The sequence below is a fragment of the Poecile atricapillus genome, chromosome 18 (assembly GCF_030490865.1).
Source record: "Poecile atricapillus isolate bPoeAtr1 chromosome 18, bPoeAtr1.hap1, whole genome shotgun sequence".
Taxonomy (NCBI): Eukaryota; Metazoa; Chordata; class Aves; order Passeriformes; family Paridae; genus Poecile; species Poecile atricapillus.
In genome coordinates, this window is record NC_081266.1 from 6,773,064 (window position 1) to 6,892,060 (window position 118,997).

General features: G+C 46.6%; 3 protein-coding genes across 8 annotated transcripts; 2 read left to right on the forward strand and 1 right to left on the reverse strand.

The window, feature by feature from the left end:
• Nucleotides 1–961: 961 nt before the first annotated feature.
• Nucleotides 962–18,501, reverse strand: CCDC77 (coiled-coil domain containing 77). Of its 2 annotated transcripts, none has more exons than XM_058852788.1 (11): nucleotides 18,286–18,501; nucleotides 16,710–16,926; nucleotides 15,349–15,491; nucleotides 13,725–13,821; nucleotides 12,394–12,451; nucleotides 11,546–11,640; nucleotides 10,572–10,720; nucleotides 10,000–10,240; nucleotides 9,047–9,172; nucleotides 8,809–8,961; nucleotides 962–7,058 (listed from the first exon to the last, which is right to left on the reverse strand). In XM_058852788.1, exons 1-11 carry the CDS (start codon nucleotides 18,327–18,329, stop codon nucleotides 6,912–6,914), a joined length of 1,470 nt encoding a protein of 489 aa, XP_058708771.1. In that variant the 5' UTR covers nucleotides 18,330–18,501; the 3' UTR covers nucleotides 962–6,911. The 2 variants fall into 2 exon arrangements, with proteins under 2 accessions (XP_058708771.1, XP_058708770.1); XM_058852787.1 differs by having other exon boundaries at nucleotides 11,546–11,643; nucleotides 18,286–18,500.
• Nucleotides 18,502–19,784: 1,283 nt separating this feature from the next.
• Nucleotides 19,785–68,858, forward strand: KDM5A (lysine demethylase 5A). Of its 3 annotated transcripts, none has more exons than XM_058852786.1 (28): nucleotides 19,785–20,251; nucleotides 22,070–22,147; nucleotides 23,188–23,310; nucleotides 25,465–25,635; nucleotides 26,113–26,247; nucleotides 31,405–31,510; nucleotides 32,052–32,140; nucleotides 35,012–35,170; nucleotides 37,469–37,588; nucleotides 38,714–38,872; nucleotides 40,455–40,636; nucleotides 43,211–43,373; nucleotides 44,194–44,313; nucleotides 45,500–45,694; nucleotides 45,796–45,977; nucleotides 46,242–46,366; nucleotides 46,615–46,765; nucleotides 49,589–49,703; nucleotides 52,440–52,795; nucleotides 53,351–53,489; nucleotides 54,357–54,536; nucleotides 55,919–56,080; nucleotides 57,088–57,639; nucleotides 58,371–58,514; nucleotides 61,347–61,506; nucleotides 62,021–62,241; nucleotides 64,282–64,695; nucleotides 66,227–68,858. In XM_058852786.1, the coding sequence occupies exons 1-28, from the start codon at nucleotides 20,087–20,089 to the stop codon at nucleotides 66,437–66,439; spliced, it is 5,079 nt and encodes a 1,692-aa protein (XP_058708769.1). In that variant the 5' UTR covers nucleotides 19,785–20,086; the 3' UTR covers nucleotides 66,440–68,858. The 3 variants fall into 3 exon arrangements, with proteins under 3 accessions (XP_058708769.1, XP_058708768.1, XP_058708767.1); XM_058852785.1 differs by having other exon boundaries at nucleotides 19,786–20,251; nucleotides 49,586–49,703; XM_058852784.1 differs by lacking the exon at nucleotides 19,785–20,251 and adding an exon at nucleotides 20,760–20,893 and having other exon boundaries at nucleotides 49,586–49,703.
• A 14,306-nt stretch (nucleotides 68,859–83,164) lies between these two features.
• On the forward strand, nucleotides 83,165–112,519 carry SLC6A13 (solute carrier family 6 member 13). Of its 3 annotated transcripts, none has more exons than XM_058853082.1 (15): nucleotides 83,165–83,238; nucleotides 84,621–84,842; nucleotides 88,420–88,554; nucleotides 89,458–89,598; nucleotides 90,135–90,216; nucleotides 92,294–92,426; nucleotides 96,305–96,439; nucleotides 104,668–104,771; nucleotides 107,395–107,519; nucleotides 108,033–108,145; nucleotides 108,286–108,423; nucleotides 109,451–109,553; nucleotides 110,169–110,269; nucleotides 110,697–110,867; nucleotides 112,019–112,519. In XM_058853082.1, the coding sequence occupies exons 2-15, from the start codon at nucleotides 84,626–84,628 to the stop codon at nucleotides 112,136–112,138; spliced, it is 1,818 nt and encodes a 605-aa protein (XP_058709065.1). In that variant the 5' UTR covers nucleotides 83,165–83,238; nucleotides 84,621–84,625; the 3' UTR covers nucleotides 112,139–112,519. The 3 variants fall into 3 exon arrangements, with proteins under 3 accessions (XP_058709065.1, XP_058709066.1, XP_058709062.1); XM_058853083.1 differs by lacking the exon at nucleotides 83,165–83,238 and adding an exon at nucleotides 83,396–83,666 and having other exon boundaries at nucleotides 107,425–107,519; XM_058853079.1 differs by lacking the exon at nucleotides 83,165–83,238 and adding an exon at nucleotides 83,397–83,666.
• The last annotated feature ends 6,478 nt before the right edge of the window (nucleotides 112,520–118,997 follow it).

Sequence of the window (118,997 nt, forward strand, 5' to 3'; positions counted from 1 at the left end):
TTGTTTTTATCTCAAGTCCACTAGCACTCTCACAGCCTCAAATCCTCAGGCCTCCCAAGGGACACGAGAGCATGGCCAGAGCTGCAGCTCCCTCGTGCAGGGTGGAGACCAGGCCTCCAGGGACAGGAGCAGCTGAGATGTTCCAGAGAGGAACAGGGAACAGGGTCTGTGCTGGGACAGCCCTCCAGGGACAGGAGCAGCTGAGATGTTCCAGTGATGTTCAGGAGCAGCTGAGATGTGCAGGTGAGGTGGTGCAGGAGCAGGGTCTATGCTGGGACAGCCCTCCAGGGACAGGAGCAGCTGAGATGTTCCAGTGATGTTCAGGAGCAGCTGAGATGTTCAGGTGAGGTGCAGGAGGTGAGGTGAGGTGGTGCAGGAGCAGGGTCTGTGCTGGGACAGCCCTCCAGGGACAGGAGCAGCTGAGATGTTCCAGTGATGTTCAGGAGCAGCTGAGATGTTCAGGTGAGGTGCAGGAGGTGAGGTGAGGTAGTGCAGGAGCAGGGTCTGTGCTGGGACAGCCCTCCAGGGACAGGAGCAGCTGAGATGTTCCAGAGAGGAACAGGGAACAGGGTCTGTGCTGGGACAGCCCTCCAGGGACAGGAGCAGCTGAGATGTTCCAGAGAGGAACAGGGAACAGGGTCTGTGCTGGGACAGCCCTCCAGGGACAGGAGCAGCTGAGATGTTCCAGTGATGTTCAGGAGCAGCTGAGATGTTCAGGTGAGGTGGTGCAGGAGCAGGGTCTGTGCTGGGACAGGTGACCCAGCCAGGGAGCTGACACTGCTGCCTGCCTGAGGGACCATCCTTGATGAACATGTGTCCTTCAGGACACATCTCTCCCAGCCTACCCTGAATACCCACTTCAAAGGAACTGGCTCTGCCAGAGGAGCCAGCTGGAGCTTGTGTTGGCTTTGTTGGAGCTGCTGTTTGTTTCCTATTTTGGCTATGCTTCCCCACACTAAAAGCAGCCTTTGATACAAGTGCAGCACTTACTGCACATCTCCTGTTCCTCCTGGCTCACCCCTCTGAGATCCAGCTCTGAGCATCTCTGCCTCTTCTTGTGCTTTTGCTTCCAGTTATCTAACAGCTGTTTGTGTTCTGTAAATCACCTTTAGCTCCATGCCAACATTGTTTCTCTGTGGGCTCCCCAAAGGTTCAATTATCTGCCCCTTGCTCCTTCCCTTCTTTCTTGTGTAATTTTCAACACTAATTACAAGTTCCACACCAAAGATACCCAACTGTCCCTGACTTCACCACCCTGGTGGCTCTGTAGTCCTGCTCCTGACCTCAGCTGTGCTCTGAAGCACAAACAATGACTTCATCTCAACATTCTTCATCAAAGTGGCTCAAAGGCAGAAGTGTTTCTAAGAGGAATAGGCAGTTTCTGAAGACACAGCTCCCCATTATTTCTCTTTCTGGCTCCTCAGGAGCTGATTGGGCTCTAAAAGGCATTACTGGTGAAGCAATCCCAGAAAAATCCCCGTCAGTGCTGCAGTTGAACATGGCTGTGAGGGAATCAGTGTGGCCCACAGTTCACAGTCTCTCAGCAGTGAAGTGGTGCTGATTTTCTGGGCTGTGCTGACTTGCTCGTGTTTTACCAACACAATTACACTGCCAGCATTTGTATGGCCTGGCCTGGCGTTTGTGAGCTCCTTTTGCTGCACACACAGCCATGACTGTGGCTGATGGGATCACGATCCCTTTGCTCTCTACAGCTTGGCTGGCTGGGTGGAAACCTCATTCTTGATCCTGTCTTCTCACTGCACAGCTCTCAGGTCCTCACTGCCCAGATCAAGTGACACAGAAGTGTCTGTCCTTCCTTTCCAGCTGGCACCAGGACACATCTTCATGTGAACTTCACCCAGTGCCTCTGGAGCAGCTCCTGATTGCAGCTCCTGCCCCAGCTGTTGACCTAAATTGCTTTCTACACATCAGAACAATCTCTTGATAACCTGAGCACACACTGGCACTTCCTGGAAAAGCCTTTTCTATACTTCAAGCTGAGAACTTTTCAGAGACTTCACAGGCTTTAGATACTTACCATAACAAAAGATGAATATATGTATTTTATAGTCCATGTTTTCAATCTAGTCTTGTATAATTTCTTCCTTCCCCTGTCTTAAACATAATACTTGGTTCAGTATTTTAAGTGACTGTGCTGATCATCCTCACTTTTCAAGGAAGTCCCAAAGATGCATCATAGCCCTGTTATCAGAGACATTTCAGAGATGAGCAGCATTCCCTGCCCAGCCAAGCCAGGACTGAAGAGGAAAAACGTCTGTACTGGATGGTTTAGAAGTGATGCCATACTGAGATAAATGTCTACAGTGAAAGGAAAGCAATCTCTGAATCAACACAGGAGCATTCAGCAAATCCCAGACATGCTTCACCAGGGGAAATCCTGAGCTTTTTATTAAAATCAAGAATGAATCCCTTCATGCCTGTGCAGTTAATAATTGTCTTACTTTAACATTGAAGCACTTCTGTGTTAAAATCTCTTCTGGGTTTTCTGAATAAACCTGAATAATCTGTATTTACACATCTGTCCCCAGTCCAACAGCATCGCAATTCTTAAAATATGCAATTTAGTCAGTGCAAGTGAACAGCCAACCCTACTGAGGGCTCTGGTTTTCAAGCTGTATTTCTGGAGCTAACTTGAAGGGCAGCCACTCTGCCCCATATTCAAAGATGCCCTTTCTCCAGCAGCTCACCTGGTGCTAAATGGGAAATACCAGGAGCCCACCACACTCCTCTCAAATCCTTCAGCTCACAGCAGGAACATTTCCTGCCAGGGGGTTAAATATTGGTTACCTCTGATGGCCTGTTTTGGACAGCAACTCCTTAACTTTCGCTGCAAGCTAAGAATCTAAACTTTGCTCTTTTTGTCTGAATCCTTACAAAGACAGCAGTCAAAAGGTATCACTGCAGCTCCCACCACTCACACCTTATACACTGTGTCCAAAAATGTTTTGGTGCATAATCCCATTTTTTAAACCTGCACAGTCCACAGACTAAAAATGTGTATATTCCTACAGCTAGACTTGCACATTTAAGGAAAAGTCTTTAGGGAGTAAAGGGGATATTTTCTTACAATTTAAAGCAACCAGAAAATAGAAAAGCAAAATATTGCAGAAAAATTTGAAAGAAAACTCTTAAAATGTCCATAATATAGTAATGGCCTATGATACCACTTTGAATGGGGAGAAATAGGACACCTTTATTAGGATTTTGAGCAGGCACAAACACATTCTAGCACATCATATTAAATGTGTTTGTAAGCTTTCATTAAAAGTCTGAACAACATCACTCTGCATGAGTATGAACACATCTACCAGAACAAAGTCCACAGGCATGTTGCTCCCAGCTAGACTCAAAAATACTGATTATCAAAGAATTCCTGGTCTACATAGAAACATTTCAATTGCAGAAGATCAGGCTGCCCAGAGTCCATCCACAGTGGTAACATGTATGGGTTTCTGAACTGATAATCCTATTTACATGAGCTATTTAAATATAGCCACTGCATACAAGCATATATTATATTACTGTTTAGACTCATTCTAACACCTGTGAGAAGTGTTGATCTGCCTTAGTGCAGTCACATCAATTCACTTGGGAATCACTGCAGATTGGGATATAGGAAGATAACCAGGGATTTTTTTTTAAGTTTTGGTTTTGTTTTACCTTGTGTAACCTTGCTGTGCAGGTTTAGCTGACACAGCACGTCCCTATAATTAAAGCAGCTACATGAAAACTGAAAAACTCCAACAAATACTGCATGTAAATACATCACAGGTTTGAAGCCAGAAGGAACCACTAAATTATTTCCTGTTAGCTCATGCCATTATATTTCATTAAGTTCTAATGGGTCAAACCCTGTAACTTATTAAAACAAGCTGCCTTCTCCAGAGGTGAAATAATGTTTTAGATTTGAAGATAGAGACGGTGAATTTGTTATCTCCACACCTAGTGTGTTATAATAAGGGGAAAAAGCACAATCTTCCTGTTAAAAATGTGTGCCTTTTTAAAATTAACTTCAGGTTTAGGCTACTTGTTGTTGCTCAGCATTGTCCTGCTATGGCAGGGAGGCCTCTGGGAGGTTTTCAATCTTCAAGAGACACATATTAATCAGTCCTCTTAATGCAAGACAAAATGAGCTCTTGCACAACCTTTTCTCTTCCTCTGAATCATCTGTGGTTCTGTGCCTTAACCAATATTTCAACATTCCTTCTGAAAAGTAGGCACTCCTTTCTTACTTAAATGAAGCTACACAACAATAAGGTTTCCCCTGCTCCTCTTTTTTTCTCCTGGTTATGCAAGGGATATTTTAGTATCTTGGCTCACAGTAACAACATTTTTCCAGTTCTAACCTTTATTCTAATCTTAGAAGCAGACATTTTGCAAATCTTTCAGATTCTGTGCTCCTACACTCATAACCTGGCTTTAGCTGTGTTGAAATGATACAAGTCACACATTACCAACTTCAATTAGCAAAAAAAGCTAATCAATCTTTGGAGTAAATGATGTGTTTTGATTTCTACCCAAAAAACTGTAGGAAAAAATTGAATAATGAAGGTAGTGGGACTTCTCCCAGGAAACCCTTTTGCAGTGGACATTTTAAAGGGTAGCTGTCAGTGGTAGGAGGCACTTGGCTCTTTAAAGCAGTTCTTGGCATGAAGGTCCCCATTTGTTTTGGCAACATTTCACAGGATCACGTGATGTCACACAGAAAGAGCATCTACAATACTCTGCACTTCCTGTGCTTGGAAAAATATCCAAGCTTCCAAATAAAATGCATTTACAGAGTAACAATACCACAATTTCCCTCCCACCCCCTCACATAGGAAGTGTTCATAGCCTAGTGACATACTAAGAAATCATGTTCAAACTTCACTTTGATTTTGATACACTAGCAGATATATTAGGAATGTTGTCATTTTATTCTGTCCAGTCTTTCTGAAGTCTAAAGAATATTGGTAAGACGGGAAATTAAACATTTACATCCTTCTTCCCCCAATACTTCCTCCCAGTCTTGCAAACCTGAATGCCAAAGCTTGAAGTCTTTACCCAGATAAACTTCATGGCTTTCAAGTGAGGAAAATGACATTTCACAGGCAATTTTGTAGCTTGGAAGTGTTGAAAATAAACAGGATTCTATAGGTTTGAGACCTTTCTGCTAGGTTCCCATCAGCTGAATTTAAGTAGATGGACCCTGCTGAATGAGTGGCTAAGGCTTTATTATATAGCAATTTTCAGAAGCCTTTTAGGCCCTGTGACAGGATTGATATCTTACCTTCAAACCTGTAGTGTGTTATTTCACAGATGAACTCACTTTAATTAGCTTGATTTCTCTAAGTACCAGCCAGTTAGGAGACAGTGAGACTGGATGATGGATTAAATCTCCTTCCTTACCTGAGTTGTCCATTTCTGAACAGTTCAGTGTTTTCAGCTCAACTGATCAGTGCAGATTCCTTTAAAAAGCCCCTTGCAAGCTGCAGAGCAGCTGAGCACCCAGGGACAGACTCAGTCACTGCCACTGAAGTCTGTCATCAACTGCCCTGGAGAGCACATACACAATAAAAGTCACAGTACAGGACCAGAAGGGACAGCAGGCTTGTCACAAAAAGGTTGAGACAACTGAAGTGGGTATGGACATCTTAAGGGCATTTCCCCTCCTGCTTTAGCTCATGCTATAAACACAATTCTTCCTTCTCCAAACCTCCACAGCACATAAACATCTGTCTTTTCCATATCTACCTATGAAACACTGAATGAGGATCTGCACAGCCACTTCCACACCCAGAAGAAATTATCTGCTTTCACACACTAAGTTCTTCCCAAAGGGACAGGAAGTGCTAGTAGCCTCTGTGGTGTGTACTTGAGAAACAAGATTAAAAAAGGTAAAGGAGGAAACAGAGGCATTGAAATCCCTTCTCCACTACAGATCTGCTCCCAGGCTGCAAGGTGGACAAGATTTGCTGACACTACAGCTTTTGCTACAGCAGTTACAGCTCTCATGTAACAACTGCTCTTCCACTCCAGTTTGTTACAGCTCAGTAGCAGCAACTGCTGCAGCAAAAGCTGAATGATTTCTCTGCACAAAACCATGATCTTGTTTAGAGCTACAAAGACAATAGGGTGGTTAAGGAAGATATGAGACCCCCTTTGTTAAGGGCTTCCTCTGTGTGTTAAAAAAACCTTGAGGAAAGATGAATTTCAGTTGTGTGGTACCTCTCTCCCCACCAAGCATTCAGAACCCGTGTAAATGTTGCTCATCCTTGAAGAAGAGCTCTATAATGGGTTATCTTTTCCCACCACATTAAATCAGTTAGGTTTGTTCCAATTAGGTTAAAACCAAGCAAACTGGAGCCATTTTAAAAGTTATCCTGTCCAGGAGTCAAATGTATGACATTTTAGTACAGACTTTCTATATGAGAATTTCCAGTTACATCCTGAGGTGCTAAGCATCAAAACAGTAATTATATAAACTATTTTAAAAGCTGCTTCTCACATAGGAAAATGTCAGCCAAAATTCAGATCCTCAAGTAGATCCTTCTATGGTTAATGATTTCATTACAATCATGTATGTGATTTATAATATGCTCAAATAAAGGCAAAGGACAGTATACACCAATCCCTAGCACAAAGACACAGTCATACACACACTCCTGATGGATCAGTCATCAGGTGCTTTTAAAGTCAGTTTTATCAGGTGCCATCTCTCAGCTCAAACAGCAGTATAATCTGGTACACAGGAATGGCTCTTGTACACTTATGACATGAACTGCAGCTTTCCTCAACCTTCTGTCAATGGGTGCCAGGAAACAAACGAGCAGGAGCTGTTCTTGCATGTGACTAGTCAAGCCTAGCAATGTCCTATTCCTAAAATCAGGATGCCAGATAATAATTCAGCTTCAGCAATGCCGTAGTTCATCTTCTAAGATGTAAATTTTTGTTTTTAAGTCTTTTAGTTCTCCTTGAATTTTACGTGTTAGCCTGTTTCCTTGGCGGACCTCACGTAGAATTGCAAGATCCTGGTCTGGTCCCAAATGCAAAGCCACCTAAAAACAAAGAGAAAAACAGATTAAAAAAAGCAAAGCTGTACAGAATACAGTTTAGGGAGTATTATGCTAAGTATACAAGGGAGAGAACTCTAAAGGAGACCCTTTGTAGCCAGCACAGAGGAGATGTGAGTTAATAGCACTAGGATTATGCACATCAGCAACAGAAAGGTGCTCCAGAGCCAAAAATAAAGAACAAAGCTTTCATAACACTGTGCTGCTGTACTATAGTATTGGCAAGGAAGGAATCTTAATAGAAAATAACCGTGCTGACTCCTTTCTAGTTCCTGTATTATTTAGAGACACACAAAAAGGGGCAAGTTAAAGTACTTATCAAGTAACTCACATCTAGTTCTAAGTACCTCAGGAGCTAAGATGATATCCCATCTTTTGCCTTGAAAAGTGGAGGTGTTCTAACTGCTGTGGCTGAGCTGCTGCCTCTGAACTGCACAGGACTGAGGAGCAGCTCGAGTCCAACGCCTTCACTCAGGCAGTGCCACGTGGCTTGTGCTGAACAAAGGCTGCTGGATAATCAGAATTCCTGATGGCAAGCTGGCCAGGGCTGACATTTCCTGTCACCCTGCAACTGGATAGCATGCCAGCCCAGCACCTTTCAAGGGCACAGCACTGGAAGCTGCTCTAAATTCCCCCTATTCTCTTGACCCCTTATGGTTTCTTGTTGCATCATCATGTAGTTCTTGGCCAAAGATTTTAATATGCAAATGAGGAAATTTAGTCATCTCTAGTCATTTTGAGCCTCAAGTGAGGAGAAGGATTGCATGATCACTCTGGAGACTTCTTGCAAGTATTTTGTTCCTCTGCCCTCTTGTGGTTAACAGTGTTAAGAAATAGAAAATACAATGAGGAGCACACCCACAGATACAAAACATACAAGTCTGAAGTAAAGGCATCATGCACTCTTTCCCCCCTTTCATATACTGCTGTTAGTCCTTAAAGAATAGACTTGAAATACCTACAGGCCATTAAATATATATATATAAAAAATTGATTATTTTAATCAAAATAAATGTATTAGTCTGCATAAACTGAACTGTGTATCAAAAGTACAGGGAAAGAATGAATCAGTAGCACTGCCAGACTCCTGCAGGAAAGTCTAAGCTATGCCAAGCTTATTATAGATAAATGCCTCATCCTGAACTCCAAGCAACATCAAGGTTGTGCTTTTCCCTCTAAGCCCTTCTGATGTTCATCTACACATCTGGATGCTACTGCAGAGAACACAGCTTCAGCTTCCAGCCATTGCTTCCGCAGTGATTTTTGCAAAGTCACAAATGACATATTAAAGTAATAAACAGAATGTTAACAATACTTAATAATGATCTTACCTCTTTGGAACAGAGCCAAACACTATGGCTCTCACAAAGAAAACAAAAATAATTTTCTTTGCAGGATAAATTTCTGAATCAAACTACTGCCTTGCAATTTTGAGACAGCTAAGTAAGCTACAGGTACCACCTAGGAACTTTTGAGAGTGGAAACAAAAATACACAGCTAATGTATAGCCAAGACATCCTGGTAAGCTTGATGCCTAATTGATAAACAATGACAAATCTTTTTTTGCTTTGTAAAATACAGAGGAGGCAAGTTTTATCAAATACTGATATTTAAAGGAGCACTTAGAAAAGGAATTATTTTCTTAACCATAGGGGAAAAACCACATTAAGTGCTGAGAATACACCTCTATAGGATAATCCCCCAACAGTCTGCCTCAGAAAAGCTTAGCTGCTACCTTATAAATCTGCTTCTCTACATTTTTCAGTCTCTGCTGCAGCTGTTTAACATCATTCTTGAAGCCCTCTACTTCCATACTCCGACGTTTTTCCAAGGCTTCGCATCGCTGAGTCATCAGTTTCAGGCGCTTCATCATCTTCTCTGAGCGATCCTATGGAGATGAAAACTCAATAGGCTGTACAAAATAAATGCTGCAAGATCATCACACAGCCAGCAGGTGATTACAGACTCATTACCTTAAAGAGCTCTTTGCCAGCATCTCTCTCCTCACGGATCCTAGCCACCTCCCCTTCCAGGGAGACACACTGCTCTCTGTACATGTGTGACAGGTGCTTCTCCTGAGTTAGCTTGTCCTGTAGGAACTAGGACAGAGGAGGAACAGAAAGAATTAACTCAAAACTCTGCTTACAAAACTTCCCCTGCCCTGGACATGCAAGTGTAACAACACTGCCAGTGTGACAGGAAGATAAAAATTAACAGCTGAAACTAGAGCTCATAAGTATGTGAGGACAATATTCTAACATCAGTCCCATTACCAAAACTCTTGAATTAAGTTACCAGTTTTGTATGACTGCTCATCATTAACAATGACATTGAACTAAGGCTGTAACTCCCCTTTCACAGCTGCTTGCCCAGTACTGCAGTTCAGGGGTAGATGGAAACAATTCCCTGTTACTTGTTTACTTTCTGACTCCTTATTCCGACCTCCCAGCTTCTCACTGGAAGTGGAAGAGGAATAAAAATTGAGACTGCTAGAGAAGAGCTGGAAGGCATCAACTGAGAGGACCCATTCTCCCCTGACAGCAGCAAGGAAGATCCACACACAGCATTCCATGACCATTAGCTCAGAGAGGAACAGAGAGCCATGTGCAATCAGCAGGTTAAAAACTGTTGGCCCCACTTGTCACATGGCTTACAGAATTAATTCTGGGCATGAAAGAAACTGACAGTGACATGCTACCATCAATCCTAGCTATACATTTTATCTGAAGTTTGAAAATGATGCTGATTTTGAAGCAGGAGAGTTTTTTTATTTAGACTAGTGCCAACAACAATAAAACTTAAGGCACTCCAGTACAACCTTGAAACTGCTCCTAGTGACTGTCTATTGTGCCAAAATCAAGGTGTTTGCAATTTTCTAGTCAAAAACCGTTAAAGAGCCTCTACAAAAACAAACAAATAAAATTACCTTTACTTCTCTGCTCTGGAGTTTTGAAGCTCCATCATTTTCTTGAATCATCTTCTTCAGCTCTTTCTGCTTCTTTTTTCCTGACTCTGTGCTGAAAACAAGGTGATCCAGATCTTTGGCCAGTTTCCTCAACAGACTATCCTTCTCTGCCATCCATGCTTTCTCATTGGCTCTGGTATTAAACTTGAGCTGCAGAAAGTCACGGGTACTCTCATATAAGAGATTTTGGGTTTTGTGGAGCCTGCAAAAAGGGAACCCAGTGGAGTTAACTTCTTTCCTAGCACCTACCCTAATTTCATCAGTCATCACTGCAAGTCAGAAAAAGCACAGGAGAAGACAGGTGGTCTAAATGTGAGTTTAACTCTTCTCATCTAATGAAAGAAGTGCTTTTGTGAGAGAGGATTTTTAATAAGCAGATTATTCCACTCATCTTCCACACACACACTACCAGATGGCTGCATAATTTGCTTTTTTGCCTGCTGCAGGAAGCAACACACTGAAAGTCATAACATTTCTATTGCTCCCTCTCTTCTCATCTCACGACAACATTCTGGTCATGCTCCCACACTCACTTTTCTGTTATAGCTTTTATCTTGTCCTGGTCCCTCCGATGCCGGACCTCAGCCTCCTCCATCTGAATCCTCCTGTCCTCGAGAAGTGCCTCAACCTGTTCCTTGGTTAATCGTGTCTGTTCTTCCAGCTGAGCTTGCAGGGCCTTCACCTGCACAAACAAACAAAAGCATTACAGAACAAGCCCTCACACCAGCTCTGCTCCTCTCCTTGCAAATCTCTTAAATTCCAAGATTTAGGTCAAAAACTGTACCTAATAACACACCTTTGGCAGTTCTAATTTCTCAAACTTTTGTTTTTTATATTGTTAAAATTTAAATTGCACAATTAAAATGCAGTGGAATATGCAGAGACACTTCTGTACCTTTCCTTGAACAAATAATAATAATAATGAAAACAACCACCACCACCATCTGCTGTACAAGTTTGTCCATTATTTGCTTTTCTTGATTCATCCTTCCTCATACTTTACATACATTTTATGATTCTGCACATTTTATCTTTCATTCTGTCATGCTACCTATACCTAAACTTTTATGGAAGTCTAGAAAAGGGGAACATTTCATTGTATCAGTGCACCTTGTGGGGGCTGCCTAATACTGTCTCAAACACATTGCTTTTGTCACACTTGCACAAAACACCCAACCCTGCACATCCTCAGTGGTTTAATGTAAATTCATATCTGCTATCAAATTATGGGAGTTCACATCAACTACACATTCTATACTTAAGGACAGCATATTTCAGTTGACATTACTGGAACATCTGCTTACATAAAGCTTCCAGAATCAGCTCCTGAATTTTACACTCCCAGCAAAGAAACAGCTAAGTAAGCTGACAAAGTGTGAATCCATAGTAAGATGCAGGGATTTATACAACTGGTACATTTACATGTTATCTAAGCAGACAGCATATATTTTTATCTTAATTCTCTGCAAGCCAGCAATTATGTCCACCAGTCAGCAAATGTTTTTACCTGTAGAAGAAGTGTTTCATCATGTTTTTGATATCTCTCAGAACTTCCCGTTTTTTCTCCTTTGGCTGTTAGTTTTGAAGTGCTCTTCTCTGTACCTACTGAAGAAATTAAAAGAAGTAAATGGTTTTCCAATGTACTTGCAGTACCCTTCCAAGCATGACATATTTGTGTTCTGGTGGGCCTACAGGAACAGTAAAAAGGTTGCCACTGCTACAGTCACAAGGACTTCTAGGAGGGTAAGCTGAAAGAAAAGAACTCTAGAACTTTGAGTGATCACATACCTTTATCTCCTCTATCATATTGCAGTATTTAGGCACCCTTCTAATTTTGTTGGCATATATAGAAAGAAAATTTGACATGTTTTCTTAAAATAAATGATGAATAGGCAGATACCACAGCTGCACAAGCCTCAAGGCTTGAATGAGTTTTGAGCTTGTTGGCTAATTCCAGTCAATGTGATGAGACAATAATGAGAAAATGAGTATGTTGGCAGATGGAGGCACACACTACTGTCTGCACTAAAGGCAAGCAGAGCCTCACAGCTTGGAGAGGCTGAGGCAAAGGTGCCTGCACAGCTCCAGAACAGCCATGTGAGGGTCCTGCAGCCCCCTCCTCAGCTGGGAACATCAGTGACACCAGAGCCACATAAGGCTATTTTAAAGGATGTTGAAGGGAAGCCAAGAGTACTGAATGGATATGCTTGGATACATTTAGGGAACTTAATGGAGATTTATCAGAGCATTCACAGACAGGGATTATTTTGGCATACAGGAGACAGACATACAAAATTATTTTGGCATACAAAAACAGCAAGAGCTGAGCTGCTGTCACTCAGCTTGGTGTGGTACCTGTGCTAGAAACATCATCTTGTTCCTGGGTCTCTGCTGGCCTTTGCAGAACAGTAACCTACAGAAACAAGACATCTGCACTGAGCATCTACTTCCCCAAAGCTGCAATGGTCAAGAACAAATCTTAAAAAGTTAAAATGAGATACACACAAGAACAGCATTACCTCATTACTTCTACCACAATGCAAGGAAGACATTCAAAATTGTAATGCCCATGTTGAAAAGTTTCCTTTAGCACAGCTGAGTTTTGCCATTACTGCCTCTACATTTCTCACCAGAAGTGGAAAGTAATTCTGCCTTTGATGGCTTCATTAGGATGAAAATCAGCACCCTCAGCAGGAAAAAGAGCATTTTGGAGACAGAGAGAAGAGGAAGGTGAAGATGATGCTATTTCCTTCTTTTATACTCCTCCTTGTCTCAGCAAGACAGAGAAGCATGAAGCTTCATTTATCAGCACATTCATTCAAGATACTGAACAAGCCTGAGATAAAAGCTAAATGATAAAAATACTGAAACTCAACTGTTGAACTGAAACCCACCTGAAAAAAAGGAGGCCATGAAAGAGCAGGTTATAGCCCCAATGCTTATCTTCAGGCTGATATAACATAACAGGCCTAATTTTAGAGCTACCCTAAACCACGAATTTTAAAGCTTCTGCAAGATTTTTGAAGAGCTTGAGCAGTGCACAGCAACCATGAACAATGCAGCATATTTCAGCCTTTTTCTGCACCTTATTCCATAATAAATCCTGTATTTCCATCATAGTCTCTGTATATCCAAGTCACTCATGACTTTCTTGAGTAGGTTCAACTACATTGCACATCATATGCACTACCATTTAAACAATTCAATATCATTTCTGAAATATGCAACACAACGCTGTCTGGAGGGGATGGTTCTTCAGCAGTCTTCTGCCCAGGAAACTGCTGCAGCAACCTTGACAGTCTTCTTTACTGAAGCTCTAAGAGACAGGCACTCTGAGACAGCTGAGCTTCAAACACTGTGCCTAGTCATTTTCTGCACTTTTTTTCCTTTTTGTAGTCTTCTTGCCATCTTCTTGACAACCATTTGCCAGATGACTTCAGACTCCTATCTGACATTTCAGAGGCCCACCTGGAGGTGTGTTTTGAATGCAGAAGGAGGCTGATCCTACTTTCAGTGTGCTTGTTCTTATCTTTCAGCATTTCTACTAAAACCCACAGACCCCTCTTGCTTTGGGCTCATTTAGCAACCTTTGACTTGTGGGGCAGACCTGGGCTGTGGTCAGACTCTGGGATACAGATACTCATGTTACAATCCAAAGAGGAGAGATACAGAAAAATGCAACTTGCCTTATGTGGAGGCTCCTTATGAAAGTATGTAACTTCTCCTGCATCTGCTCCCAGTACAGCCAGCAGTTGTTGGATTTTTTTTCTGTCCTCCAATTCCCTGGAATACAAAGGAAGTGGTCAGATTTTTTTTTAAAACACATCACAACACTGTGAGACACTGTCCTTTTAGTTTAGCTGTTGATGCTTGCACATTTTCCAACCTGTTGCAGTTCTTGAGAATACAGTTTTAAAAACAAGCTCCCAAAGACATTCCTGATGCTGCCAATACAAGAACACCACCAATTTTGCTGAGATTGCAGAGCATTTCTCTTTTCAAGTATGACAATACTATGTAGGCAGATATGAGAGCACATGGTGGAAAGAATTTGCATTAAGAGTTATGAACTACCTAAAATTCTTTCAGGTTGTAAGTGTCCATTGTTATAAAAGCACACTACACTAAGGGCTGTATCAGATTTTTTTATCACACTCCTGAGAAGTGCCAAAGCACACCAACACATGTTTAAAGTTCTTAAATCTTTAATGGCAAAATTGGTGGTGGACAGGAAAGAGAGTGAAGAGGAACACGTAGCAGAGACAATATGTAATGAATTGACCACAACCCCCATGCCCTGCCCCCCTGTGCTCCTCAGGAGGAGGAGGTAGAAGATTAATGAGTAAAGTTGAGCTGGGAGAAGAGAGGTGTGGGGGAAAGGTGCTATAAGATCTGTGTTTGTTTCTCATTATCCTACTCTGATTTCATTGAACAATTTGGATTGGAAGGGACCTTAGAATCATCTAGTTTCAAGCCCCTTGCCACAGGCAGGGAACCTTTCACTAGACCAAGTTTCTCAGAGACCCATCCAACCTGGCCTTGAACATTTCCAGGGATGGGGCATCCACAGCTTCTCTTGGCAACTTGTTGCAGCACCTCACCATCCTCATAGTGGAGAATTTCCTGCCAACAGCTAATCTAAACTCATCCTCTTGCAGTAAAAGGCATCCCTCCTGTCCTGCCACTGCATGCTCCTGTCCCTCTCCAGCTCTCTTGTAGGCCCTCTAAGTGCTAGAAGGCTGCTATAAGGGCTCCCTGGAGCCTTCTCAAGGCTGAGCAGCCTCCACTCTCTCAGCCTGTCTTTGCAAGACAGAGGCTCCAGCCTTCTGGTCATTTAATTGTTCATAATTTCCCCCAGTCAAGTCTGTTTTGCCTGTGATGGTAACTGGCAAATGATCTCTCTGTCCTTATCTTGACCCATGAGTCTTTTCTTGTGTTTTCTCTCCCCTGTCCAGCAGAGGAGGTGAGTGATAAAGAGTTTTGGTGAGCACCTTGTATCCAGCCAAGGTCAACCCCCCAGAGACAGCTTCAATCAAAACTTCACATTCAAACTCTAACAGACAATTCAAATTTGAACCAATGTTCAATTCCTGCTCTTCCCTCTTCTAGCAGAACAGGAGGAATAGTAAGTGGAAACATATTTAGCAGCCTGAGAGATTGCACCACACCTCCAACACTGGTATGATTTCCTAGGAGCCCACCCTAGGAAGGGTGGATTGATGGCTGCCCTGAGGACTGCAGGTGTGGCTGAGAACACAGCACAGGAAGCGCTGCTGGCAGTACCTCAGCTCCCCCCACAAGCCAGCCCACCTGAGTTTCAGCCGGTCATTCTCCGAGTACAGGCGGAGGACTTGCTCCTTCTCCTGGAAGAGGAACACCTGCATATCACTCAAAGCCTTCTGCAGCTCCACAATCTCCTCTTCCAAGTGGCGGACTTCCCACTGCAACTGGTGCTGAGTGGAGAGAGGGAGGTACTTGAAAACCGAGCACTGGACAAACTTGTGCTCTGAGTCTGGAACTGCCATAGGACAGCCAGCTCAAGAATTATTTTATTTTCCTATAATATTTGCCAGATGAGGGCAGCATTGGAAAAATTATTTTAAGATGTTTCAGCTGAGAGTTCAGAGCCCTGAGAATCCCTGTCACTACACAGCAGTGAAATAACGCCGCAGCTTGGGTCTCCAGCTTCCAACAGTTGCACTTCCACACTGGCAGAAGGTATGGAGCAGGTATGGAGAGTCTGACATCAACAAAAACCTGGCAAAGCCCCTGTAACAGCATTTACTTTTGAAATAAAAAACTGAAGAATAAATATCTGTATGAAGAATAAATATCTATATCTGAATAAATATATCTTAGCAGTGAGCTAAGTTACTAAGCAGTGAGCAGCTAGTTACTATGTCTCATTTTTTCTACCTGGTGTAGGAAGCTATCAACCATTCTTGTAAGAATTCATTGTAACCATTCGTTTTGCAACCTGCCCCTCTTTTTCCCACACCACAGTAAGATGCACAGTACATACTTCCCCAAGGACTTTCAGGCTGCTTCAAGCATGGCCAGTGCTTGAGGAGGCAGCTCAATCACCTCAGAAGTGACTGCTTTATTCCCAAAGAACCATCCACAATTACACAAAGATGACTGCTAGGCAGATTCATGCTATAGCCCATACCAGAGCACTGCACATCTTGCAAATATTCTGCAAGACTTCTTCCTCTTAAAAGGCAAATTTTCAGATTTCTGTTTAACAGCTTATAGCCAAACTTATGAATTCCACTACAGTAAATACAAATTATATCTGTAAGTTAAAACCTATTAAATTTCAACAAAAGACCATTCCTTCACTACAAGAAGCAAGGGAAAGAAGTTGGACCACGTGGGAAATGAGCATCTAAACTTGTGCCTTGATTAAAAAAAAAGAAGCAAAATTCCCACTGTGAAGATATAACCAAGCCATAACAACTTTAGAAGAACATCCTACAGGCATGGTTCCATTTGATTTGACACTGGACAGACAGCTAGAGTTTAAAATCAACCCCCAAAATCTACTTATTTCTTCCTAGCTCTACCATGTTACTGGTGAATCCCAAGACTTCTGTGCTGAGTTTTCAACTGAATAAAAATACCAAGCTTGTGAATGGATTCCATTATTGTTCAAAAACTCATTTGCTAACCTGCTCATCATAGGTTTGTTTGTATTTCTCCAGCCTTTTTATCAGCTCCTCATGTTCCTCGTCGAAGTCAGCAATCTTCTTGCGGTAATATTCCAGGAGCTCCTGGGAAGGGTTAAGATGGGCCAAGCGCTCACTGACGGATGGGAGAGAAATCAAATCCTCCTGGCTTGGAGAGTGGGACTCAGCAGATCTGGAAGAGGCACGGGGGGTTGGCAGCCTGGACAAGAAAACAGTCTCTGATGACATGTAAGCTTCAGACAGGAAAATTAAAGCACTTCCTAAAGTAGCTAAAAAGAGTTTATATTTTTACACAGGTTCAGTTTAAAACACACATTAGATTGACTGCTCTCTGGGTATTCACAGGAGATCATGGTATTTAGAAGAACCAAGAATTTTGAGAAAGAGCAGCTTGCAGGTGTATTGCACCATGGAGGAGGGTCCAACCAATGGAAAACATAAAAAAGATGTTATGGAAGCAAAGCATTATACATTATTTGGGGAGGATGACTATGAAAAGATGAGAAAAATAATAGAAGGTCAGAACTCAGGGGATAAAAAGTCCATTTCTGTTCAATTAGAAGCAGCAACCACCGTGAAATAAACAGGAAAACAATCTGTGACAGTCGCTGACAGCCAGAGAGAAAACCACTTTCTGAACACAGACCATCAAATAAAGATGATAATTCAGGCTAGCTGATGCACCAGCTACTGTACTTTAAGGTGTAGATCTAGGAATTGATGTGCTTTCCTTTCTGGTGTACTTGATGCTCTTATCTACATAGCTTGTCCACTCTCAAGACTGAAATACAAGCTGCCAAATTCTTGAATCTTATGTTGAAGTGCTATATGGAAAGCAAATCAATGTTATATAAATTGCATCAAGGATATATATAATTACATGGTGTATTTTTCCTCAAAACAGTATTTAGTGCATTTAAACATTTAATCTCTTCAAACAAGCACCAAATTTGCAAATAGAGCTGCAGAGTTAAAAAAAAAATCCAAAATCTCAGGAAGTGTTCATTATTTATACTGGTATAACAAACTTTTTTTTGTACATGATACTATGAATAACAGAAGCTATGAAGTCTCTTGACTAGAGGCTTGACTAGGGTTGCTTAGTGAAAACACAGTTCAGAATGTGGTCCTGAAGAATCAGGAATTCTGATGAGAAAGTGGTTTGGTAGGTGACACTGAGGCAATGGTGACCTTCATGGAGCCACTCACAAAAGCTGCTTGAATCAGAACCCCAGTGCACATCCAGGAAAACTGCGGGCACCATAGGAAAGCATTAAATACGCAAAAGTGGAAGTATTGCTTGCAGGAGCTTGCTGCAGGACCAGAAACGCCTCGAACAGTACACTTAGAGAAATAACACTGTAAGGACAGAGGCCACCAGGCACGAGGTGAGAGCTTCACTGCGGAGCTGCAGAAAGGGAAAGATGGAAGAACAAGGAGGCGCAGCAGGTACAGAGGCAGACCAAAAGGTGCCCTAGGGCAAAAGGGTGTAGCAGGCAGTAAGGAAAGGGCTCCGGGAGCCGCGCTGTCCCGGCAGGAGCAGACCCACACCCGCTACCTGGCGCAGCGCGGAGCCCCCGCCGTGCAGTCCACCGCGCTCATCGCGCCCCTGCGGAGCGCCAGGCTGTCCGTGGGCGGGGGACGGCGGCTTCGGGCACCTGGGCAGGCGGGTGGAGGGAGGTGCCCGGCGGGATCCCCGCTGGAAAAGCCCCGGGATGGAGGCCCCGGGCTGGGGCTCCCGCCGCCGCCTGCTCACGGCCCCAACGGCCAAACAACGGCCCCGCCGCGCCCGCCGCGGCTTAAACGGCGCCGCGCCCCGCCCCCGCCGCCTCCTCCAATCACAGACAGCCTTTCATGCGGCGCCGTCTCCTCGCGCCAATCAGCGCTCGCGACACGGGCGGCGGCGGCTCGGCGCTGGCGCTTCTGGGAGTTGTAGTCGCGGGGCGGGCGGAGGGCTCCCGGCGCGTGCGCGGCCGGGCCGCAGGGCGGCACGCGGGGCCTCACCGAGCCCGCTGGTGTGAGGGCAAAATAAAACCAGCCTTTATCCTCAGCAGAGAAACACGCCGTGCGAAACGGCCCTTCTCCTTTGTAAATCATCTGGCATTCGGAAGCGGCCAGAAGAAGTTACTGGCTCAAACTCTGGCTGAATTGAATGTATTCTTTAGGTTATCCCGACGCCTTTTAGCCTCCTCATCCTCCTCACATATTCCCAGTAGTACCTAGTAGCAGCGTTGCCATTTATGCACCAAACGATTTCCTAATTTATTAAGTGTGCTGGAGAAAAAACAATTTCCTCAGTAATAAGCCAAGGTTCTTTCTTCCTTAACACTTTGTTTAAAGACATGATCTTTCTGTATGACAAGAAAAGAAAAAGGCTTACTTAAAAAAGCATGAGGCTCTCCCTCATCACATTTTTCAGCTTCCTTATGAGGGGAAGAGGAGAGGCAGGCACTGATCTCCTCTCTGTGCTGACACTGACAGGAGCCGAGGGATGGCCCGGAGCTGGGCCAGGGCAGGTTTGGGGTATCAGGAAAAGGTTTTTCCCCCAGAGGGTGTTTTGGGAACAGCTCCCCAGGGCAGCGGGCACAGCCCCAGCCTGCCAGAGCTCCCGGGGTGTTGGGACTCTGGGGATGGTGCTGTGCAGGGCCGGGCGCTGGGATCGGTGGTTCTGAGGGTCCGTGCCCCGCTCTGCCGCTCCCATTCGGTACCGACCGGCGGCTCCTGAGGGCACGGACGGGGCGGGGCCGGGGCCGGGGGCGGGGCGGGGCCGGGGCCGGGGGCGGGGCGGGGCCGGGGGCGGGGCCAGGGGCGGGGCCTCCGGCGGCGCTCCTGACGTCCGGCACAGACAATGGGCGACGCGGCCCCGCGGAACCGGAAGTGAAAGGCATGCCTTTCGTCGCACATTCCTCCGCGGCGGAAGTGGTGGCTGCCCCGCCCTCGCCGGTCCCCGGTTCCTCCTGGCCCTCGCAGAGCTGTGAGGGGCGGCGGGCGGGGCGGGTTTGCGCTGGAGTCTGTCGCGGAGGCGTCATCGGGAGCGGAGAGAGCGGAAACCACCCCGCCAGAAGAAGCGTGGCTGCGGGACTATTTTTTGGCTCGGAAGGGAACGCACCAAAACTTCCGGGGAGGGCTCATCCGTACGCGTCACTTCCGGCGGGCCGGGCCGCGAGGAGCGGGGCTCTGGCGGGGGGAGCGGCCCCGGCCGGGACAGCGACAGCGGCGCTCGGCAGCGCGTCCCCTCACCCCGCCCGGCAGCGCCGCCGGGGGATGCGCCTCGGCCCCCGGCACAGCCCCTGAGCCCCCCGGCCGCCCGCTCCGCCCTGCGCTCCCGGCGGCGGCGGCGCCCCCCTCCCCCTGCGGCCATGGCGGGGGGCGGCGGGTCGCGCTACGCGGCCGAGTTCGTGCCGCCGCCCGAGTGCCCCGTGTTCGAGCCGAGCTGGGAGGAGTTCAGCGACCCGCTCGGCTTCATCGGCCGCATCCGCGGCCTGGCCGAGAAAACCGGCATCTGCAAGATCCGGCCCCCCAAGGTACCGCCCGCCCTGGGGCTGCGGCCGCGGGGTCCCCGGGGGGCGCTCCGGGCTCTCGGCGGCCCGGCGGAGGATGGGAGCGGCCGGGCAGGCCCATTCCCCGCGCTCCGCTCTCGCTCGCGGTTCCGTGTGTCGCTTTCCACAGGCCGCGGTGTCCGTGCCAGGGACACCGAGGAACCTGTGGAGCCTCTGCCCTCCGAGCGGGGCTCTGTAGCGGCCGCCTCGGAGAGCCGGGGAGCCAATAGTGCGTGCCCGTGCCCGGGACTTGACGCTATTTTCGCTTCCAAAACTACAGAGCTGGGAAGGCCCTGTAGGTGAAATCGGACGCTTGCTCCGGGCGGGGGAAGAGGCAGAAGGAAGGCTATTCGTTCGTAATGGACCATTGTTTATACACGTAGCTTTCAGGCTGTTTTCAGGAGGAGAACGGCCAAGCTGTTGGTGTCTGGGCATTGCGTTTGGCACAGCCCTTCGGGAGACAGCGCCTTAATGTCTCCGATCCTTCCCTGGGGTCACCTGTCTGGCAAGGCGGGTCATCGCAGGGAGAACATCGGGCAGCTGCGAAAAAGACACTCGCTAAATTATTAAAGTGCAAATAAACTCCAAACGCAGCTGTTAATAAGAGACTTGAAAACAATGAGAGAGGTAAAAACCTGAAAGGAAAGCGTGTAACTGAGAACAATGTGGAGACGGGGGTTGTTGGTTGGATTTCATGGTTCTTTCTCTCCTGACCTGGTTTGGTTCCCGGAATGTGTGTAGCTGCTTTGTGTGTGACATGGTGAAAACTTGACCTCCAAGGGGCTGCCCTTTCTAAAATAAGCTGCACAGCTCAGGTTGAGAGGCCACAAGGAACGGATCCAGATCCTGTTCATGGAGGATAACTGGAACCCTCCTGGCCGATGGGTGCATTTGTGTTTGTCCAGGACTGCTGAGCTGTTTGCCTCGCGGGGTTTCACAGGATGCACGCCTTGGGTTGATTTGCAACCTGCAATAATTGCCAAAGCGGACGTTTCATACTAACCTGACTGATTTATTGCTCTCTTCTGTTATTAGGAGTTGTAAATATTTAAGGTTGTGCTGGAGGCCTTTATATGCTGCAGCAGAGCCAATAATAATGGTTTTGTGTGGCTTGTCCACCTGTAACGGCGTGTCCTTCCTCTGGTGCAGCCGCTGCCAGGCAGACAGCCTGCTGTAACTGCAGCTTTGGTAAAAAGTGCTAAAAAGCTGAATTGCTGCTTTTGAATCGTAGCACAGTTTTGAGAGATGGGGCTGGGAGGTGCTTGGGGTTGCACTGAGCTCTGGCAGTGCTGAGAAAGCCCTTGTTTAAGGCTCTGTTTCTGTTGAAGAGTTGGGCTCCTGACTGGTCCTGTCTTTATTGAAATGACTGTGAACAAGCAGAAAAACGTTAGCTGTGTTATAATGTGCCTGATTTGGTCTTAGCTGCTGTTGACACTGAGGATTTTTCAGTGTGCAAGATATATGGATTCTGTTTTTAAAGTAAATAAATAAGCCACCAGCTACAGAGTGTATCTCATGTTTAAGCTTAGCGTGAGGTAATGCATACTGAGATGCTTTGAACCTTGTTTTCTTTGACATTTTTGAATCTGTGAGGATCTTTCTTCAAACTAAAATATGGTGGGAGGAACATTGTTGTATAAGCACAAAAATGTCTTAAAATTGGAAAGTGATATCACCAGTTGTTCTGGGAAACTAATTTACTATTGGAAGCTTGTTTACTCAGGCATTATTAGGGTGTTTGGTTTTGTGCATTTTTCAGAGAAGTTTCTGGATACAATAAAATGTCTTTCTGTCTCTGTTTAGGACTGGCAGCCTCCATTTGCATGTGAAGTACAAAGTTTTCGATTCACTCCACGAATTCAGCGCCTGAATGAGCTGGAGGTGAGCTTTTCCACTGTTGATGTAATTTTGTGTTTGCACTGAAAGCAAGAGCTAGGTCTCCCTGCTTGAGATTTGCATCTTGGCAGGTTTCTGGACGGGGGACACTTAAGAAGCCCATAGACCACATCAATGTTTATACTTGGCCGTGGCAGAGTTTGTATAAAATAATTCTCCGTGGCTTTGAGAAAAATCTGGTTTTTATTTTATTACCCAAAATAGCCACAGGAGTTTTTCACATTCAGCTGGAAGTGTCTAAAATGAATTCCAAATATCATGTGTGTAGTAAGAGCAGCCACTGTCTAGCCTTCAGAGCTCCACAGGCATGATTTTTTCCCTCTTAAAATATTTACTGCTGCTCTGATGTCTCTAGTTACCTCATGCTGTCGTGATAATGCCTTTTAAGCCCTAAAATGATTTTTTATAGGCTTATTATAGCTGGTTTATTTTATGATTTAAAAACTTACGTGAGCTCTCTTGAAAGCAGTGTGACCTCCATTCTGTCCCGGTTTTTCATTTTCTCTACAACATTTCTCAAAGCCTTGCTTTGTTCACATACCAAAATGTCATTTGGCTTGTAAATGGGTCTCCTTATGGAAAGTGATTTGAGTACTCCAGAATTACCCCAGGGACGAGGCCCTTTGTGTGGTTAAAGCATATATATAAAAAACTGTTTGTAATTCCCCTCCTCCCCACCAGTGTATATTTTAATAATTGTTCTTGTGTTTCTCCCTGGGATGCTGATTATTTCATAAGCATGCATTTTGCTATCAGACCAAGAAATTATTTGGTGGGAATTTAATTTAAATGGTCTTAAATGCAGAGAGAAAATCATATATAATTTTATTTTTGTAAAGATTCTTCTTTTTAACAGCGTTTCTATTCCTAAGTTTTTTTAACCTGACAAAGAAATACCTCCCCTGCCAGGATGGGTGTTGAAAATGGAAACAGTATAAAAACTTACCTTGTTTTCTCTCAGGACTGTAAGGCTTTGTCCCATTTGGTCTTGAATGTACGTGATTGTCTACCTTTACTGATTCCAGGCAATGACAAGAGTGAAACTGGACTTCTTGGATCAGTTAGCAAAATTTTGGGAGCTCCAAGGATCAAATTTAAAAATCCCTGTGGTTGAGAGAAAAATACTGGATCTCTATGGTCTGAGCAAGGTAAGGATTTGTAGGCCTTAGGCAGACAGGGAATTCAGTTTTCATTCGAGCTCAAGAAGCCAAGCAACAGGAAGTGCTTGTGCTGCAGCGCTAATCTCGTGAATCCGGAGATTAAGTAAGTGGGAAAAATACAGTGAAGAAACATTTCTAATTTAAATGTCTATGGGCAAACATGTCACAGTGTAATTAAATCAGTTACCTTTGGTTGGATTCCGTACAGCAGGTATTTATTACCTTGTATAGCTTGAATGTCCTGATGTCAGCTGGCCACTTGGTTTTCAGTTCTCCATTTTTACGTGTGGTGGAGCTGCAGGAGTTTGAGGTGTTCTTTGGGCAGGCAGCAGTATGCTTGTGTGCAGTTCAGCTCTGATCAACAGTTCTGTAATGAGTTGTTGCAATTTCTGCTTCCTCTCTTCCAACAGAGGTTTTTATAAACACCTATCTTTGAAAATTTATAATGTTGGCTTCAGGAATACTTACTTTAATTTCCAAAACAGACCTGGCTTAAAGCTGAGTAGAAATTAATATTTCTATAATTATGTTTGGTGAACACACCAGTCTTCTTTCAGTGTTTATACACAAATCTGTTGGAATTTGGTTTTGCACTGGGAAAATAGATGCACCATTATAAACTTAGCTGCTAATAAATATAAATAGGTAGATTTCTTCTTGCAGGGAAAAAACTGAAGTTCTGGTAGTTCTAGTGCTTCTAGGTTAGAGCATTGGTTTCCATTCCCCATCAAGATTTATTTGTCTTAAGTAAGTAAAAATGTAAAGACCTGAGTATATTTTAGTTTTAAAGAAAGTCAAGTATTTTGGAAAGTCTGGAAGGGCTGATAAAATGCAGAGAAAAGCTGATAAAATGGTTTTCAGTTTGTTTTGAGTTTTTTTTGTGTCTGTGGTAGCTTATTGGGATATGCAGGATATCGGGGGGAACTGGAAAATGTCTGGGTCACTGTAATGAGCTGGAACATTTCAGTTGGCTGTAGATTTGCAGCTCTGAGTTGATCTGGTTCGTTGCTGCCTTCTTTAGCCGTTGTTCACACATAGATAATTTCAGAAAACAAGTTTTCCTGGAAATTTTAAAGATAAGTTGAAATTTAGAAATGGTTTCACTTTAAAAGGGTTTTCTAGAACTTTTCTGTAAATATGAGGAAAAATGATGAACAATGATATTATTGTTCTATTTAAGTGTAACTCTTTCTGATTATAGGAGAAACCAGAATTAACAAATTTACTTGTCACTGTCACAGACTTCTCAGTTTACCTCAGCCTCACCAGCAAACCATGAATTTCACTCCAGTAGCAAAATGGTTTTGCTTTGAGGTTTCTAGCAGTGTGTGAAACATTAGGCTTGAAATTTAGTCCTCATGTGTAAAGAAAAGCAATGCAAAACTACACTGCTGTAAAAATGATATTAGTCTTACAATGATACAAACAGAGTTATAGTCCATTTGTGTTTTAAGTTGCTTGGCAGTGAGACTGGAAAAGGAATGGAGGCAGTGGAAATGTTGGAGGGAGCAACTCATATGCAGTTGGGATCATTGCTTGCAGGCAAATGGTCTTGTTTTTAATTCTATATACATATTGATGTTAGCAGTGATAGTTCTGTATTTGAATTACTGGTCTCAAACCAGCTGAAGTCACGTGTAATAACTGGACTGAGCTGGAAGGTAAATTCACATTTCCCTCTTTTTATAGGAGTCTCTCTTCCCATCAGGGTTTTGGGAGAGTTCTGAGCTCCAACTCTTCCTTCTGCCTGGGGTCTGTTAGAATGGGCTTTGTTGCTGGCCAGACTTGTGTTTTACAGCAAGTACAAGTCTGGTGAGAGTTAACTTTTCAGTTTCTTCTTATGGTAGGTTTTGTGTTTTTTCCAGCACATCATAAACCCTGACTGTTGGACTCCTCCTGTCCAGGACAGTATGTAATTTACATTTGCTAGTAAATTAAAAATCACGTTAAATGTGTGAAGCCATAAGAATAAGCAAGTGCTTTGTTATTAAAGGACTAGTTCTTCAGGAAATGAAAGCTAATTTCAGGATTCTGTCACTTCTCTTGGAGCCTTTTAACATTTGGTTGGTTTAATTGATTCTTGCTTTACACGAGCTGCTGAGTGCAGCTCTAAGCCCTTAACTTACTATTTATGCATTTCAGATTGTTGCCAACAAAGGAGGCTTTGAAGTAGTGACCAAAGAGAAGAAATGGTCTAAAGTGGCGAGTCGGCTTGGCTACCTGCCAGGAAAAGGCACGGGCTCGTTGCTCAAGTCTCACTACGAGCGGATCCTGTATCCCTACGAGCTCTTCCAGTCCGGGGTCAGCCTCATGGTGAGCCACTCGCCCTTCACGCTGTGGAGAGGGGGCTCAAAAGGCACACTGAGGGCTGGCTTACTCCATGGCAAACTGGGCCCTGGGCTCAGTGCTGCTGGAAGCTCCAGCTGTGCCAGCAAAGCTGGAACCACCCTCGTAGTTATCTGTGACAGAGCGGTGCTGGCAGTTGGGACCTTGTGTAGTTATTCTCTGGTATTTCTTTATGGGACTGAAGACAAGCCTGTTGGGAAGGAAAACAAGGCAAAAGATTATATTCTTAATTTGAAATGTTTATTTTTCTCTTGATAGCCTGGTAGCTGAGATTCAGTTTTCTTATTTGAAGGATGAATGAATTAACTGGCCTCTTTTCCAAATGGTGTGTGTAATGCTGTGTGACTGCACTCATCCTGTTTCTTAGCAAACAGAATGATTCACAGGCTGTGGAATGATTAGCACTGCCTGACCAACACAATGTCCTGTGCTCTGCTCCTCTAGGGCATCCAAAAGCCTAACTTGGATCTGAAGGAAAAAGTGGAGGCCGAGGACCTCAGCTCAGATGGCCAGGCTTCCCCAAAGCAGGCTTCAAGGATGAATGTTATGCTGAAGAGAACCAGGCGTGTCAAATCCCAGGTATTCCTGCTCATCAGCACTTAGAGACAGAGAACACTTACTTCTCCCACCAGTGTCCCTTTGGCTGTGGGAGCCTGCTCAGAAACACCACGGGAAACAGTCTTCATTTAACTAAAACCCAGAGAAGTTTGTCACTCTGAGACCTGGTTTGATACAGCAGATGCACTGTTTGTGTCAAAACCTCTAAAAGTTGCTTTTTCTTTACTGACAAGCAGCCTAAGTGCCTTGATAATGACTGTGTCTATGAAAACAGACAGAAAGCTGTTTGTGAGTTGATGTTGAAGCTTCTGCTTTAAGTGCAAAGTTCCAGAACTTTTAAAAACCTTTTTAAAATACGCCTCTTAATGACATAAATACAAATACACGTAGGTAATGGTTAATTGTGGAATTGCTTGTGGGACTGACTGTCTCAAGCTGGGCAGGCAGTTCTGAAGAACTGAAACAGATGTATGAGGAGATGATCAGTGATGGCTGGAGCTGTATAGGAGTTCTACAGTTTGTCTGCTGAAAAGCAGTTTCCTTCCTTCTGAATTACTGCTGTTACAGGAATTTCTGGTATTCTAGTAGGTGATATTAAATGCTGGGAGGTACCCCGGAGAAAATCTGAATTCAGACTGAATCACCACCATTTAAAATGCTGTCTTATTAGAAATAATTGTGGGGTATTGCCCTGATGGCTCTGTTGCACTGTTTAAATCAGGCCTTCCCCTTGTGACAGAGATACTCCTTGCAGGCAGCATCCTGAGGCTTTTCACATGAAGTCTGCTGGCTCCCTGCTGGCTCATCAGCAGAGCGTGGGCGAAAGCTGGATTTATATGCAACCAACTTCCTACTTGCTTCATGCCATTCTAGACTCAGCTCCAGCACCACAAAGTTTTTTTCCAAATGCTCTTTAACTGTTTTGTTTTGTTTTTTTTTTTCATAATACACCTTTCTTGTCACCAGGGTATTTGAGTATCCTTTATACATTTTCACCTTCTTCTCTGATGATTTAGACTGAATTGTCCTTTTGAGTGTCTTCTCAGCCTGCTAAAGCTGACTTGCAGTTATTTATCACAGTCATATAGCAGTGCATCACACAAGCAGTCCCAGGCTTGTTGATCTTCCCAGATCTCTCAAACAAGGTATTGGTAGGGAGCTGTCCAGAAAATCTGAGAGTGCTGCATGAACTTCAGCAGTCATTTGCTATGTGGAATTCTTTGGATTGGAGTGAATCTTGTGGCAAAATGCCAGTATGTCCTTTTTCTTGCATGTGGTGTAAAAGTGTCACTGTTTTATTAAGGTCCTGTGGAATCTTTTTTCCTGCTGTGATGGTACTTGTCATTTCTCCATGTTGGAAAGATGATTCTTTGGTGATCCTGGCACTGTAAAGCTGTTTTTCTTTGTTTGAAGGGCCAGCAATTCAGAAATAAGAGATAGCTTTCTTTAGATCACCTGCTATATATATATGTATAGATATGTACACATATATACTTATGTATGCATATATATATGTATTTATATATGTTTATATTTAAATACCTTTATTAAGCTTGTAGCCAAGTTATCTTTAAGCATTGCAGTTATTAAAATGGCTGAAGTGATTTCTTGAGTACAGGAAAAACTCCTGCTATTGCACAGACAGGAGAAGTAGGTTTTGGCTGTGTTGGAAGCTGTGTACAAGTATCTTAAGTCATCCCTGGAGCAGCATTTAGAGGCAGATTTTTCCTCAGCAGCCAGAAATGATAGCAGTGTAAATAAATATCTGAGAACATGGAGACATTGTTCCAGATTTTAGTGCACCTTTTTATTTTAGACAGGACTCTGTTCATTGTCTAAAAGCATAGCTGGAATTGGACCAGAGCTTGTCTAAACAATCTCAGAGAGCAGGTAATACTCAAGTAATGTAAAAAGCTGTAAATAAATGTTATCCTTCTCCAGCTGAAACATCTGAGTGATTTGTGTGATTATTATGCCAGGTACACAAGGCCTGGTTAGTGAGCATGGATGATTCCACAGACCTCTGCAGCTCTGGAGATCTTTTCCAAGTGCTAGAAATAGTTTCCAAAGATCCTCTGCATCTTCTTGCAGATAACTTTCCTTAGAATGGGCAACGAATAAGGAAGTATAAATATAGTAATCAGAAATTAATGAAATAGAGAAACATCCTTAGCAGTAGAAGGGGGTGAGAGATTTTGAAAAAGCAAATATCGGGATTTTTGGAATAGGTGAAAAATGAAAGAAGATGGGGAATGGGTGTTCCCCTCTGTGAAGAGTGGCTTTAGAATCTTTGGATACTGTAATCAAATGTCAGCTGAAAACATTGTCTCTGCATAGGAAGGGAATAATTAGATGGTGAGAGATTCTGTTCAGAAAATAAACTTAATGCTTTATTCTCTCTTTTCTCCAAAGAAAGGTGTCACAAATAAAAGCTGCACGAAGGCACTGAGCTCCTAAAGGCTTGAAAAGAAAATTACAATAAAAAGTAAATTAATTCAGTTTAGGAAAAGAGAATATCCTTAAGGAAAGCTTAAATTTAGGAGAATACTTTCTTTGAAAAGGGTAGTGTATCTTCATAAATGATCTGTTAGGGTGTATTTTAGCTGACAAGGGATTTGTCTAATGAGGTTATGTCATGGTGATTTCTGATAAAGAATTGCAGTACTGGAACAAAAAGTGCTGTCTTCTCAAGGGTATTAACTTAATGTCCAGAGAATTTCCTTGAAAACAATTCTAAGTAGTATATCTGCTTTCAGGTATCTATGATTGCAGAATAACACAATAAAATAAGCTTCAGGTTTTTTCACTTGAAAGATTTCTTTCCATGGGAACAACTGTGAAACAAAATAGTGAAACAAAAGAGCTGTGGGAGATGCTGACAAATGCCCCAAACATGTAAATTTTTTGATTATTGGTTGTAAGCATTGTAGTCTTGTGCACTGGGGGTGGAGGAGTGGGCATGTAAATGTTTCAGAATAGATGAGGGGTGAGACAAGCGAATCATGAGTGACTCAGTCCAACTGGATCGTGTTGTTAGCCTTGGCCCATATGCAGGAAAAGCCCTGGGGTTGTACTTTGAGTTGAGAAGGTAAAAGACACAGTCTGTATCCTTCAGGACAAAGAGGAGATACGAGTAGAATCATAGCTTAATCGAGTTGTTTCACTTGTGTAGAGGAGGTAGAATGCAGAAGTGAGCTGGAGTTTTGTGTTGTTAGCAGTGAGAAAATGGCAAGGAACGCACGACTGCTGCTGCTTCCATGCACTCCCAGTTCTGAGTTTGGCTTTTCCTAGAGTCTTAAAGGACACAGCAGAAAAAATGCTCAGCGGGGCTTCTGAATACTTTTGGTATTTACACCTTTAAGTATCAGTATCCTGTCAGTGTTTACACAGGAATCTGTTTTTTAAAAACATTCATCTTCCAATATGCAGACTGTTCTTTTTCAAAACTCTGTAGCTCCACCTGTGCATGAATGGATTTCATCCACTAAGGTTTAGTGGTATCCAAGTAAATCTGAGCAGTGGAGTTATGAAAATATATTCAGATAATGTGTTTTTAAACTAGTTTTAAGCTCTAAAACTTTGTTGCTGCGTGTTAATGATTTACTTTTAGTAAATATGATAAAATTATTTTTTATATCCCATTGAGAAAACTGTCTTTGGTCACAATACTAGGAGAAATTGAGGAGATTATTGTTGGAGTGATGTCTGTGCTGGAATATGTGGGTTGATTCTGTCAGGTTTTATTAGCTGAGAGAATGGTTGAGCTGTTAATGAATTTCAAATGGAAAATTAGGGACTCTGGGTGTGTTTCCTTATGGCTTGTTAGCCAAAAAGTGAGGAATTGGTGAGGAAAAATTTGCACAGTTGCACAGTGGGCTTACAAAGTTGGTCACATATAAAGTGAAAATAATTTAATAGCAGCATATAAATGTTGAAAATTAGAGTATCAGCAGTAATTAGGTTGGAAAATGCCTGTCAGCACAATGCATACCCGGTTCAGTGGGAACAGGGACTGTAAATATAATTAAAAACTCCTTAGAGTAATAATGCATAGGAAACTATATCTTCTGGAAGCAAGAAAAACAACTGATTTAGGCAGAAAAATCATCTTTTTTTTTATGTTCGTTGCAAATGTATTAGAATTTATGTTAAACACTATTTTGGAATAAATTTTGGGTTTTTTTCTTTAATAATTTATTAAAAACTGTGAAGGCTTGTCACCCCAAGGGACAGGTATGAGATATCAGGCCATAACTTTGAAAAATAACAGATGAAGTATCATCAGGAAGTTAACTGAAGAATAACTTCTTTAAAATTACATGCCCACCTTCAAAGCTGAGAAGCTTGCTGAGATCTTTTAAGATCAGTGAATTTCAGGAGGAAGTTTTTGAATAGTGAGAATTTAGTGGCCTTCTATACCACATCAGAGAGATTTTTCAAATTCTAAGGAGGCAGCATAAAGAAAAATGCCAAGGTGATTGTTTTACAGGTAAAACCAGAATATTTTCTTCTTTTTCTTGTTAGATTAGAGGCAGTGATGGGAGAAAATGAGGTAGGTCAGTACTGGGAAACAGGAAGAAGTTAGTTTAAGCAGAACACTTTAGGAAAGATCGCTGGCAGGGGCATGGAGCTGTCACCAAATGGGTCTTTTTACTTCTGATTTTGAGCTTACAACATGAGTAGCTGTGATCTGAGTTATACTCACAACATTTCGTCACAAATAAGCCCAGAAGCAGCCAAGCTTAAGGAAGTTGGTTGGAACTCATTAGTGTCGTGGGGATGTTTCTAGTCAAGGAGAAGATAAGGAAATACTGTTGAACTGCATTAAAATCCAGGCACTTGACTGAATCATAGTGATTTTGGAAAAAGTTGCTCTGGCATTCTTCTTATTTTTTGCAAAATGTCAAACCTAATTCTTTTATTTGGTGTGGAGATGACTTATTGTAGTCGATCTGGAATATTATATGAGAAATAATTTGGAAATTTGGGACAAAAATTCCATCTCATACTCCATTTGCATATGTTCATTGCCTCTAGGAACAGAAAATCATACATTTTCAGGCCTGCTTCTTTCCATGAGCATATATTCTGGGAGAGTGGAATAGCAGCAAATTGTGAAGAAAGCTGGAGGGGAAATATTGGTGGTTTGTTCTGATGTGGTCTTGTTTTTCTTTTTAGGCAGAGGCAGGAGAAATGAGTAGAAACACTGAACTAAAGAAGCTGCAGATCTTTGGAGCTGGACCCAAGATGATGGGACTGTCATTGGGAGCAAAGGATAAAGAGGGTAATTAAATCTTGGGTTCTTGCTTTCAGTGAGACTGTTAAATCTTCCTGAATGTCCCTAGAGACAGTATTAAGAGGAAGGCAAATCAAAACTGGGAAAAGAAAGCTAAGTATTCTAGGGTTTCATTCATGAGAGATTTAGAGTGCTTCTTATAACTTGGCAGAGTTTCAGCTCTTTATGTATTATATAGTAACAATAACAATTAAGCAGCTGTTCCATGAATTGAGTGAGTGAAAGGGAAAGCAGGATTTAAAAGTACTGAAACTGATCCTGCCAGCAAAGTGCACAACTTAGGTGTTTAATTCACTGTTTTTCATGGGACCACTGGGATCACCTGTGAGGATCAGCAAAAGATGTTGTTCCTAATCCCTGTTGATTTTAGATTGGCCAGTTATAAGATGGCATTTTTTGCTTTCTTTGGACTGTTAAGTAGTTTCTGATCTGAAAGGCAGGGTGCCAGGCTGGGTATCTGTGGTGTTTTTACAAGCTAAGTCTTATCTTGATGTGATATTAATAGCATTTAACTTCATTTTACTTCTAGATGAGGTGACGCGAAGGCGCAAGGGACCCAGATCAGAAGCATTTGGGATGCAGATGAGGCAGCGAAAGGGAACTCTTTCTGTCAACTTCGTAAGTGTGATGCCTTTGCTGTGATTTCTCATAGAAAGGACTTGTTTGATTTGCTGAGATTTTTCTTTTTCTCCTAAAAGAGCCCCCACTCCTCCAAACAGATGAATGGATGCATGCTGCAGCAGATGATACTGTTATGGGAAGAAAGAACAGTATTTTGAAAAACGATCTGTGCTCTAGGCTTTGGTTTTAATCTTTTGGACAGGAATGTGAAGCTTTTTGCTCATCATACTTGTCACGTGCTTGAATGCCTTCAGTAGTTCAGTTGTTGTTTGAGCTCCCCTTTGTAGAACAGCTGTAATACTGCTTCTTTTCCTTAGAAGAGATTCTGAGCTGCTCCACTGCTTCAGGAGTTTGTTTTTAGCAGTTCCACATCTTGCGTCGTTTCTGTTCTGAATTTGAATAGGAAAAATAAAACCTTTAGTTCTCTGATGTTTGTCAGAGACAAATTAATGGAAAAGCAATGTACAGTTGTTCTTAATGTCTCTCCTAGAATGTGACTTCATATTTTTGAAGTGTCATAACTTAATGTGTGTGTGCAGCCATGAATGAAGATCAGTGTTTTATTGTCCAGAGAATTAGACCCTTCACTAGAATTCAGCTGTTCCTTTTTTTCTCTTAGCCTGAGAACACTTATGAAAGTTTATCTTAAATTTCAGCCATGGAAGACTAAAGACTCTAGTAATCACTAGATTATATGGGGGGAAAAAAGAGGGAGAATTTGGATATTTAAAAAACAGATCCCTGTGCCATTGCAGAAGAGTTAGGATTTGTGTGACTTGAATTTTTTCAATTGTGCTACTGCTTCTGAGTATATGGTTTTCCTAGGTCATGTACATTTGATAATTTTAACTATGCTTTAATTTTAAAATAATTTTTCTAGTCTCTTGGGGTTTTTTATGTAGCACTATTATTTGCTTACTCTTTTCATTCACACAAACACAAGAAAAGGAAAATGCTGTAACACAGAACTGTTGTTTTGAAATTGTATTGCTGTAACTCTAATATTTTGAAATTCTGTGACTTAGTACTATTTGTTTTCACACTTTTTTTTTAATACTTGGGTAAGGAGGGCAGTCCTAAATGCACTGGTGATGCATTGACCTCATATAACATCGGGCTGAAAAATACTGTGGTGCAGTTTTGTGTGCATTTCTCCATCATTTATTTATCTTCTTTTAAAGTGCTAACTACAAAATTGATTTTATTTGGTGAGTTACTAACTGGGAGAACAAAACCCACTTTTTTATCTCCTCCTCTCCCCTTGATGCATATGGTTGTATATCATCATAGTCTTACACTGTTTTATTACATGGCTAGCTGGATTTTTGTGGTTATTGCATGATCACAGATCTGCTTGTTGTGAATATCTGTTTCAGTGCAGTTTTTGTATTTGCCACATCATCACTTAGGCTAACACAGAGGTTGCATATGTTAATAGGAGTTGAGAGGGAAGAAGGTATTACCAGTTGGAGGTAGCTAGTGAGGACCATGGAAAACTTAGGGTTGCTATTTTCATGCACTGTTAAGTTTTGGGAAGAGAACATGGAAGTGCCTGCTGAGGTTCCCTCCCTCCCTGCTATGTACATGCAACAAAAGCAGCTGGTTTGGTGCTTTGGACAGACATGCTATTCCATGAGGGGGAAAATGATACGTCTCTGAGTAGAGCTGCATTATTTTTTAAAATAGTTTCTTAAGAAACCTGAGCAGTCTCCTTAAGAAGTAAATTATTGCACAGCTAGGAGGTTGCATATTTAACTAGGCAGCTGTAACTGGAGATGGGTTTGTCATTAACTATTTAATACACCTAATCAGCTGAAGTGCACATGTTTTTGTGACATCTTGATTAAATTAGCAGGCCCCACCCCGCCTCTTCTGGTGTTATTTTGAGCTGTGTGAAGGAAATGCGCACAGCCCGAGTTGCCAGGGGCTGGTGGGAGTAGTAGCAGAATTTGGAGCAGGTGTCATTCATGAAGTTCATGCTGTTAGTAAAAATTTATACAGAAGGGAATTTTTTAGCGATAGTAAAGCAACACCCAGTTTTTTTCCATTTAGGTTATTACAGTTCTTCAGTATTATATTAAATGTTTCTGTTAATTAAAATTCTTTGTACAGTACAGGAAACAAGAGCAAAGAAGATCTGAAATCTCTTTGTATGGTTTTCTCTCTGGCCCCAGTCTCCCAGTCAGTGTTGTTCTTGTTGAGAGACTGTCTTGAAAAACTTCTTTGAACAATAGCAAAAACTGTTTGCTATTGTATTGGGGTTAATACTTCTCTCTTATCATTTGGAGGTTTTATCCTTTGCTTTGGAAAAAATGAGAAAGAAGTTGGTACCTTTACGCGTGGTTTCCTTCACTTCCTCGTGAATTTTTAGATTGAGATCTGTAGATTTGTGAATTTTGTTATCTTTTTCATTGCAAAGACACCACTGTACATTTGCAAACGATGACAAGTGTATTTCTGAATTACCTTTCTGAGATTTTCCTTAGCCATGCAGTCTTTGTAGAGATTCAGTTTAAATTGTTTTCTACGATAAGAGGGCTGAAGAGAAGGAGTTCTAAAAACTGTAACTTACTCTTTTGCCTGAGAATAACGTAGATGAGATGCTGCTTGATTTAGACAGCAAAAGATAGTGCAACGGAGCTGCATAGTAATTTTACAGCACCCAAAGTCCTCCTGCCCCCACATAGTGCTGCTTTGGGAATGAAACATAAGCCATCATTGTCAATACTTCTCAAAAACCAGAGGAGTCTCTTGGTGCTCATGTACTGGACTTCAGGATATCATCCTTTTTTCCTTAGCTTAAGTAGGGCAGGCTCTGGGTGACAAACTTCTTGTAACTGTTTTCTTCTTTTGTTTTTTCCCCCACAGGTGGATCTCTATGTTTGCTTATTTTGTGGTAGAGGAAATAACGAGGATAAACTGCTGCTGTGTGATGGGTGTGATGACAGCTATCACACTTTCTGCTTGATTCCTCCTCTTCCTGATGTACCCAAGGGTGACTGGAGGTGTCCAAAGTGCGTTGCTGAGGTACAGTTCAAGAGCTGCTGGAGCTTTGTGTGTGTACCTGGAAAGATCAGAAGAGCAGATCAGCAATCCATCCGTGTAGAGTGCATAGTTTGTTTTGGAATATTGGCAAGATGAGCCTTGAATTTTGGTTGATGAGCCGTAAGGGGAGACGGGCATTCCTTCTAGAGCTTGGGCATAACCTTTGTTTATTACATGGCCATGTGGCAGCCAAAAATTTGACCTTGGTATATTAAGAGCTGAAACTCAATTTGATAACCTGGTAGTGGGAAATTAGGGGTGAGAACTAGGGTTATAATGGATGTTTCCACATAATGACGACACATTTTGTAAACTATGGAGTAAATAAAGTATGAAATTTAGGCACAACAGGGAGCTTTGGTTATTGGAAAGACATTATAGCATTGTTCAGAATGGGCTGTAGCAGAAAGTGAAAGAAGTAATTTAAAATTTTGTTGCAGCTATTTTAGATTTGGCTTAGTCTAAAAAAGGAACTGCTTAGGCTCTGAAAGTGAAAGCTCGTTGAATTTCATTACTCAAAAAAGAAGAGCTACCCAGTTCCAAGAGATGATTGATCAACAGACAGCAAACATCACTTGATTGGCTTGGTATTTGTCATAAGGAGACAGATTGTGCAAGCTCAGAAGGTTGGTAGATGTAGGATTGAGAGGAAGAAGCTTGCTGTTTGCAGCTCTGTGGTTATGACACTGCCTTTCACTCTTCAGGCTGTGCTGTTTCCAAAAGGAGCAGTGGTTAAATGCCCATTCCCCTGTGCCCTTCCCTGGTGTTGGCTCCTGCTGGTTCCTTTATGGCTCTGTTTGGAGCTGCTCTCGCCCTTCACTGAGAGATGAGGCTGTCAGATGGACTCAGGCAAATGCTGCTTGAAGAGAGGTAGAAATTCATAGCTACAGGCAAGGGAAGAGATGAAACTTTCCCTCTGGGCTGCTGCTCAGAGAGTGGATTAACCTACTTCTTTGTTTTCTCTTAAGAAAGAGCAATAAGGAAGTATTAGCAAACTGCAGCAATAGAATATGCAGTTAATTTGGAGACTGTAGTAGTAAATAGAGGGGCTGCAACGGTTTAAGAATGTGAAAACTCAGTACATTTCATTATTGCTGGTAGAAACAGGGATAGATTGTTACCAAAGAAAAACATGCAGGCAGGGACAAACCCAGGGAAGATAAGGTGCCAAGTAAGATTTTAGTAGCAAATGATACTTGAAAAATACTTGAAAAAGTTTGCAAATACATTGAAAATAAGAAGTAGAAGGAGAAAACACATGCCTATAATATGTCCTGTAAACAAGTAACTGCAGTGTTTGAAGTATTCACTAGTACTTTTTGCCTCAGTTTTTACTTTAGGTGTTAATTTTGCGCAGATGCTTAATGTAATTTTACAGCAGGGTACTGGAACAGAAGCTGGGAAGAATAGGGTAAGGGCTCTTTATATGTATTTAGGTCAACATTGTTTGACAGTGTTCACAGATGTTGTAGATTCTCTGTCACAGGCTCCATTTAAGAACCACTTTGATACGTGTTGGGAATAGTCTAAGGATAATTCCTCTTGAAAAAAAGAGAAACTACTGATTAATTCCTTTTCAGTCCTTTCTTGGACTGAAAAGCTGAGTATCAGATAGTTTTACATCATCGTTGTGTTCCAGTATGTCCTGTATATATAAACACGGTGCCAATTCCAAAGGAGCTGAGAAGGACACATTAGAAATGAGTGGGGGGAGGAGCTGAAATATCCACCAGTATTTTTTTGTGTTTTCAAGATGAATGGGGATAGAACAGTGAAAGACTTGGAGATTTTCTGTCAGATGGGCTGTGTCTGTTGTTGGCTGTGTTGCCCTGTTCTAATTTCCTTTTTCCTCTTCCCTGTTATATATTTTCAAAGTGTCAAATCTGTTGATGATTTGCTGACTTGATAAGACTGAAACACTTGTGGGGTTTGTTCCTGTGCAGTTATTCTGCAGGTGCTGGAATCCAGTGTGTCTGCAGAAATGTTCTGTGGCTGCCTAAGCATCTTGTGCAGAGTCTGGCTCTGTGCTGGCAGCGGTAGCTGATGAAATGTAGCTTTGGCCAGGAAAGCAGAAGTGTGCAGCACTGGGGTTACAGTGTTAGATTAGCTTCTGTGCCGTTAATTCGGCTCTGTTTCCGCTGCCGTGCGACTGCCCCGCCTGGAGAAGTCTCAAAACTGGGAGCTTATTGTGACTCAGATGGACACTGGGGCTTCTTGCTAAAAATGTAACTGTGTCAGAGTCTGCTGCAGGGAACAATATTTCTATCTTCTGTCTCCTAGGAATGCAACAAACCCCGAGAGGCCTTTGGATTTGAACAAGCTGTCAGGGAATATACTCTCCAGAGCTTTGGTGAAATGGCTGATAACTTCAAGTCTGATTATTTCAACATGCCGGTCCATGTGAGTTTCAGATTTTGTTGGGATTCCTTGTAAGGGAAAAAGAGAAGAGGTTTCAGCTGATCCTGGATTTTTGCTAAGGCATCTTAGCCTTGTTTAAAGAGGCACCATAAGCTTCAAACATGTAAACAAATTATTTAGCTTGCTGGCATCTGGTCTCATTTCAACTTCATTTCACCCTTTCCCCGCAATGGACAGACAGCTTTATTGCTTGTTAGAGTTTACTGTACTGGGCACACTCTACTTAAAGTTCTTGCCCTTTTTGATAAACTGAACTCAGTATCTTGCTCTTGGTTGGCATAGGGGCCCTTCTGCCCTTCCTATGCTTTTGTCTTGGTTTAGTTTGTCCAGAGGATAAATCTTTGCTTTCCTTCCTCCTACAGTATTTTCTTGTAGACAAGTCAATAGACTGAATCTGTCTGATAATCACAGTGGTTTTGGGTTTTTTGGGTTTTTTTTGTTCTGCATCACAGCAGCATTTTTAAAACTAGTGTTTCTGCTTTGGCACAGTTCCACTGTCCTGTGGACTGCATGCAGCACCAAGGTCTTCCTCCTTCATGGTTCTCTGGTAATTTAGGGACATTCTTGCTAAAGCCTGTACCTTTTAAGAATTACAATTTATGATAAAAGTTTGGGACATGGAACAAAGCTTATTTTAAGAATAAGCTTCATAAATAAATACACACGAGTTAGAGTAATGATGAGTTATATGAAGATCAAGCTCCTGAACACAATTTTATATCTGCATTTCCTCACTGTTTAGAAATCCTGGTCATTATCTTCTGAAATAGTTTGGAATTTGCATGCTGCTTTGTTCCCTTTGCTGCTTGGTTTCTGTTGGCTGTCTCCTCTTCCCCCTGTGTTTTGGTGTAGCTGTGGTGATTCCATCTCTTTCGCTTATTCCTTCCCCCATGAGGTGGTATCCAATTCCTGAAACATTCCAGCCACTGCACAGGAACACACACCAAACTTTGACTTTGCCACACACAAACCATGACTTTGAAGAGATGGAGGAGAGAGGGGCAGCGACCTTGGTGTGTGAAAATTCATGGGGAGTTAATAGAAATTTATTGCTTGAATGATAATTTTTGTTATCTGCACCTACCATAACATCTCTTCTGCTTTCAGATGGTTCCCACTGAGCTAGTAGAAAAAGAGTTCTGGCGATTAGTGAGCAGCATAGAAGAAGATGTTATTGTGGAATACGGGGCCGATATCTCGTCCAAGGACTTTGGGAGTGGCTTCCCAGTGAAGGATGGCCGACGAAAGCTGATGCCAGAGGAGGAGGTGAGGAACAGGATATGCAGACTGACCCCATTCTTTGCTCTGCATAAGATTTCACATTAAGAATTTGGGTCAGAAGTCAGCGTGGATTTTTTTAATGAAGAAATTGTTCCAGGGTTTTGCACGTACTTAACATTCCTTTTGAGCAGGGCATTAATCTGATATTTGAGGTTCTTTGACAGATCTGGTTGCTGATAGCCAAGATCTGTTTCATGATTTAAGTCACACCTGTTTTCTGTCACTTAATCTTAGCAGACAAAGATGTGCAAGTTGTTGCAGTCTGTCTGAGTATGAAGAGGCTCTTTAACATTATTTTTTTTACTTGTTCCAAACCTTTTCATTATAGAGTTAGCTAGAGAAACATGATTCTGTCCTCCTTAGGAGGTTCTTAATGGGTGAAACAAACTAATTTGGTTTAGCTTGTTTCATGTGCATACTGTAAGGATGTAGATGTAGATAGATACAGCATTCAATTATAGAACATTCTGTAAAGATGATTTGGTAAGTGTATTACCTATTGTCCCTCAGACCTTACTGTAGCAAAGCAATTTTCTTGCTGCTTGTATTAAATTCAGACATAGTAAAGGTGTGTTTTCCTGATTACACAGCCCCAAATCACTTTATACTGCTCACTGGAAGAGGTAATCCTGCTCACTATTGTCTTGCACCTATTCCTGCACCTTCCTGTGTGTACCTTTGTTGGCTGTGCCGTGATCGTGTAGCTGCCTAGTGAGTCAGCACTGATTGTTTATCTATTTGTATGGAGGTAGTCACTTGAAAAATTTCTTAACCAGATCACTTAAGTCTTCTGACTCACTGCAATGTCTTTGTAGTGTCAGAGCAAAGGAAACAGCCACAATCAATGTTTGGCTGAGCTGAGGGCCTGACCAGTCCTTTCAGCAGCTATGGCATATATCTAAAACTCCAATCAAGCTTCTGTAAAAGTGGAAAGTAAATTAATGCTCAAGTGCAGTAGTGGCCTTTTAAGGCTGTCTGGATTATAATTTTTTTTTACCAAATTGTATGTATTTGAAGGTAAAGGTGAGACTGCTTAACAGGTGATGTTGTCCTCTCAAAAATGAGTGTGTAGGAATTTCTTGAGAAAACTTTCTAAAGTAATCTATAAAGTAGATCAGTGTAAAGTGCATCATGATAAAACAGATGTTAAAAAAACTGAAATAATAACATGAGATTCACTGTGTTGTTCACAATTTAAAGTTGTCCTGTATTACTGAAGACTTGTATCTTTAGTTCTTGTGTTAGTGTTGCTGGTATTTTGTTCCACCAGAAAAGCATGAAACCTGCAGTCTTGTGGTGGGGAAGAAATCAAAACCTGAGTGTATAAGCCTTGATCCAAATAAGATGAGCTGTGTTGAATTACTAAGACAGGTGTTAAAATCGTAGTGTGATTATTTGATGACTATGGTATTTAAGGAATTATTTCCAGTTTTGATGTTTCATTGTTGCAGGAAATATCCCATTATCTGCTACAGAAATAGATTGGCTGATGTTTCCATTTGTACCTTCCTTTTCTGGAATTGGTGTCCTTATGTTCTGATTTGCTCAAATTTTCTCCTTTTGGCAGGATTATGCTCTCTCTGGTTGGAACTTGAACAACATGCCCATTCTCGAGCAGTCGGTGCTTGCTCACATCAATGCAGACATCTCTGGCATGAAGGTGCCCTGGCTGTACGTAGGGATGTGCTTCTCCTCCTTTTGCTGGCATATTGAAGACCACTGGAGCTATTCCATCAACTACCTGCATTGGTAAGGGCTGTCCTTTGTGCACCTACCTTACCCTGCCCTGTTTGCTTGGGGAAGTTTGCAGTTCTACTTCAGATAGCCTCAGCACACTGAGGATGTTTGTACATGGAAAGCTGAATGTGCAGAGTGGTCCCTTTCTTTAGCTGTGATTGAAACTCAATACAGATGCTTTTTAAAGCACCCTAGTGGGCTCAAGGCAAAGCATTCAATTAAGGCAAACTCAGGACAAGCATATTAGTGCTTTTCATCAACTGATGAAACGTTCTTGTGTAGCCAGCATTCCAGTGTCACCATAAAATTGTGCTTTACAGGATCCTATCTTTTTTAAGAAACTTTTTTTTGTTTAGAACCAAGTTAAGAATTCCCTTTTTCCATGCTTTATGCTTTAAAGTTGGGATGTCTGTGTGCCAGAAGCGGAGTCTGCTATCTCTTGGCTTCTAGAGGCATCAGAGCTGACTGTTCAGCAGCAGATCCACATATACACGGAAATATGCCTTGTAAAGAGAAATTTGGGAGTAATTCTGCCTTTTGGAGCAGCCCTGGGAATGTTGTGGTGTTGAGCTTTTGTGTTTGAACAGGAGACTCGTGAGAGGGTAAGCTGGGAGCTTTAGAAAGTTTTCTGGACATCAGGGAGAGATGAGCTGATGGCCTTCAAAGCAGGGCTGCAGGTCTTGGAGGAACCGGCGTGTTTGACAGCTCGGTGTGAGCTCAGGCAGTGCCGTTCAGTGTCCTGTCCCTGTCCTGTCCCTGTCCTGTCCCTGTCCTGTCCCTGTCCTGTCCCCTCTCCTGTCCCCTCTCCTGTCCCCTCTCCTGTCCCCTCTCCTGTCCCTCTCCTGTCCCTCTCCTGTCCCCTCTCCTGTCCCCTCTCCTGTCCCCTCTCCTGTCCCTCTCCTGTCCCTGTCCTGTCCCCTCTCCTGTCCCTCTCCTGTCCCTCTCCTGTCCCCTCTCCTGTCCCTCTCCTGTCCCTCTCCTGTCCCTCTCCTGTCCCCTCTCCTGTCCCTCTCCTGTCCCTCTCCTGTCCCCTCTCCTGTCCCTCTCCTGTCCCTCTCCTGTCCCTCTCCTGTCCCCTCTCCTGTCCCTGTCCTGTCCCCTCTCCTGTCCCCTCTCCTGTCCCTCTCCTGTCCCCTCTCCTGTCCCCTCTCCTGTCCCCTCTCCTGTCCCTCTCCTGTCCCTCTCCTGTCCCCTCTCCTGTCCCTCTCCTGTCCCCTCTCCTGTCCCCTCTCCTGTCCCCTCTCCTGTCCCTCTCCTGTCCCCTCTTCTGTCCCCTCTCCTGTCCCCTCTCCTGTCTGTCTCCTGTCCCTCTCCTGTCCCCTCTCCTGTCCCCTCTCCTGTCCCCTCTCCTGTCCCCTCTCCTGTCCCCTCTCCTGTCCCCCTCCTGTCCCCCTCCTGTCCCTCTCCTGTCCCTCTCCTGTCCCTCTCCTGTCCCCTCTCCTGTCCCCTCTCCTGTCCCCTCTCCTGTCCCCTCTCCTGTCCCCTCTCCTGTCCCCTCTTCTGTCCCTCTCCTGTCCGTCTCCTGTCCCCTCTCCTGTCCCCTCTCCTGTCCCTCTCCTGTCCCTCTCCTGTCCCCTCTCCTGTCCCCTCTTCTGTCCCCTCTCCTGTCCCCTCTCCTGTCCCTCTCCTGTCCCTCTGCTGTCCCCTCTCCTGTCCCCTCTCCTGTCCCTCTCCTGTCCCCTCTCCTGTCCCCTCTTCTGTCCCCTCTCCTGTCCCCTCTCCTGTCCCTCTCCTGTCCCTCTCCTGCCAGCAGGGGGCGGCGCCGCCCGTAGAATCGTGGATAAATCTCCAGGATAAATCATAATCCATTATGCTATATATATATATGCATTATCCATATATATATCTCCATTATATATCCATATCCATTATGATAAATCATAATCCCAGAACCCCGGCAGGCTGCCAGCAGACTCCTGCTTGTACTCAGTCAGATGGATCTTAAAAGGAAATCTCAGCACTGCAGATGGACTGTTGGTTTTGGTTAAGAAAGGACTGGAACAGTGCTAAACATATATTTGTTTAGTTTTGGTCCCATTAATCTTTTTGTGCCCTAGTACTTAGCTAATCCACGTTATTTGGCATGTTTCATCTTAACAGTCCAGTGGATTGGAGGTTTTTAGTAATTAGTTTGGAATATTAGAAAGTTTGCATGCATTTTACTCTACTGGCTAGTATACTGTTGGTTTTAGGAATGTGACTACTCCAAGCCTAATTGAATGGAGGATTTCCATGATCTTTCTTAGACTGTAGCTTTGTTTATTAAACCTTATTCCTTCTTCCTGAAGGAAAATAATTTCCCATTTTACCCCTTTGGAGCATGGTAAGTGACAATTACCTTCCACGTTAGGCTTGTCAAGGCAAATCTACTGCCAGGCATGTTGAGAATTATGTTGGAGTGTAACTGATTTTTCAGATTAGAATAGTACATCCTGAAGAAGATGCTTGTTGGTTAAAGATAATTTTAATCTAGGTGTAAAGCAGCTCATGAGGACAGTGCTGCTGGCTGTGAGGTGTGCTTCACAGCTGGGTGGCAGCAGCAGCTCCCTCTCACTTGTGTTCATCCCTGTGCTTGTGTTTTGGTAGGGGAGAGCCAAAGACGTGGTATGGTGTGCCCTCTCACGCAGCAGAGCAGCTGGAGGATGTGATGAAAGAATTGGCTCCTGAGCTGTTTGAGTCCCAGCCTGATCTCCTGCACCAGCTGGTCACTATTATGAACCCCAATGTGCTGATGGAACATGGTGTACCAGTGAGTAGCACACCAGCATTTTTACAGAAGTACTTCTGTGTGTGCTCTTTGATTCATTCTCTGTCAGATTTGTGTAACAATGGTTTGGCATAATTCTGAAGAGTCTTTATGGTGGGCATTTGCATATTCATTACTTATAGGGTATTTTTTAAAGCTGTTTTCTAGGCTCTTCCCTAGACTAACCAGGAAGTTTAAATTATTTTGTAACAGAAGTGAGTGTGCCAAGCTTCCTACGTAAGATACCTTCCAGAACAAACATATGCTGTGTATTACACTTAATTTTTAATAAAAAAAGATCCCTTCCCTTGTGTAAAGCAATAAGTTTGTCTGAAGTGCCTGTAAAAGCTTTTGACAGTAAAATACTTACCTTACATTCAGTAGAAATCTCAGCATTACAAAATGCTTTTCTGACCAAACATAATTGTCTGCAGCCCTCTAAGCAGCAGTCACTATCATTTGCTTTTGTCTTAGGATAAATTGCTTCCCTGGCAAATACCCCAACAAAGCAAACCATAAACTTTTTTCCAGAGGCTTTTGCAGTTTGTGGTACAATGGATTAAATGATGATAGAGAAACATCCCTCTTGGGATTCATAAAGACAGTTTCCAACTGTTGGCTTATATATTCAGCTCTTTTTAAAAAAGGCTGTAAATTGAGTATTCATGTTAAGAAGGCAGAAAGAATCCTTACCACTGTTGGGATTGTTGTTGCCTGTGGTGATCTGTGGGTACAGAAAGCAGTGTTCAAACATCTTGTACTTTTGTGTCTTAAGCTGTTGCATTTTACATATTTTTTCTTTCCTTTACCCTCCCTTTTTTAGGTTTTCAGGACCAATCAGTGTGCTGGCGAGTTTGTTGTGACCTTTCCTCGTGCCTATCACTCTGGATTTAACCAGGGATACAACTTTGCTGAAGCTGTGAACTTCTGCACTGCTGACTGGGTCTGTTCTTTTGTATATATTTGCTATGTGAGCTGTGCAAGTGGTGTATTAGTAACTCAACTACCTGAACAATCAGTTAAATAGTGTATTTTATGTTTATAATTCTTGTGACAGCAGTTAGAAACTGTGGGGAGTTTCCATTAAACAAAGTCATTTTGGTGAGCACATAATTTTAGGCAACTTCAGACTGAAACTTTGGGCACATGTTCTTCCTTTCTAATTATTGCTTAAGCACAAAGTGGCATCTCACAGTACCTTTAGCTAGTGTTTCTGGGATGCCACTTTCTGAATTTGATATAGGTCCACGGCCTGTCCTGAAGTACTGTTGTCATTTGAATATTGGAGGCAGGCTTATAGCAGTCTTTGTTCCTCCTTTGTGCCAGCTCATTGTGCCTTTTAATCATATTAGTGCTGTGCCACATCAGTGCATAGCTCATGTGGATTGTTCAGGAAATTGTCAAAGGAGCATTCTGTTACTATCCACAGTTTACAATTGGAAGTTATGATCTCATCTCTAGTTCATATGTCTCTAACTTCGTTTTTTAAGCTACAAATGGAAATTTTAGCCCTTTTTCAGGGACTTTTATTCATTTATCAGAAAAATTGTCTGCAGGACTGGCAGTGTGTCAGGGCTGGTTTTTTTCCCCCAGCACTCATGATGCAATGTGTGTATAGCCTCTGTGAAAAACTGCTTAATTTGCACCAGCCATGTGAAACTTCCTTTGCTTATATAAAATGTAATAGGAAAATAGGAATATGTGTGGCAAATTCATTTAGCATCTTTTTACTTTAAAAGGCACAAAATGAGTGATACCAGTTTTGGTTAACTCTAGGAATCTTACTTTAAATGTCTGTGTCCAAGCATAGCAATATCCAGAAGGGAATGTATTCACCTGAGTGTAACCTGATGACTTCTCTTTGGTGCCAGTTCCTTGCCACTGGAAGTAAAAAGAGCTTAGGACAGCTTAAACTTCTGTCTCAAAGTTAGGTGCATAAGGTTATGAAATTGTCCCTCCCCTGCCCTCTTTGTCCTCACCTGTGATGTGCTTTAAAGTCATTAGAATTTTCTCTGTCTCATCAAATACAACTCTTAGTCTCAGTTTTTTCCCGGTTTTTGTCTGAGGAAGGAGAATGGGAGCTGAGAGGTGCTATTTTCCCCCAATGATGGCGATGTGGTTTTCTGTAGCTCCCCATTGGACGTCAGTGTGTCAGTCACTACCGGAGGCTGGGACGTCACTGTGTGTTCTCCCACGAGGAGCTGATCTTCAAGATGGCAGCAGATCCAGAGTGCTTGGATGTGGGGCTGGCTGCCATGGTCTGCAAGGAGATGACTCTGCTGATAGAGGAGGAGACACGGCTGAGGGAGACTGTTGTACAGATGGTGAGTAATGAGAGAACCCTTTGCTTGCAGAAGAACTTCTGCTTCCCTCTCCCCACACTTGTATTAGAATTTCTGAGCAAGTGGCTAATTCTTTTTGTCAGGGAGTGTTGATGTCTGAGGAAGAGGTGTTTGAGCTGGTTCCAGATGATGAACGTCAGTGCACAGCTTGCAGAACCACGTGCTTCTTGTCAGCCCTTACGTGTTCCTGTAATCCCGAGCGCCTGGTGTGCTTATACCATCCCTCTGATCTGTGTCCCTGTCCCATGCAGAAGAAGTGTCTAAGGTACACAGGATTTTTTTCTCCCTACTTTTCTTCCATATCTGATAGTTCGCTGTAGCCCTGTGGCCAAATGCATTTGCTCACACTTTTTTCCTCCTTTATTTAAGGAGTATTTTTATCCTCTTTTGTTTGTCGGTTCCTAGGCAAGCAGGTATTGTACATGTTCTGTTTTTCTGGCATTGCTGCAGCTGGAAAAACTCAGTATTATCAACACCCTGACTTTCACGTGGGCATTAATACTTTCTCTGTCTTTTTCCATACCTTCAGGTACCGCTATCCACTAGAAGACCTTCCTTCTTTGTTGTATGGCGTGAAAGTTAGAGCGCAGTCTTACGACACTTGGGTCAGTAGAGTTACAGAGGCTCTGTCTGCCAATCTCAACCACAAGAAAGGTCAGCCTTCTGTCATTCTTAATAGGATGTCCTGAAACTCCTACATGTGTTCTGTGCTCTCATTTAATGAGAGAAATAGCACTTTAGGTATTGGAAAAAATAAAATGAGCTAATGCAAGAGCGTAATGCAGATTAGTATTGTGCATTTCAAATTGAACTACCTTGTTGGAACCTTGATTGAAGGCCATTGAAGCAATCTAAAATCCCCTTTTCTTTGCATACAAATGATTTCTGTGCTTTTATTACAGATGTGATTGAGCTGAGAGTAATGTTGGAGGATGCTGAAGACAGGAAATACCCGGAGAACGATCTTTTCCGCAGGCTCCGAGATGCTGTGAAAGAAGCAGAGACCTGTGCTTCAGTAGCACAGCTGCTTCTGAGCAAAAAGCAAAAACACAGGTAGGACAGGCACATCTTCAGAATCTGCCATCTGCCTCTTTGTTACTTTGTTGGACTTGGAAGAGTTAAAAACCCTCTGTGCAAGCTTCTTTTAGTGTTTCTTGTCCTTAGTGCTGTGACTCACCGAGAGGTAGGGAGGGGTGGAGGCACTGGCAGTGGCACAAAGGGCCAGAAGGTGAACATAGTTGGAATGTGATAAACATTCTGCTTTCAGCTGACATATGTACTGAAATGTGAAATCCTTTGGAGAAGCTGTGTTTGACTGCTGGTGAAGTATTTTGCTGAACATGTGGGAGGGTTGTAGGGAAAGACAGCTGGAGGTAAAAATGTAGTGAAAGTATGTTTTGACTCCGGTGTTTGTGACAAAAGGGTCTGGGGGAGCACAACAATACAGAGAGCAAAACCAGTCCATGGTTTGAGCCAATCTGTTACTTTTTGGGAAGGACCATGGGAGGCAGTGAGGTGTGGCTGAGAAGCAGTGGCTTGGGGCAGTGTAACTTCATTGGTTCTCTGTGCTGCCTGCCTTGCCTGTGGCTGCCTCAGCATTGCTCTGTCTGCTGGATGTGTTCCTTGCTCTGCTCTCATGACCTTCCAGGGACATGTTCCTCCTTCTATCCTGAGTGTTTTGTGCACTGCATAGAAGTCCCGTGGAAAGCAGCTCAATGAGGTGACTGTAATTCTTGAAGCAGCAGTTGTACAGTAAATTGATGTAGCTTGTAGTTCCTCTGTTGAGGATAAGGTTTGGGTTTGTAGTTGGCTGTATTTCTTGCATTTGTGGTTTTTGTGTATTATTTAAGACATTATGAAAGAGGAAAAAGAAAACACCTTGTTAATTATAATGCCCAACTTTGCTACACAGAACATAATGCAGATATCATAATTGCTTGAATTTGAACACGAAAATGTTAGTTGCACCACAGATCCAAGTGTAACAATCTGTTTTAACTGGAAAGCTGTTACACAATAGAGAAGCAATTTTTTCCTGTATTTGGAGGCTAAAGAAGGCTCTCCTGTTTGTTTTTTATTGCTTGTAGAGCCCCACTGCCACAGAAGTGTTACTCACTGAGAACTCTGATCCAGGTGAGGGAAGGAGCGTGACAGGGGTTGCATTGACCTAATTGTTCTAGTGAAGTTTAATTATGGTAGCTCCCAGGTGTTCCTGGTCTGGTGCTGCTTTCTGCTCTTCCTCCTGCTGCTGGAGTATGTCAGCCCTCTCAACAGTCCTTCAGTTGCTGATATACATATATATATATATATATATATATTTCATTATAAATCATTATATATGTAAGAAGAAATAACTCTTCAGTTAGTTATTTGGTGGGTTTCCAGAACTAACCCAAGAAAGACAAGAGGTAGGAGGATTCAGCAACTTTCAGTGTCATGTCTGATCTAAAGAGAAAAGAATTTTATGTGGCAAAAAAAGGAACTTGTATATACATCTGAGGGCTGTTGTATGCTAACTAAAAATGTTTCACTGAGTTGAGGTTTGAAGAAGATCTTGAAACTTCTTTGAACAGTGGTAGGCAGTGAAATTATAAAGGTCATGTTCAGCTGCTTCTGTAATGTTTATGTTCATATTTAACACCTGGAGAAGGATCACATTTACAGAAAGAACAGGGTTATTAAAAAAGCAAATTAAAAACAAGTGCTCAAACAGAGCAATTTGGCAGGGTTAGTGCAACAATAAACTCACAGTCAAATGTAGCAGAAGAAAATCTGTGCCTTACCCATCTCAGTATGAATAAACCCAAAAAATGGATAATGTGTAGCTGTGAAGTTCTGCCCAATATTCTAATCCTAGATCTTCAGCTTCTGCTGGAAGTTGGGAGTTTCCCCAGGCAGGGACAGCTGCACCTTTCTGTGCAGCATCTTGTGCTGTGGCAGTGTGTGGTTGACAAGGGCCAGAGTGGCAGTGGGACACTGCTGAGTGTCCCCTCCCTCAGCTGTGTCCCTTGGAGCCCCTGATCCCTCACTCAGGGATTCTGGGGGCACAGTCAAAGCCTGCAGGATTCTTTTTTCCCCTCTGAGGTTTAGCTGGTGTGAAATTATATTTGATCATTAATCTAAATTTTACATTTACCGTTTTATGTAAGTCCATAGCATAAGATAGAATTTTTTTCTTTACTATTTCTGTAGTTAAAATGTAGATTCATTAGCAGGGAAGGGCTCTTCAGTGTTTGAAATCTGTCGTGCTTGGGAAGTTGTGCCTGCCAGTGATCTGTACACCAAGTATTTAATGCACCAAGTATTTAATTTGTGCAGTGTATCATTTTTAAATCTTTTACTCCGTTCAGTGGGCTTTTTACACTTAGCTCCGAGTGATATTTAATGGAAATGTCTTTGCAGAACCTGTCCCACTGCCTATCAATCCTCTGTTGCAAGGTCAGTTTCAGCAGTTTTCTGGCTACAAGAGAGAAAGCAGTAGAAATGAAGACTTGTGTTCAGAGCTTGTTGCTGTTACATATCTCAGACTTCTTGTCAGTGCCTGGCATGGCAGCCAACTTCCTGAGCTGCCTAAAGCAGACTTTATGGGGCTATGTTCTTCTATTTGTAACAAACTCGGTTTGAAACTCCCCTAGACAATTGTACCTCTGAAGGGCAGGGTGAATGATCCTGAAGGGACATAGGGGAATTGTGTTAAATTTTGTTTGCAGGATTTTGGAATTCTTCTTCAGTTTGAGTTACGTTTTTCTTTTTGAGTTCTTAGGTGATGAATGTTTTTGGTTGTAACTTCTCAGTAATCTTGATAATTTCTGTCACTGTGGATAAATCCAATCTTATCTCTCCCCTAATATTTAATGATGCCCATTTGTACAGCAGAGTGAGCCCAGACAGTGGGAGGACACGGACCAAGCTGACTATGGAGGAGCTTAAAGCATTTGTGCAGCAGCTGTTCAGCTTGCCATGTGTTATCAGCCAGGCCCGACAAGTCAAGGTAAGATTGCATCTGCTCCTCTGATAACGTTGTGCCTCTTGCTTTGTTCTGGCTTTGTGGTAGTACTTTTTTTTAAACAGATAATTTTGCCTGGTGGACAGGATGAAAAGCTTCTGGTGTAAAACATCTGTGCAGTTTTTCAAGGTGCCTGGTGCAGCAGGTTGTCAGATGTGGTGCTGCAGCTAAACAGAGATAAAAGATCCCCTTCCCCTGTCACTGTCCAGGCAGCCCAGTGCCCAATCTCTGAAGCAGTTACTCTGATTCCATCATCGTTAATGCTCTCTGTAGAGGTGAAGTTTCTGGCTAAACCCCACCCTTTATATGTTCTTGTAGAAATCTCTGGGGGTTACATGGGTGTGCTTTTTCAGGGCAGCAGGAAAGCAGTGCCACGTTGTCAGTTATTCCATAAATACATCTCAGCCTTGCTTTCCAGGCTAGAGCCTTCTTCATCTGTATGCATGGCCTGCATTTCTTGCCCTTCATATATATCTTTGCACCTGTCTGTGAAGGAATCTGGACTAATAAGTAATCCAGATCACACTGATTCCCCTGGCTGCTATTACCATTTATCATTCTGGCACTCTGCATCATAACAAGTGTTTTCAGCAGCAGTCTTAATTTGTTTCTCTGTCACTGGTGATGAAATACTAAGCAGTATTTCACCTACTAAACAACTTGTAGAAAACTCCTTAATAAAGATTTTTTGCCTAGAGAAATGCTTCCTGAGATGTATATTAATCACTTATTAACCTGCATGCTCAGCTTGTACAGTTTTACAGGTGTTGTATAGTACTAGATAGAGGGCCTAAAATCCTGAACATCACCGTGGCTGCAGCTGCTGCTACATAGCCAAACATACAGTTTAAAAATAACTTAGGTTTTTTGGGTGGTTTTTTTGTTTGTTTTTTCTTTGTTCTTTTTTAAGAAGGCCTCTTTTCTGTAAGTGTTTGTTAGTGATCATGTTGTTCATTCATGAGTTTATATAAACTTTTCCATGATAGTTCAGTGTTGATAAGAGACACTTTGTATTGGAATTTCTTACTGTTTACATAATATTGGCATTTTTTTTCTGAAAACTATTTCCTTCAGAAAACCATAGGGCTCTAGTATGCAGGTTTGCCAGGCTTGTTGATGCTGATCTTTGTCCTAACCAGTTTGCCAGCATCTAATGAAGTGGAAAGTGCTTTCTCATCCTCATATGATAGGATGGTTTTACTTCACTTCTTCCCACATACAACCTAAAAATACTTACTAATATTTATTAATGAAATTTTATCATCGTCTCTTAGGTAGACATGTAAGATTGTTCTCAGAAGAGTTTGTTTTTAATGTATTTTAAACATGTTTCCAATTAAAACATAATTAGTAGGTGAGGGGGCTGCAGGCATACAATTAACTCTTCACAGTTTCAGATGTATTTTGTCTAATCCCTTCTCCCAGCTAGGCCATCTTCCCCCACCCCTCAGCATCAGGAATCTGATTCTAGTTCAAGTACTCTGCCTATGCATGTGCATGTTCTTGAAGCCTCAGCATAATCACTAGTCAATAAATAAATATTATCATTTTACTGATTACAAACTGTAGTCTTTTAGTTTCTGAATGAAGTCAGATAATGATCATTTTTGCCTAAGCACTCTCTAGCTTTGAGCATGGCATTTGAATGCAATTATCCGTCATAATGAAAAGCACAGTAATTGTCATGTTGGATGATGAGTATTTTCTAACACAAAAGGCATTGTAATTACTAAACTGTAATAATTTACTGTTGCCACTATGAAGCATTCAGATCAAAATCAAAATCTTTATAATGTAGATCCTAATCTTTCTTATAAATGCCTTGTGATTTCCAGACAGTCATGAGAGGCAGCATCAGCCATAAAGGGCAGTAAGCTTAAGGAGATGCAGGCTTTGGTGCTGATGGTGCCATCGGCTTGCTGTCAGAAATGCCTGTCTTTTTTGTGAGAGACTTGGGGGTGAATCAATTGAGTATGCTGGTTGAATGTCCTTGGATGAATCTCCTGCAGAGATTCTTTCCTGCCTGTTTGCTGTCTATGATTTTTTTTTTCATTGCAGTGCCAAACCATGAGGATGAGAACTGCAGCAGTGCAGTTGGATTTCTGTGAAATTGTCTCCTTTAATAAAAGGGCTTTGCATTTTCATTTCTTTCCTTAGTGCAGTAAAGCCCTGATGCTTATAAGTGGTGGTCCTGCTTTAGGGAACATAACTTTCACACTTCACCATCGTTATTTTCACGACCTGTGGTATTTGTGTTCTCATACATCTCTGGCTTGTTATCTCTCCTCAGCATGTTTTTTTCTGCTTTGTGTCGCTGTCATTTCTGTAATGCCCCTGACACTATTGAAATGATGACTTGTTTGCAGAAGTCCCTTTTCTCCCCACGATTTCAAAACTAACGTTGACTGGGCAGTGCTAAATATTCTGTTTTGTTGGGAGCTGTCATTTGCAGTAGTGCTATTTTAGGTGCAGAGTTTGATGCAACTAATAATATGCCTAGGGTATAAAACATTAGGCCATCAAATAAGTTTAGATGGTCTGTTACTTAATTTCTGTCAGACCTGATGGCTTGTGACAGCTAGCTGGCATTGTGTGTAGAAGCTCAGACTGATGATGTGATGATCACATACAGATTCACAGCTGACTGATCCCTCAGTAGGATTTTCTTTTGGGTTCTGTGAGTGTTTTTTCCTCATTGATTTGTACTGTATGCTGCTTCAGAATCTGCTCGATGATGTGGAAGAATTTCATGAGCGTGCTCAAGAAGCTATGATTGATGAGATCCCAGACTCTTCCAAGCTGCAGGAGTTGATAGACATGGGCTCTGGCCTTTATGTTGAACTTCCAGAACTGCCAAGGTTGAAGCAAGAACTGCAGCAGGCACGGTGGCTGGATGAGGTGAGGTCCACCCTCCTGGATCCCCAGAGAGTCACCCTGGATGTGATGAAGAAGCTGATTGACTCTGGTGTGGGCTTGGCACCACATCACGCTGTAGAAAAAGCCATGGCTGAGCTGCAGGAGCTGCTCACAGTCTCAGAGAGGTGGGAGGAGAAGGCCAAGGTCTGCCTGCAGGCCAGGTGAGTGTTCCTTTCCAAACTGTTCTTAGAGGTCACACACTTTAGTTTCTTATCCTCTGTTGAAAAGTGTGGTGAAAGGTTGGGTCCTTGAAGCTGTAGTTGCCTTTCTTATTTTGTTGGTTTTTTGTTTTGTTTTGTTTTTTTACCTCCCAGCAGTTAGATTGCTCAAGAGTTGGATTTGAGATTGATGAATTGATTGAAGTGTTGATTCCCTATCAATGTTGCACAGTGGCAGGAGGCTGAAGCTGTGGGTGTTGCTGCTGTGTTTTGCTATTCATCCCCCTCCACAAAGAGCCCTGGCTATGCCACCAGCACGAGACAGCTTTCTTGCTGTGCAGGGGGTGTGATGCTGTGCCCTTTTGAGCTCCATTGTGCCAAGCCCATCAGCATTCTCACCTCCTGTTATTTGGTAGCCAATAGCACCCTCCGAGCATAGAGCCATGCTATCCTACACTGCAGTGCAGTGACCAAGTTGCATCACCAGCCTGTCAAACTGATGGCTTTAGATCACTGGCATTTTGAGAGAAGGCTGGAATTGGGTTTTTCTTACTCTAGACCACGCCAAAGTATGATGGCTCTGGAGGGCATCGTGAATGAAGCAAAGAACATCCCTGCTTACCTGCCCAATGTGCTGGCACTGAAAGAAGCCCTGCAGCGGGCTAGAGACTGGACAGCCAAAGTGGAGGCCATTCAGGTAGGGCTTACAGCAGGGACTGGAATCTTCTGCTTGCACTCTTTGATTCAGATGTGTCCTTTATTCGTAGCACCTCTCCTGACAAAGGTGGCCCGAAGAGAAGCCTTGCTATGGCTCTTGAAAGTCCTTGCAGAGCTTGTGGGCTTGATTTTCTTCTTGTGCATTTGTTTCCCCACTGGCTATCCAATTTCTGTTCCCCTTCCTTTTATGCATTTCAGAGTGGATGTAAAAGCTAGCAGGTTCATTATGATACGGTATTTGGCTTTGGAACTGTTCAGCATGCTGTCACTGAAAATATTTAGCTGCAGCAGAGGATGCTCTCAGGTTTTCAGTTTTGGATCTGGCTGTGGAAATTCTTTTGGTTTTTTGTTTTCTCTCTAAAGTTTTGTAAGATTTAATGGCACTGGTGGCCAGAATTTTCTGAAAGAGATTAATTAGTTCAGTAACCTTCCCTCCTACTGTGGTCTAACCACATAACTTGCTCCAGAGCTCTGTGATATTTCTGGGTGCTGATTGTTGAACTAGAATTGCTTATGTTCTACCAGGTACTTGTTGGGAGTTGAAATGAGAATCCCGATTCAGCCCCTGTACAACTCTTGCTGTTAAACAGACAGCATTTAGATAACTGTCTGGAAATGGAATGTTGTCTTACTCCCTAAGCCAGCTGGCCATGTCTAAATGACTTAAAATAAAAGCTGTATGAGAGAATTGTTTAAAGTAACAGTAGATTGAAACATTGCCCTCCTTTCCTTTCCTTTCTATGGAACTCTATTTTAGGCAGTGACAAAATAGTGTATGGCTTGAAATTAGGCTGGCAGCTGATACAAGGATGGAATTGTTGGCTTAGAAAAATTTCTTTCACCCCAGAATGGGAGCAACTATGCATACCTGGAGCAGCTGGAGAGCTTGTCTGCCAAAGGCCGCCCCATCCCGGTGCGCCTGGACGCCCTGCCCCAGCTGGAGTCGCAGGTGGCCGCAGCTCGGGCCTGGAGGGAGCGCACAGGGAGGACCTTCCTCAAGAAGAATTCCAGCTACAGCCTGCTGCAGGTGAGCAACACGTATTTCCCTGTCAGGAGAGCACACTTCTCTGCCAGAAATGGGCCTCAGCTGTCTGGAGGGAGGAGCTGGTCCAGTTACACCGGATTACAGTTCCTTTTCAGAGTAGAACATAATTTCAGCTGTTCTCAGGTAAAAAGAATGAAAAAGGCAGAAAATCTGTTTGGTTAGTCCTGCTTTATGTATAGACTACCTCATCTCTTTCTTTTGAAGGAGGAGGAAAAATAAAGCAGTTTTTTTGTCATTGAAGAAATATGGGCCTGAAACGGACATAGACCTGTTGATAAATGTTTTCACTTGCCTCACGGTTTAAATGCTAAGAAAATAGATCAGATATTTTATAAACTTGTTTAAGAAAAATTAGTCAGCTACTGTTTATTTCACTTCAGTGGATGTAGTGACTGTCCTTGTTTTAATAAAAATCAATCATGTGTTTGAAGATCTATCATATCTACTTGACAGGCTTCCATTTTCTAAGGAAAACAGTTCCAGCTCAGCTGCATTCTCAGAGGCTGTATTTTTCATTCTCTTATTTTGTTAATTCTCTGCAGTTTGTCTTTGCTTCTAGTGGGATGTCCAAATCCAGACAGAATCCTCACTCTGACTTTCCCTAGTGTCGTGTGAAGTGCAGTAATTACATCTTGTGTCTCAAAACTGATGTTTAATGTTTTCCAATGGGATTTTCCTTATTGCAACTGCATCACACTAATTTTTGTTCACTTTATGATGCACTCTAGATGCAGCTTGTTCCTCTTTATTATTCTGCCTAGCTAGTTACTTAATGTGTTCTGGTTTTCTGTTTTCCTAAATGTAGCAATTTGAGCTTTCCTATATTGAATTTAATTTGCTAGATTTTATATTTAAATATGCATTCCAACTAGTCACAATGACTTAAAGCTTTATTCTTGTTATTAAATGTGTTTTTTTAGCCTCTCATATTGATATTAAAAGGCTTATAGCATACTTTTAGGGGTTTTTCAGGCACCAAATTGCTGATGTAAATAAGAAATAATTTTGAAGACTTGATTAATAAAGACTCTTGAAGTGAATGTTGAACTGTGGATGTCTAGCTGCATGTAGTATTTTGCTTAGCTATATGTATGGTAGTGTAATCTGAATAAATTCTGTAATTTAATCAGCAAACACAGTGGCTTTCAGTTTCACCTGCCATGCCCCTGCTTGCTGATCACATTCCAGTTCCATAACTGGGAGACACTTCTATCCTTACCTGTTTGTTCCCTTTTTCCTGGTGCTAGTAGACAGGAATCCAAGGGGTTAGATTGCTGAGTAGTTTTGGTTCCCTGGTGGCACTGTGGCCATTCCTTGGTGGGATGTCCCTGGTCTGACAGGATGAGTTTCCTTGGCAATTGCAGGTTCTGAGCCCACGGACTGACATCGGTGTTTACGGGAGCAGTAAGAACAGGCGGAAGAGGGCGAAGGAGTTGATGGAGAAGGAAAAGGAGAAAGATCTTGACTTGGAATCCCTGAGTGAACTGGAGGATGGGCTGGAGGAGGCCAGGGATGCTGCAGCTGTGGTAAGGAGCAGTGAAATGTGGTGTCTCCTGATGTGTGGGCTTCAGTCATCTCTAATTTGTAGAAATTCTGGGGAAGAACTGGTGAATGAATTTCACTGGAAAAGATGCCTCATAATATGGTGTTTGACCCAAGAATGTAGTTCAACTTTCATTGCAGTGAAGGTAGAGGGCAGCACAGTTCAGAGTGCAGCTGCTGGTATTTAATACCATTGGGTATGTGTAAGACTTCAGTGCTCTTGGGTTACTATCTGTGGCTGCTCATCTAATATTAACATTTATTGAAATTATGTTGAAGTCATGAAGTGCAGCTTTGCCCTAACCAGGACCAACACATATTTGGTTAGGTCAGTTTTGTGATCAGCCTACAATACTTGGTCATGGGCACTGGGCTGCAGGGAATGTTTTATTTAGTTCCTCTTTTTTTGGAGGATATTCATGCTGCTTATCAGAAGAATTTGCTGTCATCTGGCTGCCCTTTCCCTGGGAACAAAGAAAATATGTGCAGGGTCATTAGTATGGCTAATACACAATCTGTTTTACTGCAGTATGTTTGGTTATAGTTACCTGAATGGGAACATTAAGGAAGTGCAAGTTGCTGCAGAAGGTTTGTGGTCACTCAGATGCTTCTGAAACGATGCTCAGCTCCATTGTCTTGCTAAAGAGATGAATGGAAGAGATTCTGACTTCTCTGGAATCAAAACCTGTTCTTCTGGGGGCCTTATGACAGATTTAACTATCAACTTCAGAAACTTTGTAGATACTGGGAAGGTTATCTAAAGTTTACATAGCATCTCTATCAGAAGGACTCTAGGGAGTAATGAGCAACTGAGGAGGAGGTGTCTTAGATGAAGTTTTGATTAGATCACATAGTTTCTAAATTTTGGGCCAGTTTTAGATCCCTTGATCTGTTTGGGCTGGCTGTTTTTCCCTTTTCCTGTGTTGCTAGTAGAATGAAGTCTCTCTCTCAGCTGTGAAGGCGATGACATGTTTGTGTCCTTGCTGGGCAGGTGGCTGTATTCAAGGAGCGGGAACAGAAGGAAATTGAAGCCATGCATGCTCTCAGGGCAGCCAACCTGGCCAAGATGACCATGGTGGACAGAATCGAAGAGGTCAAGTTCTGTATCTGCCGCAAGACGGCCAGCGGGTTCATGCTGCAGTGCGAGCTGTGCAAGGACTGGTTTCACAGCGGCTGCGTGCCCCTGCCCAAAAGCAGCTCCCAGAAGAAGGGCTCCAGCTGGCAGGCCAAGGAGGTGAAGTTCCTGTGTCCCCTGTGCATGCGCTCGCGCCGGCCGCGGCTGGAGACCATCCTGTCCCTGCTGGTGTCCCTGCAGAAGCTGCCCGTGCGCCTGCCCGAGGGGGAGGCCCTGCAGTGCCTGACAGAGCGAGCCATGAGCTGGCAGGACCGGGCTCGGCAGGCCCTGGCCACCGACGAGCTGTCCTCTGCCTTGGCCAAGCTCTCTGTGCTCAGCCAGCGCATGGTGGAGCAGGCAGCTCGTGAGAAAACAGAGAAGATCATCAGCGCAGAGCTGCAGAAGGCGGCGGCCAACCCCGACCTGCAGGTAGGCGTGGGAACAGCTCGCTGCTCCCTGCGCTTGCCCCAACTTAGGGTGGCAGGATTTTTCTTGGAGAAGCGTGGGGAGAGGGGAGGGCAGGGAAAAGCTGAGGATCACTCATGGTAGAACTTCTTACCCAGTTCAGTGCTCTGCAGGTTTTGGAACAGCTCTGTTGCTCTGTACTCGCTGTCAGTAGCAACTGCTGAAGGTGCTTGTAACATCAGGTCAGCTCTAACAGCTAGCTGCAGGCCTCAAGATGTACAAAACAGTTGCTGCTCTGGTGTCCAAGTTCCATTTTCCTCTTGACAGAATCCAAGGCCTCAGTATTTACAATTTCCCGTGGATTGTCATTCCCAGGCATTTGGTGTCTTGTTAGTACATTTCAGTGAGGAATGTAGTCAGGCACTGATAATTCCATAGCTCTTCACCTTGAGAGTGAGGCCAGGTCATGCTGTGGTGAGGAAGCTGTGCTTTATAGCACTGAAGAGCAGTATCTGGCTCTTCCTAGTCACTGTTATTAAAAAACAGATAATCAGAATCAAATGAAACCTTTTACTTGGATATTTCCCTGTCTTTTTTCTACATCTTGCTACAAGTGGTCTCTTTTGTGATGTCCAAGCAGTTATCCTCAGGCCAAAAGAACCACTGTTTTCTTTGTTAATAACTCTTTAGGTTTTTACAGATTTTTCCTGGAGATTTTATTGTTTCACTTCCATATTCTGTTTTTTTTTTTTTAGGGACACTTGACAAGTTTTCAGCAGTCAGCCTTTAACAGAGTGATAGGGAGTGTGTCCTCATCCCCACGGCAGACTTTGGATTATGATGATGAAGAGACAGACTCTGATGAAGACATCAGGGAGACATATGGCTATGACATAAAGGTAAGTAATCCAGAGTGGTTTGTTTGCATGGAATTAATACAGATTACCTGTCTTCTATTAATCCATTTTTATCAGAATATTTATTATATCTTAAGCTGTCTGTGTATATTCTGTCCTAGGGCCTGTGGCAGAAGAGATATTTCTTGATTTTTATCCGAATGTCCTCATTTTCTGAGCTATTGTGAAGTTTTGCGATGTTTTATGCAAAATTTCCGAAGTCCTGTTTGAATTTCAAAATTCAAATTCTGCCTTTTAGTGCAGAGGAGAAAGATACACTTCCAAAGGCATTTGCATTTCTAACACCCTGGAGGAGGAGCATTGTCCTTATGCCCCATTCAGAGATACCACGAGTCATAAATATAAGTATCTGTGTGGAGAGCTCTTGGGAAGTTTTTGCCACAGCAAAAAGATTAGCCTTCAGATAGTGCACGCTGTGTAAGAAGTTTCCTGATGCCAGAGCTTTGTGCATGTTTTCATACCTTTCTCTTCATTCAGCCCTTGCATAAAGAAGGTACATGTGTTCCATTTTGGAGTGTGGAATTTTTTGATACAAGATGTCTGCATTGTGTTGTAAAATTAGTGTCTGGATTCAGTACAGAAATTGTAACTGCAGTTAAATTTTTGGAGGATTTTATCTAGAGAGGAACTTCCATAAGAAAAGGCAGCTGTGGAGAAAACCATATGTTTTCAAGGTATTGAAATGTCCTTTTGAAATATGTAGAGACAAAGGCAATGCCACAGTTTCTTCTTGAGCAGTGTTTTCTTTTTAGTGATAGTGTTGTCTCTGCATTAAAAGGTGCTGTCCTAAGAGACATGTAAATTCTTCTAAGGCAGATATTCTGATTTACAGAGGGGCAGCACATTCTCCAGGTATGATTTGCTGTAATCTGTTTTTAAGTGTTTTGTTTCTCAGCAGCCTGATGCAAATACACAGATTTGTCTTACAGGCCCCTGTGAAATGCCAAGAGTACATGGCTGTTGGGTGCTACAGCTTTTAATTCATTTAGTTTTATATCTAAAAGTAAGTCCCAAAACTGTTTTTTGCATCAGGAGTCTTAATAAGGCATTTCTGAAGGATGTGGTATTTTCTGAGGCTGTGATAGAACATATGTCAAGAAAGATGGCATATGCTTGCCAGGAGCTCAGGGTTTTGCAGGAGCATAATTTAATTTGTTTGATGATTCTGTTGTCATCATTTAAAAATCTTATTTCCCCCTTTTGATTTGGATGTTCATCTGATGTAATTGTAGAAACCTAAAAATAAAAACCTGTTTAAGCAAAGCTGTTAGAGACCAGAAATGTGTTCTGTTAGGCCAACTAATACAATTGGAATAGAAGACAAATTTTCAGGCAACCATAATCAAATTCTTCAGGTATAAGCTCGGAAAAGCAAGATTAAAAAAAAAACAAAACCCAAAAAAACCCCCAAACAAACCCAAAGTTGTTCAGAATTTAATTATTCTTATACTGTTGACTTTCAAGTGTTGGCTGTCTTGAATTTTTGATACACAGACATGTTTGAGTGTGTTTAAAAAAAGATACAGATCATTATGCATCTTGTATGAATTTGCTCTTGTTGTGGACCCTGTAGGAATAATCCTCAGTTCCTAAGGGTTCAGAGACTGTATTTTGAAAACCACAGTCTCTGGCTTCTCAAGAGCTCAGTTGTTACAGAAGTAGATATGAAAATGTAATCTGTTTGATTATGTTATATGTCTCTTAATTAAAGCAAGGTTCTTGCCAGTAAATCTGCATTTAGGAGTGCAATAGCTAGATTTTTTGGAAGATTTGTTCCAAGCAGACACATTCATTAGTCAAATCACCTATAATTTGTTTTTTGTCTTGTATTTTTTCTCATTTCTTTGCACCGGTATTGCCTGTGGCCACTGATGATGATTTTTCAAAAATCAATTTACATGTTAGCCCTGAACTTCCTTTAATGTAGTACAATAAAATACCTGTAACAGGATATTGTTCAAGATATAAACTCTTTACAGTGTAGGGAGAAATACCTTAATCTTTCTGAGTGTTTTTATTCTGCCTTTTCATCTGGGATATTTCATTTTGTATTTCCCACTGACAGTTCTGTACAGAAATCATTCGTGTATCACTTTCTTTGAAACGTGCAACTGAAGGCCACAGAGAGATTGTCATTTCATGACATAAAAAGAGAGTTTAAGAATGGTGGTGTCTTGCCCAGAACCTTCTGCTGTTCAGTGTCTCACTCAACACACTGAGCTGAGCACAAGGCAGTGCCATCGTCACTCTGTTCATGGGAATAGTCACAACAGCCCTCTTTCAGTGTTTGGTCCCAGCTTAAACTGATTTAACACTACCATCAATGTACTGATCCCAGGGCAGTGTTTGATTGTCATTATATTGATATTTGCTGCTGGGCTGGAATGCCCTCTTTTTTCTTTCTGTAGTCACTGTAATTTACTCAGCATTCCCCCGCTTTACTGAAGATACAAGTCTTTATGGGCTCGCAGTCAGACTTTTCAAGCAAAATAATAAATTATGTAGGCTAAGAGAAAGCCTCTTTTCATCATGTTGACTTCTGAAGACCATTCTTAAGGGACTGCTGAGCGAGGAAACTTGGCAAGTGTTTTTCATTGCAGTAGCTGTAAATATACTGACCTGTCTCCGTAATTCCTCTATTCATCCACCATTTAAGTAGGGACAGAATTTTTACCTTTGGTCTTGGTATCTCTGATGGAGTGCTTTGGAGAAGGGCTTTAGGAGCAGCAGACTGCTCAGTCTTCAGTAGAATTTACTTTGAAGTAGGTGTTTGCTGAATTCAGATGTTGCATGTTTGCTGTGGGTCTTTTTCAGGACAATGCCAGTGTGAAGTCTTCCAGCAGCCTGGAGCCCAATTTATTTTGTGATGAGGAAATCCCCATTAAATCAGAGGAGGTGGTGACACACATGTGGACTGCTCCCTCGTTCTGTGCTGAGCACGCCTATTCCTCTGCTTCTAAAAGCTGCTCTCAAGGTATTTGCTTTTGTATACATTGAGGTAAAATTAAGTAGATAACAGGGGTGGGCAGTCAGTGAGGTGTGGAACTGCTAACTGCTCTGTTGTCCATTCTGGTTGTGCAGGATGTACTGTCTGGAGGAAGGTACAGCAGAGTTACATTGCAGTTCATTTCCTGATTTTTGATACATAAACCTGTGACAATGTGTTCTGGTTGTTACCATTTCCCATCTTAAAATGTTGTAAAAAATACCTATTTTCTTTCATTTTGATCTCTTCCTTTTATCTTTGTGGCTTTGCCTGGGGGTGGTTTAGATTAGGTATTGGGGAAGATTTTTTCACTGCAAGAGTGATCAGGCATTGGAACAGGCTGCCTGGGAAAGTGGTGGACTCACTGTCCCTGGAAGTGTTCAAAAGATGTGTGGGTGTGGCACCTGGGGACATGGTTTAGTGGTAGGCTTGGCACAGATTTGATAATCTCAGAGGTCTTTTCCAGCCTTAATGATTCTGTGTCCTGGCTCCTGTCTGAAAGCTTCTAGCACTCCAAGGAAGCAGCCTCGGAAGAGCCCTCTGGTACCTCGCAGTTTGGAGCCCCCTGTGTTGGAGCTGTCACCTGGAGCAAAAGCTCAGCTGGAAGATCTGATGATGGTTGGAGATCTCCTGGAGGTGTCCCTGGATGAAACTCAGCACATCTGGAGGATTTTGCAGGCCACTCATCCACCCTCTGAGGACAGGTTTCTTCATGTCATGGAGGTAGGGAACTTGAAGAAATATTCTGGAGTGGAACAAAAATCCCACCACATTCTGTTGGTGGATTTATATAAACATGATCTGGAATAGTTGAGTGCTCAGTTGCTCGTCATGTTTTGATTTTATCTGGAGAGAGTAGTAGATTGCAGAAAATAACAGAATAAGTGATCCAGCAATTGAGTTCTCGATCACTCGTGCTAACCGTACTTAGAACAGTTTTCTCAAGTAGTTCCATGTGTAAACCTTATTTTAGAGCATAACAGCTTAGGGGAGGAAACACTCTTCTCGATTATGCCTGGAAACAGAACTAATCTGCAAAAGAGTTACAAGAAGCATTTAGGAAGATGAAAAGTTACACTTAGTTTATGTAACATGATACTTTTATGTTACTGGGGAAAACATGTTTTGATAATGAAGGCAGTAATATTCCTGTTCTTCCTCAGAATAACGTAGATACAGCAAATGTTTTATTGGTGTACTGTGAAGATGTCCTGCTTGCTTTGCCCAGCTGCCAGCATCAGGCAGGTTTATCTGCTGAATCTGAGCTCTAGCCACAATCACTGAGCTCCATTGATACAGAGGGCCAGGGAAGGTGCTGGAAGAGCAGGTCAGCTGCTGGGTTGAAGAGCTTGAGTGGAACCCATTTTTTATCATCTGTCAGCTGCAGTTAGGGCTCAGTTTGAGTGTGTGGGTTTTATGATGGCTTGTTGGGTTTCTGAGCTGCACAGGAAGAACGTAAGGTGATGGTTCTTTCTTTTTTGGGTTTTTGGTGGTGTACAGTAATGCAGGATGGAAGGTTGCATGCTGTGAGCAGCGAGGTTAGGTGAGCTCTGTGCCATCAATGCACAATGGATGAGTTAAAGTGTAAAGCTGCATCAGTGTGGAGTGTAGAACTGCCCCTGCCTCCCAGCTACTGAAAGGTGCTACTGTGTAAGCTTAATGTTCTTTTAATGTAATGGTGTTGGCAGGGAGTTGGTTGAAGAGCAGTTTGGATGCCAGCAAATAACAATTTATAAATAATATGCCAGCCTGTTATATTTATAGATAAGCAAAGCTTTTTTCCAGGGGAGTGGGGTGAGGAGTGTAGAGTGTGTGTGCATTTCAACGTTTTCTGGTTAACCTTTCTGAATCCTTGCTTGACCAGAACTGCTCATTTTGAATTGAAATATATATTCCATGGCTGTTTACATACAAAATAAGTAGCCTTCTGTGAAATAATCTTGAGAGGATTTGGTTTTGGGTGGAGTAGCTATATTCAGTAATGTACAGTAAACAGTCTCTTTACTGGCTTATAGAATGTTCTTAATCTATTAATAATTAAGGTTAAAGTATATAGCTGCATTGACTGAAATCAAGTCAGTCCTGTTTGTACAAAGGACTACACAAGTGAATCTTTCAGTTGTGAGTGGGACTTGTCACTGTGAATGCTACCTGCAGGGACAGAGCTGGCCAGTTTTAGGCCCCACTTGTGACCTGAATCTGTTATTCAGGAGCTCTCGATGGCGCCAGGATATTTACAATGCCTGCCAGTTTGGAAGCCCTTCAAATAACGGATGTTGCTTTCTCTCCTTGCTTGAGTTGATGATACATTTTAAGAGTTCACCAATTACTCTTCCTTAATCTCCAAAACAGCAGTTGCTTTCTCTCAAAAATAATTACAGGCAAGACTGACCTCGGATGAAAAATAAGCAAGAGCATCTAACAAATTACTAATCTTCTCAACTTCTATTAAAAAAACAATGTGAGAAGAGATTTGTAATTATTGCTTACTTTGCCTTCATACCCTTGCTAATAATTTACTTTTTCCACTGAGTGTTTTTGGGTGATTGTACTTTGACACAGTTGATAGCACTTACAAATTTTTTATAGTATGGTGAAAATGAAGTTAAGTGGGGTTTTTTTTGTTTAGAATTTGTAACAGTATGTTGTTGGCTAGATTTCTTCATGTCATATCAGGGTAAAGGTAGAGGTAAGTACATTTCTCAGACCTCAGGTTTGCAGGAAATTCGTATTTGAGTAAAATATATTTATTTTTCTATGAAGGATGACAGCATGGATGAGAAACCACTGAAAATGAGAGGGAGGGACTCTTCTGAGAGGAAGCGGAAACGAAAACTGGAGAGAGCAGAGCAGTTCTTTGGAGATATGAAGCAGAAATCTAAAGAGCTGAAAAAACTGGAAAAACCCAAGAAGAAGAAGCTGAAACTCACCATGGACAAGACAAAAGAGCTGAACAAGCTGGCAAAGAAACTGGCTAAGGAGGAGGAGAGGAAGAAGAAGCAGCGAGAGAAGGCAGTTGTGGCAAAGGTAGAACTGGCAAAGGAGAGCACAGAGAAAAAAAGAGAGAAGAAGGTTCTGGATATTCCTTCCAAGTATGACTGGTCAGGAGCAGAGGAGTCGGATGATGAGAACGCTGTGTGTGCTGCTCAGAACTGCCAAAGGCCCTGCAAGGACAAAGTGAGTTTCCCCTTGGTTCTGGCAGTTCCCTGCTAAGTCAGAGCCCCTGTGCAAGGTGACAGCATGAGAAACCAAAGTGGTGTGGTTAGAAAGGAGAGAGGACTGAGTAGTACTTGGGTAGGTACATTTAGCAGATTAAGCTGTAGAACTTCCACATTCTCTTAGGTACTCAAAACAGAAGATGGAAAATCAGAATCTGGGAAAAGGCACTAGGTTTTGGTTGGGAAGTTTTAACTCCTTCAAGCTGTGTAAATTTTTGTTGAGTATGTGCAACATGCACTGGCTGAGTCAAAGGATTAATTCTTTGACTCAGAAAGAAATGTTCCTGGCTTTGCTGTGGTCCTGACCACTGGTACTGAGTGTCCTCCCACACATTAGGAACATGTGTAATGTTCCTAAAAGAAGTAGATTTTCTCTATTTTTTGCATGTACTCTGTGAACAGTGATGCTGCAGGCTGAGTGATCTTCAGAATTCAGTGGTTCATTTTGCTTGTTGGAGATAAATAATCAATTATTTTAGACCTAATGGGATTATTAGAAATGAAACTTGATCTGCCTCTCCCTGTGGTACTGCCTGTCATGATTGTCAGCTTTTAACACAGACTGATGATCAAAAATATTTTCAGAATGTGTTTTCTGTACACATCTGTACTTTTGCACTTTGAGCAGGTGAATGCCACACTTGTCAAAAACTGGCAAGTACAGGAATGTAATGACTGAAGCTGCAGCTGTTGATGTCCATTACTAATCACTTTGGAAAATTTGTCCAGGAGTCGTTGCCTACAAGCTAAAATAAAATCTGTTATGGTGATAGTGTTACTTCATTTTATATAGGTGGCCACTACTGTTGTTTTTCTGATGCAGTTTTACATTCCTCTGTAAATGGAAAGCAGAACTACAACATTAACAAATTTTATAGCTGTACCAGTGGATGCCATTAAAATGGAGAATCTGTGTTTCTTATCCTGCAAATCTGAGTTTCTTCCCACTGACTCCAATTAACCTGTACTTTTGTTCAAAGAATTACAGAAATCAAATCATTCATTTTTTCCTTCCTACATTCCAGCTCATTTTTTGTCTTTTCCAAATTGTTCCACAGCGAGTTCAGCTCAAAGTTTGCATTGTAGCATAAATGTTCTCACCATTAGGACTTAGCTTTACAAAAGCCACTGTTGGATAATGCAGTCTAAGAGGGTGTGTTTGGAGACTCTCATCTGTGCTGAAATAACCATCCTTGAGCATTTTAAATGTGTTTTAGCACACCTCATTTCATTTGTGGAGAGCTGAGTCATCTTCCTCAGGAGCAGCAGAGAGTTTTTGTATCACTGCAGTGTAAGAGGGGCAAGGTTTGTTGGAAGTTTTTATTAAACTGAAGTAGCCTTTTTAAACAAGCTCTATAGGGGCATTAATTTTTGCCCCAGAGCTTTTGTATTCTTGGTAGCTGAGGTGTGTTTAAGAGGAGGTGTTTCTCTGTTTGTGTCTGTCTGTCCTCCCTGTAACAGGCTGAGTGTTGCTGATTGCTCTCTTGCAGGTGGACTGGGTGCAGTGTGATGGGGGCTGCGATGAGTGGTTCCATCAGGTGTGTGTCGGGGTCTCCCCAGAGATGGCTGAGAATGAGGATTACATCTGTATAAACTGTGCAAAGAAACCCCTGCAGGGGCCCAGCAGCCCTGCCCACGCCCCACCTCCTCCCTTCTTGCTGAGCTACAAACTACCAATGGAAGATCTCAAGGAGGCGAGTTAGCAGCTGCTCGATGCCCTGAACTTGTTGGGAAATGGACCACTGGAACCCTTCAGGAGGAGAGGGTTTGAAGCTGATGTAGCCCCTGAGCTTCTCTTGCCAGGATGGACAGATGTGCAGCGGAGTTGGCCCGTTCCTTACAGCTGGCTTCCTTGGGACAGCGGGAGCGCCTCTGGCACACAGACACTGCCTGCTCTGGCAGACATGGCCTGCTCTATCAGCCAGGCACTGCCTGCCCTGGCACACAGACACCCCCTGCCCTGGCACACAGACACCCCCTGCCCTGGCACACAGACACCCCCTGCTCTGGCACATAGACACCCCCTGCTCTGGCACACAGACACCCCCTGCTCTGGCACACAGACACCCCCTGCTCTGGCACACAGACACCCCCTGCTCTGGCACACAGACACCCCCTGCTCTGGCACACAGACACCCCCTGCTCTGCCAGGCTCCCCCTGCTCTGGCACACAGACACCCCCTGCTCTGGCACACAGACACCCCCTGCTCTGCCAGGCTCCCCCTGCTCTGGCACACAGACACCCCCTGCTCTGGCACACAGACACCCCCTGTTCTGGCACACAGACACCCCCTGCTCTGCCAGGCTCCCCCTGCTCTGGCACACAGACACCCCCTGCTCTGGCACACAGACACCCCCTGTTCTGGCACACAGACACCCCCTGCTCTGGCACACAGACACCCCCTGCTCTGGCACACAGACACCCCCTGCTCTGGCACACAGACACCCCCTGTTCTGGCACACAGACACCCCCTGCTCTGCCAGGCTCCCCCAGCTCTGCCAGGCTCCCCCAGCTCTGGCTCCTGCTGCGTTCTCCAGCCAGCTCCAGCGCTGTGACACTAGCGAGTGCAGACACCTGCGGCCGTGGCTGTGGCTCTCCAGGACTGAGCAGACTCGAGGCTGTTCGATTGGGCACCTCAGGGTGTTAGCAGAACAAGCTGGCAGTGGAGCTGGCCTGGAACTGTGGGCACAGGCTGCAGCTCTCACACCTACCAGGTTGAGGGGACCTGGCAATCTGTCTTTGGCCTCGCCGTGCCAGCCCAGTGTGCGGAGCAGTGTCTTGGGAGAACGAAATTGCCTCCGTATCCAGGCAGCTAACACTACACTGTAAGGGTGGGAGCAAGTGGATGAATTTATTTTAATTTCTCTTGTAGCTAAGGGGCAGAGGAGCTCATAATCTCAGAAATCAGCAAAGGTTCTGTTTACCAAAAAAAGAAACCCAACTCTACTCCACTAGGCAAAATTTTTTCCTCAGTGGGAAACAACCGATCTTCCTGTCCTGAGGAGGGCCAGAAAGCATTGATAATGTTTAGCTAGACCAGAACTTGGGAAGAGCAGAGTGCTTCCCTTTCCACAGGGATGCTCTCTCCTGTTCTAAGCTTTGCTTAGAGTTCTGCACTCCTGCACGTTACAGTTGCGTGGCGCAGGATGGAGCTGGCAAGGAGGTACAGCGCCCAGGGCACGGCTTCTGAGATCTGTGCCCAGGGATGGGGAGGAAAGAAGACAGCCCACTTACCTCAGAGGTCACACTGACATGTGCTTCTGTGAAAAGTTTCACTCACAACTCTTTCCAGTATCACCAGGCTACGGGCATGGCCTCCTGTGATACCAGCAAGCAGTCTGCAGATACTGTTCACAGTGCAAACCCCTCCCTGCTGGCTTGGCTGGATGTGTTCCAGCCTACATCAGCAACAGTTCTTGTCTGAAGTTGCCCCTGGCTTTGCCAGAGGACCAGAGGGCTTGGGGTCATCCTGGGTGACAGTTGTTTTAGTAAATCCATTTTTAAAGAAGGACTTGTTTTTACTTTTTTCTAAATGTCTCAGACTACTGACTTGTTCTATAAATAGATTATTTTTCTTTGATTTTTTTATACTTACCACTGTTAACCAGCAGCACAGACAGAGGTTCACAAAGCAAAAACCTGCCCGTGGGCTTGGGTTTTTTTACTCCATTCCTTCCTTGTAGTACAAGGAATTAGCAGTTACCTTCCCCATTCTAGCTTGACCAGCTGCCTGTGTTTAAATAGGTAAATACATTTCATGTGCTACCTTTGTGTTTGGGTTTGTTCCTATTAGTGGGGCATCTGGGCCTTAATGACTCCAGTGGATGCTGGCCTGGTGTATGTGAATGTCTGAAGTCAGCCCCTGGGCTGTCTTGTCCCCCTCTCCACTCGCTCCCTATTGTGTTTCCATTCTTCTGCAGTTCTAGGAGTGTTGTAAGTAGTGTCCAGTCTTACTAGGAGCTGGATTGGGATTTAAAGAAATATTGACAAAAACAAAAGTGTGCTGTCTTGACTGTTCTGTGTCCCTTCTCTTGTTCTCTGATATTTGGAAGTTTATTTATCTGGCAGAATTATCCATCCAAAAAAAAACAAACAAACCAGCTCAGCTCAGGTAGACAGAACTTTATTGTTTTCTTCTATGTGTGCCTGCTACCTGGGAAGAGGAAAAATGTGCAAAAGAAAAAGAAATAAGATGGAGGGCAGAAGATCCGGAGTCTTGGGAGCTTTGAGTGCAAATTGGACACAGACTTCTAATTCCTGCTCCTAAAAGACTTAATGTGGTGTTAAAAGCAAAAGCAAGCTGTGGTTAAGCATGTGGCTGAACGGGCACCCTAGCAAATTTAAGAATATTATTTGTTTACTTATTTATGAAGGAGTCTATGCTTTAGATAGACATACCCTCTTTTTGCCTCCAGTTACTTTTTTTTTCCCTTCTCAATGTACACTTAGTTTTGATAAACTGATTTAAACAGTTGTTACTTTTCCTTCGAGCTTTAACTGATGGTACTACATAAATGTTTCCCTATATGGAGTGGATAAACTATCTGTCACAGATGTTTAATCGTTCCAGAAGTAGACTAGTACAAGATTTCTTAAAGAATCCCAGTGTTCTGTATTCTTTCCTGACTCCTAGAGTTTGTGACACACCAGGGACAGCACGGTTAGCATCTCCTGTTAGCCCGAGCATATCCTCGTAAGCGTTCCTGCGTTCTGTGTCGCGATGAAGTCGTTGTGTGTAATTGCCATCAACTGGAACAGAGACCTTGGAGTAAGCCTGCACTGCATGTTCCTGTTTCTCTGCCTGGAAGGTGTGCTGGAGAGTGTTGCCAGTAGCTCTTGTTACAGCGAGATGGAAACAAACAGCTCCACAACGCAAGCGTGCTCCTTCTGCTTGTAACGAGCACAGGAAAGAGCAAACAAGGGAAAGAAGTGTACGAGTCATATGCAAAAGTCACGTTTTCAGTAGCTGTTTTTCATGTAGCCACATGGAGAGCCTCTGTTCCGCTCTTGGGAGGAGGTTGCCACACTTTTCTGGTCACAGATGTCTCGTCTGCTTTTGGATAAGGTGTTCATAAACTGAAGACCATTATTAGCTTTACATCTTATTGTTTTAAGCTTGTTTTTTAAGAGCGTAATTCCTATCAAAGGATTGCTGATAGTATGAACTTATGAATAAATGTTAACTTTTGGAAAAACCTGTAGTTAGTGGTTGAAAAACCCGAAGCTACAGCTGTGGTATTGTCTCCAGATCCTGGGGGTTTGAATTTTTATACAAGCACTGGCAGAGAAGCCAAAGCCAAGATAGAAATGTTCTTACAGGTCTGCTGCAGCTGTGGGAAAACTCTCTCATGCTTTGGGGACACAATCTCAGTACACAAAAAATATTAGCTCATGTATCTAGAAAGGTACATGTCTTAATGCTGTAGTCTACAAAGGCTACTTGCCACTGCTGGTGATATTTCTTTTCACGTGTCTGACACAAAAGGTCAAAGAAATTGCCTGAGCTGCTGTGAGGAGCTGAAAATGGCCAGGGCTTGAGCTGTACAGCTTGTACAAACCAAGTGTTTCCAGGTTTGTCTTGTAAAAAACGGGGCCTGGAATTTGGCAGCTTTGCTGTTAGAGGGAGAAATGTCACTGCTGACCTTCAGTACCATCACCTTTAGGATTTAAACAGATCTTTTGACAGATCTGTAGCTGAATGCTTGTGCAGCCTGGGCCATTGGTAATGAAGACTTAAGAAGTAATACTGTTCTTCTGGGAATTGCCTGAAGGGATTGGGACACAGTCACACACCATGACAGGCAGTTACATTGTCTTTTACATCAGCCACGCTGAGAAACTCACATGGATCTGTTCAGGTTTTAAACTCACAGTAATTTAGGTTGGGGATACTTCTGGAGGTCATCTGAGTCAATCTCCTGACCAGAGCAGTGCCAAATTTAAAAAGCAGGTGAAATTTTTCAGGGCTGTGTCCAGTGAAATGTTGAGTATTTCCAGGGATGAACATTCAATGAGTTCTCTGATTTCCCATTTGGTTTTGTAGCATCTTCAGTACAAACTTCACGTGCAGTAATGTGCCCATTGCCAGAGTCTGGCTCCATCTTTTCTCCAGTCATCCACAGGGTAGTGGGAGCCTGCAGGTGCTGCAGCCTGGGTTTCTGAGCTGAACAAACCCAGCTCAGCCTCCCCTGAGCCATGGCATCAGCTGCAGCCCTCTGGCAGTCGTGCTGGTGCTTGCTGCAGGTTGCCAGGTGCTGAGGAGCCCCAAACTGGGTGTGTTACTCCAGGTACAGCTTCAACCTGTTGGGTACATGGGGGAAAGAACTTCTTTAACCTGCTGCTCAGAGCTGTGCTGTGCACCTCCCCCAGGGCTGGCCTGCATGGCTGCAGGCACTGCTGGCTCCCCTGCACTCTGTTAGCCCCAGCTCTTCTGGTTTATCATTTCTCAGATGTGGGACTTTAAACTTTCCATTGAGCCAGGAGAGATCCAGCTGAATGGGAGTTCCCTCCTCCCGTGTTTCGGGCTCTGCCAGCATTGTTTGATGTTATCTGAGTGTGTTCTGTGCCACTACCCAGGTGGGCAGGAAAAAACACCTTGCAGCTGTCCATGTCCAGGATTTCAGACTGGTGACTGCTGAAGCCCAAGCACAGAAATCCACCCCATTTTCACTGCCACTGTAGGTTGTCCATCCACTCCCTAAGTGTGTTTCTGCTGTCAGTCAACACCCACTGCTCTCCCCTTGCCCATGGAGTTGATCACAGAAGGAAACCAGATTGGACTAAGATTACAGTCCGTCCAGAAAGTGATCTTCCTGTTTTTCCTAGGAAGTAATATATTTACTATTATAATTAATAAATATAATAATTTATAATAATAGGATATAATTTCATATAATATAAACTTTCCTAGGGTTCGAATGTTTTCCTAGGGGTGGAAGAAGTTTCTTTGTATCATTCCTGGAATAAGTTAAACCTGCTGTAAGAAGCTGAGTGCTGTGGTGTGCTAAAAGCAGGTGTTGAGGTTGACTCCAGCTCGATGCAAAGGAAGAGCAGGGAACTCCTTCACATGCTCGAAGTGGTCACTGAGAGTGTTTGGTCACTAAGCCTGAAGCTAGCAGAGCTCAGGTGCAATAAAGAATGTTTTTTGGGTGCAATAAACGCGGCCCTTGTGGGAGTTGTGGTCTCGGGAAATGAAAGGTGGGGAGCTGGAAAGGCCAGGAGGGCCAGGGAGAGCCCCGGGCTGTGTGCGAGGGGATGGCCCGGCAAGAGCCCGGGGTGTGGGAACGGGAAATGAAAGTGCCGAGGATTTATTGAACAGCAAATATCTGTGAGGAGCTGTGCTCTGAACGGCTCTGGAAGCGAAGCTGTGCTGCGGTGAGTGTAAATCCGAGTGTAAATCCGAGTGTGAATCCGAGTGTAAATCCGAGTGTGAATCCGAGTGTAAATCCGAGTGTGAATCCGAGTGTAAATCCGAGTGTGAATCCGAGTGTGAATCCGAGTGTAAATCCGAGTGTGAATCCGAGTGTAAATCCGAGTGTAAATCCGAGTGTCAATCCGAGTGTGAATCCGACTGTGAATCCGAGTGTGAATCCGAGTGTGAATCCGAGTGTGAATCCGAGTGTGAATCCGAGTGTGAATCCGAGTGTAAATCCGAGTGTGAATCCGACTGTGAATCCGAGTGTGAATCCGAGTGTAAATCCGAGTGTAAATCCGAGTGTGAATCCGAGTGTAAATCCGAGTGTAAATCCGAGTGTGAATCCGAGTGTGAATCCGAGTGTAAATCCGAGTGTGAATCCGAGTGTAAATCCGAGTGTAAATCCCAGGCGGGGCACTGTGTCCTCACGGGCGGCTTTGCGGAGTTCCTGCGGTCTGTGACACCCGCGCCCTCCGGAGAAGGGACCTGGAGGGACCTGAAGGGATCTGGAGGGACCTGGAGGGACCTGAAGGGACCTGAAGGGATTTGGAGGCAGCTGCGGGGGAGCTGCTGGGAGTTCCTGTCCGAGGAGAACACGGGGCTGCTGTCCCTGCCCCGCTGCTGCTGCCGGCTGCAGCTCCTGCAGCTTCTGCAAATACTGCAGCTGCTGCAACTCCTGCAACTACTGCAGCCCCTGCAGCTCCTGCAGCTTCTGCAGCTTCTGCAGCTTCTGCAACTTGTGCAGCTTCTGCAGCCCCTGCAGCCCCTGCAGCCCCTGCACTTTGGCATCTCCTGCATCTCCTGCAGCCCCTGCACTTTGGCATCTCCTGCATCTCCTGCAGCCCCTGCACTTTGGCATCTCCTGCAGCCCCTGCTCGTTTGCTGGGCTGTGGCAGCAGCTCTGGAGCCCGCACAGGTCCGGGCTGGGGAGCTGAGGAACAGCTCCGCTCTCAGTGGGATGAGCAGCGCGTTGTTGTCTCCTGTCAGCTCACAGCTCGCGTTTCACACAGCTGCCAGTTCGGTTCCTTAAGCATTGCCGTGTCTCGGGAGCGCTGCATTCCTGCATTTCCCTTCTGGCTGCTCTCTTGGCAGGCTCTGGCAGCGCTCCTGGCACCCCGAGGCTGCTGGCACCGCCTGGTGCCCAGGGAACAGCCCCAGCTGAGAGTGCTGCTGCACATCCTGCTACAAATCATCTCCGAGTGCTCAGACTCTGGGATTTGGGGCAGATCGAGGGTACAGAAAGCTGAACAAACAAATAATGGAAGAGTGCACAGTACGGGAAAGGTGTTCCTAGCTTGCAGGATTTTTACAGTGATTCTAGGAAGCTGACGGGTCAGATTCCTGTTTGGAGCAGAAGGTGGGCATGGCCTTTGTGTAACTCCTGTTTATAGAGAGTGTGCAGAGAGCTGGACGAGCTACACCTGAGATTCCTGCCAAAAGGAGCTGCCTTTGCTTTGCCCTGAGCAGAGGCTGTTCCGTGTCCCTGGTTCTCAGCTCTGGTGATCTCAGAGAAACGGGATCGTTCCTTGTGCTTTTTGCTTTCGTCCCCCTGGGCCTTTCCATTCCACCTTGGGCAGTCCCTGTTCTCAAGGGAGCGAGGCCAGAGGAAACCAGGACAAACTCCCTTTGCAGACTTTGGCTCCTCCCGAGCTGCTTTTCCTTGGCAGCAGGGGAGGTCTCGCCTCCCTCCCTTTAGGGCTGCCTGGCTCCTTCCTCAGGAGCTGAGACTGTGCCTGGGCACCACCAGCACTGTAAAACAGCTCTTTCCTGCTCTGCTCCTGTGAATCCACGGCTTCTGCTCTAGCACCAGGGTGTAAGCACCCCAAACCTTGTAGTGGGAACCTTTCAAGGTAATCAAAATATCAAAGACCCGTCTCCTTTTTCCTCTAGATGCCAGTTGTGGTGAACACCAAATTCAGAAGTTCCACTGGCTCCATGTTTTCAATTAATTCCCCAATCTGAACACATCACCGTGGTTTTTTTGGTTGTTTTGGTTTTGGTTTTTTTTTCCTTCCCTGATCACCATGAAAGGTTTGTATTTGGGCTGTGCCATACTAAATGAAACCACATTCCCAGCACTTTCCAGGTGGTTGGCAAGCAGTGCCTGACCCTCTGTTAGCTTGCAGGGATCAGCAAGGAAGTGGCCTTGTCAAAAAGAGCTGTGATGCTGTGAGCCTCTCTGGCTGAAGGGAAGTCATTCGTGTTCATGGGGGAAATACCTCGTTTTGGGTACATTTCTCTTGGTCTGGTCAGCTCCCTGAGCATCACTGCTTGAATTCGTGGTGGCAAAAGGGTGATGAGGCTTGGAATTTGATAGTCAAGAATGGCAGAGAGTGAAGCTCATGAGCAGCAGCAGCTGCTGCTGTTCCATTCCCTGGGAAGGGCTCTCAAGCCACCTTCTCCTTTGGGGGTGTGTGGGGAGCCAGGCCAGGCTGACCAAACCCCTGCACCTCTGCTGAGCCCTTGTGCTGAGCCACCCATGCCCCACTGCTTCCCATCAGCAGAAAACCAAGATAGCCTTAAGTTCCCAAAAATGACAAATTACCTTTTTTGTTTTTTCTCCCTTGAGGAAGAATGAATAAAAAGAAACGCGGTGCCACATGTTGCAGGTGACTACCAGAGCAGGAATGACTTGCAGCCAGGGGATCAGCCGTGGTGTGAAGGCTTGTGATCCTTGCTGCAGGCAGAATTCCAGGCAGCTGGATTCTGTCAGGAATCACCCACCTGGCAAGCTGAGTGAAGGCTCTGGGTCTCGCTCAGGTTTTGTCTCAGAGCCCACGGGTGAGAGCTGGGGAGTGCAGCTCCTTTCCCTCAGCAGGGCAGCCAGGGCAGGGCAGAGCAGAAACCTGGCAGCACAGCTCCCTGTGCTTCCTCCTGCAGGGCAGAGCAGAAACCTGGCAGCACAGCTCCCTGTGCTTCCTCCTGCATGGCAGAGCAGAAACCCAGCAGCACAGCTCCCTGTGCTTCCTCCTGCAGGGCAGAGCAGAAACCTGGCAGCACAGCTCCCTGTGCTTCCTCCTGCAGGGCAGAGCAGAAACCCAGCAGCACAGCTCCCTGTGCTTCCTCCTGCATGGCAGAGCAGAAACCCAGCAGCACAGCTCCCTGCCAGCAGCACAGCTCCCTGTGCTTCCTCCTGCAGGGCAGAGCAGAAACCCAGCAGCACAGCTCCCTGTGCTTCCTCCTGTATGGCAGAGCAGAAATCCAGCAGCACAGCTCCCTGTGCATGGGCTGCTGCTGTCCAGCGAGAGAATCCACACCAGCTGCTGCTGCTGCTGCTGCTGCTGCTGCTGAGCAGACCCAAGAGCTGGTGGCTCTCACCCTCATGCTCAGACAAGGGCTGCCTGCCGTGCTCTTAAGGGACAGCATCTCCTGGCAGTGCAAGGATTCTTTAAAAATCTCCTGTATTTCTGATTTTTGGAAGCTGGAAAAACTGAACTCATGTTTTATTTATTTTTGACCATTTTTTGAATGCCCAAGTTTTCACTTTGTCAACTCTTGCATAGAAACCTTGTTTTTTGAGAAACTTTTGATGACCTGTCACTCTGCCAACAAATGACCAGCTGATTATTGGATTGCTCCCCGAATGGAAACTTTGTGTTCTGAGTAGTTACCAGCCCAGTAGTCGTGAATCAAAAAGTCCCAGAATAGAAACTTTGTGTTCTGAGTAGTTACCAGCCCAGTGGTTCTGAATTAAGAAGTATCTTTTTTTTTCTTCTTTACTTTTTAGAATGTTTTAATAAGTACAAACGGATGCTCTGACATCACTGCCCAAAACTTGCTTGTTTAAAAGCAGATGATGTGTTTTCTGTCAGGAATCAGTTAAGTGAGTACAGCCCTGTCTAACCTCTGAGAAAAGCTTTTCCTTTTTCCTTGCAGGCAGACAGGGTGCAGGGCCATGCAAATCCCTGCCCTAGCAATGGCTTTGATGCCATTCTTCTGCAGGATCTTTCAGTGTTCACCTCCAAGGAGCAGGATGTGCAGAGCATAAGGAAAGACCATCAGTGGTCCCAATATACAGCTCCCCTTCTGTCCCTCAGTTTAGCCTGTACCTGATTTAATCTGCTCATCCCGTGCCTCTTGCTTCGGGGCTGCTTCAGCACCACTGCTGGAATTATGGTTTCCTGTGGTTCTTGAGATGAAAATATCCTCCAATTGTTTCCTTGGCTGCAGCAACAAACCAGTGGGTTTTAATTTCTTGATGCTCCTTTCACATCAGGAGGCCCGTGACTGAATTTTGGAAGAGCAGTGACTTCTGTCCTCCCCCTAAAATATGTTCAGGCTCTGTTCCCACTGTTGCTCTGCAAGGGTTTGTTCAGGTGCTGGAAAAGTGGGAACAGGAAAGAGGCCTGAGAGCTGGTGGTACCTGATGGAGGTGAGGGGAAAGTAGAAGGAGATGCCAAAAACAAATTGAAGCCTTCAGGCTCAGGAGCCTTTGCTTGCTACTCAGCTCTTGCTTATATTGTGTTTTATTATTTTATAAACATATATATAGGCATCTATACTTATGTGTTTACAAGGGCATAACCTCGCAGTGCTTTCATTGTGCCCATAAAGAAATGAGAATACTTTTGAACTGTGAGCAGAAAAGCCCCTTTTCCTCACTCGTGTGTGCCAAGGGCTGGTGTTTGACAGGGACAGGATACACTGCAGAGAAGTCAAAGCAGATGCAGATCTGCCTGCTGCACTCCTGCTGCACTCCTGCTGCACCTGTGCATGCAATCCTGCATGTTCCTGCTTTAGCCTTGGCTCTGTGCTCCTGACAGCCAAGGGCACACCTGAGCAGCACCTGCTGCTTTCACCCTGCTCCGGGGAATCGCTGCCACGGGGCACAGAGGAGGCTGAGGAGGCAGGAATCTGCTGCTGGGAATTGCTGCTGCCACCAGAGCAGGTCCAGGGGAACTGCTCCTTTGGTGTCAGCTGCTCTGCTCCTGTGCTCTGCCGTGCTCATAGAGGGACAAGGCAGCACTGTCACCTGCCCAGCGAGCTTTTCTGTGCTCCTGCCTGCAGAGGAGCAGTGGTGTCCTCAGGAACAGTTTCCAGCACTCTCAGAGTGCCAGCCCACGCTCTAAGCAGTCCTTGAGCTCTGGCTCATGCAGAAATGTCACCTGTTTATCTCCAGTGTGCAGAGCAGTGTCCACACTCTGTCTGCACACAAACCCAGGTACCAAAGTGAGGCCTCTGCTGCTCTGCAGGTGTCCAGTGAGGACAGGGCTCTTCAGCCTCAGGGCTCTGGCTCTTGGAGCCATCATTTGGAAGCAGCCATTCCCTAGGGAGGCAGTGTCTGAACGAGGTTGTTTGAAAGGCTGCAGCAGGATCTTCTGTTGTGCAGGAACTGCAGGCCCTGCATTTTTGCTTCTGCTACCGTAGTTTCAAAATGCACGTGCCTTTCTGGGCCAGAGCATAGTGGCTCAAGCAGGAGACAATCTTCTGTGCTTCCTTTGGCTTCTTTCTCCACTGAGCAGTCTCCAGGTTCCTGTAATGTGCCAGCCAGCATCAGCCTCTATTTATCCCCTTTCTGTGTTATAACAGTTTTGCACACTACAACCATGGCTGCTTTGAGCTGAGCAATATTTTCAGGCCGGTAGCAGGGTGGTTATCAGATGGAGGAAATGCATGGTGTTTGCTCTGGCCTTTGGTTCCCAGATAATTGAAGTGCAAATTGTGTTCCTGGGAGCTGGGAGCTGACAAGATTGCATTGCCTCAACACCCGTGCAGGCAGCTTGTCCTGAGTGACCGAGGAGCAGAGGGGGAGCTGGGGCACAGCTGCTCTCAGTGCTCAGCAAAGGCCAGATATGGCTTTTTGTGCTGGGAACGTGGAGCAGCAGCAGCAGCAGTTGTGCCCAGGCCATCTCCGAAAAGATTTGGGTGCTTTGGGCCATAATTCATTTTAAAGTAGCTGCTACTTGCACAGCAGTAAGAGGTTGTGCTTCTCTCCCCCTAAACATTTCCCTCTCCTCTTTTCCCCTCCTCATTCCTCATTCTGAAACCCTCCTCTTTTTAGTCTGAACTACCTCTCCAGCTGGCTGGAGGTGGCGTGGTGCTTTGGAGGAGAGGACCCAACACTTGCTCCCTGCTCAGCTGGACATAAATGTGAAGCAAGACCAGACCTGGGAGTAAGTTCTGTGGTTCCTACCAGAGCATGAAGCATCAGCCCTCCTGGGGTGGGCTGGGGCCAGTTCTGATGCACATCTGTCCCAGACGAAGTCGAAGGACCAGATTATCTCCAGAGGTTTTTGTTCCTTGTTTGCTTTCCTTGGCTGTAAATGCTTCCCTGGTAGCACAGCCACAGCTGCTGGTGGGAGGCTGGGATCAAGCTGAAGGCAGAAATCTTGGCAGATGTTCTGAGGTAAAGAGAAAGGAGCAAAATGCAACATGAATCAATAGCTTCAGGATTTTCCAGCTCTTTTCCTGGCTGAGGTGTGACTCTGACAGTGACCCCCCTGCTCCAGAGCTCTCGCTCTTCCCCTGAATGGGTGCTGGGGGGAAGTGTCCAAGCCAGCTGTGTCCCAGCTGCACAGCTGGAACAGCTGCTCAGTTCTTGGTAGCCTGCCTGCCTCTGGAGGCTGCTCTGGAGGAGCTGCTCCAGCACGGGCTGGCCCCACAAGCAGCGACAGCCTGGATGGGGCTGGGCTGCTCTGTCCTCAGCCCTGTGCTCCCAGGAGAATCCTGAATAAGCAGCCTCTCCTTTCACACCTTTCCAGGGGAGCCCACCCACAAAACAACCCCCTTGTGCCGTGCTGGGGGCTGGCACCAGAACGATGCTGCTGGGCCAGTGCCAGCATCAGTGCCGCAGCTTTCCAGCACTTGTGGCCCTGGAAGGTGCCCAGGGGGCTCAGCTTGCACCACTCCAGGTGGCACAAAAACAAAAACACTGCTGCAAAAGCTCTTCCCTGGTGTTCTCCTTATTCTTATAAATGTATCTGTGTGTATCTATCCAAATATTTTAAAATGGTGTTATCTCAGTAGATCTCTGGATGAAGTTGTTTTCCTGTTGCTACAGCATGAATATTACCTGGGTTTGTTCATGAATATTACCTGGGTTTGTTCATGAATATTACCTGGGTTTGTTCAGGAATATTACCTGGGTTTGTTCAGGAATATTACCTATGTTTGTTCAGGAATATTGCCTAGGTTTGTTCATGAATATTACCTATGTTTGTTCAGGAATATTGCCTAGGTTTGTTCATGAATATTACCTAGGTTTGTTCATGAATATTACCTAGGTTTGTTCAGGAATATTACCTAGGTTTGTTCCTTTTTAATAATTTTTTTAAAGATCCACATTTTTCCATTTCTCTTATTTGTTTCTTGCAAACCCGTTTGGTAAAGCTCTGTTTCTGACTGTCCCTTGCCTTAGATACAGTTGCACCCAAAATCTTGGACACTGAGATTTCATCCTTTGCATTTTTCCCTTTAGATTTTTCATTGCCTCTAATGGGTTGATTAAAGTCCCTCTCAATTTCTTCGCCTTCTTCCATTTAAAGAATATGTACTGAAAGTATCTTTTATTTTCTGTAGTCTTAACTGATCCTTTGTGGTATTGTTTGTTCTTTTCTCTTTCTATTTTCCATAGAATGATTAAGGAAAAAAAATCAGTCTTTCAAGTAACGTCTCCCAGAACCACATGGACTTTTTCTTAGTTCACTCCAGAATATGTGTTAAGTGATGCTTTACTTCAAACATGACTTGCTCAGGATTTTCCAGCTTGCTTTTGCACTTGTAGATTTAATATTTCCCCTCGCTGCTTGTGTTTACACTGAACATTTATTTTCATTTTTGGGTTATTGTTGTGTTCAGCGCAGTCTTATCTCACCGGGTGGAAGTCAAATAGTCTGTAATTGGTTGCACATTTTGCTATCATAGTCTATTAGTTCCTGCCAATTAGCTTGTTGTCTTGTTGATAAGATTATTGCTATCTGCACGCTGCAGTAATTGTGCTTGCTGAGGGATATTCATGCAGCGGTGCTGACGAATGCAAGAGTTTGACAATCTACAGAAATATTTCCTTAATCAGCCTCCTCTTTCCTTACACCAGTCTGTTGCACAAGGCAAGATATTATTTGTCTTTACTGTCGTTTTTAATCCCCACATTCCTGCCCTGTTTGACAGCTGCCCTTTTCACTGGGAGATGCTTTCTGCACACAGGGGGATGGTTTCTGTTTCTCACCACATTGCATCGTGTCTCTTCTGGAAGAGGAATCACAGGAAAACCATCTTCCCTGGTTTTGAGGAATCACAGGAAAACCATCTTCCCTGGTTTTGAGGAATCACAGGAAAACCATCTTCCCTGGTTTTGAGGAATCACAGGAAAACCATCTTCCCTGGTTTTGAGGAATCACAGGAAAACCATCTTCCCTGGTTTTCAAGAATCACTGGTTTGAGGAGTGGAGCTGTTTCATTTGGACCATCCTGATTAATTGCTGTGGAAGAGGAGCAGCTCTGTGTGGATTTGCCTGGTTCCTTTCCAAATGAAATTCTGTGGTAATGGCCACGGGTACCATGTCTAATTAATTATGCACAATAATTGTATTTAAATTTATTAAAATAAATAAATTTATTTTAATAAAATATTTAATAAAATAAAATAATTTTAATAAATAAATGTATTTAAATTTATTTTAAATCTGATTTTTTCATCAAATGACATTAGTTGTTACATTGTGAGATGTAGTGAATAACATATTCATCTTCTCTGTCTTCATTTATCCTGGACCTTTGCTGTCACCCTCTTTTCACCCAAGGCATCTGTTCCTGAAATGAGGAGTTGTTGCATGTTCAATCACTCCCTGCTTGAATGAATTCTTTACCTCTGCCTGCCTCTCTTCCATTCCCTGTTTCTGCTGTGGGAAGTCTGGTGCTGTGTGGATTTAGCACAGATTCACATGGTGACACCACAGTGTTTGCTGGTTCTTTCCTGTTGTTCCCCTCCTAGCTCCTCAGACTGCCCGTGCACGTTTTGCTGCCACTTTGCACACCTCACACAAGGACACTGACCCCAAAAGTGTTATTTTTCACCTGTTCTCTCTTGTCTCAGGTATTTATCAACAGTTGTAATAAAAATATTTTAAAACCTTGTCCCGTGTACATCCTTGGACCATCACAGCTGTAGCACATCCACCACGGATAATATCCTGTTCCGTTTGCCTCCTTTATGGCCTCTGAGCGTGGAGCTAATGTCATCATTGCTGTAACCCCAGCACCTCCTTGTGCAGCGACAACAGCTCATTTCTTGTCCCAGGGCTGTGCCTGACAGGGCTGATTGTGTCCTTGCTGTGGAACGTCCCAGCTCCTGCTGGATTCTGTGTTCCCACTGCAGGGTCCCGAGTGCTGTCCCGGGATGGGGCAATGCTGGGGCAGTGCTGGGGCAGTGCTGGGTCACTGCTGTCCCGGGATGGAGCAGTGCTGGGGCAGTGCTGGGGCAGTGCTGTCCCGGGATGGGGCAATGCTGGGGCAGTGCTGGGGCAGTGCTGGGTCACTGCTGTCCCGGGATGGAGCAGTGCTGGGGCAGTGCTGGGGCAGTGCTGTCCCGGGATGGAGCAGTGCTGTCCCGGGCTGGGGCAATGCTGGGGCAGTGCTGGGGCAGTGCTGGGGCAGTGCTGTCCCGGGATGGAGCAGTGCTGTCCCGGGATGGGGCAGTGCTGGGTCACTGCTGTCCCGGGATGGAGCAGTGCTGTCCCGGGATGGGGCAGTGCTGTCCCGGGATGGGGCAATGCTGGAGCAGTGCTGTCCCGGGATGGAGCAGTTCTGGGGCAATGCTGTCCCGGGATGGAGCAGTGCTGGGTCACTGCTGTCCCGGGATGGAGCAGTTCTGGGGCAATGCTGTCCCGGGATGGGGCAATGCTGGGGCAGTGCTGGGTCACTGCTGTCCCGGGCTGGGGCAGTGCTGTCCCGGGATGGAGCAGAGCTGTCCCGGGATGGAGCAGTTCTGGGGCAGTGCTGTCCCGGGATGGAGCAGTGCTGGGTCACTGCTGTCCCAGGCTGGGGCAATGCTGTCCCGGGATGGGTCACTGCTGTCCCGGGATGGAGCAGTTCTGGGGCAGTGCTGTCCCGGGATGGAGCAGTGCTGTCCCGGGATGGGGCAGTGCTGGGTCACTGCTGTCCCGGGATGGAGCAGTGCTGTCCCGGGATGGGGCAATGCTGGAGCAGTGCTGTCCCGGGATGGAGCAGTGCTGTCCCGGGATGGGGCAGTGCTGGGGCAGTGCTGGGGCAGTGCTGGGGCAGTGCTGTCCCGGGATGGGGCAGAGCTGTCCCGGGATGGGGCAGAGCTGTCCCGGGATGGAGCAGTGCTGTCCCGGGATGGAGCAGTGCTGTCCCGGGATGGAGCAGTGCTGTCCCGGGATGGAGCAGTGCTGTCCCGGGATGGAGCAGTGCTGGGGCAGTGCTGGGTCACTGCTGTTCCCGGGATGGAGCAGTGCTGGGGCAGTGCTGGGTCACTGCTGTTCCCGGGATGGAGCAGTGCTGTCCCGGGATGGGGCAATGCTGGGGCAATGCTGTTCCCGGGATGGAGCAGTGCTGTCCCGGGATGGAGCAGTGCTGTCCCGGGATGGAGCAGTGCTGTCCCGAGATGGAGCAGTGCTGGGTCACTGCTGTTCCCGGGATGGAGCAGAGCTGTCCCGGGATGGGGCACTGCTGTCCCGGGTGTGAGAGGAGTTCGCAGCCTGTCACATTTCTGAGCGGGGCTGCTTTGGGCCAAAGGAACAATTGGCTGAGTTGATTCCCAGCTTTGCAGCCCTGGAAGTTGCGGGCCGGGCTGGTGCGGGACCCGCTCAGGAGCAGCGGCGGGAGGCAGTTCCCTGGGAACGGGGGTTCTGTGTCTCACCTGGGCTCTCGGAGCTCTGCTGTCCCCTGCCCCGGGGCTCAGCGCTCCGGGCCATGGCGAGCGGGAGCCCGTGGGGGCAGCGAGCCCCTTGGTCCCGGCTGTGAAATCAGTCATGTGGAGGTTTTTGTCCGGCCCTGGGGGGTGGGGGAAGGAATGTGGGTTGGGCGAAGTCTAGGATTACACCACCGCCGAATTTCTCCTTTCCACACTTTAAATAGCCAGCACCTTTGGGTCCTGCCCTCGCCTGTCCCGGAGCGCCGTCCGCAAGGTAACTCCTCTGGCCGCTCCGCTCTGCCCTGCTCCCCCGTGCCCCTCGCCCTGCCGGGGCTGCCCACAGCTCGGACAGCATTTGCTGCCTGTTTAATCATTTTCCAGAGTGAAGGGCTCCTCGCTGCCCTTCCTCTCGGCCGCTGGCAGACGCTTGCCAGCGCTTCTCGGTGCTGTCCGTGTCCCCGGCTGTTTTACAGGGGGACCGTGTAAGGGGAGGCGAGAGGTTCAGAGTGTTGATTTGCCCTTTTCTAGCTCTCCCGGGATAGGGGACAGTGTCACTTGCTGCCGGGGCCTTTCCTGCTGTCCTGGCCAGGGAGCTGGGGCAGGATGAGTGCAGCGGAAGGCTGGGGACGCCCCGAGGGCTGGCACCGTGCGGGGAAAGGTGCCCGAGCTCCTCAGCAGCCCCAGCCTTGGCACCGGAACTGGGTAAGACTGGGTAATGGCACAATCCTCACCCTTTTGCTGCGGAGCTTGGCAGCCAGCGGGGCATCCTGCCTGGCAGGAGCGGGCTCAGCCCTCCCCGGTCCCTGTGTCCTGCCGGCGGTGCCTGGGGACGGTGGGATGGTGAAGTGGTGCCCACCTGCTCCCTGCCCATCCTCTCCTAGCACAGACACTTTGGAGATGCTGCCAAAGGACCGAGAGCAGCACTGCGGGAGCTCTGCAGGAAACGGGCAGGTGTTTGGAAGGGCAGACCCTGAGCAGGGCAAGATCCCGGATGCCAATGACTTCTGTCCACTTTATCCTGCTGTTAGAAGGATAGCACCGTGCTGAAAATCACCTTTTCATGCGGTCGTGAAGACTGTCAGCAGCCCTGAAACTTGCTGGGGCAGTTCCTTGCTGCCTTGGGAAGGATATGATTGTTTTCCTGTCATTTCAGTTTATTCTCTTCCCGTGTCTAGGACTTGTGTGTGCTTTGTGACATCCATCGCATGGTCTGTAAAAGCAGGCCTTGGTAGGCAGCAACAGAAGAGAAGAGAAACCCTTATAAAATATCTTGTCAAGTATTTGATCCCACTGTCATCCCTCTCCAGCCCTAAGTCTGCTCCCCACAGCTGACACAGCTCCAGCCTGAGCTGCTGGGTCTGCTGTGGAACACTGGGCTCAGAGGATGGGCTTTCCAGATACAGCACTGCTTTGAGATGAGGCAATTTAAAATAATGAAGCTGACAGTGGCTTTTCAGGACTGGTTTTGGACTCAGTAGCGAGAATGCACGTGCACCCTTAGCAGGAACTGGTATGAGGAGAAAGAAGAACAGTTTGAAGTGTGTGTGTGTGTGTGTGTGTGTGCATGTCCTTGCCCCTCTCTTGCCTCCCGTGGTCCAAATTTCTGCCTCTTTGCACGGCTTGTGCTGAATGTAATGAAGGAATCTCTTCTTGAAGGTGGGATGGATTACAGAGTCCCCGGCGCTGTCAGCAATGGTGAAATGGTGCCCACACACCCTGGCATGGAAAAGGAGAAGGAGGAAGAAGAGAAGGAGGAGCAGACCCTGGAGCGTGGGCAGTGGAACAACAAGCTGGAGTATGTGCTGTCGGTGGCTGGGGAGATCATTGGCCTGGGAAATGTCTGGCGCTTCCCCTACCTCTGCTACAAGAACGGTGGAGGTGAGTGCAGCCAGGGCCAGCGTGTCCCCAGCACCCCTGCACTCCTCAGCTGTGCCCAGCTCAGGGGCTTGCTTTGATCCAAACAGGACATGGATAACAGTGGCAATATCCCAGGGTTCTCATGGCTGTGTTTCCCCGAGATGAACAGAGCTCTGCTCCTGCCGGTGGAGCGGGTGGCTGGATGCAGAGGAGCAGGAAGAGCAGGGAGAGAGCTCAGCTCTCTGAGCTGTGTGTCTCACTGGAGGCATCCTTGAGGAGCTCCAGGCATCCTGTGCAGAGCAGATGGAGGGGCTGGAGGGAGAGCAGGGAGTGCTCTGAGGGCCCGGGGTCTTTGCAGGCTCTGACAGGAACTCAGGGCAGCTCTGGGAGCTCCTGAACACAGCTCCTGCTCCTGTGTGTCCATGCAGGGCTGTCCCCTGGCTGCTGGAGGCAGGGACAGGGCAGAGGGAAGGGGTAGAAGTGCACCACCACTCCTGCCCCCCATGGCATTCCCTTGGCCTGCAGGGAGCTGTCAGGTGTGGGAGAGGGGACCCTGTCCCTGATCCCTGTGGCAGGGCTGGGATGGTGCAGGGGGACGTGGCTGCTGCAGAGCCAGGGAAGCACTGCAGGGCTGCCCAGGCTGTGCTCAGCCATGCCCCAGGCCAGGCTCTGCCTTGGCAGCAGGCACGGGCTCGCTCTGCAGCTGGGGGTGGATGGGGGCTTCCACAGTTTGTGGATGCCTTTTAAAGGACAAAACTTTAAAAAATGAAAGCACAAAGGTTTTTTCAGCTTTGGAGAGGGAGCTGCTCTCCCTGGCTGGTGATTAGTTGCTTCCTCCAGAAGTGCAGGGGAGAGGGAAGCGGCGCTTGGCTGGGAGCTGGCAGGGACTGAGCACTGAGGACCTGGGGCTGAAATCCCCTGGCCTGAGTTTGGGGCAGTCTCATGGGCCTCACTAAACTGCTTTCATCCCGGTGGCACAAAAGAGGATTAAACACCGTTCAGCCACTTCCACGCCGTGCTTTGTTCAGCACTTGTTTCCTTTCACCAGGTGGTCAGGCAGTCTCTTTCCCTGTTGCAAAAAGAGAAGTTTTCCACATGTTCTTCTTCTGTGGGAAGTGTCTCTTGGCTGCTTGCTGAGCTGTGTCTGCTCCCACTGCTGCAGCTTTCCACCGATGGGACAGGACCTGGAATCCTGTCCTGGGTGCCAGGAGAGAGCTCAGGAGTGTTCTGGGGAGAGGGGAGCTGCTGTGTGAGCAGCAGAGGCAAGACACAAAGGGATTTCTGTGAAGGAGCAGCCTTTTTTTCCCTGGAGAAATGGGCCTGAAGCAAAGTCCTGTGAAGCAGTAGAGGCTGTGAGATGGAATTTGAAGTCCCAGGCAGATTTTTCATCTCCAGCCCTCTCTCCATGAGGTTAGAGCAAGGATGGGGCATGAGACTCTTGTGAGGAAAGCAGTTTCTGTAAGATTTCCCCTGGGGCAGAGCAGTGTGATGCAGAGGTGGTGCAGGACACAAGGCTCCCTCCTGCCTCATGAACCCAGCTTCCCACAGACAGCACTGGATCAAAACCCTTAGAACGCCTCAAGTTGAATTTTAAAAGTTGCCAGAGGTTTTGCCTTATACTCCTTTAGGAATGCTGGTCCAGGCACTTGCTTCTCCCATTCTTCTATAAAGGTGCAGGGCCTTTATCTAATTTCCAGTCCCAGGTCAATCAGAGCCAGCCTGCAACCATTAACCCTTGTGCCAGCACTCCCATCAGTCTGAGGCAGCTCTGCCCTGCTGCATGACTCTCCCTGTCCCTGCTGAACTGTGTGCAGGCAGTGGTGATAGCTGCTCCCAGCTCTTGCTTTGCTTGCCTAAATACGAGCCTCTTCCAGAAAATGGTATCTGCAAAATCTGAGCTATGCAAAGAGCCAGTCACTCTCCCTTTCTTTAGGGATATTTTCACACAACAAAGGAAGAGTAGCCCCTTACACATTTAATGCTCAGTGCATGACACCAAAGCCCTACACAGCAGAGAAAAACAACAAAGAAAAGCAAAGAAATGGTTCTTTTTGCTCTTGTTTGCTCTTGCTTTCCCCGCAGTGGCAGGGTCAGGCTCTCCCTGGGCAGGCTGGCCCCAGTGACTGGGAAATGCCAGGGAAGCCTTTGTGGGGCTGCCCTCACTGCAGCCCCTGCCCAGCTCCCCACACCTGCCACCCTGGGCTGGAAAGCTCAGCTTGCTGCCTCAGAGACCTCTCCTGGGCTTTAGTTAAATATAAATTCTATATGACAACAATCTTCCTTGGAAACAGGCTTGGATTTCAGGACAATATGATTTTGTGCAAGTTGGGAGTGGAGGGGATGGTGTTGAGACAATCATCCTGCCTGCCTTTTGCCTTGCTCAGTGGTTTTGTTTCCTGGCAAGGAACGTGGCAGCACATGGGCAGATGTGTGTTGTTCCTGCAGGTGCCACAGAATCTCTGAGATTAGAAAAGGCCTCTAAGATCATGGAGTCAAGCCATGAAGCCAGCACCCCTTTCAGCTCCTGCTTGCCCACAGGGAGCTGCCAAGGTGCCTTCCCTGTCTATTTTGCTCACACCTTTTATCCTTTGTTTTGCAAGAAGAGGGGGCTGTGGCTCTGTACCTGGCTGAGATGAGCACAGGGTGGGAATCCCTGCCAGCCCCCAAAGTGCCCCTTCCCTTTCCCAGCCCCTGCATGCTAACTAAGCTTCTTAATGAAATCTCCTGGCTTTTGAGCTCTCTGGTGCACCAGGATTGTTATTTCCCATCCACCCCCACCGAGCTGAGCCCACAGCCAGTCAGCATCCAGGCAGGGAAAAGGCCTGGGCAGGGAAACCACAATTAGTGCCTGGGTTGCCACCTCTGATCCACCACAGCCAAGAAGCTGCTCTCTGCTTGAGTCTTCCTCTCTGCTGACCTGTGTTCCTGCCTTTCAGCAGGGCTTGAGCAGCTCCAGGGGCACAGATGTGTGAGTGGCACGTGGTGTGCATGGACCACACGCTCGTGGGGCTGTCTCTTGTGCTCTGTGGGGTAAAGGCCACTGCTGCAATTAAGGTTAGCCTGGGGTAATCAAAAGCCTGAAGCATTTGGTCTCTCCCTGTGTGTTCCATGACGGGGCTGGAACGGTGAGGTCCAAACTTTCCTGCCCTGCTTGCTCTCCCTTTGCATGTCTGCTGCTTTTTGCCAAACAAATGATTGAGCAGCCTCACACTGGGCAGAAGTGTCTCCATGTGCTCCTCAGAGCCCTGCTATTGGCATCCATGCCTTTGTCAGCTTATTCAGTCACAATAACCAGTGTGAAAGGAGCCACCAACCTGATTGAAAGCTGAAATGTCTTTACAGCAGAGTGTTCTTCTGTATTTCCATACAGCTATTCACAACTTTCCTCTCTGTTCTTTGTACATATTGAATTATTCATGTAATCACATCATTCCAGAAGATGAAATGTGAGGAAATTTTTTTCCTGGCATCCTATCTATGATTTTCCAATCTGCACAGCTGCCATCCCTCCAAGGCTGTCCTGCTGAGTGGCTGGAGACAGCCTGACCTCAGTCCCCTCATGGGACTTATTTCTCTATCTGCCACTTGAATCTGCCAGGTGCCTTCTTCATCCCCTACCTCATCTTCCTCTTCACCTGTGGGATCCCCCTGTTCCTCCTGGAGACGGCGCTGGGGCAGTACACGAGCCAGGGAGGGGTGACGGCCTGGAGGAAGATCTGTCCCCTCTTTGAAGGTGAGTGGAGGGAGCTGGGAGGGCCTGGAGAAGTGGGGAGACCCTGGGGCTCAGGGGGTGAGCACAGACGTGTGTCCCCACAGCCTGGACTGTTCTGCACCTCCACACCTCCCCTGCCCACCTGCCTGAGAGGGTCACCGGCTGCCCCCTTTCCAAAATCCCACTGGAAAAATGGATCAGCACCTCCACCAAACAGTTCTCACTGTTACACAGCATCCCAGTTTCCTCCTTCGTGGCCACAGCCTTGGCCAGGAGCTTTGTGCCCAATCAAGGTTGTCCTCTAAGAGGAAAACAGGGAAAATTCTTCTGGTGGTTACAGAACCTCAAGCGTGCTGCTGGCTTTTTAAGTCAATGCTCTGTCATCTCTGTGCGTTTGCAGGTGGTGTAAAACTTTACTGCTGAAGGTGTCAGCTCTCATAATGAATTGTTAGTAGTCAGATCCCCTGTTCCTAGCACTGTTTCATCACAGTTATCCAGCCTCAAGCCACTTTCCACGATTTCTCTGAAAGTCACACTTGCCTCCTCCTCACACGCCAAAACCTTTACATGCTTCTCCAACACCTCCCAGAGAAGGTGTGCAGGGTTAATAAAAGAGCTTCCAAATAAAAGTGAAAAGGGAAAGTGAAAATTACTAAAAAATGGATTTTGTTAGAAGAGATGTGACTGAGCATTGCATGTTTCTGCCCTTTTGGGTGGTGTTCCACCCTTCCTCTGCCCACCCCCTGCCCTCGTTCCAGCAGGGAAGGCTGTGGCAGGGCAGCAGGAGGAGAGGTGCCTGGGCCCCTGCTGGATGCCCACTGGCCCTTGGGGAGGGCACTCCCCACCCCACTGACCCTGCAGCACACTCAGCATTTCCCTGCTCCCATCCCCTGGCTCAGCCACCCTGGGGCTCGCTCTCTGCAGGAATCGGCTACGCCTCCCAGGTCATCGTCATCCTGCTCAACTTCTACTACATCATTGTCCTGGCCTGGGCCTTGTTTTACCTCTTCAGTTCATTCACCATTGACCTCCCCTGGGGCAGCTGTGACCACGAGTGGAACACAGGTGGGTGTGCAGCCCTCTCCCTGTCCTCCAGCAGATCCCAGCCGAGGGAAACGTGCTGCTGCCACCCAGGGCCAAGCCTCAGGAGAGGGTCCTGCTCCTGTGTGGGTGGGACACAGTTTGAGAGGTTTGGCTGAGCTCAGTCTATGCTGGAGAGCACCAGTGCTGTGCAGGGGTGACCTCCCTGGTGACTCCTGCTCTGGGCTCCTTGGGGACCCCTCCTTGGCATCTTTCAATCCTGTTCTGTGTGTTAGCCACACACCCAGTGCTGATCAGGACCATACCCTGAATGAAGGATATTCCATATCCTGGAAGGAAAAATTAAATACGATCATCTTAAAGTGTCCTAGATTGCCTGCCAGCCTTTCCATGGAAGGGATTTATTTTATTTCCTTTTTTGTGCATCCTTGGGACTATACAAAACCTGTCCCAGAGTCACTGTCAGTGAGTCTCAACACTGTGGATGGACAGGGAGGGATTTTTCAGATCCTCTGGGCACTACTGCTCACAGCTCTCCTCTCCCTGGGCCTTTCCCACAGGGAACTGCGTGGAGCTGCAGAAGAACTCAACGCTCAGCGTGCTCAGCGAGAACGCCACGTCCCCGGTCATCGAGTTCTGGGAGTGAGTAAAGGACAGGCCTGTGCACCCCTTCCCTCTCAGGTGCAGTTTCCCTGGGCAAGGGGCAGACTGCAGCAGCACATCCTATTAACCCCCCCAGCCAGAAGAGGACACGAGGGGGGAAGCTGGGCAGGTCAGAGTGAAGGCTCTCGGGGGCAGCTCTGTTGCTCAAGGTCACCTTCCCTGTGTCCATGGTGCTGCTCTGAGCTGTGCTGGCATGCCTCAGAGCCCCCTGATCCTGTCCTTCCCTGCTGCCCTGCTCCTGTCCCTCTGCACCTTTTGGCCTTTTTGGTCTCACTGACCTTTTTGAATCCATGCTGCTGTGGGACACCAGCATGCTCCCCAGGAGGCTCTGGCATGGTGGGTGGTGACTTTTGTGTGTGCACTGCTCTTATCTCAAAAGCAGGAAAGGAAGGGATGATTTCACTGTAGGGTGACTGCGGTGCAAGTTCTACTGAGGAGAGAAACTCCTCAAAATCAGAACAAAGTGCTAGGCTCAGATAACTTGGCACTGAAATTTGGTCCCTCGTGGTCATTGTTTAACCCCTTAGTTACCCTGAGGTACAGAGTAGCTTTGTGCCTGTCACAAAGGCACAGGCTATTGGTTTTGGATCTCTGATGATCCTCAGCAGGCCCAGGTAAGCACTGAGCCCTGGCTGAATGCCTGTGCAGGTGACCCATGTGCTGCCACCAAGCATTTCCCCCTCAGGGGTGGATGGAGCACACACACAGCACCCCCAGGGCTTCCTCAGCTCAGCACGGGGACACTGCTTTTGAACTTCAAAGCTTTTACATTTTGTCTCCTGTGTGCTCCCTGAGCATGGGCTCCCTCTCTACCTGATGCTCACAAGTGATTAGATGGTGGCCTGCCTTAGACTGCTTTTCCTGTGGCTGAAGACTGGAAAAGTTGTTGTTTCTATCACTGCTGTGACCACCCCTGTGTTGCTGGGGAATAAGCAGCACGGAATTGAAAGTTCCATTGTCCATTGCTTCTGATGCAGTGTCTGTTCCTGCCCTCCCTGGGTGGGCAGGTAGGAGGCCAGCATTTCTTTGAGGAGCCCTGACCTGCCAGTGGGCTGATGGCACACTCCACAGATCCCCTCTGGCTGCACTACAGCACCCAGTTAGTTCCAGTCCAGTGGCACCCTTTGCACTGGTTAGAGTCCACATCCTTAGAAGCAGGCAAAGAGCAAGATGACGAAGCGTATCCGAGAGATTTCCAACCCTTCTCTCACCCCCTCAATGTGCTGCGAGGCTCTGGGGCAAGGAGAGCAGCAGTGTGCCTTACACAAGGGTCTCCAGCAGCATCTTTATTCGGGGATAATTGCTGACTCTTGCAGCAGGGCAGACACTGTTGCTGGGCTCCAGTGTGGTGCGAGTCCTTCTCTGCCTGTCTCAGGTTTGGGTTTCTGGGACTGCACCCTGGAGTTTCACACTCAGGTTCAACTGTGAGGTGTAGGAGATGGAGGAGGATGAGTCCTTACTTTTGTAAGTGATGAGGAAGGTTTGACATACACGTGACATGGAAAGGCTGCTATGATCTGACCTCGTTTGCACCAAGGTCCACATAGCCCAGGCTTTTATCTCCACACTGGCGGCAAGAGAATGCTCTAGGTGGCCTCTTCTGACTGTGCAGTGGGGATTATGGTGGTTGTGGCTGGCTCTTAGGCACAGGACAGGATGCTGTGCTGCTCTGTGTCCTGAGGCCAATTATGTGGCTGCCTCAAAAGAGAGAAGTGTGCTATGGAGAAGGGACTGGACAGCATTGCTTCTTGTGTGGTCCTGATGGATTCTGCATGGTAAGTGCAGTGTATCCCTCACTTTGAGGACTGGAGCATGCCAGAAATGTAGGTGGACTTTGTGTGTCCATGTGTGACCTGCCAGGCTGGCAGTATTTTTCAGAGAAGAGCACTGTTTAATTTCTCCAAGGCTTTCAGCTCGGACTTGAACCTTGTTAGCAAGACAGCTTTCCTCCCCAGAGCCACCAGGCACTGAGGGGGTGACAACCAGCTCGGTGTTGGGGACAGTGGTGGCCAGCACCAGTGACCCTTGCATGTTCCTTTGCTTCTCTCCAACACAGGAGGAGGGTGCTGAAGATTTCTGATGGCATCCAGCACCTGGGTGGTCTCCGCTGGGAGCTGGCTCTGTGTCTCCTGCTGGCCTGGATCATCTGTTACTTCTGCATTTGGAAAGGGGTCAAGTCCACGGGCAAGGTGAGTCCTTGGTTCAGGCCAAGCCTCTTCCCTTGGTCACAGCACTGGTTCCACTCACCTTTTATAGGTTCAGAGAGGTCCCTGAGGTCCCCTGGGAAGCGCTGGCTGCAGGAGCTGGTGGGAGCCGGGCTCTGTGGTTCTGGGTAGGAGAGGATGGGAGCACTGAGGCATCTCAGAGCATTGACTTCCAAGGTGCATATCCCCATCTAGTCCCTCTCCATCCACAGGCTCAGGATGGAGCAGCCTTCCTCTGTACGGGCTGGTTGTGTGTTCCCTTCCTTCCCAGCACAGCCTGAGAAAGCAGCATGTTCTTGCCTCTGCTGACAAGTGCAGCTGGAAAATCTGAAAATTCATTTGATATAAACAAAGGTGACTGTGATGGCCCCAAAGCCCTCAGTGCCTCAGCACCATAGGAGTTGTCTTTTTGTGCCTTTTGTTTGTCGCTCCTCTTCCTACAGCTGCTCATGTTCTCCAGCAGTAAAGGTCTCCTTTTCCTTTCCCCACACTAGACACCATGGAGTTATTTCTTGGAATGTTTTTGGGGAGATTGGTGTGACTATCCAGCTCCATTCCACACTGTCTGTTACAGAGTGTGCCACTCTCATTTGCACTGACCCCATTACTTAGTTTCTGCTACCACCTCCTGACCCCATTCCCAGCCAGCTTTGTCTGGAGCCAGCAAGAACAGATGGAAATGAAAAGGTTTAGTGGGTTTCCTAAACAGTTCCTTCTCTGCATGTCTTGAGCAAGATGTGTGATGGGGTGTAAGTTTTAGCTGCACCCATTCCCATCAAGTTGATGGCATGGATGTTAGCAGTTTCTCTTGCTTCCAGAATGGTCTAGGATTATGAAACCTGACAGGGAAATCAAGCAGCTTGCAGGAATGATAATTTCTGGTTTCCATTGAGTAAAATTAGAAGAAAAGAGCAACTGCTTGCTGTGGTGGCCTGTTAAAAGAAAACAGAGGCAGCCTAATAACAGCAAATATGATCCTAAGATACAGCACATGTAGTGTGGGAAGTCCTGAGAACAAATGCCATCTATTTTAGATACAAGTTCTTGGTCAGATGCAAGTGATTTTTAGCAAAAAGGACTAGTGATGGTGAGATCTTGAAAACAGAAACCTTCTTTCAGTGAAGGAACAGTGTCCATAGGTTTATCAACCCTCCACGTATTTCATAATCTGACTAAAATGATGGCTGTGGGAATATAACCCCAGTGGGAAGGAAATATTCCTGAATTCTGAGGATTTGCCTGTGGAGGGTCAAACACCCTGAGCTGAAATCAGCGCACTCAGATCAGCAGTGGTTCTCATCCTCCAGCACGGGGACTGCCTGACCCCAGGAGGGCTCCCACAGGCAGGAGGTTGTCACAGATGGAACCACTTTGCCGAGGCATGTGGATCAGATTCAAATAAAACCCTGGATGTTGTTGACCAGCATGTGACAGAACGATCACACTGATCCCGGCAAGGGTCCTAGTGATGTAGTTAGTGCTAACAATGCCCCCAGAATAAAAAAGATTGGGTCTGAGCCAAGCACTGAGTCATATCTCATTGGATCCAGATGTTCCTGTTGTTAGATAGAAGTTTGGCAATCTTAATTCAGCAAAATATTCTCCAAATTCAGGCCTCTGGACTCTGTGGAGGTGAGTGTGACCGTGAGTGGAAAGCTTAACACACTAATTCACACAGGCTGTAAAGCACATAGGATGTCACCAAAATGTGAATCCAAATCATATGCCAGACAACTACCAGTGTGTACCCTGAGCTCCTAAAACAGATGTTATTTAGAGATTAAGCTAAGAATGTGCAACCTGGCATCCTGGAAGAATGTGCACTAAGGTTCAAAGACAAGGAGTTGTTTTTATGCTTTTTGATTTTAATCTTGCTTTTATGGGCTGAGAAAGCTTAGGCTTGCATCCCATTATTTCCTGAAGGAAGACTTTGATTGTGTGGCATATACAGTGATGATGGCTGAGCTTGCAGGACCTGCAGATTTGATTTACTGTCACTGTACTGCTCTAAATCAGAGGCTCCTTGGAAATTTGAGACTATGCAGAATGATGGCATTTACTGAGGTACTGAGGTGCTGAGGGATCCTGTCCTTGGTTTCTGCAGTGTTCAGGATGCAGATTCAGAGGGGCAGGGATGAAGTGCTCCAGACAGCTCAGGCAACCCAGAGCCCCAGCAAGGAGGTATTTTTCTCTGATCTCTATGTCAGTGTCATCCCAGACTGCTGAGATACATGGAGCAGGGCACATGAAATGCATAGAAAACCTGGAGCTGCAGATAGAGATGATGGTCTAGTATTGGGTTTTTTCAAGGATGGGATCTCTTTCAAATCCTGTCCTGCAATACAAAACTGAACCACTGGAGAGTGTGTGTCCTAACGTGGGAGACAACTTGCAGACACAGGTGCTTTGGACATTGCTCTATTCGGATGGAGTCCATCAGGGTGGATCCAGAAAACAAAATCTCTTTTTGAATCACTACTCAGATGACAAAGATTACCCAGGGGCAGAGCAGAAGTGGTCATGCTGTCCAGGGAAATGATATGCTTGTTCTCAGTAGGATGTCCCCTAATGCAGAAACCATCAAAGGCGAGTCACAGCCGGTGGCTTCTGTTGAGAGATGGGGGGCTTTAGGTGGGTATTAAAGCAACTTATTCTGGATGGTTGGGCAGGTGTGAGAAATGCATCACTTCACATCATTACATTTTGCACTTGCTCCAGAGATGAGCTCTGCAGTGCACAGCTGCCAGAGCTGAGAAAAGAGCTGTAGGCTAGCATTCAGGTGAAGCATGCTGATGCAAGTCCTCGCCCAGCACGTCCACACAGGAAAAACCTGAAGAAGCAACATTTCTTTTTTTGGCCTAGCATGATAATGAACAACCTCTTCTCGAGGTGGTCAATAATTCTTTAAGGTGTGGAAGCAATGCAAAAGGATTAATCACATTACTTGAATTGTTGAGGAGGTTGCATGAGCTCTCGATATCAGTTTGTGTGGGAAACAGGCTGCAATGTGGTGTCATTGTGGCATGCTGCAGCAGTTAGCCTGAAAGCACCAGGGTAGTCCCAAGCTGAGTGTCACATCTACCAGAGGTGAAGCCCCTGAAAGGATTAGCTGATACTGGTTTCCAGCTTTCCCCCAAGGGATGCAGCTCCTTTGCTAGAGGAAAGGGATTTTAACCCTCCCTGAGTGTGTCTGCAATGCTCATGGGGCTAGTGGCACAAAAAGCAAGAGGACACATGTTCCAGGTCCTGTTGGGTCTGCATCCTTGGTGGCAGTTCCAAGAGGTGCCCAGGATGGGTGACTGAAGTGGGGTCACTCAGAGGCTGCAGTGGGAAGGGCTGGGCACAGCCCCTTTGCCAGCTCCAGCTCTGAGCTGGGAACCCCCAGCGTTGTCCCTGGTGAGCCTTCAGTGGCAGTCATGCTTCAGGGCCTTACCTGCACACCCCTTTACCCTTTCTGCACTATAGAGAAGAGGCTGTCTGTGTGTCACTCAGACTCTGTTTGGAGTAGGGATGTGAAGATGGACACTGGGGGCAGCTCCTTCTCTGATGCATGTAGATATTACAGCACTGGCTCCAGCAGACCCACTCTGATTCTAGCCTGCTGACAGCCTGGCTCAGGGTCTGGATCACTCCTAGGGCTAGAAAGGTTTTCTCTGGCTCCAGACATGCAATGGCACTCCATAAGTTTGCTGAGTGCATTTTAAAACATGCTTCTTTCTACTGCAGGAGACAGCACGGTGCTCAGCAAAGCAGCCTGGGCTGTCCCCTGTCCCCTCTCCCAGCCCAGGGGTCAGTGCTGTGCTGGCACTGTGTGCTCTGGTCTGTGCTGCTCTCTCACACTTGTCCTTTCCTGCCCTTCCCAGGTGGTATATTTCACTGCCACGTTCCCATACGTCATGCTGATTGTTCTGCTGATCAGGGGAGTCTCCTTACCCGGGGCATCCCAGGGAATCCTCTTTTACCTTTATCCAGACATCAGTCGCCTTGGGGACCCTCAGGTAAGGTGGTGGAGGGGGATGAACGGCTAAGCTGTGCTTGCATGGGTTCCTCTGGCAGCCCTCACTCTCTCCTTTTTGTTTTCCTACTCTCTTTCTTCAATTTCTACTTTCTGACCCCTCTTTTCCCTCCTCTGTGGCCATAAGGCAGAGCTGTGGTATTGGTGTGAGAGCCCCTGCTCTCTTGCCCTCCCGTGCTGTTCCTATATTTTCCTGTGTGAATTGAGTCTGAATTACTCAGGGGTATGGGCAGTGGGATTTAATCCCTCATCATGAGTGGTGCAAGCTCTCCCTCGCGTTTCCTGGGGAGGCTCCTCTGCCGTGGAGCCGGATGGTGCCCGGGGTGCCCCTTAGCACCGTGCTGGCAGCTTGTAGGGACGGGTGCTGCTCCTGGCATTTGCTCCGTCTTCCTTGGGAAGTGTGCCAGGTGCATGGATGGTGGGAGCCATGGCAATGCTGCAGCAGCAGCCCCTGGGACCTGGCTGCCTTCCTCACCTTCCATCCCTGGGGAGAAATTCCTGCCTGTTTGACAGGAGGGTCAGCGCCCGACTGCTGCTTTTAATCTCTTTGGGACAAGTTCTTCCATGTTAAATCCTGGCTCCAGCTGAGCTGCTGTACCAGCCTTTGTGTGAAGGTGTTTCCAAAGGAGATTAAAGGGTGCCTGCCTGGAAAATAGGCCAGCAAAACCCTTGGTAACCCCTTTAACTCTTTCTGGTCCAGCAGCAGTGCTGCCTTGGTTATTAATTTTGGGAATGGGAACACGAGCGCTGGTGGATCTATGGCAGGAGGTGGGCAGGACAGCGGCTGCCTCGGCATGGAGGTGCAGTAAAGCACAGAAGGGCATGAGGACAGGTCTGTGTTTGCTGTGATTGTGTCTTCATTTGCACTGATGAGGTGCAAGAGGCTTCTGAAATGAAATAACATTTTTGAAGAGCGCTCCTTCTCTTATGAAAAGTCCTGCTGTCACCGTGGCTGTGTTGCCCAGGGGACTGCCCAAAGCCACCTCAGGTGTGGCATGCTTGGTTCTAGCTGTGTCCTCATTAGGTCTGTCCTGGCAAACATTTTCAATTGCAGCCTGTGCTTTAGAAGCAGAACTCCCTTCCAGCCTAGAAAATGCTGGTGCAAGGCAGAGTAACCATTCAAAGTAAGAGGATGGCTCTGAACCAGGGGAGGAAAACTCTGCTGAACCAAGGGAGGAAAACTTGCTTCTCCCTCCCCACTCCACATTCCCTGACAAATGCTTCGCTTCTGAGGGAGAAAAGCGGGATTTGGCAGCAGTGGCTGCCTTCCTCTAGCATGTTTTAACCATCCTACTGAACCGTGGAGCAGGGCTTGAGTCTCCTCTTGTGCCTTCCCAGCAGAGAGGGAAGGGTTAGTGCCCCAAGCCCCACACGTGTGTGGCTGTGCCCCCCTGCCTCTGTGCAGGGACTGTGCTGTGAGTCCTGCCAGCCCATGGGGAACAAGTTGATTATAATTGATTTGTTCTCAAAGGACAGTGAGCTCTAATTGTTTACCAGCAGCTCTGCACTGCCTGGAAAAATGGAAGAGTATTTAGTGCTTGGGAAGGGATTCTGGAAATTAAAAAAAAAATAAAAATAAAAAATTAAAAATAACCTCTCCAATCTGAGCCTTATGATTAAGCATCTCAAAGGGAGGTTTAAACAAAGGGCAAACAACATACAAGGGGGCAAAATCAAAGCTCCTCTAAAGTATATGAAAAACTAGGTGAAAAGAGGGGATGAATTATTTATCAGATTCTACCAGGGGAGCAGCAACAGTTGAGATGTGATTAAATGTCAGAGTATCAGGCTGGTGTGTGGAAATCATTGCTTTTCACCTGCCAAGTGACCTTGGACAGAACTGGGAAATCCTGTCTGTGAGAGCTCACTCGAGCTGATTAATGATGGTCTCTTCTGGCTGTGAAGCCTACAGTGCCCTAAATCTTCCTGCATCCTAATTTCCTCAATCTGTGAAGTGCCTATAATTAAAATGGTAAATGAATTGCATTTGATGGGTAGATCAGACCATACAGAGAACTGCCAAACCAAGGTGTAGAATAATGAAGACCAGTTATGCTCAAATATGAGCAGATAACAGCAAAACCACCAAAGAGATCATCTATTTTGAACTGCATGTCCCCCCCTCCCCCCCCAAAAGAATTCCAAAAAATGAACTCATAGCTCATTTTCTTCATGTGCAGATTATTTAATATTATGACATTAGCCTGTCAGCCATAACTAGGCCCCAAATATTTTCCCAGTCCTTGGCTGCATTGCTGTGTTCCAGATGCATCCTGTGTATCTCACAGTGTGGACCAACAGTGGGTCTTGGGGTCACCCTCCATTCCTACTTCTGATCCCTCCACCCTTTGCATTCCTCAGTTTTATCAACTGTTTTATTCAGCAGGAAATTCTGGAAATTTATGAATGTGGTTAAGGAGAGGGATGCATAGTGGGATCCACCAGTGAGAAGATGAAATGAGAGGAATTCAGAGTACAACTAAGATTCAAGTGTGTAAAACTTGTCATTAAAAGAACTTTTTTCAGGTGCTGTCAGGCCTTCTGTTGATTGAAGCTTTCATATCACTGCCAGTCACTGTTTAGATAGACAGATATAAAGAGAGGACAGATGGGCTTGATGCAGACAGGGCTGTCTTGTGTGTTTGGGTTTGCTTTAAAGAATAGAAATGTAGTAGTCTCCTTTCACTCTGGTATCAAATCTCTTAGCTAAGTTTCCTCAGGTTTAATGAGTGAGAATGGAGGAGTGATGCTCAGAGCCTGCTGAGTTTCTGTCTCTCTGGAAAAGCAGCAAATGTTTCTCAAAACCTCCCACTCTCATCTTCCTCTGGAAACTTCCAGAAAACACCCACCGTGCTGTATTTGCTTTTACTTTATCCAGTCTTTATGTACAGAAAGAAGTTTCTGTGATAAGCTGCTTTCCAGCCATCCCAGATGTGCTGAAGGCCCCTGAATTTGGGGTCTGTATCCCGGTCCTAGGGCAGGGAAGCACCAGAGATGTCAATGCTCAGCAGAGTTGTGCATTTCTTTCTCAATATCCTCCCCTACATCGCTCTCGTTGCCTTGCACCTGTTTCCCTGAGGACTGGTTTTTGGAGTGTTTGCCCGTGCAGGTTTCCCTCACGGCTCCTGCTCCCCAGCAGACAGGACAGAAAGGGAAGGCAAGAGAAGATGCTCCCCGGTTTTTTGGGGTGTGTGTCCCCTCTGCCGTGGCTGCAGAGGGAGGACGCTGAGGTGATGGTTCGGAGCAGGGCAGCTCTTACAGCCCATGCAGAGCTGGATCAGCCCCGCTGGCCACGGCAGGGAGGATGAGAGCTGTGGGTTAACCTTGGGCCCCTGCAGCCACGCTGGGACGGGCTCAGAGCCCCACATTCAGCCTCCTCCTGCCGCTGCTTCCCTGTCAGAGGGGAGGGCGACCGCAGGCCTCCTAAATATTATTTGTTCCCCGCGTTTATTGCTTTGCCAGCAGGCCTTTCCTGGAGCCAGCGTGCCGGGTTCTCGCAGCTCTCCCCTCGGCGGGCGGTGCTGCGGGGCCTGGCCGGGCCTGGCGCGGGGCCTCGGGCCCGGCACCCGGCAGCGAGGCCAAGCACCGGGCAGCCCCAGGCTGCTGCTCCCAGCAGCCCGGAGGGGCTGGGGCTGCAGTCCCCTGCTCCGCCCGGCTGCAGCTCCGCATCCCTGGGGGGAGAAGCACAGCTGTATTTACCTTAGCCGGCTCCCCCCGGTTCCTTGCTCCATGCCTGTTCCCAGCCCTGCTGCCACGGGGCCCGGCCGTGCGGCCCTGCTGGGCCTGAGCTCAGCGCTGGCACGGCAGGAGGGAATAAAGCTGTCTGTCTGTCTGTCTGTGTGTCTGTCTGTCTGTCTGCCCGCAAGCAGCAGAAAGCACCAGAAAGGCCTAAAGGCTGCCCAGAGCACAGGGAGCGGCTCTCGGAGCGCTGCTCGTCCCTCTGCTGCTCCCCGGTGCAGGCAGCTGCGCCCCTCGGCACAAACCAGAAACAAACCCTTTTAAAGTAACTTTAAAGTACTTTAAAGTAACCCCAGCTGGGGAGGGCCCTCCCGGGTGCAAAATGTCCCTCCAGGTCCCTCCAGGTCCCTCCAGGTCCCGAGGTGTCCGTGCTGAGGTGTGGGGATAGCGCCAGGGCAGCGTTGGCATTGTGGGGCACAGGGAGATAACCGGGGAACAAAGCCCCCGTTCCCAGGAGCGCTGCCCGAGCACATGGGCTCAGATTGGGAACACGAGGCTGGCCCGGCTGTTGGATGGGCAGAGGAAACAGGAACACCTGGCGAATGTCAGTGCCCCATCCGCTGTCTCTCCCTGCTGGGATGGACGGGGATGGGGAAGCATTGCCCTGGCTGTGCAGCACAGCCTCGGGTGGGACATGGGCTGCATCTTTGGGCTGGGTAAAGGGGAACGTCAGGAAATGCTGCCCTGGGAGTCTGGCGGAGTAAAACCTTAGGAGTCACCATCTCCCTTCCTGAGGCAGGGATGTGTTTGTGTGCTGCAGTGCGTGGCTGATGGGCAGTGCCAGCCACGGGCTGACTCGTGATGTCGTGATATCGTGAGCCAAAGAAATTCTGCTTGAACTGCAGCCCAAGACATGGCTGGTTTTTGCTCTCTGTGTTACACCAAGCGTGACCCTGCACACAGCACGGACCCACTCCGTGCTGTGCTGTCTCTGCTGGCTGATGGGGACAGCTGGGTGCTTCTCAGCATGCCACCTATATCTGATGTATGGCATCCAGCGGGCTTCAGTAACATTTTGCTCCAAAAGGGTCTTCTGAGAACTTCCTAAGGAAGGATCTGTTTCAGTATTGGGAGCTATTAAATTCCAGTACATGTAATAAAGTGAATATTGCTGAGAAAATTAAGGGACGAAGGAATGGCCATAACCATCTTGGATAACTGCAGCTCAGGTGTAAAGGTTTTGGCTAAAAACAGAGTGGGAGGCTATTGCAAACTGGAGCGAACAACATGTTCAAATAAATTGAATTAGGAATTAAATAAACCGGATGGCTTAGGAAAATGCAGACAATAATGAAATCAAAATACCCATGCTGCCAATATTCCAGCAAAATCCGAACAGGATAAACTTTACCAGTCTCTTTGGGAGCAACGGCCAGAGAACAGCAGGATGCTTTTATCTGCAGTGGAAAGAGAGCCCTGCCTAACCCTGCAAGGCCTTTTAGTGAGAGTGGTCTGAGAACAGCTGAAAAAACCATTTCTCTGAGTCACTGCAGGGAGAGAAACGAGCTCAGGCAGCAGGCTGGGGAGGAAGGGTTTGAGTGGCTGTGTGCTGAAGTGAGTGGTCCACATGAGCCCAGTGGGTCTGGATGGGCAGTGCTGCTGCTGCTGGGAGGCTGGAGGAGGCTGGATCCCTTCCACTCCCAGTGACCCCACAGTCCTGGGACTCGCTGCTGCTGCTTGACCACATCACCAGTGGATCAGGAGCACACATGGCATAAGTCCTGTGGCAGTCCTTTGACCCCCAAGCAATTTGGGAATTGCAAGGAAACTGGGAAGTTTGTAGATGTCTCTTGTCTTTGGCCCAAGAGCTGCAGTGACCTTTTAATGCATGAAATAATGTGCAGGCAGCCTGAGCTGGTGTTCACAGTTGTGCTAAGTAGGATCATAAGCTCTGCAAGTCAAGCTTAGCTTTATTTACAGTTTCAGCCACAGGCTGCCCTGCTTACGGGAGCATATGCTGAGGCAGGTCCTGTATTCCCTAAATACATCCCTTTGGGTGCCAGGTGTACACCCCAGGGGTGTGAGACTGGGCAGAGCAGGCAGGGAAGTGAGCAGCCCACAGACCCCATGCTGGTCTCTGCTACACACTCGGGGTTATCACTGCATTTTAGAAATGAGCCACCTCGTAAGCCACACAGCTAATGAAGCTTGGCCTCTTGATGTTTGGCTTCCACCATGGCTGGTAAATCACCAGTTCCTTTCCTGCCTGAGGGGTATTTCTCCTTTGCTTGTGTGATTTAGGTGATATTTAACACTGGTTGACTCTTCTTCCCTCTAGCTTTCTGCTCAGTGGGGACCCTGAGTTCCTGTCTTTTTCTCATTCCCTAACTGTTGTGCAATTCATAGGTAGTTGATATCCTTGAGGCTTCTGAAAACTGTTAAATCTGATTGAAAAGCATCAACTGACTCTAAAATTATGACAAGTGTGGGGTAGGAAGTTTAACGGCAAAAATCTTGTTATCTTGAAAAATTAAACTACAAGAGCTACAAACCTCATGAGACTGTGTGTTTTGAGCTCAAATTTGATGGCAAACGAGCTCTAGCAATGAACAGCAAAATAAAAAGCAAACCTAACAAAGCATTTGATCCCAATCTGTGCAAAGATGTTTAAATTATTGATGCAAAAGTGTCTGCTGGTCCAGCTCACCTTGGTGCCTTGCTGTGCCTAAAACTTAGCTGCAAAATGAAAGCTGTGCCCTTACTGCCCATGAGCACACTGATGCTTCAGGAATCAATTTTAAAAAGAGCTTTGATCTTTTTCTACTATTTTTGAACTGAAAAAATTAATACCTTTCTCTCTAAACCCATCTTCCCATTCATCTCCAAAAAGAGTAAAATGCACTGAGGTAAATTACTTTCTTGACTTCCCAGTGCCTCGAATTAGTTGTTCCAGTCCCATCTCGTCACCTGTCCCTTCCCATCCTACAACTCAGAGATTTCATCTCATTCCCTGTTTGATCTGAAACCCAGAGTCCAGGGTTTCCATGGACTTAAGTGAAAGTTGTGGAGTACAATGTGAGACAGAACAGTCAGAGAGAGCAGTTTCACCAAAGCTAGCCCTAGCAGCACCTCGCCTTCTCTCCCTGCTGGGGTTTGCAGCAGTGGGCAGGGAGAGGATTTATTCTGTGCATCTGTGCCTTGAGCTAAATCCAGAACTCCTTCCAGGAAAATGGCAGTTCATGGGATTGTAACGTGCCTTCATAGGGCCCATCAGCCCGGGAAGGAGGAGAAGTAAATATGAAATGAAACCTCTCACCACATGGTTGTACTTTGGCCAGTTCAAGAGGGGAAAGGCAGGAGCATGCATTGGTAAGGGTGGCCTGAGCAATGGGGGTGGTTGGGCAGGTGCTGCCCAGCTGCCATTGCCTCAGGACATGAGGGCTTGGCTGACAGATGCAGGTGTGATTTGAAGCCATCCAAACCTGTGGGAATCACTGTGGTGCTTTTCCTTGGCTCCTGTTCTTCTTAGAGGGGCTCTGAGGCAAGGCTGGTGTTTGTCTGAGGGCTTACTGGCACTGCCACTCTGGGAGAGGAGAGTCAATTGGAGACTTTCCTCATAAAGTTGTCCCAGCAATACTTTATTTCTGCTTTTCTTTTGTCTTGAGAATGTGACTACCCTTCAGCACTAGTTGAATGATTGTCTTATCTCTGCTTTATAAAACCCCTAGGAAAAGAAGATCTTAGAGAACAGAGGTTTATTTAATAACCTTTGTCATTGCTTCATTCCTCACCGTTGGCTCCTGCTCTTGCTGTTGTCTGCAGAAGGCAGTGACAGTGGCTGAATTGGTGGCTGCACACAGCTAGGCTTTGAGATGAAATTTGGCATTGACAAATGTCAGCCTTAGAGCCCTGGATGTGTTATTGACAGTGAGAGCAAAGGGCCTCATGGGAATAACAGTGTTCTTGTATGTTCTTTTAGGAGCTGTCTTTTGCAATCAGCTCTGTCTATTTCTAGCATTCCTCCCCAGCTGAATTTCCCTGAAGTTTTGGAGTCTTTACCTTAGGTCTTGGAGGGAAGGGCCACCACCTCAAGCTGTGCACCTGTGCTGGCCAGCGGGAGACGAGGCTTGCCCAAACCAAGTGCCCTTCCTCTGGTGGCAGAGGGCTCCTTCAGCTCTCATGGAAAGTGTTCATCCTCTTGCTGGAAGGCTCCTGAGTGTCACAGGGTGCTGCAGATTTGTCAAAGAAAGAGAGAGGTGGGGATGAAGAGCTCTATGTGATTTGGTGAATGAGGCTCCTGATGTCTCCCTTCCCTTTGGCACTCCTAGCGCCCCTGGTGCCTCAGTGAGCACTGAAATTCCTGGCACTGTCCAACCTGCCTCTAGAAAAGGCTTGTTTCAATGCAGGGTCCTGCTGGCCTCTGATCCTGGCCTTTCTGGTGCCTTACATCAGCCTTTGGGCTCTGCCTCCTCCCATCTGTGCAGTGTCTGTGCTGGCCTTCTCTTCTCACCTATGTTTGCATCTCCCTTGCAGGTCTGGATGGATGCAGGCACTCAAATCTTCTTCTCGTATGCAATCTGCCTGGGATGCCTGACGGCTCTGGGCAGCTATAACAAATACCACAACAACTGCTACAGGTAACTGCTGCCTTGAGCCTTCCCTCCCTCAGCATCAGGGATCTGCTGGGGGCTGCTGGCCTTTGGAAGTGTTGTGGTTTCTGTTTCTACTCAAGGCATAGGAAAACACAGGAAAACTCTTTCTAGGTGTTTTCTCCCCAAATCCAGTTCTCTGTGCTTTATACTCATGGGAATTGTCTGTCTGTCCCCTCTTCCACACTCTGCAAAGTTAGATCCTCTTCACTAGCTTTGTGACCCCAGCCCACACTACATCCTCCCTTAATATTTGTGTGCACGAGCAGCCGCAGGGGAATCACCTTGTGATTTATCCTTCTTTGATCCATTTGGAGCCAGTGACTGGCACAGCTGTCAGTGCTCTGGGCTCCTGTGTGCTGTCCATGGTTACCTATGAGCCTGCAGATGAGACTTCTGTTTATTGCCTGCTGGACTGTGGGAACAGAAATGGACCAGGTTGCCAGATAGAATCAGGCTGCTGGTTTAAAGTGGTCCACTGAAAAGAAACTCATTTTGCTGCAGGTGTATCCATCCCCAGGGTTAAAAAGCTCATGTGAGAAGAGGCCATCTCTCTTCCCACACTTTCTCTGCTGATTGGGTTGCTCCTGGCACTGGCTTCTCCCCCCATCTTTTAAATTCAGAATTGTGGTTGTTGCCATCAGAGGTCCAGGCACACCCCTGGCTACATGATCCTTGCTTTGCATCTTTCTTCACCTTAGGAGTTCATTCCTGCTGCAGGGCTGCCTCTCCAACAGCAGCTGGGCTAGGTTGCCTGTTTCTTTTCATGTCCCTTCACCCAGATTCAGTTTTGAGAGAAAAAGCTGCAGGAAAAGAAGAGATAATGGATCTGTTTCTTGCCTTCAACATGTCCTTGGACATTAGCTCTTTGCATCCCCAGTCTAATACGTAAGATGGAGATGATGACAGGCTGCTCAGCAGCAGGGTTGTAAGGAGCTCCTGTGACTGCAGCTGGGAGTTGCTGTGGAGAGGGGAGAGAGCTCTGTGTGCACATGGTGCTGTGCTGTTACCCTGTTGCCATTTGGCTTTTCTAGGAACGCTGCTCTTTAGTTCTGGTGTCAAACCTTTGACTGGCCTTAAACAGGCACGGACCCAGCTTTAATGAGTCACTCCTGTGCTCTACAGGCTTAGTTTGGGTAAGAAGACAGAATGAGGATTTAGCAGGGGACAGAGACATCAGCATGGTGCCCCACTTTGTTGCACCAGGTGTAACCTTTGGTGACCTGGAAAATCATGTAGGCAGTAGAAACCATTGTTCATCTGGCAGTGGTCCAAGATGGCATCAAACAGGATCGACCATTTCTCGTTTCCTGCAACAGCAAGGGAATTCTCTAGGTTTTCCTGGCTTCCTTTCAGGTGTAAATCTGCAGAGATCTCTTTGATCTGACCATCCCCTCATTTTACTCTCTACTATGACACCCCTTCCCACCTTCCAGATAATGGGAGAACACCTTCCAGCCCACGCCTTTCCAAGGAGGGTGTGACCTGTCATGGATACATCCAGGGGAAAGAGGGAGAAACACCAGGAAGGAGGAGGAACTATTTGAAACATGTGAGAATTTGTATCAAATTACTGAGAATATCATTTGAGTGGAGAGTAGGAAATTTATAGCAACTGGAGAAATGATGTTCTGTCTTGGGCTTCCCATTGGGTAGCTGGGATTGGTGGAATGTGGTCTTCCTTTCCAGCTGGGATATTCACTGTGCCTTAGAAACCAAATGCAAAGGCAGAGCAATGGTGCTGGGTGCTGTGCAGCCCTTGACAATGCAAAGAACTGTGCTTTGGAAGGAATAAGTTGAATTTGTATGATGCAGGGGCTCTGACCTAGTTAACATGCAAGCAGGAGCACAAAGCCCCAGAAATACTATGTAACAGAAGACTGGTACAGAAAAATCACACTGGATTTGCAGAGTAGCATTTAATAAAGTCAGAGCAGGCCATGAAATGCCAGAAGGGGTGCACTCAGTTTGGTTCAGAATATCTCAGAATGTTGCTGCAAATGTTATTGTTGTCCCCAGGGTTGCAGTCACAAGGGGACTAGGGAGACTCAAGCGTGGAAAGGAATTGGATAGATAAGAGATGTTCAGTTTAAAGTGTTGATGGATGAGAATGAGATGAAACAGAGACAAAAGGGAATAGACTAGAGAAAATAAATTGGATGGCTGTGATTATCTTTTTCTCATAATGCAAAGACCAGGAGATACCTAGTAGTGCTGAGAGCCCAGAAGATTGTAACTGGTCTGAGAAATCTATTAAGGAAAAAAAAAAACATGTTCCCTTCTCAGACAAAAATAAACTGTTACATGCTGCTACAGGAGGGACCAGGGGAGAGAGAGGAAAAAACCAGAAAAAATCCCTGGCATTTAGATGTGGGGGAAGACTATCTCACCAGCAAGGAGCTTGGGTGAGCAATACATCTTTATGCTGTCCTTGGACAAGGCTGCCCTTGGGGCAGTCCTGCTGTGCTGTCCAGCCTGGGGCATCTTTCTGCAGCTGCCGGTGCTGGGTCAAGCTGCAGCTGTGTTGGGAGAGACACAGTGGCTGGGGCAGAGAAGCAGGTGCTGCCCTGGTGTGGGCCATACCCACTGATGCTTTTCCCCCTTCTCCCAGGGACTGTGTGGCACTGTGCTTCCTCAACAGCGGCACCAGCTTTGTGGCTGGCTTTGCCATCTTCTCCATCCTGGGCTTCATGGCACAGGAGCAGGGCGTGCCCATCGCCGAGGTGGCCGAGTCAGGTGAGTGGAGCCCTGCTGGGATGGGGCTGTGGGGTGCTGCCACTTGAGCCCCCAGTGACCGGGGCATGCCTGCAGCTGCAGGTTCCCATCCCCTGCTCTCTGCCCCCAAAAGGGAGAAGTGAGAGCAAATGAGTGCACACCCATGAAGAACTGCGATGCAGTAGCTGTGGTTTGAGCCTAATACAAGCTGTCTCTAAGGGTGAGGGCTGGGGTTAGGCAGCTGCTGTCTCCTCTGGGGAGGGTGCTGGGGTGACTGCACGGCACATGCCCAGCCTTGTGCTGTGCTCCCTGGGCTCAGAGGCTTCCCCCGGCTCCCAGCCCTGCAACAGTGAAGCAGGCAGAGGTTTCTGTGTCCCCTTACCTCCCCTCCTGCTTCTCCTTCCCTGCTCCAGGAGCCCGAGTTCATGCACAGCACGGGTTCTCCTGCGGCGAGAGGTTGCATTGGCTGTGCCCTGGCTGGGTGGCTGCCTCTGAAGCAGCCGTGCTGCGCTCTCAAAGCCCTTCTCCCTGCAGGGCCTGGCCTGGCATTCATCGCCTACCCTCGGGCTGTGGTCATGCTGCCCTTCTCCCCGCTCTGGGCGTGCTTCTTCTTCCTGATGGTTGTTTTGCTGGGACTGGACAGCCAGGTAAAGCTGTGGGGGCAGAGCGATTCCCTACCAGACAAAATCCGCTGTCTCTTCAGGACAGGCTTCAACTTGGCTGAGGGGGAGCCAGTGGGGCTGGGAAGCTGATGGGCTGACAGAGGTGGGATCTGTGCTTTTTGCAGTTTGTCTGCGTGGAGAGCCTTGTGACGGCTCTTGTGGACATGTACCCCACCATCTTCCGCAAGAAGAACCGCCGCGAGAGCCTCATCCTGCTGGTCTCCGTCCTCTCCTACCTGGTTGGCTTGGTGATGCTCACAGAGGTATTTGGGGCTCTGACCACCTGCATGGTGCTTGACAGGACAGAGTGGGAGCTGGGGGGTGGTGAGGTCTACACTGGGGCCGAGAGCTTGCTGCTGATTCCCATCCTGCTGCCCTGGGCCTTCAGGAGGCTGCCCTGCCCTTCTCATGCCATTCACATTCTCCCAGCCCTTACCCCTTGTGCCAGTCACAGTCCTGGTACTTCTCCTGCCATGACTGATAGCTGGAGCTCTGGACAGCCTGTGTCTTGGTTATAAATTTATCTTGCCACAGACCTAACCTTTACAGCTGTAGTCTGTTGCATGGGAAGGGGAGTGCCCTTGTCCTTCTCTTTCCTCCTGAATGGAGCTACAGGAACACTTGCTATAAGGAAACTCATCAGGCCTGAGTCCACCCCTTATCTATTATACTGATATCATCTGTATTATCCTTGTGATTAATTGCCTGGGAGCTAAACTGTTCTTGTTTAAAACCCTTAACTCTGCCTAACAATACATGTGTGTGGATTGATGCTGTCAGAATGCTCTTGGCACTTTCTGTTCTCATTTGGGCATAACTGTTGGAAAAGTTTTGATATTGTACATGCAACATTGTGCCTGGACTTACCCACAGGCCTGTTTTGCAGACAGCCCTGCACACCTGGGCAGTGAGAACACCAGGCTGCATGCAGTTATTTCCTTCTGCAAATTGGGGCTTTGAAGTCAGTCAGATGGATTGCGTATCTTAAAGGGGTTTTCCATCCTGACTTCCAGCCACAAGAGCTGCCTAGGTTTTGTCTTCTCCCAAAGCATCCCCACAATCTCTGTCAGTCAGTTTCCATCTGCTGTGCTGCCTTACATTGAAATGCAGGGCTGCAGAGACTCCTGAGAGCAGCAGGGTGGCTGCATGTCTCTGTCAGGCTGAAACCCTGTCCCAGAAAGGGAGATGCCTCCAGCTCCGGGGATGACACTGGGTTTGTTTCCTGCTCTGGCTCTTTGCCTGATTCCTCTCCCCTGTCTCTCACCTTGCTGCCCACTTGGGCCTTCCCAGGGTGGGATGTATGTCTTCCAGCTCTTTGATTACTATGCTGCCAGTGGCATGTGCCTGCTCTTTGTGGCCATCTTTGAGACTCTCTGCATCGCCTGGGTCTATGGTGAGTATCAACCAGCGGGGCCACAGCTCTGGCCCCTCACGCTCTTGTCTGCTTCATCCTCAAAATGCCGGTCCTTAGCTCAGCTTGGTAATTGCTTGGCAATGCAAGGCAGAATCTAAACCTTTGCTTTGGTGCCCCTGGACACAACTGGCAGGGACTTCCTCACAGGAGTGCCCTGGGGGATCTGCTTGGCAGATATCCCCTGCTTGTTTCTATGTGTTCCCTCTTTTGAGACCTCCTTCTTTGGGGAATTGGAGCTGTCTGAAAAATCTCTTCTCAGCCTCTGTTCAGAGGGCTTGAGACTCAGACATTTTTGAGAGCCCTCTCTCAGTCTTGACAGTCAGCAGGTATGGGTAAAACCTGGGCTGAGGTGCTAGCCTTGGAGATGCTGAGGGGATGGCCCTGCTGACCTGCTGAGCTGTTTGGGGGATAGGAAGTTAGTCCAGGACAAGGACCGAAGCTGGCCACGCTCCTGAGGAGCTCCCTGACCCGACTGTTGGCTACACTGAGGCTGCTGCACCTCAAGAGTGGTGAAGCAGGACCCTGGACACCCAGACCCTGCTGCCCTCCTTCCCTGGGGGCAGTGAGGGGTCCCATCCTCGCCCTCTTCTGCAGGTGCTGAGCGTTTCTATGATAACATTGAAGATATGATCGGCTACCGGCCGTGGCCCACCATCAAATACTGCTGGCTTTTCATCACCCCTGCGGTTTGCATGGTGAGGACACACAGGAGGAAGAGCTTGGGGAGGAAGATGGGAGACTGGGGGCCTCTGAGATACAGACACCCACATAAATACAGAGGGATGTGCATATGTACAGGGGTTTGTGTGGCCTGGACTATGGAGCCTTTTGTTGGTGGTGCTTGTAGCTCTGGGGGCTGGGTGTGGGACTCAGCAACAGAGAGGCTAAGCTGTGACAGAGCTGTTTGCTGGTGGGACAAGCTCCTTGATGCCATGAGGGGCGTTGCCCTTGGGGGCTGTCCCAGCAAACCCTGCTTAATGGAAGTCTCCTCTGCTGCTGCCCTGAGGTGCTCCTTTTTACCACGAGTCTCTGTGCAGATGTGTACTCACCACGAAGACCTCTCTTTGCTCATGGTGTTGATTTTCTTTCTCTTTTTTTTCCTGGTCTCTTTCACCTTGCCAGGCAACCTTCCTGTTTTCTTTGATCAAATACACCCCGCTGACGTACAACAAGAAGTACGTGTACCCGTGGTGGGGAGACACCCTGGGCTGGCTGCTGGCCCTCTCCTCCATGGTGTGCATCCCTCTCTGGATCATCTACAAACTCTCCACTATCAAAGGCTCCCTCAGAGAGGTGAGGTTGGTGCTCTGGGATCGGGGCATGGGCTGTGCTTCTGTGTTGAGCTCCAGCCCTGCAGCAGAATCATCTGCATGTTGCAGGTTGATTAGCAAGGAGCCAAGAATAAATCAATTAAATGAGTTAATTGCTATATCAGACCTGTTATTTAAAGTTCTGCCTTGCTGGAGGGCTGCTCCAATCTGGCTGCTGCCTCGTGGTACCCTTTTTTTAATTTCTTCTGTCTCTTGGCAAGTACCACCAGGAAAAAGGTCATTAGATGGAGAGAATAAAGATGATCTCCATGCTGCCCTTAACTGAGCCTTGAGGACTTGCTCTGAGAAAGCTCCAGATCCCCTGAGCATTATGATCAGTGAGTTCACCAGTCTGTGTTGAGGCCATAGAGCTGGAATGCAGGAATCACAGGGAATCTGGAGGTCCCCTCAGTTTTAGTGCTCTGGCTCTCTCCTGCTTCCAGAGTGATGCATTACTGGTTGCCTTTTAATACACTGCAGGGGCAGGGAGCTGAAAAACCAGGCTGCAGATAAGCATCCCATCCCTGCCACAGCTCGTGATTTCAGGGTGAGGTTTCACAAACAGCCCCAAACCCCCAGGGTCCCGCTCACTCCCTGCCTCCTGCACGTGTTCAAGAATGGGTTGTGACAGCAATGGGCCCCTGACCCCTGTGTCCAGCACAGACAGGCAGGAGTGGGAACAGCTGCAGGGGCATGGCAAGGCTGCACAGCGTGGTGTGGTGTGAGAGTAAACTTGTCATGAACTTGTCCTGAACTTGTCCCAGTGGAAGGCAGCCCTGTGTGCACAGGCTCTGTGCTGATGGAGGGCACTGCCTGGAGGCACTCGGTCACCAGCCTTCCTTCAGACTGTGTTCTAACCCTGCTCTGGGGCAAATGGAGGACAGAGCTTTCCTTCATTATCCCTGTGTTACATTCTCATGTGTTCAGTGCCTCTCTTGGGACAAGTGGCTGGAAGACTGAGTTTATCCCCTCAGTTTCTGAAGTACTGACTGTTCTTATTTTGGACATCTCTGGCATTTATGGACCAGATCTGCAGCTGGGCCTGGCTGGCTGAATGAAACACAGGGCTGGTGGGGGAGAGCCCAGGTCACTTTTTGTCTTTGCAGCTGTTTAGTGCCTGTCTTTGCCTTCCAGAGGTTTCGCCAACTCACCTGCCCACTTGAGGACTTGCCTTCCAGGCCGGGCACAGAGCAGCCCCTTCCCCCCTCCAGAGCTGGCCTCCTGATGCTGACAGAGCTCGAGTCTCATTGCTAGGACCGGCATGGCTCTCCCTCCCTCCCCCAGGATGGTTTCTGTACAGCCTTTGCCACCTGTTGGATAACACAAGGATTCTTCACTCGCCAAGAAGAGAGGGATTTCTGGGCTGAGCTCCCTTCCCTGGAAGATTTGAAGGGCTGAGGAAGAGGCTGCCATGGAGATGGTCTGTGTGGAGTTAGCAATGCACCTTAATTCTCTCCCTGGAGAGAGCTCTGAAGGGACACATCAAGCACCAGTGTTCCTGAGCATTGCCAGGCTTCTGGTGGGCAGAAAGGAAGGACTGACCCTGCAGTAAAGAGTGTCAGAGTCTCAGAGCTGTGGCTCCATTGTGGACTTGGGGAGCTTCTCCATTCATTCCATTAAATCTGTGTTTTTCCTGACTCGATCTGCTCTGTCTCTATTTTGTCCCACTGGTGTCCAGCAGCATGTTAGGTGAGATGTGCTGGGCATCCAGGTCTGGATCTCTGTTGTGCTGGCACAGGGATATGGGAAGGTGGCCAGAGAGGAAGGAAAACAGGGAGCAGTGGTTCAGTGGCTCCTCCTAAGTGATGGGCCTGGGGTACCCTGGTGAAGAGTGCAATGCCAACTTCTGCTGGAGCCACTGCCAGCTCTCAGACAGAAGTCATCTGTGTGAGTCACTGGGCTGCTCCTGGGGTCTGAGAGGAGTATGTGGATTTGTGTTTTCTTCTCACAAGTGAGAGATCATGGGAAACTCTCCCTCACCTCTGCAGGTCTGTGTCTTGACCACCTTCCAGGTGCTCTGGAGCCAGTCATTTTGGTTTTCCTGGGAATGGAAGAAGGGCTGAGTGGTGGAAACGGAATCTGCATGTTATGTCAACAAATAGGGCCCCTGGCTTCCAGGCTGTTTGGGTAAAAGAAATAAAACTCAAAGAGCCTTTGTTTTAAGTGCTGTAGCCCCAGCATCCGAGGAGGGCAGCCAGAGGACACGTAACCCTGGGAAGCTGGATGGCTCCCAGGAAAGCCTGAGGAAGCTGGAGCCCGGACAGGGCTGAGGCAGCAGCCGGAGGCGCTCAGCTGCCCGAAGCACACAGGGGCACCACGCCACGGCCAAGGCTCCTGCTGCCGCGGCCAGAGCAAGACGCCAATTAAAGCGAATTAAAGCGAATTAAAGCGAATTAAAGCGAATTAGCGCAAGCCGCGCCATTAGCCACAAGGTGGCCCCAGGTCCCCAGCCTTGGTGCGGGACACCGGGACACCGGGACACGGGGACACGGGGACACCGGGACACCGGGACACCGGGACACCGGGACACCGGGCACGGTGACCGGCCCTCCTCGTCCCCGGCCGCTCCCCTGGGCAGCTGTGCGCTGGGAACATCTGCCTCCCACGGGCACATCTGGAACGGGCATCCCGGAACGCCGCTCCCAGCTGCGGCACGAACCCATCTACTCCTCCAGGCAACGAGTCCCCGAGTCTGCTTTTCCTGGTGCCAGGAAAATTAATCCACAAACACCAGAGGTTTATGTCCAAAAAGGAGACAGAGGAGTTCTTTCTCTTTATTCCAATAAAGGGAGAGGCCATGGGGCATTCCCCTGGGGTCTCTCAAATTTTTGGAGGACCCAGCCTCCTTTTTATCCTATTTCCCAGCCACATGTCCCTCTCTCTTTCCCCATTAGCTGAGGGACTTGAGAGGTACAGACTTCCCAGAGTGCCTGATACCTAAGATTCCCCTCTAATGTGTAACCCCCTCTCAATTTTTAATTCTTATGGAATTTATGGTGTTTCCCCATTGTCTCTTCCATCTTCCAATGTCCAATTTCATTTACCAGCAAAGCTACAGTTTGTTTGTAAAGGCAAATATCTTTTTCCATTCATCAATCGGTGGAATCCATCCCATTGTTTCTTTTATCTCTCGGCGATAGTTTTATCTATCAGCAGCCCCACAGCTTGTTTGTAAAGACAGATCCGTCATTCCTGTGGCTGGGCTTAGTTTCCCCTGGTTTGGTGTTCCTGGGAACCCGAGGTGGCACACGGGGCTGTGTGGAAAGGGGTTCATGCTGCTGCTGGGGGCTGTGGAGCTCCTGCGAGCAGCAGGTGCAGGTTTGCTGCTGGGTGCAGCTTTACCCCGCTCTAACCCAGTGAGCTGCAGCCCTCAGGGGCTGCCCTGGCTCTCCTTGGCCCCTCTGGAGATCTCATCTCATTTCCAGCCTCATCTGTCCTTTTCCCAGCCTGTTTTCCACAGGGACTGGGATGGGCTCCTTTTATCAGGCTGCATGTGCAGCCATGGGTTGCCCCCTCGGTGGGTCTGCACCTCCCACATCAAAATCTCAATTTTCCTCTGGAGAACACCGGGAAGCCGGGAGCTCACCTGGTTGCCACAATTTTCATGGGCAGCCTCAAAGCCTCGGAGCTCCAGATTCCCCTGCTACCACTGTGCTTCATGGTGCTCATGCACGAGCTGAGGGCAGTAAAGAACTGAAAATCCAGGGACAGCCCCTTTGGAAGAGACCCACAACGTGAGGGAAGACAGAGCCAACCAGTTGCCCTGCCACTTAGATATGGAGCTGCCTGGCAAAAATTACTTCTAGAAATGAGAGAACCGCGTGAACACAGAAGTTCTAGCAACAGCTATTTGTATTCATGTAATTTTAACCTTAAACAGAATTATACTTTCATTTTTCACTAATATCTATAAGAGGCTTGTCCCACTGGGAAGATATTTTAACCATAATAGAAAGCAGCAATTGTCTGCAGCTATCTCTAAAATCTGGCTAGTGTCAAAGTCTGCTTGGCTGCATGTAGGCAAAGTGTGAGTTTGCTGAAAGGCTTGTGACTTGCTTTGGTTCAAAATAGACCGGCGTCCAGTGAATTGGGCATGTGGTTTATTGATCTGGTTACATATGAGCCAGGAAATTTCCCAAGCCTGTGTTCTTGCATGACCCAATTGCTGTAAAGCTTTGGATGAGCTAGGTAGGTCAGATAACAAGAGAACCAAAGGTTTTGCTGAATACTCTTAAATAAGTCTCTTATTTCTGACATGACTTTAAGCAAAGTATTAGATTTGATGACACCTAGCTTGAAACATGAATCAAGTATATTCTATACTGCTCATTGAAAAGGCTGAAAGACTAAATTTGAAATTAATTTATTTGAAATTTCCAGACATGACATTTTTTTTCACAGCACTTTTAAGACCCCATGCTTAGAAGGAATTTTTGCTGAAATTCAGAATATGGCAATTGTTTATGATTTGGAATACAGTGAAAGGGATTTCCATTGCATCCAAGATCTGCCTTGCAGTCTGTGGAATTTGCACCATACTTTTGGCAGCTCCGGAGATGCTGATCTCCCCTTAGACAATGGATGTGTGGTCATTGGGTATTTCCCACCTTCAGAATCCAAAACTTACAAATCAGCCTGAGAATCCAACCCATTACTTACTGGATAATGGACATGAGATTAAAGAGCCTTTTTTCCATGGATTGTTTTGTGGTGGTTTTTTTGTTTTGTTTGTTTGTTTTTGATTTGGGTTTTTTGGTTTTGTGTTATTGGGTTTTGGTTGTTTATTTTCCATCCATCCATGAAAACCAGGCTCTGCTTTCCCCTTTTTGTGTCAGTGGTGCCTGGGGACAAATCTCAGCTTTCCTTGTCCATGGATGGAGATGCTCTCATAGGGCAGGGGAGAGACTTCAGATCTCAGGGACAGACCCATGGACAGGATGCACCTGCTGTCATGGAGAGCATCCCAAATCCTGGCATTTTGAACAGATTCCTGAGAGATCTTTTTCCTGTTGCCTTTAGTGGTAAATACAAGGCAGTTTTCCATGGCTATTGCAGAGTGATGCATTGTGAGTCGTGTTGCACATTTTGGTGACAAGAAGAGAGGATGTGTTGGATGCCACGGTGCATAAATGGAGAGAACAGCAAGATGAGCATGTTAACCCATGGGATACATAATCCTGTGAAGCAGAGATCCTCAGATGATCTGTTGGGTGTGTCCCACAGGCAGGTGCAGATGAGCAGATGGCACAGGGCAGGGTGCTGAGCCCTCGTGTGCAGAGTGGTGAGCAGCCTGCAGGAGGGAGATCTGCATGGCCCAGGCCAGGGAAGCGTGTGTGGGGCAGCACAAAGGCACTCTGGAGAAGCTGGGACTCCCAGGAAGTTACCAGTGGTTTTGTTCCCCCTGTCTCCATCTGAGACATCTCCATCCTGCCCAGGGTTGCAGCACCTTGGGCAGCAGCAGCAGCTTGGGCAGCAGCAGCAGCAGCAGCAGCAGCAGCAGCAGCAGCAGCAGCAGCAGCAGCAGCAGCAGCAGCAGCAGCAGCAGCAGCACAGCCTCTCTGTGTCTCCATCTGCCCTTGTCCTTGGTGTCCCTGTGCAGCAGAGGTGTTGGCTGTCACATGTCCCACAGCAGCAGGCTCAGCTGCCCTGAGGGAGCCGGGAGGGAAAGCAGGAGCACACAGGCACATACCCATGTGTCCTCTGCCTGCCTTTGTTCTGGGATCCTCCTGGTCTCTGATCACCAGCAAGCTCTGCTGTGCAGCTCAGAGGCTGCAGGACCACGGATGTCTCCCCAGCCTTGCCACTCCTCCCTCCTGAGCACCTTGATTGCTGCCTCTGGGCTCCTAAGGCATCTGCCCTTGCCTCATCCTCTGCCATACCAGGGATGCTGTGGAACAGGGGATGTCTCACCCTGCCTGGACTTTCACAGATGAAGGCTCCTGGCATCCTCCTCCTCCCTGGGAGCCCAGCACAGGAGCGCTGCTGTGGCTGCTGGAGCTCGTCAGGGTCTGTGGAGCCTCATTAGCTCTGGTTGCTCTGGTTATGTTCACTTGTGATTAGTTACAGTGAAACTGCTGTCCGAAGTCACAGGCTTACTCAAGCAGAAATTAGCAATAAACATGAAAAATAAATTATACCAAAGCCTAGGGGAAAATCTCCTGCAGACACAGTGTTCAGTCAGCAAGGCACGCTCTCAGCCGAAGCAGCAGCAGCCTTGTGCCCACAGGGCAATCAGCATTTCTCCTGTTTTGTTGGCCAAAGCATTGGAAGGTGGTGTTGGTCTGGACAGATGAGAGCAGCGGTGGTTTCTGCCACAGGTGGCTCAGCGAGGGGGGCAGCCAGGGCTGCCAGCCCCTCCGTGTCCAACAAGACTGTCTCTGCAGGATCTGGTGTTTGTAAAGCACGGCTGGGATTCACCCACAGGCTGCCAGCCTGACAGACCTCTCCCAGAATCTGGGCTGGGGGAGATTCCACTGGCTTTGGCTTGCAGCTTTGTGTCTGACTGGCTCAGGGGCCCGGGACTCGCTGCTGCCAGGAGTCACTCGCTGGCCCTGGCGTGGGCTGAGCTTGGCAGCTGCTCCCCTGGGCTGGCTCTGCAGCAGGCATGTCAGAGCTGGCTGCAAGGGAGCAAAGGGTGGGGACACCCAGGTGATGGGAAAAGCCCACACGGCTTCTGAGAAAAGCAATAGGAAAAGGAGAGGCAAGAGGGCACTGCCAGCTGGCAGGTGGTGAGCAGGGTGGGGAGGAGGACACTTGGGAGGAGGTGCAGGACAGATCTGAGGTTGGGGTCAGGCATCCTTTGGGGAAAAGGCTGAGTCCTGGTCTCCAGCTGCCCTGAGCCTGGCAGCTGGAGGGAATCTGGTCCTTTCAAAGAAAGTTTTCCTCCTCTGCTCATGAGAGGGGATGGAAACCTGAGCTGGGAGTGCAGAGGGAGTGGGCACCTCTGTGTGGCTGGACAGCAGTGCTTTCCCAGTTCTGCCATGCACCCTTGGGTGCAGAGATTCCTCAGGATGCACCGTGGGGACCGGTGGAGATCTGGACGTCTGAGGGCTGCTGGTGTGTGAGCTGCTCACCACAGGGGCTTCCAGGGCTGGGAGGGGCTCATGCTGCCTGGGGAGAGGCGTGCTTCAGACATTTCCAGGATTTATTGCAAGCAGTGCTTCTCTTTTGAGGATGAGTGTTTAACAGCACCCTCACCCACACTTGTGGAGGAGGAGCCCCCATGGTGGGGTGACTTGTATTCAGATTGTCACATCCTTTGGCAGCCCTGTCCTGCCTGCACAGAGTGCCTGCTCGGGGCTGACTCTGCCAGCAGAGGTGGCAGCTGGTGCTCAGGGAGTGCATCATCCCTTGCCTTGCTCTCTTCTGGGGTGGGACTGAGCACAGTGCCTGCTCTGCCAGCTGAGCTGCTCAGAATGGGATTTTTGCTTTTCAATCTGGGTCATCACACCAGTGAAATCCCTCACATGGAAGCTGGTGTAGTGATATAAATGTGAGCCTGCCCATAGCAGGATTAAAAAACCCTGTGAATTATAGCCTGGTGGGAAACTCTGAAGCCTGAGTGTAACTTCTGATACCTTCTGGGCTGGCAAACAGAAATAGCCTTTTTTCCCATCCTGGAGAATGATTTTCACACATTGCTGAATAAAGTTTTAATTTAGGTTGACTTTCTTCCTGTTTTACCTTAATGTCACAGGTCATTTCCCATCTACAGCTTTGCAAAACCCCTGCGATGTTCCTGTGAAACACTTCAGTATGGATAAATCAAGTTTTTAGGTCAGCTCTGCTTACCTAGGCTTATCTCAATCCCCTTCTCATATCTGGATAACCTCTATTGCACCTTTTCCTCGGTTGTGCTGGGTCACACCAGAGCTCCGTGACAGCGCAGGCAGTGGCACTGTCCTCCACCAGTAGGGTCAGAGGCAACGCAGAGCCAGCACATGCTCTTCACCTTGCAGTCTCTCAGGACTTTGGAAATAGCCCCTAAAAGGTAGAAGATGGAGCCTGTCCCAGCTGATGTGGATGCCAGATAGGCATTGGGCAGGCACATTATCAGATAAAGCCAAAGACAAAAGAGTGATAGCATTAAAAAAAGAGAAAATCTGAGCTGAAG

Excerpts from the sequence above, each read along its gene's own strand:
- CCDC77 (XM_058852787.1), bottom strand. The coding sequence starts at position 18,329 with ATGAGCGCGGTGGACTGCACGGCGGGGGCTCCGCGCTGCGCCAG. Across the intron at positions 16,927-18,285 it reads GGGGCTCCGCGCTGCGCCAG|GCTGCCAACCCCCCGTGCCT; the intron begins GTAGCGGGTGTG and ends TTTCTTGTCCAG. Across the intron at positions 10,721-11,545 it reads ATGAAACACTTCTTCTACAG|GTGAAGGCCCTGCAAGCTCA; the intron begins GTAAAAACATTT and ends TTGTTTGTGCAG.
- KDM5A (XM_058852785.1), top strand. The coding sequence starts at position 20,087 with ATGGCGGGGGGCGGCGGGTCGCGCTACGCGGCCGAGTTCGTGCCGCCG. Across the intron at positions 45,695-45,795 it reads GGGAGACTGTTGTACAGATG|GGAGTGTTGATGTCTGAGGA; the intron begins GTGAGTAATGAG and ends TCTTTTTGTCAG. Across the intron at positions 57,640-58,370 it reads CGGCCAACCCCGACCTGCAG|GGACACTTGACAAGTTTTCA; the intron begins GTAGGCGTGGGA and ends TTTTTTTTTTAG.
- SLC6A13 (XM_058853082.1), top strand. The coding sequence starts at position 84,626 with ATGGATTACAGAGTCCCCGGCGCTGTCAGCAATGGTGAAATGGTGCCC. Across the intron at positions 108,424-109,450 it reads GCTTGGTGATGCTCACAGAG|GGTGGGATGTATGTCTTCCA; the intron begins GTATTTGGGGCT and ends GGGCCTTCCCAG. Across the intron at positions 109,554-110,168 it reads CTGCATCGCCTGGGTCTATG|GTGCTGAGCGTTTCTATGAT; the intron begins GTGAGTATCAAC and ends CCTCTTCTGCAG.